The sequence below is a fragment of the Dendrobates tinctorius genome, unplaced genomic scaffold (assembly GCF_039654945.1).
Source record: "Dendrobates tinctorius isolate UK_male_01 unplaced genomic scaffold, ASM3965494v1 ptg000077l, whole genome shotgun sequence".
NCBI classification, from domain to species: Eukaryota; Metazoa; Chordata; class Amphibia; order Anura; family Dendrobatidae; genus Dendrobates; species Dendrobates tinctorius.
The window spans coordinates 5,949,903-6,094,081 of record NW_027361745.1 but is presented as its reverse complement, the minus strand read 5'-3'; positions in this window follow the sequence as shown (position 1 = coordinate 6,094,081).

Sequence of the window (144,179 nt, the reverse complement as noted above, 5' to 3'; positions counted from 1 at the left end):
GAAGACCACCACGAAGAAGACGATGACCACGAAAACGATGACCCTGAAGATGACGACCCGGAACAGCACCCCGAAGAAGACCAAAAAGATGATCCTGAAGAAGATGACCAAGAGGACAAAGAACATGAAGACAACCACCAAGATACAGAACAACAAGAGACAGAAGACCAAGAAGCAGAAGACCAAGAAGCTGCAGAACAAAAAGCAGAAGAACATTAAGCATAAGACAAAAAATCAGAGCAAAAGATATTATCTAAAGTATAAGCAGAAGAAGACTAAGCAGTGTATGGGGGTGAGTCCGTTTCTCCTCGTGGTGCCCCTGGAAAAAGCCTGCTGTTGCAGGCCAAACTGAACGCGGACAAATCCTGTTGTAAATCTTTTGTAACAGGCAGAACGGAAGGTGTAATCTTCAAACTTTTATAGATAACAATTACAGGAATGCCTGTCACAAATAAGAATATGATGAAGAAGAAGAATAGGAAGAAGATGAAGTAGTAGAATATGAAGAAGAATAATAGTTGAATAAGAAGAATATGAAGAATGTAAAAAAGAATAATAGCAAGAAGGTGAAGAAGTAGATGAATAAGGTGAAGAAGAAGTTGATGAAAAAGATGCTGCTGCTGCTGCTGCTGAGGATCATGAAGGAGAAAGTGTGGGAGAAGTAAAAAAGGTGAAGGGCATGGATGTAGTGAAACATACATATCTGACAAAATATAAAAAGGTTAACATTGTCAATATCTTTGTAACTCCGAACGTCTTTAAAGAAAAAAATTAATTCCTGCTATTCCATTTGATTGGGCTAAACCTCTATGCCTTTAATGTCTCCTCCACCTCCCCCAATACATTCTACATTATCCTTAGTTGTTTTTCGTCATGTAGAATTAACCTACAAGGAAAGAAAGGGTTTTTTTTAATTCCGATATTTCTGTCCCATTGACTTGCATTGGTTTCCGGTATCGGAATCGGCGATACCCGATACTTTTTGGTATCGGTCCGATCCAATCCGATCCGATATTTCACAATATCGGATGGTATCGCTCAACACTACTGTTCAGGAAGGGACTGTCAGATTGCTTGAATGATGCTCTGGCTCTCCATCCACCTCCCAGCTCATTGGAGGAGGCTATGACTCAGGCTATCCGTATGGATCGTAGACTGTGGGAGAGAGGTGTTACTCAGCGAGGGTTTCCATTTTTCCCTGCTAACCCTGAAGTTTTGCTTCCATCTGAACCTATGGAGATGGGAGCCACCAACCCCCAGGAGAAGGAGAGGAAACGCCGACGTGATGAAAAGTTGTGTTTTTACTGCGGAGATCCCGGACATTGGAAAAAAGACTGCCCCTCCTGTCCTCCGACTAACAAGCGGCTGAGTCTGGGTGATAATCGTGGAGGTCACCTAGACTCTCAGGTACCTTTTTCTTCATTTTCAAAGATACAGCTAAAGGTGGAACTTGGTGTTGAGAATGGCTTTATCCATACGTCGGCTTTTGTAGACTGTGGGTCATCCCTGAACCTGATTGACTCTAAGCTGGTGGCTCGCTGTAGATTAGGGACAGTTTGGTTGGGGACTCTGCTATGAATGGGTCACCGAGGAGAAAAAAAGCAACACACGCTAAGTCTCAGAAAACCAGAGAGGATGGTAATTATGCAGATTGCAGATCCCTGATCTTAACACACAGCTAGCAGCAGTCGTGCAGCGTGCCTATGTTGGTCCTGGACGTCTCATCGCAACTGGAGGGCTAAATAAGCCTAAAGTAAGAAAAGAGAAAAACTAACTCCCCCAGAGCAGACCCCAAAGGAAAGACAGCCCCCCACATGTATTGACAGTGAAGTAAGATGAAAACACAAACAAAGGCAGAAAAATAGGCTGAGCAAACGATGGGGCCAAACTAACTTGAAAAGACAGGAAAGATACTGTCTGCAATATGCCAAAAAACCCTACCCAAAATAATGTCCAACACTTCACAAAATTAACCCTGAAGTCACTAGACTTCTCCCACTATATCAGCACTCTGAAATATTCTGAGACAGAGCAAAAAAGAGGTCAATCTAATAAAGGACAAAAAGGCAAATTGGCAAATACAGATAAATAAGAGTGGAAGTTCAGCACAGCCCAGCCGGGCTGGCTGACCACAAAACAACTGAGTTGACCAACAAGAGCATGTGTGAACATTAGCAAAAGCAAACTTAACTTGAGAAGACTGGAGCAGAGCTGAAGTCCAAGACCTGAGAAGCAGACTGAATCACCAGCAACTGGATAGGGCGTCGACTGTCTTATATCCAGTCTGATACTCCAGAGATCCAATCATTATCCTCCTCGTCAGGTGGCAGACCGTTACCAATTAAACCAACTTCACTACCTCCTGTCACCACAAGAGGGAGAACGGAAGGAGAAATCCCAGCTGGTGGAGCAGAAAATGAGCTCATAACAGGACTCCCTTAAAAATTGTTGCTATTGACTCTACACCTCTCACTAAGGATTGTCTCCATTTCATTTCTAAAGAATTCACCCTCAGGGTGGGGGCCCTACACCAGGAGCGCATGTCATGCTTTGTTTTGGATAACCTCCCTGCTGGCCTGGTGTTAGGGTTTCCCTGGTTGCAATGGCATAACCCGGTTATTGACTGGGGGTCCTGGGATATTGTTAAATGGGGACCTGGTTGTTCTGAAAATTGTCTTGCTACTGTGTCTATTTCATACGTCAGTCTGGAGGGTATTCCGGAGTGACTGAAGGATTTTGAGGATGTGTTCTCCGAAAAGGAGGCTAAGGTTCTACCACCACACCGCCCATTCGATTGTGCCGTGGATCTTGTTCCCAGTGCCAAATTGCCCAAAGCCCGGCTGTACAATCTCTCCGGCCCTGAGCGGTCTGCTATGAAGGAGTATATCTCTGAGAGCCTCCGTAAAGGGCATATACGGCCATCTTTCTCTCCCGTGGCAGTGAGGTTCTTTTTTGTAAAAAAAAAAAAGGATGGTGGTTTACGCCCATGCCTCAATTTTCGAGAACTGAATAAAATAACCATAAGAAACACTTATCCTCTCCCACTGATGCTTGATTTGTACAATCAATTGTCGGGGGCCAGGTGTTTCTCTAAGTTGGACCTCAGGGGAGCGTACAATCTCATCCGTGTGCGGGAGGGGGATGAATGGAAAACTGCGTTTCTCACCTCTGAGGGTCTGTTTGAAAATTTGGTTATGCCCTTCGGCTTGACTAACGCACCAGCGGTATTCCAGAATTTCATTAACCATGTTTTTTCTGATTTTATTGGACGCTTTGTAGTTGTTTATCTTGTTGACATACTCATATATTCTTCTGATAGACAAAGTCATATGGGTCATCTTCATGCGGTTCTCCAGAGGCTCAGGGAGAACACACTCTTTACCAAATTGGAGAAATGTTCATTTTTTACTCAAGAATTGTCCTTTCTAGGGGTCATCCTGTCCGCTGAGGGGTTTCATATGGACCCTAGGAAGGTACAGGCCATTGTGGATTGGGTGCAACCCAGAGATCTCAAGGGTCTTCAGCGATTTCTGGGTTTCGCCAATTATTATAGAAAATTCATCAAGGGGTTCTCTCAAGTGGTCAAACCCCTCACTGATCTCACCCAAAAGGGGGTGGATCTCAAAAACTGGTCAGCTCCAGCTGTGGCGGCGTTTTTTTGTTAAAAGAACGTTTCATGACTGCTCCGGTACTGGTTCAACCTGACTTGTCTAAACCATTCATCATAGAAGTGGATACCTCTGAGGTGGGAGTGGAGGCTGTGTTGTTCCAGCGGCCCACCACATTAACTAACTTAAGACCCTGTGCCTTCTTTTCCAAAAAAATTTCCTCTGCTGAAAGAAATTATGATGTGGATAACCAAGAGCTGTTGGCCATTAAATTGGCTTTTGAAGAATGGAGGCATTTTTTGGAGGGGGCTGTCCATCGTATCACTGTCATTACAGATCACAAGAACCTGTCTTACATCGAATCCGCCAAGCGTCTGACTCCGAGACAGGCAAGGTGGTCACTTTTTTTTTTCCCGATTTCAGTTTTTCATCACTTTCAGACCAGGTTCCAAGAATGTGAAGGCGGATGCCTTGTCTCGCAGCCTAGATCCGGTATCGCCTCCTGAGCCTCCTTCCTCCATTCTTCAGCGTGGGGTGGTGGTGGCTGTGGTGTCCCTGAGATTGGAGCAGGAGATTCGTGAGGCCAAATCTCTTGCTCCTCCGTCCATACCTGAAAATAAGCTCTCTGTGCCTGTCCAGTATCGGTTAAGAGTGCTTCGGGAGTTCCACGACTCAGCTCTGAGTGGGCATCCTGGAATCTCGGCCAATTGTAAAGCCATCACTAGGCTGTTCTGGTGGCCCTCGTTGACTTCTGATGTCACTGGTTTTGTGTCCTCCTGTGAAATTTGTGCCCGTGCTAAAGCCTCCCACAACCGGCCCGCCGGGGAATTGGTGCCACTGCCTGTCCATGGATTTCATCACCGATCTCCCACCCTCTAATGGCCAAACCGTGATCTGGGTAGTTGTGGATAAGTTCAGTAAACAAGCACATTTTGTACCCTTAACGGGTCTTCCTAATGCTGAGACTCTATCTAAGCTATTCATTGAGCATGTGATTCGATTGCATGGTGTGCCTGTCAGTGTGGTGTCTGATAGGGGGGTGCAATTCATGGCAAAATTCTGGAGAGCTTTTTGAAAAAGGCTGGGCATCAGTCTGACCTTTTCATCAACCTACCATCTCGAGATCCTACGGTGTCTTGTCACATCCAGACAGGATGATTGGTGCTCTGTGATACCTATAGCGGAATTCGCCTTCAATAATCATGTCAATCAGTCTACTTGTACTTCTCCTTTCTTCTGCAACTATGGGTTGCACCCTCATTTTGATGAATTCTCCAGGCTAGATTCGGAGTGTCCAGGGGCTGATTCAGCCTTTTTGCGGTTGGAGGAGGTTTGGAGGGAGGTTCAGAGAAACATTGGGGAGGCTCAGGGCAAATATAAATTTTTTGCAGATAAACGATGCTCGGTGGGGCCAACTTATCAGGTGGGGGATAAGTTATGGTTATCCACCAAAAACATAAGGCTGAGAATTCCCTCTGCTAACTTGGGTCCAAGTTTATTGGTCCATATGAGACTGTAGAGGTGATTAATCCTGTGGCCTATCGCCTGCATTTGCCTCCGTCATTACAGATTCCTAATATGTTCCATAAGGCGCTTCTGAAGCCGTCGGTGCCTTCCTCTGATGAGTCTCCCTCGCACCCGCCGCCTGTTATTGTAGATAGTCAGACCGAGTACTAGGTGGAACAGATGGTGGATTCTCGCATGCTCCATCGTTCACTTCAGTACTTGGTCCATTGGAAAGGATATGGTCCTGAGGATCAGTCATGGGTGCCGGCGCGTTCTGTCCATGCGGATCGGTTGGTCAGGGCCTTTCGCGCTCATCATCCAGGGAAGCCAGGGGGTCCAGTGGCCCCCCATTGAGAGGGGGGTACTGTCATGGTCCAGTCCGGAGTTTATCTTCTACTGTCTTCACTCCGGACTGGTCATGCGGGGGTTAATCTCCTCAGCCTCGTTCTGGAGCTAGCTGGGCTATTTCAGTCTCTCACAGCCTGCTGACCAGTGTTAGTGATAGCTCAAGCTTTCAGTTTAGAGCCTTTGACCCTTGTACCTTGGTGATCCTCCTGCCTTTGACTGATATTCACGTGTATTACCCCGTCTCTTGGTATTCATCTCTGCTGTTACGTTCCCTCTCTGGCATCTGACCCCCCAGCTTGCACCCCAACCACGTTTTTCGTCTCACGTTTTGGACCCTGTGCTCATGTTCTGGCTTTCTGACTCTCGGGTTGGTATTTTGACTACGTGTATTGCTGCTCCTTCTGGTACGTCTGTTCCTGCTAGTTTCTGACTCGGTTCATCTGACTATTCTCTCTCGTTACCTGTGACACCTGTGCTGTTGCTCAGGGTTGCTGCTCTTAAGGTACTGTCACACTAAGCGATATCGCTAGCAATATCGCTATAACATGTGACGTTATAGCGATATTGCTAGCGATATCGCTGTGTCTGATACTTACCTCCAACCCGCTCCCCCACTGGTTATCGCTGATCGCGCGAGAACAGGCTGGACTGTTTCTCGTCGTCAGCTTCCTGCGGCGCTTCCTGTGGAGAGACGAGCAACACGTGGAGCCGGGCAGGAGGACGTCAGGATCGCCTCATCTGACAGGTAAGTAGCGACCCCCGTCCCCAGCGATGTCGCTAGTGAGATCTGCCTGTGTGGCAGCTCACTAGTGACCACTTAGCAATGTACCAGCGATCTTGACCGCGTCATGTCACTGGTCGGGATCGCTGGTACATCGCTAAGTGTGACAGTACCTATAGTGTGTAACCTCTCTTCCCTCACCAGCTCCCCCTGGTGGAGGTTTCACTACATCAAGTTACTTTATTTGTACTTAGTAATTCTGGTGGAGCGGCCTGGATGTGGATAATGCCATATGAGGATGTCATGTGATTTTTGGAGGGAGAGATAAGGCCATGACATCATCTCAGGTCCTTCTGAACACAGTAATGAGCTGTGTAGAGAGTAATGAGGACAGTATACACTGTGAGCTAATTGTGAAGGACCTGAGATAAGATAAGATGTTGAGAAGAAGTCTGATTCAGTTTCAGTTTCTCCGATTCTAAGAAGCCTGCAAAGGGTAAAACTGTTGAGCTACAGACATCCCGAGAATTTTACAACACCTAAAAGAAAGTATAAAAGGTAAGAGTGGGTGAGAGGAGGGAGGCGGCACTTTACACTTACAGTGTGTCACACACAAGCAAAGAGTGGACAACCCTGATTGTGTTCATTTTTTTTTCTTTTAGTTTGCTAACATCTAGTCAGCAATGGCACAGTCTTCCTCCAAGCGTCTGAGCGACCAAGAGATTGAAGCAACTGTGTTTCAAAGTGATGATGAAAGTGAACTATCTTTGCCCGATGACGAGCACCTGCCACAAGAGAATCAAACATCCTCAAGTGATTCTTCTGATGATGAAGAAGTGAATACAGTGGATCCTCAAGAAGTGATATGTAGAACATCCAAAACTAATGTTTTTTGGGACAGTAATCCTAAATTAGTCGGACGTACTGCAATCTATAATATTGTGAGACAGGCTCAAGGAACTGTGGGAAGTCCCAGTTACTTTTCCCCTAAAGACGTATTCTGTACTTTTTTTCTGACAATACTGCAGAAGAGGTCCTTTTATGTTCAAACCTAGAAGGAAGACGTATCGCTTCTGCAAAAAATAAGTCCTGGAAAAATATCTCAAAAGAGGAACTTTATGCATACATTGGACTTTTACTACTGGCAGGGAGTCAAAAATCGTATGATGTTCCAATACGAGAATTATTTCTGGACCCACTTTCTGATCCACACTATAAGTCGACAATGTCAGTGGGCAGATATGAGGAAATGAGAAGACACTAGGGATGAGCGACTTTGCCTTTTTTCAGGTCGAGTCGGGTTTCATTAAACCCGACTTTCTCAAAAGTCTGGTCGAACGAAATCGGCCAATTATCGTGAAAAGTCGAAGGCCGACTGAAACACGAAACCCAATGCAAGTCAATGGGGAGGAAAAGTTGGCAGTGAGTGGAGGACAGGAAACACACCTACAGTGCCCATTTTAATGCCAAAAACATCAATTCTTATTACTGAAGCTTGTCAACCTCAGTTTACTTTATAATAATAGTTAGGCATTGAAAACTGGGGGTTATTTGGCTAAAGTTGTGGGGGGGTAGGGCTGGCTCCAGATTTTCGTGGGCCCTGGGCCAAAGAGTGTCAATGGGCTCCTTTAACACATGCCACAATTCATGATCCTCTGATACGGCAGAGAAATAGCGGTCTAGTACAATGAAAAATACTTCACTTCTTACATCTCATGACTGATGTCGATTTTAAATTCTCCAATAGCTCCAAAAACGGACAGTATATTACTCCATACAGTATTATGGCCATCGCATAGTGCGCTATATAGAGTAATGAGGCCCATATATTTCTACATACAGAATCATTGGTCCCATATAATGTTTGAAACAGTATATGATGAGCTCCACATAATGCTACAGTATATGTTGGTCCCCATGGATGAAGCTCCACTATGTTATCGGCCCAAATAATGCTCCATATATAATGGGCCCCATTTCTAATGCTCCAGTGCATAATGGGCCCTGTAAATGGGGCTCCAGTGTCTGATGACCACCTTTGGAATGCTCCAGTGTACGGTGGGCCTCATATATCATTCTCCAGAGTATAGTGCTCCCCAAAAATAGCTGTCCCAACAGTGAAAACAATTAAATAAGTCTCCTCTCTAGGGAATCCCTGTACTAGACTGGACTCCTCGTCGTCCCCATCTTCCATCTCACTGCCCTAGGACTGTTTAGGCAGAGGGTGTACATACGTAATGTCATCGCGCTCTCTGACCAGAATGTCACTGTCAGGAAACGCGGAAGACGTCACAGCGGTGGAGCAGGGAGAGGTAAGTATTTCAACTTTGCAAGTGCTGTGATCCTGAACAAGCAGGGGGGCCCACTCGTTGGCGATGGCACTGGCACAGGGCCCCTCATAGGACGCCGGTGTGTCTGACCGTGGGTGTGCACCCCCACTGTCAGAGACACTTGATTCTACTATGAGTGACCTTGTGCCAGTGCCATTGCCAAACAGTGTGCCCACCCACCTGTCCAGGCCAATGGCACTCGCACGGGTGCGTGCGCCAAGTGTTGACCCCGGCCCTGTGGGGGGAGGCAGCCCAGTTAGGGAGGTGGAAAAATTGGCATATGTTGATGTTGGACATTCAGCAGCTGCAAATGGAGTAATTGGAGAAGTCCGCAGAAGAGGAGGACAAAAGCAAGCCATTTTTCTGGCAACCTACGTGTCAGCAGGGGAGGGTGGGACAAAATCCTTTGAAACCCATGCATGGTTCATTTTAATGAAGGTTAGATCATCAACATTTTGGGTCGACAGACGGGTCCTTTTTTCTGTCAGGATTGATCCAGCAGCACTGAAGACTCTTTCAGATAACACACTAGCAGCAGGGCAAGCGAGCTCCTGTAAGGCATATTGTGCCAATTCAGGCCACGTGTCAAGTTTACTGGCCCAATAGTCAAACGGGAATGACCGGTGAGGGAGAACATCGATATGGGAGGAGTAGTAGTTTGTTACCATAGCAGACAACTGCTGTCTCCTGTCACTTTCGATCAATGCAGTATTACCAGTCGTGTGAGCGGTACTTGAAAAATCAGTCCACAACATGGTCATGAAACCCCTGTGTCCAACGCCACTTCGGCTGTGTGCACCACGAACACCTCTTTCATGTTGCCACCTACGGCTTGTTGGAAAAACATCACCGCCGCTGTGTGCTGGGAATGCCTCAAAAAAACGGTTTACCAGAGTTGCTTGCTTGTTAGCCAATATTAGCTCTAGGTTCTCCAGTGGCATGATGTTTTGGAATTTGCCTTTATAGCGTGGATCCAGGATGCTGGCCAACCAGTAGTCGTCATCGTTCATCATTTTGGCAATGTGGGGGTCCCTTTTTAGGATCTGCAAGGCATAATCACACATGTGGGCCAATGTTCCAGGTGTCAATGATGCACTGCGAGTGTGTTATGATTCCACCACACGGCGGGGGAAGAAGGTGCCACTGAGCTCCACCCCCCACTGACCCTACCTACTTGCCGGTCCCACCCTAGCCGGTGGGAGACAACTGGGCGGCGGTCCCTACCTCGGCGTAAGTGCAGGGAGCTACAGTGAGGGTAAACTGAGGGTGGAATGAGTGCAGGACAACCTAAGGGAGACAAGCAGCAGCAAGGAGGGCTACTAGAGTGAAACTAAAGAGTGAATGAACCTGAAGGTTAAAACCACGAAACCCCAAACTAACACAAAAAGTACTAAGCTCTCAGCAAAGACAAAAGCGGAAAGCTGGAGTCCCAGAGGTACTCAACGAAAGAGAGACCGGGAGGCTGTCAGAGGTAGTACCGGACAGCACGGTAGGGAAGGCAGGAATCCGTACCACAGAAGAATCACCGGCAAGGAGTGAAAGCCCTGAGGAGTGCTAAATAGGAAGAAGGCGGGACATAAGCACAGGAAACAGTGAAGCAGCCAATCACCAGAACGGAGGAAGAACGATGAACGAAAAAGAACTAGTTGATCAGAAACTGTATATTAAGACTGGTTGTGTGGCACAGCCAGTAAGGCAGCGAGACTTGCTGTGGAACACAGACTAGACCCCGGTACGAATCCTGACATTTCCCCCTCCTTTATGAGGGGCCCCTGGACCCTCACACAGGGAAGGCTTCTCAGGAAAATTGATATGGAACCTCTTAGATAACCTGGGAGCATGAACCTCAGAATGAGACACCCACGACCTCTCCTCAGGGCCATACCCCTTCCAGTCCACCAGGTACTGCAGGACTCCACGAACTTTCCTGGAGTCCAGGATCTTTCTTACCTCAAACTCGGGGTGACCAAGTACAACAACAGGAGCAGGAGGTGTGTCAGCCGGACAAACTGGAGGTACATAAGGTTTTAGGAGAGAGACATGGAATACCCTATGCACTCTCATCGCCTGGGGGAGGTCCAATTTGACAGAAACAGAGTTGATTATCTGAGATATTTTAAAAGGACCAATGTACCGGGGAGCCAGTTTACCAGAGGGGACTCTTAGTTTCAGATTTTTAGTAGAAAGCCACACTTTCTGCCCAACTTCAAAGGAAGGACTCTCCTCCTTTTCATATTAGCAAAGTGGCATTGTGACTCATGAGCCTTTTTGATGTTGCTTTGGACTTGCTCCCAAACTGACCGCAGATCAGAGGAAACAATCTCTACCTCAGGATTGTCCGAGGGGTCCTCAGAGAAAGAGCTGGATTTAGGGTGAAATCCCATGTTGCAGAAGAAGGGAGATATCCCTGTGGAAGAGTTCACCCTATTATTTATGGCAAACTCTGCCAGGGCAATAAAAGATGCCCAGGTCTCTTGCTTATCAGCTACATAGCAACGTAAGAATTGTTCAAGGGCTTGATTGGCCCGTTCTGTCTGCCCATTGGTCTCCGGGTGAAAGGCCGATGAGAAAGCAAGGGAAACGCCAATTTTACTACAGAAAGCTCTCCAGAATTTGGAGACAAATTGGGTACCCCTATCTGACACAATATTAGAAGGAATTCCATGCAGCCGCACCACATGATTTAGAAACAAGGGGACCAATTGCTTGGCGGATGGCAATTTGGGTAAAGGAATAAAGTGCACCATCTTACTAAAGCGATCCACCACAACCCACAAGGTAGTCATTCCCAGGGAGGAAGGTAAATCAGTAACAAAGTCCATGGAAAGATGGGTCCATGGCTTGGAGGGAACAGGTAGAGGACATAGTTCTCCCAAAGGCCGTGAGCGGATAACCTTAGACCGGGCACAAATGTCACACGCCTTGACATAGGCAGTGGCATCCCGGCGTAAAGTCGGCCACCAAAAATTTCTGGAGATTGACTCCATAGTACCAGAGATACCAGGGTGACCTGAAAGAGGAGAGTTGTGGTGTTCATTCAGCAGTCTCAAACGCAAATGACAGGGAACGAACCATTTATTATCAGGAGAGCTGGACGGAGACAAATGTTGAAATTACTTAATTTCAGCAAACAAATCAGAGGAATTAGCAGCCAAAAATACTTTATCAGGTAAAATGGGAACAGGTGGGATGTTTGACGGTTGTTCAGGCAAGAAGCTTCTAGATAGCGCGTCTGCTCTGGCGTTTTTGTAGCCGGGTCTGAAAGAAATCACAAAATTAAAACGTGAAAAGAATAACGCCCACCTTGCCTGTCTTGGATTAAGCCGTTTGGCCTTTTTGAGATATTCAAGATTTTTATGGTCGGTGAGGACAGTAACAGGATGTTTGGCCCCCTCCAGGAAATGCCGCCATTCCTCAAAGGCCAATTTTATAGCGAGCAGTTCCCTATTCCCAATATCATAATTTTTTTCAGCTGGGGAAAACTTCTTTGAGAAGAACGCACAGGGTTTCAAATGAGTCAAAGACGAAGTCCCCTGTGAAAGTACTGCCCCTACCCCTGCCTCCGAGGCGTCAACCTCAACAACAAAGGGTCTCTCCTGATCGGGCTGGGTAAGAACAGGAGCAGTGGCAAAGCTCTCCTTAAGAAACGTGAAGGCGTCCACTTCATCTTTACTCCAGTTTACCAAGTCGGAACCTTTCACAGTAAGATCTGTAAGAGGTTTCACCACAATGGAGAAGTTTTTTATAAACTTGCGGTAAAAATTGGCAAACCCCAGAAATCTTTGAAGAGCTTTCAAAGATGCAGGACGAGCCCAATTAAGAACCGCTTTTACCTTCTCCGGCTCCATTGTGATGGCCTGGAGTGTCAAAATATGACCCCAAAAAGATAGACTTTGGACCCCGAAAATACACTTTTCTTGCTTGGCGAAAAGTTGGTTATTGCGGAGTACCTGGAGTACATCCCTTACATGATTTAAATGTGAGTCCCAGTCAGGAGAGAACACCAAAATATCATCCAGATAGACAATTACATAGCGGCCAATAGCATGTTGGAAAATATCATTGGTGAAATTTTGAAAAATCGCCGGAGCATTGCACAGCCCAAAGGGCATAACTAGACACTCGAAGTGACCCTCGGGGGTATTGAAGGCGGTCTTCCACTCGTCGCCAGCCTTTACACGAATGAGATTATACGTCCCTCTCAGGTCCAACTTCGAGAACCATCGAGCCCCCTGAACCTGGTTAAACAGGTCCGGAATCAACGGTAGTGGATATTGGTTACGGTCAGTTATTTCATTAAGACCTCGGTAGTCTACACACGGCCTAAGTCCTCCATCCTTTTTACTGACAAAAAAGAAACCTGCGGCCAGGGGTGAGGTGGACGGATGGATATGCCCCTTTCTTAGAGCCTCTTGTACATACTCACGTAAAGCTTCTCTTTCAGGAGGAGATAAATTATATAGGCGTCCCTTAGGGAATTTACAATTGGGAACCAAATTGATAGTACAGTCATAGGAGCGATGAGGTGGCAACCGCTCAGACTCCTTCATAGAAAAGACATCTGTGAATTGGCCCAAAAGATTCTGAAGAGAAGCTTGTGCGGAGACGATACCACAAACGTGTGTTAACAAGCATTTCTGTGAACAATCTGCACCCCACTTCTCTAATTCACCAGAAACCCAGTTAATGTTGGGGTTATGGAGCTGGAGCCATGGAAGCCCCAGTATGACACTAGTTGGGAGGTCATGCATAACCAAAAATGACAGCTGTTCCACATGCAGTACACCAACCTGAAATGATAGCAATGGAGTACAGAGACTAATCTCCCCACTTGCTAGTGGGGTGTTATCAATACCAACTAATTTAGTGGGGTGAGCAAGTGGAATTAAAGAAATACCCAAAGAGACAGCAAACTCATAACACATAAAATTAGCAGTAGCCCCTGAATCAATCATGGCAACTCCTTCTCCCTTAGGCTACTTTCACACATCAGGTTTTCGGCGTCAGGCGCGATCCGGCGTCGTGCCGGAATGCCGGATCCGGCAAATGTTTTGTAAAACCTGATGTGCCGGATCCGGTTTTCTGCCGGATCCGTCTTGTTCTTGACAGACAAAACCGGATCCGTCTCATCCGGTTCATCCGTTTTTCTATCCGTTTTTTCGACGGATTACGCCGGATCCGGTTTTTAAAATTGACCCTTGTGGCCCCTCAAGGCAGAGTACACTGGCAGGATGACAGAGTGTGAAAGATTTGTGCCCTAACCAAACTTGTGTACCTTCTGGACCAACAGTATATACCTTTGCCAACCAAAGTTGGCTATCTTGTCATGGTCTACTATTTTTAGCTTTAGGCCACAGGTGTGTACCTGGTTGTGTTTTATGCAAAGTATTTCACCTTTTAACAAAAGCTGTGTACATTGTTAGGAAATCACCAACAATAAACACAACTTTTTAGGTGAAATACTTTGCTTCAAACACAACCAGGAACACAACTGTGGCAAAAAGCTAAAATTTACCCACAGTTATACCTGGTTTTGAATACCTTTTTACCTTTGAAATACCCTGTATTTAACCTTTTTTTTAAACATAGTTCGCCGCAGAAAGAAAAGACAGACAACCATTGTGAAACGATAATTTAACTTTTATTTAAAATTTTTTTTTTTTTTGTAAAATGTTTTTAAAGTGCAAAAAACTTTTTTAATAAAGGTTTTAAACCCAATGGGCATTTTTATTAAAAAACACACATTACAACTCTGTGTATTGTGGGGTGGAAATACTGCTGGAGGGGCTGCGGGACACTTCGACACTGGGTGTGTGGAGAGAGGACTGGGATCGTGGTGGGGAAGGAACAGTTAGAGGTGAAGGTGTGGAAAAAACTACAGAATGGGTGGACATGTGGGAAGCAGAAGAGGTGGTGGGTGGTGGAGTGGAGGGTTGGGCAGGGACTGTAGGAGCAGATGATGTTGATGGAAAGTTGTATGGGGAAGGAGTTTGGTACGGGGAAGGAGTTTGGTACGGGGAAGGAGTTTGGTACGGGGAAGGAGTTTGGTACGGGGCAGGTTGCTGGAAGTGGGGAGATGACTGGTACTGGGGAGGTTGCTGGTACTGGGGAGGTTGCTGGTACTGGGCAGGTTGCTGGTATGTAGTAGGAGGGGGAGGATGAAAAGTGGCTGGAGGGGGTGCAGATGTAATAGGAGGGGGAGGATGGAAAGTGGCTGGAGGGGGTGCAGGTGGAGGAACTACAGTGGTGGGAGGTGGAGGTTGGGAGGTAACCTGCTGTAGAGCACCGTGGCACGAATGCATTACATGCATCTGCTGGGCAGGAGAGAGCGTTTCCATGCGCTCCACAACAGACCTGAAAAAGGTGTGGTTTGGCGAAGATCTTGCTTCTGAATGCATGGTTTGCAGAAGTGTCTTCACCTCCAGAATGCTGGAGTTGATCTGCTGAAAGCCTGCGGAGATTTGCTCTGACAAGACTTTGAGACAGTTTTGGAAAGATGCATTCAGATGCAATAACTCTTGCGCATAACTCTTTTCCTGACCCCTCTGCCGCTGCCGCCCAGTACCCGCAGGTGTACTAGAGGTGGCAGGGGCAGAAGGGTGGGGTAAAGGGAAAGCGATCTCCTCACCAGCAGCTTCATGTAATGTAGGCGGCCACGATGCTCCTGTGCTGGTGGATGGGACAGATGGGTCGAATGTGTGGGAAGGCAGGGAAGGTGCAGATGTACCGGGGCGGTCGAAGTGTCCCTCGGTGCCGGTCTCCTCAGGGATCGCCTCAGAAGGGTCCAATCGTGCAGGCTCCCGAGTGCTGCTCACCGTGCTGTGGAATAAAGAGAAAAAAAAACAATTCAAATACTGACATGGTATGGCCCTGGCTGAAAAAAAAAAGTTACATCTTTTTCACATGTGGTGTGTAATATTTACCTTCTGGTGAGCATTGTTTCCCGGAGGAACGACAGGGCTTGTGCGTACTTGTACTTGCTCCTGCGTCCTCCAGATCCACTCGGGGCCCGCATCTCTTTATTGAACTCCTTCTTGAAACGATCCCTCACAGACCACCACCGATTCACAATTCTGTTCCCTGAAACGAGAAAGGAGTGGTTAGTATACAACATCAGTGTTTCACAAACTCCAGTCCTCATGGTCCCCAGGGGTCATGTTTTCAGGATTTCAATAGTAAATAGAAATCCTGAACACATGATCCGTGGGGACCACGAGGACTGGAGTTCGGGAAACACTGGTTTACATCAAGCAACCGTTACTGTATATACTTATGCTCTTTAATCTGGTCCCGAGCTTCGAGGTCCTCCCAGCGGCCCACAAGGAGAGAACAGATTTCCTCCCAGAGTCGTCGGGTAATGATCAGGTCAGCGTGGCGGCGGTCAGCCATATTCCAGAGCGGCTCCCTTTCTCTGACGAGATCGATGAGGCGGTCCACATCAATCCCTCCATCCTCACCGTCAGAGTCGGGAGCACGCTGTGAAGGCTGTTAAAGAAAAAGACAAAAATAACATAATTAGCCTCCACAAAAGAAATGAAATAAAAAGTGCCAAAAAACAAAGCAAAAATATTTATACTTACACGCTGGTGACCGCCGCGTTGCTGTCGCCGACGACCCTGGGAGGCACTGCGAGGACCTCTTGGCCGAGCACCAGATTGGGAAGACTAGAGAAGAAAACAAAAAATGTTATGAGTTTGGATGTAGGCATTTGTTTGCTGTGTGTGGTCTGCAGAACATTGTTTTCTATGTGTTGTGTGTAGTGTGATGTTGTGTTTCTGCGTTTGATGCAAAAAACTTACGAATTGTGAGCCCACTCCAAGCGTCTGTCCACCCCTTCCTTCTTCTTCTGGGAGCTCCTCTTCATCTTGTGATTCCTGTTTTGAAATAAAAGGCAATGAATAGACATATATTACAGAGATGATGGATTTTGGAAATAAAAACTTACCGTCAAACGCTGACGATGCGAGGGAGGGCTCCCAGAAGAAGATGTGCTGTCCTCTTGATGGCCAGACTCCATGGCTGTGGGTATTGCTGCTGCCAGTGATGCCATTTCTGCTGCTGCTGCTGCTGCTGCATCTCTTTGGCGGCTGTTGAATAAAGAGAAACAAAGGGCCAATGAATATCTTGATATTCCATGGCCCTAGTTTGGAGGAATGGGGGATTTGATAATTACCGTCTCTCATCTGCTTCTGGACTCCCCTCCCGTTCAGCATGCTGCTCCATTTGGGGTGTTGCTGATGGTGCTGCTGCTGCATCTCTTTGGCGGCTGTTGAATAAAGAGAAACAAAGGGCCAATGAATATCTTGATATTCCATGGCCCTAGTTTGGAGGAATGGGGGATTTGATAATTACCGTCTCTCATCTGCTTCTGGACTCCCCTCCCGTTCAGCATGCTGCTCCATTTGGGGTGTTGCTGATGGTGCTGCTGCTGCATCTCTTTGGCGGCTGTTGAATAAAGAGAAACAAAGGGCCAATGAATATCTTGATATTCCATGGCCCTAGTTTGGAGGAATGGGGGATTTAATAATTACCGTCTCTCATCTGCTTCTGGACTCCCCTCCCGTTCAGCATGCTGCTCCATTTGGGTTGTTGCTGATGGTGCTGCTGCTGCAGATGTCTGCTGCCTTCTCCTGCGCCTGGTTGCTGTCTTGGGTGGCATGTTGGGTGTGGCTGAGGGTCCCATTGTCTTGCTTTTATATATCTCCTGTGGGCAGAGCTACTGAGCATGCTCAGACCAAAAAAACCGGATCCGGCCACCGGATCCGGCTTTCGCCGGATCCGGCGCATTGCGGCGCTCATAGGCTTTCATTGTGTGAAAAAGCCGGACGCGCCGGATCCGGCGTGACCGGCTTTTTCGCCGGAGACAAAAAACGTTACAGTAGACGTTTTTTCCAGACGCCGGATCGCGACACATTGCGACACATTGCCGGATCCGGCGAAAACCGGATGAAACGCATGGCCATCCGGCGCGATCCGGCGCAAATGCAAGTCAATGGGGGGGAAACCGGATCCGGCATTGCATTTCGCCTGATCCGGTTTCTGTCAAAAGCGCCGGATCACGCCTGACGGCGAAAACCTGATGTGTGAAAGAGGCCTTAGAGGAGGTGAAAGCAATAGAAATTGGCACTAAGAGTCTCTTAGAACTTAAAGGAATTACCTGTCCACCCACAGGCCTAGGTGGTGTATTCCGAGAAGATTCCTGTGGAGTGCCAGGGCGCCGCGGGCAATCCTTTATCCAGTGCCGAGGATCCCCGCAGTAAAAACAGGTTCCAAGTGCGTGGCGTGGACGGCAAGGACTAGGATCTGTGGTAGCTTGCATGGCTCCCAATTCCATAGGTTCGGCAGCTGGCAGATTCGGAACAGCTGGAGTGACCCTAGAAAAAACGGAAACTTGCGCTGCTGCCTGCTCCGATCTCCTCGCCCTTAACCTGCGATCTATTCTGACCATTAAAGCCATCAGCTCCTCCAGAGACTGGGGCAGGGGGTAGTGTACCAGTTCATCCTTTAGGGCTGGTGAAAGGCCCCGCTGAAATTGATTCCGAAGGGCGGGATCATTCCAACGGGTAGCTAAGCTCCATCTACGAAACTGGGTGCAATAAACCTCTACCTCCTGATCACCCTGGGTCAGGGAGGTAAGGTTTGCCTCGGCCAGAGCGACTTGGTCAGGCTCATCATAAATATTCCCTAAGGCTTGAAAGAAGTTGTCTACTGAATCACGGAGATATGAATCTGGCGGTAGAGAGAAGGCCCACTCTTGGGGTCCCTCCCGTAAGCGAGAGATTATGATACGGACTCTTTGAGCTGGGGGGCCAGAAGAAAGAGGTCGTAATTGAAAATATAATTTACAATTTTCTCTAAAAGAAGCAAATTGGCTTCTATCTCCGAAAAATGGCTCGGGTAAGTTAACTCTAGGCTCAGAATTAGTTGTCCCTGCAACGGCAGCTGCTTGAATTTGCTCCTGACGCTGGATCTGCGCAGCAAGATCTTGCACCAGCTGAGTAAGACCCTGCATTTGATTGACTAAAGAGGTCATAGCGTCCATAGGGACGGCCGGTGATTCTGTTATGATTCCACCACACGGCGGGGGAAGAAGGTGCCACTGAGCTCCACCCCCCACTGACCCTACCTACTTGCCGGTCCCACCCTAGCCGGTGGGCGACAACTGGGCGGCGGTCCCTACCTCGGCGTAAGTGCAGGGAGCTACAGTGAGGGTAAACCGAGGGTGGAATGAGTGCAGGACAACCTAAGGGAGACAAGCAGCAGCAAGGAGGGCTACTAGAGTGAAACTAAAGAGTGAATGAACCTGAAGGTTAAAACCACGAAACCCCAAACTAACACAAAAATTACTAAGCTCTCAGCAAAGACAAAAGCGGAAAGCTGGAGTCCCAGAGGTACTCAACGAAAGAGAGACCGGGAGGCTGTCAGAGGTAGTACCGGACAGCGCGGTAGGGAAGGCAGGAATCCGTACCACAGAAGAATCACCGGCAAGGAGTGAAAGCCCTGAGGAGTGCTAAATAGGAAGAAGGCGGGACATAAGCACAGGAAACAGTGAAGCAGCCAATCAACAGAAAGGAGGAAGAACGATGAACGAAAAAGAACTAGTTGATCAGAAACTGTATATTAAGACTGGTTGTGTGGCACAGCCAGTAAGGCAGCGAGACTTGCTGGGGAACACAGACTAGACCCCGGTACGAATCCTGACAGAGTGCTGGGTGGAGGAGCACTTTCTGGCAAATCCACATCCATCCAGTCACACACAAACCCTGTACCTGACCTTGCCACGCCAACATTTTTTCTTGCCCCCTGAGAAGCATCCTCCTCCCCAAAATAATCATCCCCATCATCCTCCTCCTCATCCTCTTCTTCCTCCACCTTATCCACGAGACTTCCCTGACCAGAAAATGGCTGACTGTCATCAAGGCTTCCCTCCTCCTCTTCCTCCTCGGCTGCAGATGCCTGTTCCTTAATGTGCGTCAAAGTTTGCATGAGCAGATGCATAAGTGGGATGCTCATGCTTATGATGGCATCGTCTGCGCTTACCAGCCGCGTGCATTCCTCAAAACACTGAAAGACTTTATAGAGGTCTTTCAGCTTCGATCACTGCACATCAAACAACTCCATGTCTGCCTGCAAACTGCCTGCCCGTGTATCCGCCCACAAATGAATTACAGCCTACCTCTGTTCGCACAGCCTCTCAACCATGTGCAGGGTGGAAGTCCACCTTGTTGCAACGTCGATAATTAGGCGGTGCTTGGGAAGGTGGAGCAATCACTGCAGCTTCTGCATACGACTGGAGTTTACGGGTGACCGGTGAATGTGCGAGCACAGTCTTCGCACCTTATGGAGCAGGGGTGTTAACTCTGGATAATTATTGAGGAAGCACTGCACCACAAGGTTCAAGGTGTGAGCCAGGCAAGGTATGTGTCTGAGTTTTGAAAGGGCTATGGCTGCCACAAAATTCCGGCCGTTATCACTAACTACCTTGCCTGCCTCAAGATGTACACTGCCCAGCCATGACTCAGTTTGTCGCTGAAAGTACTCGGCCAGTACCTCCGCGGTGTGTCTGTTGTCTCCCAAACACATCATCTTCAACACAGCCTGCTGACGCTTACCACTAGCTGTTCAATAGTCAGACACCTCGTATGCAACACTGGCAGCTGTGGATGAAGTGCTCGTGCGACTGCCCTCTGTGGACGAGCTTTCGCTTCTGGATGAGAAGGAGGAGGAGGGTCGAACGCCTACAGCCAACTGTTTCCTATACCGTGGGCTAGGCAGCACTCTCCCACCGCCGCTGTCCCCTGTGGACCCTGCATCCACCACATTAACCCAGTGCACAGTGATGGACACATAACGGCCCTGGCCATGCCTACTGGACCATGAATCTGTTGTGAGGTGCACCTTTCCACTCACTGATTGCTTGAGTGCATGGACAATGCGGTCTTTGACATGCACGTGGAGGGATGGGATGGCTTTTCACGAAAAGAAGTGCCGACTGGGTAGGTCATAGCGTCGTACTGCGTAGGCCATGAGCTCGCAGAAAGCTTTGCTTTCAACCAACCGGTAGGGCATCATCTCTAACGAGATTAGTTTGGCAATTTGGGCATTCAAACCCAGTGTATGCGGATAAGAGGATGAGTACTTTCTTGTCCTACTCAGAGTCTCTGGTAGGGTGAGCTGGACTTGAGAGCTGCATATGGTGGAACTAGAACAAACCAAAGAATACCGAAGAGGACCCGTGGACAAGAGAAAACCAAGCAAGATAAAATCTTCAATAGATACCTTTATTAATATTAAATCAGTGGTGGTATAAAATACCATAAAATTAATATAAAAAACTAAGCACAAGTGGGACAATTTTACAAATAGTAAGAAATTATGTTGCTTGGACAAATTATATGGTATTTACATATGCATTCATACAAGAATATATATTTTAATATTCCTAAAAAATAATATAATTTAAAAAAAAAAAATAAAAATAATAATACAGTGAAAATTTATAACAGATAATAGTCTCATAACCAGTGAAATTTCGCAACGTGAATCAGCTTCTAAAAACACTGCTTGCTAAAGTGCAGTGAGCTTGTGCAAAAAAAAGGGGGGGAATTTCTATACATTGCTGTGCAAAACCATGGTACAATATGTGAAGTGCCGTGCACCAAAATGGAGTTAAGATAAAACCACTGCTTGCTAAAGAGCAGTATGCAACAAGGGCTTCACTACATTGCTGTGTAAACAAAACGCTAGGAATAAAAAAATGCTTGAATAAGAATGCCAAAATTTGAATGATATACCTTTAAGGTCCAGTGCGTCCCACAATTGTGCTGTGTTTTTTTTTTTTTTTTTTTAAATTATATTATTTTTTAGGAATATTAAAATATATATTCTTGTATGAATGCATATGTAAATACCATATAATTTGTCCAAGCAACATAATTTCTTACTATTTGCAAAATTGTCCCACTTGTGCTTAGTTTTTTATATTAATTTTATGGTATTTTATACCACCACTGATTTAATATTAATAAAGGTATCTATTGAAGATTATATCTTGCTTGGTTTTCTCTTGTCCACGGGTCCTCTTCGGTATTCTTTGGTTTGTTCTTGTAACTAGTGGGTTCACCACTTATTTTCATTGAATACTGGTGGTAGTATATATAAATAATACAACACTTATTACTATGACTATTATTTAGAGAATTTGTGTAGATATATTCAGTGTTCGTGTGTCTTTTCTCACAAATATGGTGGAACTAGCGGTGGACATGGCGGACTGAGAAAGGGTTGGTGATGGTGTTGGTGGTGTTGCTGATGGCCTAGATTCAGTCTTTCGTAGCCATAACATTGTGATTCCATGACTGCTTTGCCCTTGTGACGACACCTCGACATTTGCTGCTTGTGGTGTGCTAACCGGTGGGCTTACAGTGGGGGAAGCGATATAGCGTTGCTGACTACCTTCATTCGGAGCAGGTGCACATGTGGTACATGAGGTTTGGTAGTCCGTCCACTCTTGCAAGTGCATGGTGATTAAATGTCTAAGCATGCAACTGGTATTCAAATTTCACAGATTTTTCCCTCGGCTAATGGTCTTTGCGCACTTCTTACAGATAACCTTTGCCTGGTCATTAGGATTTTGTTCAAAAAAGTGCCACACTGCACTCTTCCTACTATGGAAGACATTTTGAGACCTTGCACACTGTGCTAATTTGACTGTCTGGCCAAGCTGTCCTGCAACCCTTTTGGTTTTTGTAACATATTTTTGGACTGCTACGGTCCTGCCAGATAACAGCTGTTGCGATGTCGTTGCCTGCTGCGAATCCTCCTCCTCCTCCTCTTCTGAGCTATTGGCAGCGGCACCCTCTTCCCCCAATGGATGCCAATCTGGGTCAACAACTGGGTCATCCATCACCTCCTCTTCAATTTCATGTGCACATTCCTCTGTGTCACTGTGTAAGGTGGTATATTATGTGGGAAGGGGCATCTGAGTTTCATCAGGGTCAGATTCTGGCTCAGTACACTGCGAGGACAATGTAGTGCTCTGAGTGAATGTACCAGCAGAAAAATCTAGCAGTGGCTGTGCATCAGTACACTCCATGTCAGATTCTTCTTGGACTGGGGAATTCACGATTTGACTTGATAATCCAGGCATGGTATGTGAAAAGAGCTCCATGGAGTAATCTGTAGTGTGGCCTGGCACATCCTTCACTTTTGGTAGGGGTGAAGGACACAAGGAAAGGTGCTCTTCCTGACCAGGAGCCTCCAATGACGACTCAGTGCTTTTATTTTTTGAAACTTCAGAAGAAGAGGTGAGAGTGCTTGAGACTGTGTCAGCAATGTAAGCCAAAACTTGTTCCCGAAGCCACGGCTTTAAAAGTGGTTTACCTACTCCCGGAAAAGGGAGCCTTCGAGGCCTTGTGGAGCCAGACGATGACGCAGGCTCATCACTTCCTGCCTTTGGTGCTATTGTGCTTTTGCCACTACCAACAGATGCAACACCACCACCACCACCATCGGGACCAGCTGGCAACCCCCGCCCACTTCCATGGCGTCTTCCACCATACTTGCTCATTTTTGTAAAAATGTACCCAAAATACCACACGCTATATGACACTGTAAAACAAGGTAGAAGGTGTATCTACTATTGGTGAGAATTTGAATCTCACTATAGATTTGAGGACGCTGAACTATTGTCTCAGGCCCAGTAGAGATTACACCGCAATGTAACAGGCTGAAATTGGATGGTGTATGACAAGGTGGAGTGTGTCATAGAATCATAGAATCATAGAATCGTAGAGTTGGAAGGGACCTCCTGGGCCATCTGGTCCAACCCCCTGCTCAAAGCAGGATTCGCAAAATCATCCCAGTCAGATGTCTGTCCAGCCTCTGTTTGAAGACTTCCATTGAAGGAGAACTCACCACTTCTCGTGGCAGTCTGTTCCACTCATTGATCACTCTATCTTTCAAAAAGTTTTTTCTAATATCTAATCTGTGTCTCCTCCCATTCAGTTTCATCCCATTGCTTCTAGCCTTTCCTTGTGCAAATGAGAATAAAGTTGATCCTTCTACAATGTGACAGCCCTTTAGATATTTGTAGACAGCTATTAAGTCTCCTCTCAGTCTTCTCTTTTGCAAACTAAACATTCCCAAATCCTGCAACCTTTCCTCATAAGACAGGGTTTGTAGACCGGTCACCATTCTGGTCGCTCTTTTCTGAACTTGCTCCAGTTTGTTGATGTCTTTTTTAAAATGTGGTGCCCAAAACTGGACACAATATTCCAGATGAGGTCTGACCAAAGAGGAGTAGAGGGCAATAATGACTTCACGTGATCTAGACTGTATGCTTCTGTTAATACATCCTAGAATTGCATTTGCCTTTTTTGCTGCTGCATCACACTGTTGACTCATATTCAGTCTGTGATCTATTAGTATACCCAAGTCTTTTTCACATGTGCTGTTGCTTAGCCCTATTCCTCCCATTCTGTATATGCTTTTTTCATTTTTATTGCCCAGATGTAGTACTTTGCATTTTTCCCTGTTAAAAACCATTCTGTTAGTTGCTGCCCACTGCTCCAGTTTATTTATATCTTTTTGAATCCTCTCTCTCTCTTTTCTAGTATTAGCTATAGGATTGGTGAGAATTTGGATCTCACTAGAGATTTGCGGATGCTGACAATGATGCTCTCAGTCCAAGTATGGACGCAGGCAGCCTAAAAAGCAGGACTGCTGCACAGTGCACACACAAAAGGGTGGAAAAATGAACCCTTGGTAACTGTGCAGAAAAGAGGAAGAAAAGTATTTTTGCTTTTAAAAAAGCAGTTTGCACAGCAGTGTGCAAACAGCAATGCAGCTATCAGGGAGCCTTATAAGGCAGCCTAAGAACCAACAGAGCTGATGCACAAAAATATAGCCTCCCCTGTCACTGCACACAAAGTGTTGTGTTGTAAGTGGAAATCGCTAACAGCAGAAGCAGTTTTTTGGTTCTCCTTCCCTACCTAACGCTCTCCCTACAGAATCATCATCAGCAGCAGCTCTCCGTATGCTAAGATCGCCATAAGTAAGATGGCGTTCGGCGTTCACACCCTTTTATTGCCCCTGTTACGCCACACAAAGCCAGCCAATCACTTGCATGCCCTTCTCAAAGATGGTGGTGACCGATGCCTATGTCATCGCATTGCCCACAGTGTGCGTCCTCCATCATTGGCTGAAAAAGGGCGCTGGAAGCATCATTTGAAACGTGACTTTGGCGCTCTGGTCGCCGACCTCATGGCCGACCTCCCGCTATGGTCGGGTTTCGTTTCATGAAACCCGACTTCAGCGAAAGTCGTCGACTTTTGAATATGACCGACCCGTTTCGCTCAACTCTAGAAGACACATTCGATTTGATGATAAGCGAACACGTGCACTGAGGTTTGAAACAGACAAATTAGCCCCTATCAGTTATATCTGGAACATATTTATCAAAAATTGCACCAAACTTTACAATCCTAGCACTAATGTTATAGTAGATGAGCAACTTCTACCATTCAGAGGACGCTGCATGTTCATACACTACATGCCCAGCAAGCCAGTCGAATATGGAATCAAATCTTCTGGATGTGTGATTCTGCAAATTATTATGGCATAAATGGCGTAATCTACTGTGGCAAAGAGGTTGGTGCACCAGTACAGAAGGATCTGGGGTCTGAAATTGTCAAAACTCTTGCTGTTCCAATATTTAATTCAGGTAGAAACATTGCCATGGACAATTATTTCACCAATGTTGCACTAGGCAATTTTCTGCTTCAAAAAGCTATTACACTTGTTGGTACTATCAGGCCAAACCGACGAGAAATTCCAGAAGTACTGAAACACAATCGTCAGCGAGCACTTTATGAGAGTGTCTTTGGAGTCAATAACAAAGCGACTTTGGTATCTTACAAAGTGAAGAAGGAGAAATCAGTGATTTTACTCAGTACCATGCATCACAAATGCAGTATTGACAGCAATGACAGAAAATGAAAACCAGAAATCATCCTGCATTACAACAAAACAAAAGGAGGTGTAGACAAAATGGATGAGATGGTGGGAGAATATTCATGCAAGAGGCAAACAAAACGATGGCCTGTAGTACTATTTTCAAATTTGCTTGATGTAGCAGCCCTCAATTCATTCATCATTTATACAGAAACTCATCCAGAATTCCATGCACGGAGGACGGACAGGAGACGCCTATTTTTGAAGGACCTTTGTCATGAACTTGTAATGCCTCACATGATACAGCGAAGCGACGTGAAAGGCTTGCTAAAGCAAACTAAAGAAGCAATGAAACAGTGCGGCGTACAGTTTCAGATGATTCCAGGGCCAGGAGAAAGAAAAAGAAAGCGCTGTTTCATATGTCCAAGAAACTTAGAAAGGAAAACTGAGAGATTTTGTTCAATTTGTAAGGAAAATGTCTGCAAAGAGCATTCTTCCGGAAAAATAACATTGTCTGTAAGACTAATATAATAGAAAAGAAACAGAAATGTAGCTGCAGCTGGTTTGGTATAGATTTCTATGCGTTTTTGTGCGTTTTTTCATATGTTTGTGTGAAATTTGGAAACAAAAAATTTTTGTGTGTTTTCGGTGAAAAATTTTAATAAAAATTTTGTTTACTAATCATATTTTACTTAGCAGTTTTAAAATAAACTTGTAAAAGTTATAAGTGTGTTTTTCCATATGATTTGCTTGGGGGCCTAAAATTATATATTATATTGCAAACATGCATTATACATAGAAAGGCAAAAGAAAGATGGAGTAAGAGAATACATAAAAAATGCCAATAGTCTGTACCCCGTGACTCCTGTGACTCCAACGCACGTTTCGTCTAGTGGCTTTCTCAAGGAGTGTCCTTGTCGTCCTCGAGTAGGTGATATCATTGTTTGTGAGCGAATATCCTATACTAGATTATGGCCCGATGCTATCGCATCAGGAGGATGCGATAGCATCACACCTCTGGCCATGTTAACCCTCAACACACACACTCCTCTCACCTTTCACCATCTCCACTCACTCTTTCACTCCACATACGACCCCTTCTCTCACTCCGTCTCTCATACTCATGCCGTCATCGCCGCTGCTCCACGATCCCCGACATCTTCCGCCGGCGCCATCCTGGATCCAGACGTTGTCCACGCTGGCGACATGTTCTTGCGGAGACGCCATCTTGAAATCCCGCGATACTCAAGATGGCGTCGCCGGAAGAACATGTCGCCGGCGTGGACGACGTTGGGATCCAAAATGGCGTCGGCGAAATCGAGCGAGTTTTCGCCGACGCCATTTTGGATCCCGACGTCGTCCTCGCCGGCGACATGTTCTTGCGGCGACGCCATCTTGACTATCGCGGGATTTCGCCGATCCAAAATAGCGTCGCCGCAAGAACATGTCGCCGGCGTGGAGGACGTCTGGATCCAGGATGGCGCCGGCGGAAGAAGATGCCGGGGATCGTGGATCAGCGGCGATGACGGCGTGAGTATGAGAGACGGAGTGAGAGAAAGGGTCGTATGTGGAGTGAAAGAGTGAGTGGAGATGGTCAAAGGTGAGAGGAGTGTGTGTGTTGAGGAGGAGTGGTGTGTTGAGGGTTAACATGGAAAGAGGTGTGCGGTGACGTCACCGGTTACAACTGGACGGAAGTTGTTACAACCCGGAAGCTGCTTAGGGCATTTATTATTATTAATACTTCATTATTATTATGAGCTAATCTCAGGTAGTTGTGTCAAAGCTGCTTATTTTCAAATGTACTATTGGTTTATGAAATAAAATTAAAACGAAGGTTACGTTTTAAGTTGACGAGTGTGACTTGAGAAAGTGGAAAAGTTCACAGAAAAGGAATACTTTTACAAAGCACTGTGTATATATGTCTAATATTTAAAGCTAAGAGTATGTATGTATTTGTGTGTGTATCAGCCACGCCCACTCCACATAGCCTCACCCAATCATCAAGCATCGTTCATTTCACCAGAGCTGTTTAAACGAAGCTGAGCTGTGATTGGTTGCTATGAGCAACAGTTTTCCCACTCCATAACACCTTAGCAGTCACTGTCCAGGTGGTGGAAGTCTATCATCCCCGGGAACATAAGCTCCAGCCATTGTCTGCCCCCCAGAAAGGAGCAGAGAGCACATGACAGAAATGAATCACCTCCTCCCCTTACTGCCGTGCTCTATTGTTACCGGCCTAGAAAATTGCATCATCAGCGGCCGCACACAGAGCCGCACTGCCAGGGTACATAACAACAACACATTTCCAGAAACTCCCTGCTCAGCGCCACCCAGCTCGGGACTATGGGATGGAGGATGTGTGATGGGTATATGGGCACGGGACTATGGGATGGTGGAGGTGAATGATGGGTATATGGGCACGGGACTATGGGATGGTGGAGGTGAATGATGGGTATATGGGCACGGGACTATGGGATGGAGGATATGTGTGATGGGTATATGGGCACGGGCCTATGGGATGGAGGATGTATGATGGGTATATGGGCATGGGACTATGGGATGGAGGATGTGTACGATGGGTATATGGGCACGGGACTAAGGGATGGAGGAGGTGAATGATGGGTATATGGGCATGGGACTATGGGATGGAGGATGTATGATGGGTATATGGGCATGGGACTATGGGATGGAGGATATGTGTGATGGGTATATGGGCACGGGACTAAGGGATGGAGGAGGTGAATGATGGGTATATGGGCATGGGACTATGGGATGGAGGATGTGTACGATGGGTATATGGGCACGGGACTAAGAGATGGAGGATGTGTGATGGGTATATGGGCATGGGACTATGGGATGGATGTGTGATGAGTATATGGGCATGGGACTATGGGATGGATGATGTGTGATGGGTATATGGGCACGGGACTATGGGATGGAGGATGTGTGATGGGTATATGGGCACGGGACTAAGGGACGGAGGATATGTATGATGGGTATATGGGCACGGGACTATGGGATGGAGGATGTGTATGATGGGTATATGGGCACGGGACTATGGGATGGAGGATGTGTATGATGGGTATATGGGCACGGGACTAAGAGATGGAGGATGTGTGATGGGTATATGGGCATGGGACTATGGGATGGATGTGTGATGAGTATATGGGCATGGGACTATGGGATGGATGATGTGTGATGGGTATATGGGCACGGGACTATGGGATGGAGGATGTGTGATGGGTATATGGGCACGGGACTAAGGGACGGAGGATATGTATGATGGGTATATGGGCACGGGACTATGGGATGGAGGATATGTATGATGGGTATATGGGCACGGGACTATGGGATGGAGGATGTGTATGATGGGTATATGGGCACTCGACTATGGGATGGAGGATGTGTATGATGGGTATATGGGCACGGGACTAAGGGATGGAGGCTATATGAATGGTATATAGCTACATAGTAACAAAGTATTTAAGGATAAAGGGAGACTTTAAGTCCATCTAGTTCAATGCATAGCCTAACATGTTTATCCAGAGGAAGGGAAAAAAAAACATGCAGCAAACACTAAGCTCCACATACGGCAATCAGACTAGCTCCCTGGATCAACGCCCTGTTGAGGAACCTAATATATATATACCCTGTAACATTATACTTTTCAAAAAAGGCATCCAGTCCCCTCTTAAAATTTAGTAGGGAATCACTCATTACAACATCATATGGCAGAGAGTTCCATAGTCTCACTGCTCTTACAGTAAAGAATCCGCATCTGTGAGTATGCTTAAACCTTCTTTCCTCCAGACGTAGAGGATGCCCCCTGTCCCCGTCACAGGTCTAAGAGTAAAAAGATCATTAGAAAGGTCTTGGTATTGTCCCCGCATATATTTATACATTGTAATAAGATCACCCCTAAGCCTTCGATTTTCCAAACTAAATAACCCCAAGTGTAATTACCTGTCTTGGTATTGCAGACCCCCCAGTTCCCTAATAACCTTGGTCGCTCTTCTCTGCACCCGCCTCAGTTCAGCTATGTCTTTCTTATACACCGGAGAGCAGAACTGTACACAGTATTCTGAGTGTGGTCGCACTAGTGACTTGTATCGGGGTAAGATTATGTTCTCCTCATGAGCATCTATGTCTAATAGCCTCAGCTTTTTTCTGTTTTGCGTTTTCGTTTTTCGCTCCCCTTATTCCCAGAGCCATAACTTTTTTATTTTTCCATCAATATGGCCATGTGGGGGCTTATTTTTTGAAGGATGAGTTGTACGTTTGAAACACATCATTGGTTTTACCATGTCATGTACTCGAATACAAGAAAAAAATTCCAAGTGCGGTGAAATTGCAAAAAAAGTGCAATCTCATACATGTTCTTTGTTTCCCAATAAACTCTATACCAGGCTATTTGCGCTCCCGTAGTTGTAGGAGCCAAGGCTTCTTATTATCCAAAAAGGGTTTTATTAATTCTCAAGAAAAAGCTCATACAACGCGTCTCGACAGTATAAAATGTCTTCCTCATTGTTCACAATATACCTGACGAAGACATTTTATACTGTCGAGACGCGTTGTATGAGCTTTTTCTTGAGAATTAATAAAACCCTTTTTGGATAATAAGAAGCCTTGGCTCCTACAACTACGGGAGCGCAAATAGCCTGGTATAGAGTTTATTGGATAACATTCCGACGGTTACTTGGATATCTACCAGGGATTTGCCAGGGATTATCTGCGTAATATCCAACAGGGATTTGCAGCATACCGACCAAAGGAGAAATCCACCTTTGACCACCTAATGGTCCTAAGTGTCCTATATGCAAGATGTCAAGATTTATAAAAGGTAAGTGACACCTATGATCTAATTATACTTTTACATTACATATACTTTCTTCTTTTCCTTCCCTTTTACTAAAAATGTTTTTTGCTTGGCTTTTTTTCTATTTTTGCTAAATGCTAAAACTGACCTGCCATTATGATTCTCCAGGTCATTACGAATTCATACACACCAAACATGTCTAAGTTCTTTTTTATATAAGTGGTGAAAAAAAATCCCAAAATTTGCTAAAAAAAAATAAAATTGTGCCTTTTCCACGACCCATAGCGTCTCCATTTTTCATGATTTTGGGTCGAGAGGTGGCTTATTTATTGTGTGCCTAGCTGATGTTTTTAAGGATACCATTTGTGTGCTGATACGATCTTTTGATCGCCCGTTATTGCATTTTGGTGTTTTGATTATTTCCCGCTGCACCGTTTAGCGATCAGAATAATCTTTTTTTTATTGATAGATCGGGTGATTCTGAACCCCAGCGATACCTAATATGTGTATGTATGATTTTTAATATTATTTTATTTTGAATGGGGCGAAAGGGAAGTGATTTAAACTTTCATATTTTTTTTTTTTTTTAATATTTTTTAAAACTTTTTTAAAAATTTTGCCATGCTTCAATAATCTCCATGGGAGACTAGAAGCATCCAATACTTGATCGGCTCTGCTACATATAGGCGATCAGCAGATTGCCTATATGTAGCTGAATTACAGCATTGCTATGAGCGCCAACCACCGGCCGTCACGGCCGGAGGACTACATAAGCTTAAAGCAAGAAAAGGGAAAACTAACTGCCCCAGAGCAGACCCCCAAAGGAATAGATAGCCCCCACACATGTATTGACGGTGAAACAGGATGAAGGCACAAACACAGGCAGGAAAATAGGCTGCGCAAATGATGGGGCCCAAACTAACTAGACAGGAAAGGAAAGGCAAGTCACTGTCTTCAACCTGCAAAAAACCCTACAAAAATAATGTCCAACACTTCCGATAGCAAAATTAACCCTGAAGTCACTAGACTTCTCCCACTATATCAGCACTCTGGAATATTCTGAGACAGAGCAAAAAGAGACTGAACTAGTAAGGGACAAAAAGCCAATTGGCAAAATACTGATAAATAAGAGTGGAAATTCAGCTCAGCCCCCAGCCGGGGCTGGCAGACCACACAAAAAACTGAATAGACCAACAAAATCAAGTGTGAACATTAGCAGAAAAACTTAGCTTTAGATGACTGGAACAGAGCTGAAAACCAAGAGCTGACAAGCCAGAAGGAATCACCAGCAACTGAATAGGGCGTCGGCTGTCTTAAATCCAATCTGATAATCCCGAGATCCAATCATCATCCCCATCCTCAGGTGGCAGATCTCCACCGATCAAACCAGCTGCACCACATCCCGACACCACCAGAGGGAATTCAGAAGGGGAACCCGAGAATGAACTCACAGCACCTCCCCTTGTGCAGCACGATAGCTCCATAGCCTCCCCTTATGCAGCACAACACCCCTGTAGGTTCCCCTTGTGCAGTACGACACCCGCATAGCCTCCCCATGCCCACCCAGACATCCCATACACATGAAAAAAATGAACACCACATACTCACCTCAGTCCCGTTCCCTGGCGCTTTGCTTGTTTCCTTGCCTCCACTGCGCCGACTCTCTGCAGCACACAGCTGAAGAGATGAAATGATGTCTTAGTGTCAGCTGTCTCACACGCTGATTGGTGGAGGAAGAGGCCAGAGGCCCCTCTTACACTAATGAATTCAGCGCAGATGGAAACAGCTAGTGGATGGGCATGGTGCAGCCTGTGGATCTCTGTTTTCCAGCCCCTCGGCTGTCTCGGTTGGCGGGCCGGACGGAGACAGCCGAAGGGCCAGGTGTGGCCCGCGGGTCGCACTTTGCTCAGGTCTGGGATGGAGGATAATCATTATAATTTGTTATACCTAACCACAGATAGTTACTATGCCTGAGCAACACCGGGTTCTTCAGCTAGTGTATATATACACTATACACTGTCACACACCTAACATTATGGCTGGTCTATACAATCAGGGCAACTGTTACCACCCACCTTTCGTGTCTCCCTCTTTCCTCATAGACTGTAAGCTTGCGAGTAGGGCCCTCATTCCTCTTGGTATCTGTTATGATCTATGTGATTATTGTTATGCTGTAATGTCTATTGTCTGTACAAGTCCCCTCTGAAATGTAAAGTGCTGCGGAATATGTCAGCGCTATAAAAATAAAATTTATTATTATTATATTATTATTATATACTGTATGTATATACATATATATTTAAAGATTTTTTTTTAAATCTTTTTACAGGAAAGATCTTGAGAGAATAACGACTTTTCAGATTTTTCTTTTTGCCATCGAAAATATCAACAAAAATCCTGACATTTTGCCCAATATTACTCTGGGATATCATCTTCATGACTCGTGCTCTGATGGACGACTGGCAGTACGACATGTGTTACATATTCTGTCTGGCCCGGGTGGGGTAATACCAAGTTACTCTACTATGGGCCGTGGTCAGCTGGTTGGTGTCATTGGTGATCAGCACTCATCTCCCACTATTGCAGCAGCACAAATCCTTGGACTATATGGATACCCTCAGGTACTGGATACTCTCTGCACTTTTTTAGTACAAATGTAGCACCCCAGGGGTGCGGTTGTCACAGTGGCATTGCCTCTCTCACAGGGGGTGGTGTCATGCCTGGAAGCAAGGAGGAGTTCCCTGGTCAGGTAACATCAGCATTCAACACTTTTCCTGACTCCAGACCTGAAGGGGAGCTCAAAACCCCTGTTAGTTCTGGTCTAGAGGTGGGGTTAGTCAGTCAGTGATGGGGACTGGAAGAGTGAGGAGCTCGTCCCCAGACTAGACTTGTAATCTGAGTCAGACAACAGTTATAGAGGAAGAGAGAAGTCTAGGAAAAGCAGGGGAGTGGAGCTGTGACCAAGCTCACACCAGAACAGAGCGCCAGAACCGGACACCAGAGTCTGTGGCTGCACGGGTATAACAGTCTCAGCAGCTAAATCTGGAGGGCAGGGAACTGCAGGTCCCCTGGCCCATCAAACACTCAGTGCACAGCAGCATATCAGAGCCCGGAGCCTTCACAAAGGAGCGACACCTGCAATAGGCTCAAGCTGCCTGCCATACCGGCAAATACTAGGACAATAAGGAACAGAGGCTGAAGCATAGCTTTAAGCAGCAAGAACCTCAGAGGACAGGGCAGCAAGGAGGCCTCCAACTCTATCTGGCTTAGGGGTCCCTAAATTGCTTCCAGGCTGTCCGGAACTCCATTTCTATCTGTTAGCAGTGCTCCGGTCTGTATTCCAAACCATCAAGTAAAGGTAAAGGAAACTACAGTTCATGTGTCTGCAGTTACACATTATACCCTCAGTCCTGCACCCCAATGTCACTATCTATATATATAATTGCCTTAAATTGTCCATTATCCACTTCTGTCTGTATGTCCCCGAATCCCACATTCCACCGCGCCGACCGGAAGTACGCCGACCGCCATATTAGAATACCCAAGTGATGGGTATTCCAATATGGCACCGGCTGTTGGTACCAGGCCCTTCCACAGTACCATCAGCGGGATACCGCTGAACCCCCCCACCCCACCGGACCCCCCCGCTGCCACCGGACCCCCCGCCACCACTGAACCCACCGCCAGACCCACTGCCGCCGCTACTGGACCCGCCACCACCGGACCCCCCGCCGCTGGACCTACCGCCACTGCTGGACCCGCTGCTGCCTGCCCACCCACCTCCGTGCAGTCACAGCTGGCAGGAAAGACTGTGATTTGCGGCCTATGATGGAGATGGGGTGCGGGCACCCTCTGGTGGCACCGCACAACATCTCCAGCACAGGCCGCAAAACACAGTCTTTCCTGCTGGCTGTGAGAGGGGTATAATGAGAGGGGTGTAACGAGGGGGTCTATTGAGAGGGGTGTAACGAGGGGGGTATACTGAGAAGGTGTAATGCGGGGGTGTATAATGAGAGGGGGGTATAATGAGAGGGGTGTAATGAGGGGGGTATAACGAGAGGGTATAACGAAAGTGGTGTAATGAGGGGGTATAACGAGAGGGGTGTAATGAGGGTGTATAATGAGAGGGTGTAATGAGGGGGGAGTAATGAGAGGGATGTCGCTAGGACCCATCGCCTGACTACACGCACCAGAAACTGCCACTGCCTGCCCACCCACCTCTGTGCAGTCACAGCCAGCAGGAAAGACCGCTGCTTAAGGCCTATGCTGGAGATGGAGTGCGGCCACCCTTTTGTGGCGCCGCACCCCATCTCCAGCACAGGCCGCAAAGCACCGTCTTTCCTGCTGGCTGTGACTGCACGGAGGTGGGTGGGCCGCCACCCCCAGCGCCACACAGCTGCCCCCATAGTGATGTCACTGCCCTCCCAACGCGATAGCATCGGGCCCACATCTAGTCCTTTATAAGAACTATAACTGCCCTATGGCTTAGCTCTACCTGTGGAGAGCTGTAACTGAGTCGCCCCCACTCCACCCAGAGCTGTGGGGTACTCGGTACCGGGCCGGTGTCAGGGGGGATGTGTCACAGCAGCGGCGACCTGGTCCGTGGCCCTGGGCGCCCAATGTCAATGCCGGTGATGTTTAATATCGTTTATATGGATAGTTCATGACGCCACCCGTGGTGTTTGGCAAGTATGATGTTGAGCCAACGCTGCATGCAGATCCACTGGGACTGATGGTGTGGTGCAACAAAGATGGTGTAGCTCCCCACAGGTGGAGCTGTAGTCTCAGGGCAGTGTAGATGCAATGGATGAGGAGAGGCGCAGAATGGTGTAGATGTTGGTGTTAGCGGCGAATGAATGGAGGACACCAGGGCTTGCAGTTTCAAAGCTTTACTCACAGTTCGTGGTACCAACTGGTGCCTGCCTCCGTGCCGTGTCCTCCGGGGTAGAGACTCAATCAACCTCCCGGGCAAGACAGGCTTCTCCTCTCCAGCACTCCGCCAACATGTACCTTTCCTGAACGACTCCGCCAAAGCGCCTTTTGGGGCGAAGCACTCCAGTACTTAGTTACCCTGGAATGCATCTCTCTAGATGTTCCTAGTCTTTACTTGTATGACAGACAGCTGTAGCCAACTTCAGGGACTCCCTTCTCCTGAGTCCTGGCACTCTATTCAGATGCTGTTGTGTCCCAAGTCTTGGATGGGAGTAGTGCATTTACAGCCAACTACTCCACCGGTGTCTGCTGCAGAACCATAAGTGTCTGTACAACCTCAGGGACCGGGCCCCGGCCTTGCGCTGAGAACCTATAGGCAGGGTATTCTTCAAACCCACAACTCCTCTCTGTTCTCTCTCCTCCTTCGTTCCATACGTGTCTTTCTCTCTTATGGAAGTGCAGGTTACAGTTCTACGTCTCTCTCCTTCTCTCTCTCTCTCTCTCGTGCCAGCTGGCTCGGGTCGCTGAGGCAGCTGTAGCACTCCTTCTTCTCTCTTTCTTTTCCCAGGGAGCTCATTCCACTAAGACCAGTCCTCAGCCTCGCCTGACTGACTGTCTTCCTCCGCCTTGAGCTCCCCTCAGACTGACCCTCTGTCAGACTGGCCTCCTTCTTTGGGACTCACCCCAGACTGACCTGTAAATCCTATCCTTCCCCTTCTTTTATACTAACTCCACCCACCTCCCAGCACATCTCGTGTTATGAAGCAGGTTCCAATGAAGGGTGTTCTGCTACCCCCAGCCTGCTGTGTGGACCTACTGAACTATCCTGTATGTGGGATGCAGGTGTTGGAGTGTGGAAAGAAGTTCCCAACTTACCTAGTTGGTGGGGCACTACACCTTAGGAAAAGGTGCAGAACCTCTGTGGCGACTGAGCCTCAGGGGCACCACATACCCCCCCGGTTAAACACAGCACGTCCGTGGGCTGCAAGACAGCAAAGTAGACAGCAAAGAAACATACAAAAATTTTGTAATGCATAACAAACTTTTCTTATACTACTCTTCCTAGTATAGGAGGTACTCATCTTGAACGTTACAAACAATTCTATCTTAAATTCTATCTAAAATTTTTAATTCTAAGTGCAATTCTCGATTCAAAGTGCTATTCTCTGTAACACATTTTCTCACTCTAGTGCACATTTATTTTTCTACTTTCACTGTCTCTTCTAGACGCAAGACGCTGACCGCAAGTACCTGGTCCGCACCTGTGTTATGAATGAGTCACCGTAGGAGGCAGACACAAAAATAGCAGCTAAGTCCAGAAAACCGGAGAAGTTGGCAACTATCAGAATGCAGACCGCTGAACCTATCAACACAACTAGCAGTAGCCGTGGGGTTTCCTACGGTGCCCTAGACCCCTCGATCACAGCCAGAGAAACTAAATAGCCTAAAGACAGAAAAGGAAAACTAAACTGCCCCAGAGCAGACCCCAAAGTAAAAGGCAGCCCCCAATATATAATGACGGTGAAGCAAGATGAAAAAACACACCCACAGATAGAAAGATAGGCTGAGCAAACAATGGGGCCCAAACTCACTAAAATAGGACAGGATAGAACAGCTGCTGTCTGCAATCTGCAAAAACCCTGAAAAGACATAAGCCAACAGGCTGATATGGAAAAAGGCCCTGAAGCAGCTAGGCTTCAAAAACTATATCAGCACTCAGGTATTTTCTGAAGACAGAGCTAAAGGAATTCAGATCACCCCAGCAGGGAATGACAGAAATCCAGCAAAACAAAAACAACGTACAAATGCAAACGGCAGAGCAGAAAAACTTAGCTTTTGGAGAGCAGGAATTCAGACTGGTATCCAAGGATCCACAGAGAAATCACCCGCAGAGCAGACGGGCGTGGACAGCCTTATATCCAGTCAGAAACTCCACTCAGCCAATCATCATCATTAGACCCAGATGCCTGATAATCAGGCTCACTATCTTTCTTTACTAGAATAGGGAGTTCATCGGGCCTCAGTGGTAAAGGGGAAAATGAACTCACAACACACCTGTCTACTTTCAATTCTTTATTCACATCACTCATCCCTATAAAAGCCATTTCTCAATTACTACTATTCTTATAAAACACATTATCAAATACTTCACAGTAAAACATTCAACAGTTATTCTTGTAAGTGCTGGACACCGCTCCCAGCCGGGATCTCTTGCAGTGTCCTTTGAGGTAGACATCATCTTCGAAAAGTGTCCATGCAAAAACATTATCTTTGCAATGTGTCTTTATATGTAAAGCCAAGAAAGGGCACCTAAAGAGGTGCAAACTATTTACAGTAAAGTTTTTGACCAATCAGCGTCTATGATTTCCTCAGTTCAAATGTAGAAAATGCTGCCAATAAAATGGGGCAACAAAAGTGCTACCAGAAAAACATGATAAGAAAAATAGAAAAAGGCAAAATTAGTGCAAACAAACCCTCCTGGGTAACGAAATATTCAGGATTGAGAGTCCTCAGTAGTTGATACCTTTTAATGGCTAACTGAAAAGATGGTAACACATTGCAAGCTTTCGAGACTACTCAGGTCTCTTCATCAGGCTAGACTAATACAAAATCTGAAGAGTCACATATTTATGCACAATACAGCCTAGAAAAAATGCAATAGATAAGACAAGTGATGTGAAGCAGAACTATCAATATGGGAGAGGGAGAAACATAAATACAAACATTGGACCAGTTCATAGATAAGGAGTCCGGATCCGAGAAATTTTTGGAAAGTTTACTTTACTTGTGGTCCCCTCCTGGGGTTCTGGAACTGTCTTCAGACATGGTACTAGAAATATCCTCATCCTGTTGCTGGATGGCTAATCGCATGTTCTCTGCATCCCACAGGGAGAGGTAGGGACTGGTCGGGGTAATGGAAAGGGCCATTGAAACATCCACTGCCGGTGGGGATGGCACATCCACTGTGGGCACCACTGCCAGTTCCTCAGGGTCTGATTCCTCAGTGTCCATTGGGGTTTCAGTCAGCGGTACCGCAGTCGGGTTCTTCGGCGGAGGTCAACTGGGCCATTCCGATCCAGAGGTTCCATTCCCAAAGCTAAGGTCACCTGTTGTGAGCTCATCTGTTCATTCACCTTTTGTGTCCGAGGATCTCCCTCTTCTGGTGAAGGAAGGTAGTGAGGCTGATTTGGATGAAAGAAACCAAACACCTGATCTGGTGGATTGTGACTGGGTAACAGGAACTTCAGACTGGATATAAGGCAGCCGAAGCCCTTCTGAGTGGCTGGTGATTTCTCTGCTGGATTCTTGGAGACCAGTCTGTTTCCTGCTTCCCAAAGATAAGTTTTTGCTCTGCTATTGAACTTATTAGTTTTGTTTTTGTTTACCTTGTTTTTTGAGTTCAGCCATCCCCGGCCGGGGTGTGTGCTGGATTCTTATTCCTTTATCAGTGTTCTCTTTTGCTCTGCTTTCAGAATATTCTGACTGCTGATATAGGGTTTGAAGTCTAGTGACTTCAGGGTCCTTTTTGCTTATCAGTTGTGTTGGTAATATTTTTAGCAGGGTTTTCTCGGCTTGCAGACAGCAGCTTTTCTGTCCTGTCCTTTTTCGTTAGCTTGGGCCCCATCATTTGCTCAACCTATCTTTCTATCTGTGTTAGTATTTTCATCTTGCTTCACCGTCATTATATGTTGGGGGCTGCCTATTGCTTTGGGGTCTGCTCTGGGGCAGTCAGTTTTTCCCTTTTCTCTCTTTAGGCTTATTAAGATCTCCGGCTGTGACGAGGTATCTAGGATCACCGTAGGAACACTCCACGGCTACTGCTAGCTGTGTGATAGGATTAGGGGTCTGCAATCCGCTAATTTCCAACCTCTCTGATTTTCTGGGCTGAGCTTGTGTTTTGTTTTTTCCTCATCAGTGACTCAATCATAACAGAATCACCAGCCATACCGCAGATTCTAGGGTACTCAAAAGCAGGAAGGAATTGTTAGAGAAAAAAAAAAGTGTCAGAATTTTTTTGTGTATATTTTTTCCTCTTTTTCTCTGAGGCCGTAGGGGGAATATTTTTTTTCTGATGGAGATGAAGCAATTGTCTGATCATGTGGAGCAGCTTGCTGCTGAAGTGCGAGGAATTTCCACCTATCTTGCTCATTCACAAACTGCTGAACCAAAAATCCCCACTCCTGATGTGTTTTTTGGGGATCAGTCTAAATTTTTGAATTTTAAGAATAATTGTAAATTATTTCTTGCCTTGAAGCCTAACTCATCGGGGAACTCTGCGCAGCAGGTTAAAATTGTCATCTCCTTGCTGCGCGGCGATCCCCAGGATTGGGCATTTTCTTTAGCACCAGATTATCCCATTCTAACAAATGTGGACGCATTTTTTCAGGCCTTGGGGTTGTTGTATGATGAACCTAATGCGATTGATCAAGCCGAAAAGACCCTGTTGGCATTGAGCCAGGGTCCAGATTCTGCAGAACTGTACTGTCAAAAATTCCGTAAGTGGGCGGTCCTCACCACTTGGAATGATGGTGCCTTGGCAGCTCTCTTTCGGAAGGGTTTGTCAGAAACCGTAAAAGATACTATGGTGGGATTTCCTGTTCCCTCTGGTCTTGACGATTCTATGTCATTAGCCATTCAGGTTGATCGGCGTTTACGTGAAAGTAAAATTACACGGGAAATGCTGCCACCTGTTGAACAAATGTCTGAACCTATGCAATGTGATAGAGTTTTGTCTAGGGCGCAATGTCAGGAGTTTAGAAGACGTAATAAGCTGTGTTTTTTTCTGTGGAGATGCCTCTCATATTATTTCTGTCTGCCCTAAACGAGAGAAACGTTTTGCACACACATTTGCTGTAGCTGGCGTACAACCTAAGTTTTTTCTGGCAATTACTCTGATCTGCTCCCTGTCCACATTTTCTTCTAACGCCTTTGTGGATTCAGGAGCGGCCTTGAACCTAATGGATTTGGATTTTGCTAAACGTTGTGGTTTCCCTATGACACCCCTGCGGATGCCTATTCCTTTGAAGGGTATTGATGCTACTCCGTTGGCAAAGAACAAACCTCAGTTTTGGACCCAGGTGGTAATGTGGGTCGCCCCAGACCATCCAGAAAATTGCAGATTTTTGGTGTTGCATAATTTGCACGATACCATCATTCTGGGGTTCCCCTGGTTGCAAATCCATAATCCAGTTTTGGATTGGGAATCTGTGTCTGTGGTGAGTTGGGGTTGTCGGTGTGCTCTTAGTGACGCTCCTGTTTTCTCCACCTCTCCTCAGTTGCATGATGTTCCTGACTATTTGGCTGATTTTTATGATGTATTTAGTGAGAATGAGTCTGCGTCTTTGCCTCCTCATAGGAGTTATGACTGTGCAATTGAGCTGAGTCCGGGGTGTAAATTTCCCAAGGGTCGACTTTTTAATTTATCTGTACCTGAACATGAGGCTATGCGTTCTTATATTAAGGAGTCATTGGAGAAGGGTCATATTAGACCATCCTCTTCACCCTTGGGTGCTGGGTTTTTTTTGTAGCCAAGAAGGATGGTTCATTAAGGCCCTGTATTGACTATCACTCCCTTAGCAAAATTACTGTTAAATATAAGTGTCCGTTACCCCTGATTTCTGACCTATTTTCTAGAGTTGAGGGTGCTTGCTGGGTTACTAAGCTTGACCTCAGGGGGGCGTATAATCTTATTCGCATTAAGCATGGGGATGAATGGAAGACAGCGTTTAATACTCCGGAGGGACATTTTGAGTACCTGGTGATGCCTTTTGGGCTCACTAACGCCCCTTCTGTCTTCCAGTGCTTCATGAATTATATTTTCCGGGACTTTGTGGATAAGTTTATGATCATCTATTTGGATGATATTTTAATCTTTTCCAGGGATTGGGACTCTCATGTGCAACATGTTCGGACTGTGTTCCGGATTTTGAGGGAAAACTCCCTGTATGTTAAGGGATCGAAATATCTTTTTGGTGTACAGAGGATTTCATTTTTGGGATTTATTTTGTCTCCGTCAACTATTGAAATGGACCCGGCCAAGGTACAGGCCATTTATGATTGGGTTCAGCCAACTTCTTTGAAGGCTCTCCAGAAGTTTTTGGGGTTTGCTAATTTTTATCGTAAGTTTATAGCCAATTTTTCTGTTGTTGCCAAACCATTGACTGATTTGACTAAGAAGGGCGCTGATTTGCTGAATTGGTCTCCAGAGGCTGTTTCTTCTTTTCAGGAGCTGAAGCGGAGGTTCACTTCTCCAGTTTTGTGACAACCCGATGTCTCACTTCCATTTCAGGTGGAGGTGGATGCTTCAGAGACTGGTGCAGGAGCTGTTTTGTCCCAAAAGGATCCTGTAACATCTAAAATGAACCCCTGTGCCTACTTTTCCTGAAAGTTATCTCCTTCGGAATGCAACTATGATGTGGGGAATCGAGAACTGTTGGCCATGAAGTGGGCATTTGAGGAGTGGAGACATTGGTTGGAGGGAGCTAGACATCAAGTTGTGGTCCTCACTGACCACAAGAATTTGATCTACCTTGAGTCGGCTAAGCGCTTGAATCCGAGACAGGCCAGGTGGGCCTTGTTTTTCACACGTTTTGATTTTGTGGTCTCCTTTCTTTCGGGCACTAAGAACGTTAAGGCTGATGCCCTCTCTAGGAGTTTTTTGGCTGATTCTCCTTTTGTGACCAAGCCTGCTACCATCTTAGGTGAGGGGGTGGTTCTTTCTGCCATCTCGCCCGATTTGAGACGTGCACTGGAGAAGTTTCAGGAGGATAAGCCTGAACGTTGTCCCAGTGGTAGGTTGTATGTTCCTGACCAGTGGTGGAGAAAAGTGATGTCTGAGGTTCATTGCTCCGCATTGGCTGGTCATCCAGGTATTTTTGGTACTAGAGATTTGGTGAGTCCGTCTTTTTGGTGGCCTGCCTTGTCTCGTGATGTCAGAAATTTTGTGCAGTCCTGTGGGACTTGCTCCCGATCTAAGCCTTGTTCTCGTTCTATTGGGTTGTTGATGCCCTTGCCGGTGCCCAGGAGGCCATGGACCCATATTTCAATGGATTTTATTTCTGATCTGCCTGTCTCTCAGAGGATGACTGTTATCTGTTTGATTTGTGATAGATTCTCTAAGATGGTCCATCTTGTACCACTCCCTAAGTTGCCATCTTCCTCAGAGTTGGTGCCCTTGTTTTTGCAACAGGTGGTTCGCTTGCACGGGATTCCTGAGAACATTGTATCAGACAGAGGAGTTCAGTTTGTCTCTAGATTCTGGAGGACCTTTTGTTCCAATTTGGGAATTCAGTTGTCCTTCTCCTCTGCATTTCACCCTCAGACCAATGGGCAGACGGAGAGAACAAACCAGACTTTGGAGGCTTATTTGAGATGTTTTATATCTGCTGATCAGGATGATTGGGTCTCATTTTTACCCTTGGCTGAATTTGCTTTAAATAATAGAGCTAGTTCTGCCACTTTGATGTCACCCTTTTTCTGTAACTTTGGGTTTCATCCTCGATTTTCTTCAGGGCAGGTGGAGTCTTCTGTCTGTCCAGGGGTTGACACTGTGGTGGAAAGAATGCAGCAGATTTGGGACCAAGTGGTGGATAAGTTGTCTCTTTCCCAGGAAAAGGCCCAGCGGTTTTCTAAGCGGCATAGGACCATTGGTCCCCAGTTTAACCCCTTACCTACAACCTGGACCCTGGACCTAATTACCATGGACGGAATATTACGTCCCAGCGATCAGCGGCGCCCACGTGGTGAGCGCCGCTGATCGCGGCCGGGTGTCAGCTGATTATCACAGCTGACACCCGGCACAATGTGTCAGGGGCGGTCACGCACCGCCCCCGACACGTTCACCCCTTGCACACCATGATCAAACACGATCGCGGTGTACCGGGGGTTAAAGGGAGGCATCGGCAGGGAGGGGGCTCCCTCCGTGCTTCCCTGAGCCCCCCACGGCAGCACAATGTGCAGCGCTTCTGCAGGGGGCTCCTTTCCTGCAGGCCCCCGAATCCAAGATGGCGACGGGGGCCTTCGGGGGCCTGCAGGAAGCTGACTTCCTCAGTGCCTGCAAAGCGCAGGCATGAGGAAGTCTGCAGAACTGCCTGTGACAGATTGCTGATCTGTCACAGTGATCTGTGATGTGACAGATCAGCGATCTGTCACAGGACAGTGATGTCCCACCTGGGACAAGGTAATAAAGTAAAAAAAAAAAAAAAAAGTTAAAAATAATTTTAAAAAAATCGCTAAATAAATTAGTAAAAAAAAAAAATATTCCCCAATAAATCCATTTTTTCAAAATAAAAAAAAACCAAAACAATAAAAGTACACATATTTGGTATCGCCGCGTCCGTAGCGACCCGCCCTATAAAACTGTCCCATTAGTTAACCCTGTTAGCGAACCCCTTAAAAAATAAAAATAAAAAACGAAGCAAAAAATAATGATTTATTATCATACCACCGAACAAAAAGTGCAATAATGCGCGATCAAAAAGACGCATATAAATATCCATGGTACGGCTGAAAACGTCATCTTGTCCCGCAAAAAACGAACCATGATACAGCATCATCCGCAAAAAAATAAAAAAGTTATAGCTCGCAGAATAAAGCGATGCAAAAATAATTATTTTTTATATAAAATAGTTTTCATTGCAAAAAAATGACAAAACATAAAAAAACGACCTAAATGAGGTATCGCTGTAACCGTACTGACCCGAAGAATAAAACCGCTTTATCAATTTTACCGCACACGGAACGGTGTAAACGCACCCCCCCAAAAGAAATTCATGAAACGCTGGTTTTTGTTCATTCTGCGTCCCAAAAATCGGAATAAAAAGCGATCAAAAAATGTCACGTGCCCGAAAATGGTACCAATAAAAACATCAACTCGTCCCGCAAAAAATAAGACCTCACATGACTCGGTGGGTCAAAATACGGAAAAATTATAGCTCTCAAAATGTGGTGATGCAAAAACTATTTTTACAATAAACAGTGTCTTTTAGCGTCTGACAGCCGCCAAACATAAAAACCGCCATAAATAGTAAGTCAAACCCCCCGTTATCTCCCCCTTAGATAGGGAAAAATAATAAAATGAAAAAAATGTATTTATTTCCATTTTCCCATTAGGGTTAGAGCTAGGGTTAGGGTTAGGGCTGAGATTAGGGTTAGGGGTGTGTTGGTGTTAGGGTTGGAGTTAGAATTGGGGGTTTCCACTGTTTGGGCACAGGTGCTCTCCAAATGCAACATGGCGTCTGATCTCAATTCCAGCCAATTCTGCGTTGAAAAAGTCAAATGGTGCTCTTTCCCTTCCAAGCTCTGCCATGCGCCCAAACAGTGTTTTACCCCCACATATGGGGTATCAGCCTACTCAGGACAAATTACAAAACAACTTTTGGGGTCCAATTTCTCCTGTTACCCTTAGGAAAATAAAAAATTGGGGGGCAAAAATATCATTTTTGCGGAAAAAAATGATTTTTTTATTTTCACGCCCAGGCGTTATAAACTTTTGTGAAGCACTTGGGAGTTCAAAGTGCTCACCACACATCTAGATAAGTTCCGTGGGGGGTCTAGTGTTCAAAATGGGGTCACTTGTGGGGAGTTTCAATAGTTTAGGTACATCAGGGGCTCTCCAAACGCACATGACACCCGCAGACCAATCCATCAAAGTCTGTATTCCAAAACGTCACTACTTCCCTTCCGAGCCCCGACGTGTACCCATACAGTAGTTTTCTCCCACATATGAGGTATCAGCGTACTCAGGACAAATTGCACAACAACTTTTGGGGTCCAATTTCTCCTGTTACCCTTAGGAAAATAAAAAAATGGGGACTAAAAGGTGATGTTTGTTGAAAAAATACGATATTTTTATTTTCACGCCCGGTCGTTATAAACTTCTGTAAAGCACTGGGGGGTTCAAAGTGCTCACCACACATCTATATAAGTTCATTAGGGGGTCTAGTTTCCAAAATGGGGTCACTTGTGGGGGGTTTCCACTGTTTAGGTACATCAGGGGCTCTCCAAAAGCAACATGACACCCGCAGACCATGCCATCAAAGTCTGCATTCCAAAACGTCACTACTTCCCTTCCGATCCCCGACATGTGCCCATACAGTAGTTTTCTCCCACATATTGGGTATCAGTGTACTCAGGACAAATTGGACAACAACTTTTGGGGTCCAATTTCTCCTTTTACCCTTGGGAAAATAAAAAAATTGGAGACTAATTGATCATGTTTGTCGAAAAAATACGATTTTTTTATTTTCATGCCTGGGCATTATAAACTTCTGTGAAGCCCTTGGGGGTTCAAAGTGCTCACCACACATCCAGATAAGTTCCTCAGGGGGTCTAGTTTCCAAAATGGGGTCATTTGTGGGGGGTTTCCACTGTTTAGGTACATTAGGGGCTCTCCAAAAGCAACATGACACCCGCAGACCATTCCATCAAAGTCTGCATTCCAAAACGTCACTACTTCCCTTCTGAGCCCCGACGTGTCCCCATACAGTAGTTTTCTCCCACATATGGGGTGTCAGCGTACTCAGGACAAATTGGACAACAACTTTTGGGGTCCTATTTCTCCTGTTACCCTTGGGAAAATAAAAAAAATGGGGACTAAAAGATGATGTTTGTGGAAAAAATACGATTTTTTTTATTTTCATGCCCGGGCGTTATAAACTTCTGTGAAGCACTGGGGGGTTCAAAGTGCTCACCACAAATCTAGGTAAGTTCCTTAGGGGGTCTAGTTTCCAAAATGGTGTCATTTGTGGGGGGGTTTCTACTGTTTTGGTACATCAGGGGCTTTCCAAACGCGACATGGTGTCCGATCTCAATTCCAGCCAAAAACGTCAAATGGTGCTGCTTCCCTTCCGAGCTCTGCCATGCGCCCAAATAGTGGTTTACCCGCACATGTGGGGTATCAGCGTACTCAGGATAAATTGCACAATATCTTTTAGGGTCCTGTTACTCTTGGAAAAATAAGAATTGAGGGTGAAAAGATCATTTTTGTGGAAAAAAATATGATTTTTTAATTGTACGGCTGTATGTTATAAACTTCTGTGAAGCCCTTGGGGGTTCAAAGTTCTCACCACACATCTAGATAAGTTCCTTGGGGGGTCTAGATTCCAAAATGGTGTCATTTGTGGGGGTTTCCACTGTTTTGGTACATCAGGGGTTTTCCAATCGCGACATGGTGTCCGATCTCAATTCTAGCCAAAAACGTCAAATGGCGCTGCTTCCCTTCCGAGCTCAGCTATGTGCCCAAATAGTCATTTACACCCACATATGGGGTATCAGCATACTCAGGACAAATTGCACAATAGCTTTTAGGGCCCACTTACCCTTGGAAAAATAAAAATTGGGGGTGAAAAGATCATTTTTGTGGAAAAAATATGATTTTTTAATTGTACCGCTGTACGTTATAAACTTCTGTGAAGCCCTTGTGGGTTCAAAGTTCTCACCACATATCTAGATAAGTTCCATGGGGGGTCTAGTTTCCAAAATGGGGTCACTTGGGGGGGTTTCCACTGTTTAGGTACATCAGGGGCTCTCCAAACGCGACATGGCGTCCGATCTGAATTCCAGCCAATTTTGCATTGAAAAAGTCAAACGGCGCTCCTTCCCTATTGAGGTCTGCCATGCGCCGAAACAGTGGTTCCCCCCACATATAAGGTATCAGCGTACTCAGGACAAATTGTACAATAACTTTTGCAGTCCAATTTCTCCTGTTACCCTTGGTAAAATAAAAAAAATTGAACCTGAAGTATTTTTTTTGTGAAAAAAAGTTTAATGTTCATTTTTTTTTTAAATATTCAAAAAATTCCTGTGACGCACCTAAAGGGTTAATAAACTTCTTGAATGTGGTTTTAAGCACCTTGAGGGGTGCAGTTATTAGAATGGTATCACTTTTGGGTATTTTCTATCATATAGACCCCTCAAAGTGGCTTCAAATGTGATGTGGTCCCTAAAAATAAAATGGTGTTGCAAAAATGAGAAATCGCTGGTCAATTTTTAACCCTTATAACTTCCTAACAAAAAAAAATTTTGGTTCCAAAATTGTGCTGATGTAAAGTAAACATGTGGGAAATGTTATTTATTAAGTTTTTTGTGTGCCATATCGCTGTGATTTAGGGGAATAAAAATTCAAAGTTGGAAAATTGCGAAAATTTCAAAATTTTCGCCAAATTTCCATTTTTTTCACAAATAAACGCAAGTTATTTGAATGCAATTTTACCACTAATATGAAGTACAATATGTCACGAGAAAACAATGTCAGAATCACCGGGATCCATGGAAGTGTTTCAGAGTTATGACCTCATAAAGGGACAGTGGTCAGAATTGTAAAAATTGGCCCGGGAGTTAACATGCAAACCACCCTTGGTAGTGAAGGGGTTAAGGTTGGTGATATGGTTTGGTTGTCATCAAAGAATATCTCTATAAAAGTGGCTTCTCCAAAGTTTAAACCTAGATTTATTGGACCTCACAAGATTTTGGATATTATTAATACGGTCTCTTTTCATTTGGCTCTTCCTGTCACATTTAAGATTCATAATGTGTTTCATAAGTCCTTGTTGAAGAGGTTTGTTGAACCAGTGGTTCGTATGGCGGCACCTCCTGACCCTGTGTTGGTTGAAGGTATCATGGAATATGAGGTAGAGAAGATACTGGATTCCCATCTGGCTAGAGACTCCAGTATTTGGTTAAGTGGAAGGGTTATGGTCAGGAGGATAATTCCTGGGTCTCTGCCTCTGATATTCAAGCCGAAAGATTGGTGCGTGCCTTTCATCGGGCTCATCCTGATCGCCCTGGTGGCTTGGATGAGGGTTCGGTGACCCCTCCTCAAGGGGGAGGTACTGTTGTGAGCTCATCTGTTCATTCTCCTTTTGTGTCCGAGGATCTCCCTCTTCTGGTGAAGGAAGGTAGTGAGGCTGATTTGGATGAAAGAAACCAAACACCTGATCTGGTGGATTGTGACTGGGTAACAGGAACTTCAGACTGGATATAAGGCAGCCGAAGCCCTTCTGAGTGGCTGGTGATTTCTCTGCTGGATTCTTGGAGACCAGTCTGATTCCTGCTTCCCAAAGATAAGTTTTTGCTCTGCTATTGAACTTATTAGTTTTGGTTTTGTTTACCTTGTTTATTGAGTTCAGCCATCCCCGGCCGGGGTGTGTGCTGGATTCTTATTCCTTTATCAGTGTTCTCTTTTGCTCTGCTTTCAGAATATTCTGACTGCTGATATAGGGTTTGAAGTCTAGTGACTTCAGGGTCCTTTTTGCTTATCAGTTGTGTTGGTAATATTTTTAGCAGGGTTTTCTCGGCTTGCAGACAGCAGCTTTTCTGTCCTGTCCTTTTTAGTTAGCTTGGGCCCCATCATTTGCTCAACCTATCTTTCTATCTGTGTTAGTGTTTTCATCTTGCTTCACCGTCATTATATGTTGGGGGCTGCCTATTGTTTTGGGGTCTGCTCTGGGGTAGTCAGTTTTTCCCTTTTCTCTCTTTAGGCTTATTTAGATCTCCGGCTGTGACGAGGTGTCTAGGATCACCATAGGAACACTCCACGGCTACTGCTAGTTGTGTGATAGGATTAGGGGTCTGCAATCCGCTAGTTTCCAACCTCTCTGATTTTCTGGGCTGAGCTCGTGTTTTGTTTTTTCCTCCTCAGTGACTCAATCATAACAGTCACCCCCCAGGGCAGTAATAGTACCTGGCGTATCCAGCCGCGTTTGCGGTTCCGGTTCCCAGTAGTAGATGGCGGCTGCCGCAACTCCCGGAGTTACGGACAGGATGGACCGCAGTTACATCCGAGCCGGGGTCAGACCAGTCTCTGCCGGGGTCATTGGTGGAGTTCGGCGCAACCGTTCCCGGTCCAGGCGGGAACACGGTCCTGGGCCTCCATTCTTCTCCAACACCCTCATGTATCTTCTCCGAACGGGACTCACCCAATGGCAGTATCGGGGTGAGGTGGTGGTGGCCACTGCCAAGGATGTATCAGCGGTCGCAGCCTCCGGGTGAGCGGCCTAGGGGCGAGTGGTCTCTCCTCCCCCTGCTCTTCTGATTTCTCATCTTCTTTCATCATGGCATTCTGGCGTTCTCCTTCCTGCCTTGGCCCCTTTCCCACCACTGGCTTCTTCTGCCCCTCCTTCCGGGGGCGGCGTCTTCTTCCAGCGCCTCCATACCAAGCCAGTATACGAACCCCTTGGGGGGTGGGCCATGTTGCTGTCACATAGTAGTACAGGCAGGGGAGGCCCAATACTCATCGCGGTCGTTTCCTAGGACCTCCCATCTCTTCACGCCCTTCTTCTCCACGCCAGCGGCCATTTCCAATGTCCATTTTACAGTCTATTAAATCAGGTCTTCTGCACATTTTCAAAAGCACAAAGTCTCACAAATTTCAGGCACACAGAACCCGATGGCATTGGGTCTCGTCATCCTGGTTGTGACACCAAAATTAGGTTGCCCCTGCTCCACCCAGGGCTGTGGGGTACTCGGTATCGGGCCGATGTCAGGGGGATGTGTCACATCAGCGGCGACCGGGTCCATGGCCCTGGGCGCTCAATATCAATGGCGGTGATGTTTGTTGCACTGACAACCTATAGGCAGGGTACTCTTCCAACCCACAACTCCTCTCTGGTCTCTCTCCTCCTTCGTTCCGTACGTGTCTTTCTCTCTTATGGAAGTGCAGGTTACAGTTCTACGTCTCTCTCCTTCTCTCTCTCTCTCTCGTGCCAGCTGGCTCAGGTCACTGAGGCAGCTGCAGCACTCCTTCTTCTCTCTCTCTTTTCCCAGGGAGCTCGTTCCACTAAGACCAGTCCTCAGCCTCGCCTGACTGACTGTCTTCCTCCGCCTTGAGCTCCCCTCAGACTGACCCTCTGTCAGACTGACCTCCTTCTCTGGGACTCACCACAGACTGACCTGTAAATCCTATCCTTCCCCTTCTTTTATACTAACTCCACCCACCTCCCAGCACATCTCGTGTTACGAAGCAGGGTTCCACGAAGGGTGCTTTGCTACCCCCAGCCTAAAGCTGCTATGTGGACCTACTGAACTATCCTGTGTGTGGGATGCAGGTGTTGGAGTGTGGAAAGGAGTTCCCAACCTACCTAGTTGGTGGGGCACTATACCTTAGGAGAAGGTGCATTACCTCTGTGGCGACTGAGCCTCAGGGACGCCACATAACAACTTTGCTGCATCACCAACAGCCCCAGCGGTCTCCTTAAGCAACGTCGGCTATCTCCTTATTGCTGAACACCACGGGTGGCATCACGAATTAATCCCCTATAAACTTTCCTCCTCATTTATTTTAATGGACGCCAAGGGCCACGGACCGGGTCACTGCCACTGCGACATTCCCTGAAGGACTGGCCAGGTACCGAGTACTCCGGGGCCCTGTGGGGCACGCCATTTTGGCATCATGAACAGGATTTCGTAGCCCGGCATTATCGGGTACTGTGTGGCAGAGACTTTCTTGAATTATAACATCGCCACCATTACTGAGTCACATGGTGCGCGGGAAAAGAGGGGCATGTCGTCATGGGTGGAACCAGAAGAAAGAGCAAGAACTGAAGCCGGAGCCGCACTCTGTCGTGAACGGGGGGGGAAAGCAGGTTCCATCCCACCTGCGGAGCAGCCGCTGAAAACGGCAACGATAAACAGAGCCTAGCTGAGGTTCACAAGGGGAGAAGAAAATGTCCACCCAGGTGGAGATCCAGCGGAGGCTGCAACCGCAAGGTGCTGCCGATTCCAGCGGCGGCCACAGCCACAGCCCCCATAATGCCGCTATCAATGCCGTACATCCCAGGAGCGGCCAGGGGTCGCATACCCTGAGCGATATCAAGGAGACACAATGTAGTTTGTTTGAAGTGTACCCCCTGTCTGAGAGTCAAAACAATCAGCATCCTCACTGGCCAGTTAACTGGTGCAGCCCAGAGGGAATTAAAATCCTGGCCAGACACTGATAAAGGAACTGTCAAGCAAATCTTGGCCAGGCTGAAGGACACCTTTGACATCTGTGGATCGCCAGCCAGGGCTGTGGGGTACTCAGAGCCGGGCCCGTTGATTTCAATGGGAGATGTCACAGTGGCTGTGACCCGGTCCGTGGCCCTGGGCGTCCATGTAAAAGAAATAGTGTTAAGCGTGGCTGATGATTAAAGGTTATAAGTGGATGATTCGTGACACCACCTGTGGTGTTCGGCAATGAAGATGTTAAGCCGACACTGCAGACAGATCCTCTGGGACAGATGGTGTGGTGCAGCAATGATGTTGTGGCCCTCCACAGGTAGGGCTGTAGTCCCAGGGCAGTGTAATGTAGATAGAGAGGTAGTGAGGAGAGGAGAACGGTGTAGTGTTAAGCACAGAGATGTAGCAGTGCTGAGTGAGTTGGCGCAGGAATAAGCGGAGAACACCAGGGCATATAGTTCCAAAACTTTACTAACAGTCTGTTGTGCATACAGGTGCCCGCCTTGGTGCCGTGTCCTCCAGGTCAGGGGCTCAGCCAACCTCCAGGCAAGATGAAGTACTCCGTTCCAACACTCCGCCAACATATGCCTTCTCCAAACATCTCCTTTCTAGCGCTTGTAATGAAGTACTTGTGGTTGTTTGTTAAACCCAAGTTCCTCCTTTAAGATGTTCCTTTGAACTCTACTTGTACGGCAGACAGCTGCAGCCTGCTTCGGGGACTCCTTGCTCCCAAGTCCCGGCTCACTCACGTTGCTGTTGTGCCCCCAAGTTTTGTGTGGGAATAAAGTGGTGACAACTTCTATTCCTCCGGTGTCTGCTGCAGGACCATTAGTGTCCATACAACCTCGGGGACCGGACTCCGGCCATGCGCTTTGAACTTGAAGAAGGGTTCCACTCCGACCCTAGTCCTTAGTTCTCTTCTTCTCCTTATGTTCCGTACTAATCTTTCTTTCTTATGGAGAATCAGGCTTTCTATATCTCTTTCCAGTGCCAGCAGCTCCAGGTCACAGGAGACTGCTGCAGCACCTCCCTCCATCCATCCCACTTAGGGGATCTTCTCTCACAGACTGACCTAGTCCTAATAATCTCCTGCTCTCTTGTGTAGACTAAGCTCCACCCAACTCCGAGCACTCTTCATGTTCCAAGCAGGGAGCCACCAAAGGTACTTTGCTACACTACTATGTTGTGTGGGATGCAGGTGTTGGAGTGTGGTCAGGTGTCTCCACCTTACCTGGATGATGGGGAACCACACCTCAGGAGGAGGTGCAGCACCTCTCTGGCGACTGAACCCTCAGGGGCGTCACGTCTGCACTATAGTAGAAATAAAAATGAGATTCTTTGGGTGCAAACAAAGGGTGCAGGTCAGTATACAGGACTCTGCCCTTAACCTTTAGGAGGTGCTACAGAACATGAAGCAGGTTGCTTCTGACAGCGTGCAAGATGAGGATAAGTTGTTAATGGAGCACTTTATTGAGGGACTCCTATCTAACTGTGGTGCCCCTGAGGCTCAGTCACCACAGAGGTACTGCACCTTCTGCTAAGGTGTGGTACCCTACCATCCAGGTAATGTGGGAACTCCTGACCACGCTCCAACACTCGCATCCCACACAACAGGAGTTTGCGGCTCCTTGCTCAGAGGGTAGCAGAGCACCTTTGGTGGTTCCCTGCTTGGAGCACTAAACATGCTGGGAGGTGGGTGGAGTTGAGAATACATACAAGAGCGGGAAGGTTTAGGATTACAGGACAGTTTGAGTCAGGTCAGTCTGACAGGAGGTTGGAGAAAGGAAGTCACTCGGAGAGGAGTGGAGATCCCTGGAAGAAGGGATGGAGGAAGGAGTGCTGCAGCTGCCTCAGTGACCTGAGCCAGCTGGCACGGGAAAGGAAAGAAGGAGAAAGACATTGAGCTGAAACCTGAACTTCCATAAGAGAGAGAGATTAGTACGGAACTAAGGAGTAACAGAGAACAAAGAGGACGTGGGTTAGAGGAAGAACCCTGCCTAGAAGTTCTAAGCGCAAGGCCGGGGCCCGGTCCCCGAGGTTGTATGGACACTTGTGGTTCTGCAGCAGACAACGGTGGAGTAGTGGGCTGTAAATGCACTACTCTCATCTAAGACTTGGGGCACAACAGCAATTTTGATAGAGAGCCGGGACTCAGGAGTAGGGAGTCCCCGAAGCAGGCTACAGCTGTCTGCCGTACAATTAGAGTTCTTGGGAACATCTGTCAGGAGGAACTCAAGTGTAACTCAGTACTAGGAGATCTTCACACTTAAAGGCGCTATAGAGGAGACGTTCAGAAAGGCACATGTTGGCGGATTGTTGGAAGGAGCATACCATCTTGCCTGGAGGTTGACTGAGTCTCTGACCCGGAGGACACGGCCCGGAGGCAGGCACCTGTGTGTACTACGGACTGTGAGTAAAGCTTTGGAACTACAAGCCCCGGTGTCCTCCATCCATTCTTGCGCTAACACACTCAGCACCGCTACATCTGGGTACCAGTCTCTACACTGCCTGCGCCTCTCCTGTTCCCCTACACCTACACTGCCCTGGGGCTACAGCTCCACTTGTGGGGAGCTTCACCATCTTGGCTGCCACACACCATCAGCCCCAGAGGATCTGCAAGCAGCGTCGGCCTAACATCTCACTTGCCGAACACCACAGGTGGCGTCACAAACTATTCATTTAACTACATTCCACCATCCACATCTTCCTATTACTTGGGCGCCCAGGGCCACGGTCTGGGTCACCGCTTCTGTGACACATCTCGCTGATACCGGCCCGGTACCGAGTACCCCACAGCCCTGTGAGGGCGACCCATAACGCCCCAAGGATACATCTGCGCATTCTGGCCTTATAAAACCCTGACCTGGACTTTGCGCACTTTAAGAATAGAGCCATCCGGGTGTTGCGTGAACCAAATTCTAGCAGCACAGCACCTTTTAGGTACCCAGCAATTAAATATCATCAGGAGGCAGTATCCTTGCTCCAGACCCCTCTTGAGACTGACAGGCTGACCCAAGACAATGACTCTTCTGCACACCTATGTCTCCAGGTCCAGGAACTGACCAAAAGCGTGGCTGCATGCACTAAAACTGTGCAGTCCATGCAAGTGGCTCTGTTATAGCTGCTTTTTGTTCTGACCAAGCGTCAGATTATACCAGTGAGTCCGGATTACGAGGTTTTCGCTCTTCTGTTCACAAGCGCTTGGAGACAAAGAGACTCAACACACAAGCCATGGTCAAAGCACTTTATCTGACGTAATGCAACACAAGGCTGTTAGGGCTGGCAGAATGCACCAAATAATAAAGATGGTAATAAGGTGCGTTCGCAGCCCGGGGTCCACCGTGCAGGGGTGGTAACCTGCTGCTCAGTAATGGCAGATGCTATATGGCGGTGCACTATAAGAACACACGCAGGTTAACGTCACCCGGTGTGTACAGGGGCGGACTCTGTTGCTTCACAGAGCCGCACTACCGCTGAACATAAACGCCGGAGCCTGTTTGTGCTCACAGAGCTCGGCTAAAAGAGAGCACAGTGTACGGCCACAGAACTCTACCCAAAGGACACGGGGTTAGAGTCCTTCTAGGCCCACTGAACGCACGGCGTCGCTGCTGCGAGCGTCGCTATAGACGCTGGCAATGGAGCACATGCACTGAGGCCTGCCGAGTCCCTGGTGAGGCCTGAGGCCTGACTCAACCTCAGACCTACCTACGCCTAAGCCTGGGCGCTAGCAGGCTAGGCTGCACAACACATGCGTACCAAGGGTAGGGGTTTCTTAATGATTCATTCATCAGAGACATTCATATGTGCATACATCACTCACTCCACATAGTCTGTAAATACAGTCTATCCTAGTGCATGGGCGAGCGGCCATGCGAACCTTTTATAGCCACGGGCGTCCAGGACCTTCCTTGCTTCTCGGATGGGCCAATCCGAACACGAGCAGGACCTGAGCACGTGACCCTCGATCTCCAATGGGAGATCACTCCACAGGCATGCTCAGTGGCCCGACATGAGGACTTAGTCTCTGGAGAATCTCGCTACTGAGCAGCATGTGTGGCACCCCTGAGGCTTCAGTCGCCACAGAGGTACTGCACCTCCTCCTGAGGTGTGGTGCCCCACCATTCAGGTAAGGTGGGAACTCCTAACCACGCTCCAACACCTGCACCCCTCATCACAAAGTAGTATAGCAAAGCAACATTGCGGCTCCTTGCTTAGAGAGTAGCAGAGCACCTTTGGTGGTTCCCTGCTTGGAAGCACGAAACATGCTGGGAGGTGGGTGGAGTTTAGGATGTATAAAAGAGTGGGAAGGTTTAGAATTTGAGTTAGTTAGTTAGTTAGTTAGTTCAGTCGGTCAAGAGAGTCACTCAGAGAGGAGTGAGGAGAGAAGATCCATAAGAGATGGATGGAGGAAGGAGGTGCTGCAGCAGATCTCAGTGACCTGGGTCTGCTGGCACGGGAAAGGAAAGAAGGAGAAAGACATTGAATTGAAGCCTGAGCTTCCATAAGAAAGAAAGACAAGTACGGAACGTAGGAGTAAAAGGGAACACAGAGGACGTGGGTTAGAGGAAGAACCCTGCCTAGAAGTTCTAAGCGCAAGGTCGGGGCCCAGGCCTCGAGGTTGTATGGACACTAATGGTTCTGCAGCAGACACCGGTGGAGTAGTGGGCTGTAAATGTACTACTCCCATCTAAGACTTGGGGCACAACAGCAACTTGGATAGTGAGCCAGGACTCAGGAGTAAGGAGTCCCCGAAGCAGGCTACAGCTGTCTGCCATGCAAGTAGAGTTCTTGGGAACATCTGTCAGGAGGCACTCCAGTGTAACTCAGTACTAGGAGTACTTCACTTAAAGGCGCTATAGAGGAGATGTTCAGAAAGGTACATGTTGGCGGAGTGTTGGAAGGGAGCATCCTATCTTGCCTGGAGGTTGACTGGGCCCAGGACCCGGAGGACACAGCATGGAGGCAGGTATCTGTGTGAACTGCAGACTGTGAGTAAAGCTTTGGAACTAAATGCCTTGGTGTCCTCCACTTATTCCCGCACCACTACACCCCACACTACTACATCTGGGCACCAGCCTCTACACTGCCTGTGCCTCTCCTCCATTGCTACATCTACACTGCCCTGGGACTACTGCTCCACCTGTGGGGAGCTTCACCATCTTGGCTGCAACCCACCACCAGTCCCAGAGGATCTGCATGCAGCGTCAGCCTAACACCTCACTTGCCGAACACCACAGGTGGCGTCACAAACTATTCATAAACTTTATTTCATTGTTCATTCATCCCCTTTTTGCCATGGAGCCCCAGGGCCACGGACCGGGTCACAGCTTTTGTGACAACTCCCATTGAGATCAACGGACCCGGTACCAAGTACCCCGCTAGGCCCTGGTGGGGCGCTCCATTCTGGCGTCACGAACAGGATGACGAGACCCAATGCTATTGGGTTCTGTGTGCCTAAGATTTGCTGGACTTAAAACTTGTGAGAATGTGCCGATGACCCAATTTAATAAACTGTGAAATGAATATTAATAATGGCCGACAGCTTAGAGAAGAAGGGCGTGATAATATTGGCGGTCCTAAGAAAAGAGCGCGGACTGTCCTGGGCCTCCCCTGTCTGAACTTCTATGCGACAGCAACTTGACCCACCCCCCGAGGGGTTCATATACTGGCTTGGTAAACGCCAGAATGCCATAATGGAAGGAGTGCGGAGGCCAGAAGAAAATGGCGGGGGGAAGCAACCCTCCCCCAGGCAGCGCTCGCGGAGCATACAGCCGCTTCGACACCCTTTACAGCGCCCGCCACTGCCTCCAGGCTGGTGCTGTCACTGAATGCGGCCTGCCAGGAGAAGATACATGAGAGGCCCGGAGACTGTGGGACAGGAGCGGAGTCCCAGCCCAAAGCCGGCGCGGCCACGCAGGCTCCTACCGGCCTATCCTGGTCCTGAGCTGGGACGGATACAGCTACCGGCCGTATGACAGACAACCCCAGGGATTGCGGCCGCCATCATTCGCCATCCAGTGCCTCCGCAGGAGCCAGAACATCACCGGGAGGTAGCAGGTATGATGTCCACCCCTTCCATGATCCTGGTATTAGGAACCGCACCCAAAGACAGAAACTGTTCAGTGATCGCGCAGACATCATGTAGTGGCCCCCAAATTGCCTCATTCCTGCAACAACCGGCCGTAGTATCACTCGCTGTGGTACCACCTGCAATCGCAGAACAGCAGCTATCGGTACCCGCTACAGCTCTGGCCGAATTGCTGACAGCAGAGATACCGGCTGCAACCCCTGCAGAACCCCAAGTAGCGGACCCCTCAGCTACCACAGTATCCGCACAGGCAGCTGTCAATCTCACCCCTGAAGAGAGAGAATACATGCGTATGGCAAGCAACCAGCAACAAGATGAAGACACCCAAATCATTTCATCTGGTAGCAGTTCCCAATCATCATCTTCCAGAACCCCAGGAGGGAACAACAATAACAATTAGTCAAGATGCTTCCTTTAAAGTAAATCTCGTTACCCAGGAGGGTATTTGCACAGTTGTGCCATTGTTTTCTATTTTTTGCACCAGTTTTCTGTTTTTGGTTATCATGTCCTAGTTTATTTTCCCAGAGTTGCCCAGTTTTGTTGGCAGCCTTTACACTTGAACTGTGGAGATCATGAACGTTGAATGGTCCAGAACTGTTATTGTATATAGTTTGCACCGCTTTAGGTGCTCTCTCTTGGTTTTACATAGGACTCTCTTTTTGAAAGAAGATCTACCTCCACATAGGGACATTTCCAGACGCGATGGTCGGACCAGTGTCTATTGTTGCACTTGATAATAATGCTTAATGTTATTCTCTGAATAAGAAGCTAGAACATAATAGTGTATAATGAAAGTATTAATGATAGATTTTATAGAAGTATATTGAGAAAGAGACATAGTGAATGTTTTACAGAGTTTTCGAATAAAGATGTTGAGAATGTGAATGCAGAATTGAAAATTACAGGTGACGAACCAGGTATCTACGGTTGTCATCCTAAGTCTAGAAGAGACAGTGAAAAGTAGAAAATGTGAAAGATAATGGAAAGAGATGTGTTGCTAGAAAATGTGAATTGATATTGAGTTTGCTCCTGTAGCACTTTACATTAGGTAGCATAATTTAAAAGGTTTAGACAGTTAATTTGTTTGTAACGTTCAAGAAACCGTGCCTCCTATATTAGGAAGTTTAGTCTAAGAAATGTTTATTCAGCACTACCAAAATTTTGTATGTTCCTATATTGTTAACTCTGTTTGACTTGCAGCCCGCGGACGTGCTGTGTTTAACGGGGGGATGTGGTGCCCTTGTGGCTTCAGTCGCCACAGAGGTACTCCACCTCCTCCTGAGGTGTGGTGCCCCACCATCCAGGTAAGGTGGGAACTCCTAGCCACGCTCCAACACCTGCACCCCTCACCACAAAGTAGTGTAGCAAAGCCACATTGCGGCTCCTTGCTTAGAGAGTAGCAGAGCTCCTTTGGTGGTTCCCTGCTTGGAAACACAAAACGTGCTGGGAGGTGGGTGGAGTTTAGGATACAAATAAGAGTGGGAAGGTTTAGAATTTGAGTTAGTTAGTTAGTTCTGTTGGTCAAGAGAGTCACTCAGAGAGGAGTGAGGAGAGAAGATCCCTAAGAGATGGTTGGAGGAAGGAGGTGCTGCAGCAGATCTCAGTGACCTGGGTCTGCTGGCACGGGAAAGGAAAGAAGGAGAAAGACATTGAACTGAAGCCTGAGCTTCCATAAGAAAGAAAGACAAGTAAGGGAATACAGAGGACGTGGGTTAGAGGAAGAACCCTGCCTAGAAGTTCTAGGCGCAAGGCCGGGGCCCAGGCCCCGAGGTTGTAAGGACACTAATTGTTCTGCAGCAGACACCGGTGGAGTAGTGGGCTGTAAATGCACTACTCCCATCTAAGACTTGGGGCACAACAGCAACTTGGATAGTGAGCCAGGACTCAGGAGTAAGGAGTCCCCAAAGCAGGCTACAGCTGTCTGCCATACAAGTAGAGTTCTTGGGAACATCTGTCAGGAGGCACTCCAGTGTAACTCAGTACTAGGAGTACTTCACTTAAAGGCACTATAGAGGAGACGTTCAGAAAGGTACATGTTGGCGGAGTGTTGGAAGGGAGCATCCTATCTTGCCTGGAGGTTGACTGAGCCCAGGACCCGGAGGACACAGCACGGAGGCAGGCATCTGTGTGAACTGCAGACTGTGAGTAAAACTTTGGAACTACATGCCTTGGTGTGCTCCACTTATTCACACATCACTACACCCCGCACTACTACATCTGGGCACCAGCCTCTACACCGCCCTTGCCTCGCCTCCATTTCTACATCTACACTGCCCTGGGACTACAGCTCCACCTGTGGGGAGCTTCACCATCTTGGCTGCAACCCACCACCAGTCCCAGAGGATCTGCATGCAGCGTTGGCCTAACACCTCACTTGCCGAATGCCACAGGTGGCGTCAGGAACTATTCATAAACTTTATTTCATTGTTCATTCATCCCCTTTTTGCCATGGAGCCCCAGGTCCACGGACCGGGTCACAGCTTCCGTGACAACTTCCATTGAGATCAACAGGCCCGGTACCAAGTACCCCACTAGGCCCTGGTGGGGCACTCCACATGCATTGTCATAGCTGTGCCAGAGGTGGCAGCAGCAAGCAGACCCACAGTGTTGGCCTGGGCAGAGTGCCAGGACCGATGAATCTGCTGAGCACGCTCCACTGCGGCTGAAGAATGGGAGACCGCTGGGTGCAAGGCTCTGGTTCCTGCTGGGCAGTGGCAGGAGACCAATGCCTAACATTACCCCCCCTCCTAGGGCCCCCTCCCCTCTGAGCCTCGCTACGCTCAAACGCCGCAGTGAGGAGCGGAGCGTAGATGTTCTCCACTGGCTCCCTGGTCCGATCCTCTGGACCATGACCCTTCCAATCCACCAAATAAAACTTTTTGCCCCGCATCACCTTGCATCCCACGATGGCATTGACCACAAACTCGTCCGAAGACAAGTCTGATGTCCCGGCAGATGACTCGGAGAACCTGGACAAGTGAACAGGCTTAAGGAGGGACACGTGGAATGTATCAGAGATAGCCAGGTGTGGTGGAAGGGCCAGACGGTAGACCACAGAGCTGATCCGTTCGAGGACCTTGAAGGGGCCAATGTAGTGAGGTGCGGACTCTACCCGCAGCCTGATGTTTTGGGCGGAGAGCCACACCGAGTCGTCAGGGGCAAAAGTCAGAGTAGGGCGCCGGTGTGTGTCAGCGGAGGTCCTCATTCTCTCCTTGGAAGCCTGGATAGCATCCTGGGTGCGATCCCAAATGTCACGTGCCTCCACCACCCAGTTTGCCACCCTGGATTCGGTGGATGACACGGGCATGGGCACAGGGATGCGCGGATGCTCACCGTAATTTAGAAGGAATGGGGTCTGACCGGTGGAGTCGGCCACAGCATTGTTCAAAGCGAACTCTGCCCACGGCAGCAAGGATGCCCAGTTGTCCTGCCTGGCCGAGACAAAATGTCGAAGATATGTGATCAGGGTCTGGTTGGATCTCTCTACCAATCAGTTCCTCTCGGAATGATAGGCCGAGGAGAGATTCAGCTCAATGCTGAGCAGGGAACAAAGCTCTCTCCAAAACCAGGACGCAAACTGAGGACCCCGGTCACTGACAATCTTGTCCGGCATGCCATGCAGGCGGAAAACATGCTTAATGAACAACACTGCCAGGCCCCGCACAGAAGGTAACCGGGATAGAGGTACCAAGTGCACCATCTTAGAGAAATGGTCGGTGACAACCCAAATGACCGTGCTGCCACTGGACTTGGGTAGCCCCACCACAAAGTCCATACCGACCATCTCCCAGGGCCGTTCCGCTACCGGCAGAGGAAAAAGAAGCCCAGCGGGCTGCTGCGGAGAGGACCTATTCTTGGCGCAAGAGACACACGCCTGAATATAGTCCCTGACGTCACGGGCCATATGCGGCCACCAGTATGTCCTCGCCAAAAGCTCAGAGGTCCGTTTTGTCCCAAAATGTCCACCCACCCTGGACGAATGAGCCCAAGAGAGGACCTCCGGTCGCAGATGGGCAGGGACAAATGTCTTGCCCGGAGGTACTGACTCAAGGGCAACCGGAGCCACAGTCCTCATGCTCTCGGATGGAACGATCAGCCAAGGCTCCTACTCCTCTTCCTCCGATGACACCACGGAGTGGGAGAGAGCATCGGCCTGGACGTTCTTCTCCCCGGAGAGAAAATGGAGGGTTAAGTGGAAGCGGGAAAAGAGCAAAGACCATCTGGCCTGGCGAGAGTTTAGCCGCTGGGCTGTTTGCAAATACACCAAGTTTTTGTGGTCGGTGAACACCTGGAAAGGGTGGTGACCCCCTCCAGGAGGTGTCTCCACTTCGAGAAGGCCAACTTCATCGCTAGCAACTCCCTGTCCCCGATGGCATAATTCCTCTCCGCCGGTGTGAAGGTCTTGGAGAAAAAAAAGCATGGATGCTTCCGACCTTGCGTGTCCTTCTGAAACAGGACCACTCCAGCACTGACGGAAGGGGCATCCACTTCCAGAATGAAGGGCTTATCTACATCGGGGCGATGTAGAATGGGAGCGCTAGCGAAATTGAACTTAATGGAGGAGAAGGCCTTGGAGACCGGTTACGACCACAACTTGGGATTTGCACCCTTCCTGGTGAGGGGTACCAAGGGTGCTACCAAAGTCGAGAAGTGAGGGATGAATTGGCGATAGTAATTTATGAATCCCATAAAGCGCTGCACCGCTTTGAGAGAATGAGGTTCCTGCCAATCCATCACCGCCTGTAGCTTGGCAGGATCCTTGGCCAATCCCCAGATGGAGATGATATAGCCCAGGAAAGGCAAGGACTCCTGCTCAAACACACACTTCTCCAACTTGGCATAGAGGGAGTTTGCCCGCAGGCGATCGAAAACTTTGCAAACATCTCTCTGGTGGGAGTCAATATCTGGAGAGTAGAGTTGAGCGACTTTTGGTTTTTTAGGGTCGAGTTTCGTTTCGTGAAACCCGACTTTTCCAAAAGTCGGGTCGAGCAAGATCGGCCGATTATAGGGAAAAGTCGGGGTCGTCCCGAAATTCGAAACCCAATGTAAGTCAATGGGGAAGAAAAGTCGGCAGTGAGAGGAGGACAGGAAACACACCTACAGTGCCCATTTGAATGCCAAAAGCATCAGTTCTTCTTACTTAAGCTTGTCAACCTTAATTAACTTCATAATACAAGTTACGCACTGAAAAATGGGGGTTATTTGGCTAAAGTTGTGGGGGGGAGGGCTGGCTCCAGGTTTTCATGTGCCCTGGGCGAAAGAGCGCCCCTTTAACACATACCACAACTCATCATGCTCCGATACGGCAGAGAAATAGCGGTATAGTACAATGAAAAATACTTCACTTTTTACATCTCATGACAAGGCCCATCTATTTCTCCATACAGAATCATTGGTCCCATATAATGTTTGAAACAGTATATGATGAGCTCCACATAATGCTACAGTATATGTTGGTCCCCATGGATGAAGCTCCACTGTCTTATGGGCCCAAATAATGCTCCAAACATAATGGGCCCCATATCTCATGCTCTAGTGTATAATGGGCCCTGTAAATGCTGCTCCAGTGTCTGATGTCCACCTTTGGAATGTTCCAGTGTATGGTGGGCCCCATCTATCATTCTCCAGAGTATAGTGCTCCCCAAAAATTGCTGTCCCAACATTGAAAACAATGAAATAAGTCTCCTCGCTAGGGAATCCCTGTACTAGTCTGGATTCCTCGTCGTCCCCATCTTCCATCGCACTGCACAGTATTTCAACCTTGCAAGTGCTGTGATCCTGAGCAAGCAGGGGGGGCCCACTCGTTGGCGACGGCACTGGCACATGGCCCCTGATAGTACGGTGGTGTGTCTGATGGCGGGTGGGCCGAACCTGCACTTTCATCTGCAGCTTCCTCTTTGTCACCGTGTAAGATGGAACTGTATATGGGAAGGGTAACCTGAGTTTCATCAGGGTCAGATTCAGGCCGTGTAGCGTGTGAGGGGAATGTAGTGGTCTGGGTCAATGTACCAGCAGATTCATCGAGCAGTGGCTGGGCATCAGTGCACTTGTGTTGCCCCCAGGAGTACGGTCGCCACAGTGGCATTACCTTCCTCCTAGGGAGTGTGATGTCATGCTTGCGAGCAACGAAGGATCTCTCTAGCAGGTTAACTGATTGGGCGGCGTTATTCCCACGAGTCATGACCCTCCAAACAGCGTTCATGAAGGCAAAGTGTTTGTTTTACGTGGGCAGTATGGTTGCAAAGCTGAACCTTAAAGGAATGTCCAGAAGGGCACCACCAGGAGTGGAGCCTACGGTTTAATTCGACTCCACCTGGGAAACCTCAACCATGCAAGCTACAGAACAGATGCACACATTGCAAGCTTAATTCAGTTAACGAACGAGACTCCGTCATGCCCCGTGGTCCGAGTCCGGCTTACTAGAGGGACACGTGAGGCTCTGGCACATGAGATTGGCCAATACCTGGTGTGTCATGCCCTTACATGTCCGTGGCTGCATGTGCGCTACACTGAAAAGGCCAGCATTTGTCGCTTACAGGTGAATATAACCCGCTGAACAACGTTAGTGATGGGGATCTGTGATTACAATTATTACCCGCGAACGATGATTTCCCAGTAAGTGCAGGTCAACCGCAGTTCCGGAATTAGGCCTAACCGTCATTCCTGAAAAAATGAAAAACTTACGTGTGCAAACCACAGGTGCTGTAGCTTGCTTAACAGCTCGCCAGCCGTTCTCAGGCCCAGTATGGATTACACGTGATTGCACAAAGGTGAGAAAGGGTACCGTATCCCCGGATAACATGTATGGATAGCATAGTGTACACATTCAAAATATATGTCTATAGATCAGGAGGCAGGCTCAAACGGTGTCAGGCCCAGTATGGATTACACGTGATTGCACAAAGGTGAGAAAGGGTACCGTATCCCCGGATAACATGTATGGATAGCGTACACATTCAAAATATATGTCAATACATCAGGAGGCAGGCTCAGACGGTGTTAGGCCCAGTATGGCTTGCACGTGATTGCACAAAGGTGAGAAAGGGTACCGTATCCCCAGATAACATGTATGGATAGCGTACACATTCAAAATATATGTCTATACATCAGGAGGCAGGCTCAGATGGTGTTAGGCCCAGTATGGCATGCACGTGATTGCACAAAGGTGAGAAAGGGTACCGTATCCCCAGATAACATGTATGGATAGCGTACACATTCAAAATATATGTCTATACATCAGGAGGCAGGCTCAGACGGTGTTAGGCCCAGTATGGCTTGCACGTGATTGCACAAAGGTGAGAAAGGGTACCGTTTCCCCGGATAACATGTATGGATAGCGTACACATTCTAAATATATGTCTATACATCAGGAGGCAGGCTCAGACGGTGTCAGGCACAGTATGGATTTGATGGCCCAGACTACACAGCGGAGGAGCAGGGAGAGGTAAAGATTGCAAATGCTGGGGCCCTGCCCATGCAAGGGGGGCCCACTCGTGGGCGTCAGTACTGGCACTGAGCCCCTCATAGTACGGCGGTGTGTCTGACGGCGGGTGTGCACCACCACCGTCAGAGACACTTGATTGCACTATGAGGGACCCTGTGCTAGTGCCCGCGCCCAAGACTCGGCCTACCCATCTCTCCAGGGCAACGCCACTCGCACGGTGTCGTGTGCTAGGTGGTGACCACGGCCATGGGGGGGAGGCAGCACAGTTAGGGTGTTTTTGAAAGTGGTATATGTTGATGTTGGACATTCAGCTGATGCAAAAGGCGAAATAGGTCAAGTCCCAGGAAGAGGTGGACCAAAGCAAGCCATTTTTCTGTCACCCTATGTGTCATCAGGGGAAGGTGGGACAAAATCCTTGGAAACCCATGCATGGTTCATTTTAATGAAGGTTAGATCATCCACATTTTGGGTTGACAGACGGGTCCTTTTTTCTGTCAGGATTGATCCAGCTGCACTGAAGACTCTTTCCGATAGCACACTTGCAGCTGGGCAAGCGAGCTCCTGTAAGGCATATTGTGCCAATTCAGGCCAGGTGTCCAGTTTAGCGGCCCAATAGTCAAAGGGGAATGACCTGTGTGGGAGAACATCGATATGGGAGGAAAAGTAGTTTGTAACCATAGTTGACAACTGCTGTCTCCTGTCACTTTCCATCGATGCAGTATTACCAGTTGTGTGAGCGGTACTTGAAAAATCAGTCCACAACATTGTCATGAAACCCCTGTCTCCAACGCCACTTCTGCTGTGTGCACCTCGAACACCTCTGCCAAGCTGCCCCTGGCCCGTACGGCTCGTGTGAGAACCATCACCGCTGCTGTGTGCTGGGAATGCCTCAAGCAACCGATTTACCAGAGTTGCTTGTTTATTAGCCAATATTAGGTCAAGGTTCTCCTGTGGCATGATGTTTTGTAATTTGCCTTTATAGCGTGGATCCAGGATGCTGGCCAACCAGTAGTCGTCATCGTTCATCATTTTGGCAATGCGTGGGTCCCTTTTTAGGATCTGCCAGGCATAATCTGACATGTGGGCCAATGTTCCCGGTGTCAATGATGCACTGCGAGTGCTGGTTGGAGGAGCACTTTCTGGCAAATCCACATCCCTCCAGTCACGCACAAACCCTGTACCAGACCTTGCCACGCCAACATTTTCACTTGCCCCACGAGATGCATCCTCCTCCCCTAAGTAATCATCCCCATCATCCTCCTCCTCCTCCTCCTCCTCTTCTTCCTCCACCTCGTCCAGGAGAGGTCCCTGAGCAGACAATGGCAGAATGTCATCAAGGATTCCCTCCTCCTCTTCCTCCTCATCAACATTGGCTGCAGACGCCTGCTCCTTAAGGTGCGTCAAAGTTTGCATGAGCAGACGCATAAGTGGGATGCTCATGCTTAGGATGGCGTCGTCTGCGCTTACCAGCCGTGTGCATTCCTCAAAACACTGAAGGACTTTACAGAGGTCTTTCAGCTTCGACCACTGCACACCTGTCAACTCCATGTCTGCTCTCAAAGTGCCTGGCCGTGTATCCTCCCACAAATGCATTATGGCCTGCCTCTGCTCGCACAGTCGCTCAACCATGTGCAGGGTGGAGTTCCACCTTGTTGCAATGTCGATAATGAGGCGGTGGTTGGGAAGGTGGAGCAATCGCTGCAGCTTCTGCATACGAACGGAGTGTACAGGCGACCGGCGGATGTGCGCGCACAGTCTTCGCACCTTCTGGAGCAGGGCTGTTAACTCCGGATAATTATTGAGGAAGCACTGCACCACTAGGTTCAAGGTGTGAGCCAAGCAAGGTATGTGGCTGAGTTTTGAAAGGGCTATGGCTGCCACAAAATTCCGGCCGTTATCACTAACTACCTTGCCTGCCTCAAGATGTACACTGCCCAGCCATGACTCAGTTTGTCGCTTCAAGTACTCGGCCAGCACCTCGGCAGTGTGTCTGTCGCCCAAACACATCATCTGCAACACAGCCTGCTGACGCTTTCCACTAGCTGCTCGATAGGGGACACCTCGTGTGCAACAGTGGCAGATGCAGTGCTCGTACGACTGCGCTCTGTGGACGAGCTTTTGCTTCTGGAGGAGGAGGAGGAGGGTCGAACGCCTACAGCCAACTGTTTCCTATACCGTGGGCTAGGCAGCACTGTCCCACCACCGCTGTCCCCTGTGGACCCTGCATCCACCACATTAACCCAGTGCGCAGTGATGGACACGTAACGGCCCTGGCCATGCCGACTGGACCATGCATCAATTGTGAGGTGCACCTTTCCGCTCACTGACTGCTTGAGTGCATGGACAATGCGGTCTTTCACATGATGGTGGAGGGCTGTGATGGCTTTGCGAGAGAAGAAGTGGCGACTGGGTAGGTCATAGCGTGGTACTGCATATGCCATGAGTTCGCGGAAAGCTGCGCTTTCCACCAACCGAAAGGGCATCATCTCAAATGAGATTAGTTTGGCAATGTGGGCGTTCAAACCCAGTGTACGCGGATGAGAGACTGAGTACTTTCTTGACCTACTCATAGTGTCTGGGAGGGTGAGCTGGACTTGAGAGCTGCATATGGTGGAAGTAGCGGTGGACAGGGCGGACTGAGAGAGGGTTGATGATGGTGATGGAGTTGTTGTTCTTTCTGACGGCCTAGAATCAGTCTTTCGTTGATATAACAGTGGGATTCCCTGACTGCTGTGGCCTTGCAACGACACCTCAACATTTGCTGCTGTGCTAACCGGTGGGCTTACAGTGGGGGAAACAATGTAGCGTTGCTGACTACCTTCGTTGTGATCAGTTGCACATATGGCACTTGAGGTTTGGTGTTGTGTCCACGCTTGCAAGTGCATGGTGGTTAAATGTCTAAGCATGCAACTGGTATTCAAATTTTTCAGATTTTTCCCTCGGCTAAAGGTCTTTGCGCACTTCTTACAGATAACCTTGGCCTGATCATGAGGATTTTGTTCACAAAAGTGCCACACTGCACTCTTCCTACTTTGGCAGACATTTTGCGGCCTAGCACGCTGTGATCTTTTGACCCTCTGGACAAGCTGTCCAGCAACTCTTTTGATTTTTGGAACCTGTCTTTGGAGTGCTCCGGGCCTGCCAGATAACAGCTTTTGCGATGTCGATGTCGATGTCTGCTGTGGATGCTCCTCATCTGAGCTATTGGAAGCAGCACCCTCTTCCCCAATGGATGCCAATCTGGGTCAACAACTGGGTCATCCATCACCTCCTCTTCAATGTCATGTGCACCTTCCTCTGTGTCACCGTGTATGGTGGTATAGTGTGCGGGAAGGGGCACCTGAGTCTCATCAGGGTCAGAATCTGGCTCTGTACACTGCGAGGACAATGTAGTGCTCTGAGTGAATGTACCAGCAGAATCATCTATCAGCGGCTGTGCATCAGTGCACTCCATGTCAGATACATCTTGGCCTGGGTAATTCACCATTTCACTTGATAATCCAGACATGGTATGTGAAAACAGCTCCATGGAGTAATCAGTAGTATGGCCTGCGTCATCCTTCAATCTTGGTTGGGGTGAAGGACACAAGGAAAGTTGTGGTTCATGAACATGAGCCTCCAATGACGACTCAGTTCTTTTACTTTTTACAACTTCAGAAGAGGAGGCGATAGAGCTGGAGGCTGAGTCAGCAATGTAAGACAAAACTTTTTCCTGATGCTCTGGCTTTAAAAGCGGTTTGCCAACTCCTAGAAAACTAAGCCTTCGAAGCCTTATGGAGCCAGACGATGACGCAGGCTCAACACCTCCTGCATTCGGTCCTATTTTGCTCTTGCCACTACCATCAGATCCACCACCAACACCATCATTACCAGCTGCCAACCCCCGCCCAATTCCACGGCCTCTTCCACCAGCCTTCCTCATTTTTTGTAGCAATGTAGACAAAATCCAACAAACTATATAGTAATGTAAAACAAGGTACAAGGTGTCTATAGGACAGGGGAGATTTTGATTTTCTGCACACACTTGTGGACACTGGACACTTTTGGATTGTGTGAGGTCCACTGAATATTAGAGCGCTATGACACAGGCTCGATGGCACAGGTGTGAAAAAAGTGACTAGAGGATGAGGATAAGGGAGATTTTGAATTTCTGCACACACTTGTGGACACTGGACACTTTTGGATTGTGTGAGGCCCACTGAATATCTGAGCGCTATGTCACAGGCTCGATGGCACAGGTGTGAAAAAAGTGACTAGAGGATAAGGGAGATTTTGAATTTCTGCACACACTTGTGGACACTGGACACTTTTGGATTGTGTGAGGCCCACTGAATATCAGAGCGCTCTGTCACAGGCTCGATGGCACAGGTGTGAAAAAAGTGACTAGAGGATAAGGGAGATTTTGAATTTCTGCACACACTTGTGGACACTGGACACTTTTGGATTGTGTGAGGCCCACTGAATATCTGAGCGCTATGTCACAGGCTCGATGGCACAGGTGTGAAAAAAGTGACTAGAGGATAAGGGAGATTTTGAATTTCTGCACACACTTGTGGACACTGGACACTTTTGGATTGTGTGAGGCCCACTGAATATCTGAGCGCTATGTCACAGGCTCGATGGCACAGGTGTGAAAAAAGTGACTAGAGGATAAGGGAGATTTTGAATTTCTGCACACACTTGTGGACACTGGACACTTTTGGATTGTGTGAGGCCCACTGAATATCTGAGCGCTATGTCACAGGCTCGATGGCACAGGTGTGAAAAAAGTGACTAGAGGATAAGGGAGATTTTGAATTTCTGCACACACTTGTGGACACTGGACACTTTTGGATTGTGTGAGGCCCACTGAATATCTGAGCGCTATGTCACAGGCTCGATGGCACAGGTGTGAAAAAAGTGACTAGAGGATAAGGGAGATTTTGAATTTCTGCACACACTTGTGGACACTGGACACTTTTGGATTGTGTGAGGCCCACTGAATATTAGAGCGCTATGTCACAGGCTCGATGGCACAGGTGTGAAAAAAGTGACTAGAGGATAAGGGAGATTTTGAATTTCTGCACACACTTGTGGACACTGGACACTTTTGGATTGTGTGAGACCCACTAAATATCTGAGCGCTATGTCACAGGCTCGATGGCACAGGTGTGAAAAAAGTGACTAGAGGATAAGGTAGATTTTGAATTTCTGCACACACTTGTGGACACTGGACACTTTTGGATTGTGTGAGGCCCACTGAATATCTGAGCGCTATGTCACAGGCTCGATGGCACAGGTGTGAAAAAAGTGACTAGAGGATAAGGGAGATTTTGAATTTCTGCACACACTTGTGGACACTGGACACTTTTGGATTGTGTGAGGCCCACTGAATATCAGAGCGCTCTGTCACAGGCTCGATGGCACAGGTGTGAAAAAAGTGACTAGAGGATAAGGGAGATTTTGAATTTCTGCACACACTTGTGGACACTGGACATTTTTGGATTGTGTGAGGCCCACTGAATATCTGAGCGCTATGTCACAGGCTCGATGGCACAGGTGTGAAAAAAGTGACTAGAGGATAAGGGAGATTTTGAATTTCTGCACACACTTGTGGACACTGGACACTTTTGGATTGTGTGAGACCCACTAAATATCTGAGCGCTATGTCACAGGCTCGATGGCACAGGTGTGAAAAAAGTGACTAGAGGATAAGGTAGATTTTGAATTTCTGCACACACTTGTGGACACTGGACACTTTTGGATTGTGTGAGGCCCACTGAATATCTGAGCGCTATGTCACAGGCTCGATGGCACAGGTGTGAAAAAAGTGACTAGAGGATAAGGGAGATTTTGAATTTCTGCACACACTTGTGGACACTGGACACTTTTGGATTGTGTGAGGCCCACTGAATATCAGAGCGCTCTGTCACAGGCTCGATGGCACAGGTGTGAAAAAAGTGACTAGAGGATAAGGGAGATTTTGAATTTCTGCACACACTTGTGGACACTGGACATTTTTGGATTGTGTGAGGCCCACTGAATATCTGAGCGCTATGTCACAGGCTCGATGGCACAGGTGTGAAAAAAGTGACTAGAGGATAAGGGAGATTTTGAATTTCTGCACACACTTGTGGACACTGGACACTTTTGGATTGTGTGAGGCCCACTGAATATCTGAGCGCTATGTCACAGGCTCGATGGCACAGGTGTGAAAAAAGTGACTAGAGGATAAGGGAGATTTTGAATTTCTGCACACACTTGTGGACACTGGACACTTTTGGATTGTGTGAGGCCCACTGAATATCTGAGCGCTATGTCACAGGCTCGATGGCACAGGTGTGAAAAAAGTGACTAGAGGATAAGGGAGATTTTGAATTTCTGCACACACTTGTGGACACTGGACACTTTTGGATTGTGTGAGGCCCACTGAATATCTGAGCGCTATGTCACAGGCTCGATGGCACAGGTGTGAACGCTATGTCACAGGCTCGATGGCACAGGTGTGAAAAAAGTGACTAGAGGATAAGGGAGATTTTGAATTTCTGCACACACTTGTGGACACTGGACACTTTTGGATTGTGTGAGGCCCACTGAATATTAGAGCGCTATGTCACAGGCTCGATGGCACAGGTGTGAAAAAAGTGACTAGAGGATAAGGGAGATTTTGAATTTCTGCACACAATTGTGGACACTGGACACTTTTGGATTGTGTGAGGCCCACTGAATATCACTGCGCTATGTCACAGGCAGAAATTGGCTAGTGTATCACAAACTACAAGGTGTATGTAGAATTGGGCAGAATAGGAATCTCCCTAGAGTGTAGGTCTGTAAGAACGGAACATGTCCTCCACTTATCATTCCACAGTGACACACAGATAGCTTCACTGTGGCCGTGATAACAGCCGTTACACGGTACTGAGAGGAGCGTGCACGTACACAGCTGTCCGGTGTACGTTAAATTGTCAAGCTCCATGTTTTTTAAGTATATGGACTGACACACGCTGTCTCTCTATAGTTTTGAATGCGATCAAACAGCAAATATATTTAACTGTTTGAAAGCTGGACAAAACTAGTAGGTGCAGGTCTGTAAGAACGGAACATGTCCTCGACTTATTCTCACAGAGTGACACACAGATAGCTTCACTGTGGCCGTGATAACAGCCGTTACACGGTACTGAGAGGAGCGTGCACGTACACGGCTGTCCGGTGTACGTTAAATTGTCAAGCTCCGTGTTTTTTAAGTATACGACTGACACACGCTGTCTCTCTATAGTTTTGAATACGATCAAACAGCAAATATATTTAACTGTTTGAAAGCTAGACAAAACTAGTAGGTGCAGGTCTGTAAGAACGGAACATATCCTCGACTTATTCTCACAGAGTGACACACAGATAGCTTCACTGTGGCTGTGATAACAGCCGTTACACGGTACTGTTTGAGGAGCGTACACCGCTGTATGGTGTGAAAAAATGCACGCTCAGTACCTCAGCAGGACAAAAATAAAAATTGGGATTGCTTTTAAAAAAGCAGTTTGCAGAGCAGTCGGTAAAAAGCAATGCAGCCGTCAGGAAGCCTTAGAAGGCAGCCTAACAACCAACACTGCTGATCCACCACAATATAGCCTCCCCTTGCACTGCACACACAGTGACTGGTGTGTTGTACAGGCAAAATCACTAGCAGCAGAAGCAGTTTTTTTTTCTTCTTCCCTGCCTAACGCTCTCCCTACAGAATCAGCAGCAACCTCTCCCTATGCTAAGATCGGCAGAAGTAAGATGGCGGTCGGCGTGCACGCCCTTTTATACCCCCTGTGACGCCCACCAAAGCAAGCCAATCACTTGCATGCCCTTCTGAAAGATGGTGGTGACCCGTGCCTATGTCATCACGTTGCCCACAGTGTCCGTGGATCCTGATTGGCTGAAAAAGAGCGCAAAACAAAGTTTTGAAACGCGACTTTGGCGCGTAAGTCGCCGACCTCGTGGCCGACCTCATCCTAGGGTCGGGTTTCGTTTCATGAAACCCGACTTTGCCAAAAGTCAGCTACTTGAAATTTTTCGACCCGTTTCGCTCAACTCTACTGGAGAGTAGATGAGAATATCATCCAGATAGACTTCAACCGAGATGGTAAGCATATCCCGGAAGATATCGTTCACAAAGTCTTGGAAGACGGCCGGGGCATTACAGAGGCCGAAGGGCATCACCAGGTATTCATAGTGCCCATCCCTGGTGTAAAATGCCGTCTTCCATTCGTCCCCATCACGGATGCGAATCAGGTTGTAAGCCCCCCCGCAGATCAAGTTTGGGAAAACGCCCTCGCTCCCCGTAGCCTATCAAACAGCTCTGATATCGGGGCAGAGGATACTTATTCTTAACGGTGATGGCGTTAAGACCCCTGTAATCAATGCAAGGACGTAGTTCCCTACTTTTCTTCTGGACGAAGAAGAATCCCGCCCCCGCTGGTGACACTGACTTCCTAATGAATCCTCTTGCCAGATTCTCCCTGATGTATTGAGACATGGCCTCTGTCTCCGGGAGAGATAGGGGTTAGACTCGACCCCGGGGAGTAGAGTTGAGCGACTTTAGTCGGATCGGGTTTCATGAAACAAAATTTGTTTCAGATGAAACTGGTCCGACTAGGGCAAAAAAAGTCGGAGTTTCATCCGAAACCCGACCCCAATGCAAGTCAATGGGAAATAAAAGTCGGCATTGAGCGGATGAATGTCACTCGCTCAATGCCGACTTTTATTTCCCATTGACTTGCATTGGGGTCGGGTTTCGGACGAAACTCCAACTTTTTTTGCCCTAGTCGGACCAGTTTCATCTGAAACAAATTTTGTTTCATGAAACCCGATCCGACTAAAGTCGCGCAACTCTACCGGGGAGGCTCAGCACCAGGCAAGAGGTCAATAGAACAGTCATAGGGGCGATGCGGTGGGAGGGTCTCCGCCGCCTTTTTGGAGAACACGTCCGCATACTGTCGATAGTGTTTGGGGAGCGAGGAGAGATCAGCGGGAACCTCGGTGGAGGCAACCTGAATGCATTCCCTCAGACATCTACCCTCACATGATTTACTCCACCCAATAATCTTCCCTGAGGACCACTCTATATTGGGGGAGTGGTACCGCAGCCAGGGGACCCTTGGAAGTACCTGGTCAATACCCTCGGACATGATGAGGAGGAATATCGTCTCCTGATGAGATGGAGGCACTGAGAGTAACAAGGGGACAGTCTGGTGGGTTATCTGTGAGGGTGGAGTGGTGCCGTTCACCACTCTGACGGTGACTGGTGTAGACATCATAATCAGGGGTATAGCGTGCCGTTGAGCGAAGGCTGACGACATAAAATTGCCCTCTGCCCCGCAATCCATGCAAACCTCCACCGCCAGAGTGGAAGAATCAAACTCAAGTGTCCCCTTAAAGGACAGCTTGGAGGAAAACGTCGCTGATTCTAGTGCTCCGCCTCCTACAGCCACTAGGCGCGAGCGTTCTCCCAGCTGCTGTGGGCACCGGTTGGCAAGGTGACCGGACTGCCGGCAAACATGACAGCTCACAGGAGCTTGAGCGGACCGGGGCCTGGATCCCTCACGGGAAGCCCCCTGACATTTGGACGCCCGATCGGAAGATTCCAGAGGTTTAGCAAAACTAGGTGCCAACCTAAATCTCTGCCTACACTGGTCCCGCTCCAACCTTCGCTCGGCGAAGCGAAGATCTATACGGGTGGAGACAGTGATAGCTCCTCCAGTGTAGCGGGAATCTCCCTGATGGCCAGAGCGTCCTTCACAAGGCCAGCCAAACCTCTCCAGAATGCCGGAATGAGGACCTTCTCTGACCACTCTAACTCAGAGGCCAGCGTCCGGAACTGGATGGCAAAGTGGCTGACCATGGAGGAGCCCTGTGACAATGCCAGCAGCCAGAGCGTGGTGTCATGCGTGACTCGTGGTCCCAGGAAGACCTGCTTCAGAGTGTCCAAGAACCACGAGACACTCTGCACCACATGATCACCACACTTCCACAGCGGTGTCGCCCACTCCAAAGCCCTGCCCGACAAGAGGGAAATAATAAATCCCACTTTAGCCCGCTCAGAGGGGAATCGTGCGGCCAGCAGCTCTAGCTGTATAGAACACTGGCTTACAAAACCCCTACAAGAAGCACTATCACCCGAGAACTTCTCGGGCAGCGGGAGGCGGGACAAAGTAGGGGCAGGGATGGTTGAGGTCACACAGGAGACAGCCTCTGTGGCTGCCTGAACAGCGACTGCAGTAACATCCACAGCTGAGGCTGAACGCTCGAGAGCCGCCAACCTGCCCTGCAGCTGCCGGATGTAATGCAGCAGTCGCTGTTCGTCCGCCATTACTAGCCAGACCCTGGCGCAAGGATAATGTTAGGGCTGGCGGAACGCACCAAATAATAAAGATGGTAATAAGGTGCCCTCACAGCCCAGGGTCCACCGTGCAGGGGTGGTAACCTGCTGCTCAGTAATGGCGGATGCTATATGGCGGTATACTATAAGAACACACGTGGGTTAACATCACCCAGTGTGTACAGGGACGGACTCTGTTGCTTCACAGAGCTGCACTACCGCTGAGCGTAAACGCCAGAGCCTGTTTGTGCTCACAGAGCTCGGCTAAAAGAGTGCACAGTGTACGGCCACAGAACTCTACCCTAAGGACATGGGGTTAGAGTCCTTCTAGGCCCACTGAACGCGCGGCGTCGCTGCCGCGAGTGCCGCTATAGATGCTGGCTATGGAGCACATGCACTGAGGCGTGCCGAGTCCCTGGTGAGGCCTGATGCCTGACTCAACCTCAGACCTACCTACGCCTAAGCCAGGGCGCTAGCAGGCTAGGCTGCACAACACATGCGTACCAAGGGTAGGGGTTTCTTAATGAGTCACTCACCAGAGACATTCATATGTGCATACATCACTCACTCCACATAGTCTGTAAATACAGTCTATCCTAGCGCATGGGCGAGCGGTCATGCAAACCTTTTATAGCCACGGGCGTCCGGGACCTTCCTGGCTTCTCGGATGGGCCAATCCGAACACGAGCAGGACCTGAGCACGTGACCCTCGATCTCCAATGGGAGATCACTCCACAGGCATGCTCAGTGGCCCGACATGAGGACTTAGTCCCTGGAGAATCTCGCTGCTGAGCAGCATGCATTGTCATAGCTGTGCCAGTGGTGGCAGCAACAAGCAAACCTACGGAGTTTGCCTGGGCAGAGCGCTGGAACCGATGAATCTGCTGAGCAGCCTCCACTGCAGCTGAAGAAGAATGGGAGACCGCTGGGTGCAAGGCTCTGGATTCCTGCTGTACAGTGGCAGGAACCCGACGCCTAACACAAGGCAATATTTTATACCATTTACAACAAATGTAACTCTGTGGAGCTCATGTAGCCCCCATCATCACTTTCAGGGTTATATCATGTTTACAATGTGTCCAGAACATGTTGTAACTGACTATTGAGAACAAATATGATAACAAGTATAGTTTCCTTGAACACAGAGACTAGTAGTCTACATAAGAATAACTTGAGCAATAATAAGGCAGAAGGCATTAGAAGTCTTAAAGGCAATTAAAGGGATATAAAAGCAAACCATTAACTCTTCTATATCAATTTCCCCCTTTTGTAAATGGTATAACCTTTGCCACAGGGTCAGCTGATGTCCACAAAGGAGCTACTGTCTCATAGGTCTAGTACCCATAAGGGGGCTTCCTACCTGCTTCACCCATCCACCCTCAGTGTGGACACTCACTTTCCCCATCAGCAATGGCCACCTGGGGTCTATGATACACTTCAGCCTTAGATTCTTTTTTTAGGCATAGATTATTCAGTAGCTTAAGTAATACATATATTAGCGCTTTTACGGCTACATAAAACAATAAGCAAAACACCATATTTGCATACAAGTCTGTACAATGCCAAAAATCCATCCTGCAAGGCCATTAAACCAATTTGCTGGGTTTAGAAAAGAGAATGTGTTACCCCACCTGGAGTCTCTGTTTGCACTGTGTTGTTTTAACCATTGGTCTCTAAGTTCACCTATTTTGTCTATACTGGCCCTGATCTGGAGATTGCCAGCAGGGTCGATATAATTACAACAGGTGGGACCAATTATCTGACACATTCCTCCTTCTTTTGCTGTCAGGTAATCTAGTACTATAGTATAGTAAAACTCTGACTGTTTCTCTTATTCATTCTCGTCTCTCGACTATTGTAACTCTCTTCTAATCGGTCTCCCTCTTACCAAACTCTCCCCTCTCCAATCTGTCTTTAATGCTGCAGCCAGGATCATATTCCTCACCAATCGTTACACTGATGCCTCTACCTTGTGCCAGTCATTACACTGGCTACCCATCCACTCCAGAATTCAGTATAAACTTATTACCCTCACCCACAAAGCCCTCCATGGCTCAGCACCACCCTACATCTCCTCCCTTGTTTCAGTATACCACCCTACCTGCGCCCTCCGTTCTGCTGATGACCTGAGGTTAGCATCCTCAATAATCAGAACTCCCACTCCCGTCTCCAAGACTTTACATGTGCTGCGCCAATTCTTTGGAATGCACTTCCCAGGTCAATACGATTAGTCCCCCATCCCCACAATTTTAAGCATGCCCTGAAAACACATTTATTCAGACTGGCCTATCGCCTCAACATATTAACCTAATCTATCCCTGTGTGGCACAGCCAAAAGTTTTACCATAACCAGGTTCCCCGCATCATGTTCCCACATGCTTTATGCATCCATTAGCCCTCTGTGTCTGTACTGATACACACTTAACATTATGGCTGGTCCATACAATCAGGGCAACTGTTACCACCCACCTTTCGTGTCTCCCTTTTTTTTCCTCATAGATTGTAAGCTTGCGAGCAGGGCCCTCATTCCTCTTGGTATTTGTTATGATCTATGTGATTATTGTTATGCTGTAATGTCTATTGTCTGTACAAATCCCCTTTGAAATGTAAAGTACTGCGGAATATGTCGGCGCTATAAAAATAAAATGTATTATTTTTATTATATGTTGGTTAGTAACTATGAGTAATTGTCTCTGTATTGTATTAGTTTCATTAAGAACTTCAAGAATCTGGAAAATCTGATCGTCCAGGTAGTCGGTAGCTTCCACTAATTTATCTCACAGTTGTGTTATGAAGGGGTATATTAGCATACTACTGAATATTTTATATGTTATCCCCATTTCTAAGATGCGGCCTACCATTTGGCTGGGGCTTATTGTCTACAGCCCTTCTATACAAAGTATAAATTGGGACTGCTACTGTGTCTATTTTACTATGAGGAACTATGAAAGTGGCGGGTGTCAGTTTGGCAAGAGTGCAGACCCCTCTTATGTCCGGGCTCACCCACCTGTAGAACACAAGGGGGAGGACGAATCCAAAAACACAACTGAATGTCAAATATAAAATTGCTTTATTAGCGTGGAAGGCAAGGTACAAATGTAATGTACTATGAAATCATAAAAACACAATCAGCGAAAAAGGACACTGATACCCTGTTGGCCAATGCTGCCCATAATTGTACAATTGAGCATCGGTCGCCCTCCCAGGGCTGTGTGGTACTCGCTACTGGGCCTGTGTCAGGGGGATGTGTCACAGCAGCGGTGACCTGGTCCGTGGCCCTAGGCGCCCAAGCAATGGGGAGATGTAGTTAATGGTAGAATAGTTTGTGACGCCACCCGTGGTGTTTGGCAAATATGGTGTTAGGCCAACGCTGCATACAGTTCCGCTGGGACTGATGGTATGTGCAGCTTAGATGGTAAAGCTCCCCACAGGTGGAGCTGTAGTCCCAGGGCAGTGTAGATGTAGCTGGCACGGGGATGTAGCAGTGACGAAAGCGTAGGGAACAGACAAGACCCAGCGGTTGTAGTTTGTGTACCTTTACTGAGTATATGCAGTCCAGAGTCCTGATTACAGATGGTATTGGAGCAGGTTAGCCTGGAAGCAGATCAGGATTCTCTCTCAGTAGAAGGGCTGTGCAGTCTCCTTCCTAGCGCTTTGTAGTGTGAAGCACTCCAGTACTTGGTTACTCTGAAATGCCTCTCTTCAGATGTTCCTAGAACTTTACTTGTATGACAGACAGCTGTAGCCTCTCTCGGGGACTCGTCTCTTCAGTCCTGGCTCTCTATTCAATTGCTGTTGTGTCCCAAGTCTTTGGTGAGAGCAGGGCATTTACAGCCTCCTACTCCTCTGGTATCTGTGGCAGGACCATTAGTATCCGTACCACCATGGAGACCAGGCTCCAGTCTTTGCGCTCTAGTGGTGAGGGAGTTCTCCTCCCGGAGCTCAACCTCCACCCCGCTCCACACGTCTGCACACGTGGACCTCCTCACACTATCTGACTACTCCTTTCTCCTGACCCTCAGAGAGTACTCTGCTCCTCAATCCTGGTTCAGAGTTCCCCCTGGTGGCCCGGAGTGGAACTGTGTTGCATGCATTAGGTTATCTGCTGGAGAGACCCATCACTGCTTCCAAGCCTCGCATTACCTTCCCCTGGAGGAAGGCAAAGCCAGTGTGGTGACCATACTCCTGGGGGCGTCACTGTTGTGAGTTCATTCTCACAAGTTGTGAGTTCCCCTTCTGGACTCCCTCTGGTGGTGACGGGAGGTGGTGTGGCTGGTTTGATGGGTGGAGATCTGCCACCTGAGAATGAGGACGATGACTGGATCTCAGGATTCTCAGATTGGATTTAAGACAGCCCACGCCCTATTCAGTTGCTGGTGATTCCTTCTGGCTTGTCAGCTCTTGGTTTTCAGCTCTATTCCAGTCATCTAAAGCTAAGTTTTTCTGCTAATGTTCACACTTGATTTTGTTGGTCTATTCAGTTTTTTGTGTGGTCTGCCAGCCCCGGCTGGGGGCTGAGCTGAATTTCCACTCTTATTTATCAGTATTTTGCCAATTGGCTTTATGTCCCTTACTAGTTCGGTCTCTTTTTGCTCTGTCTCAGAATATTCCAGAGTGCTGATATAGTGGGAGAAGTCTAGTGACTTCAGGGTTAATTTTGCTATCAGAAGTGTTGGATATTATTTTTGTAGGGTTTTTTGCAGGTTACAGAGAGTGACTTGCCTTTCCTTTCCTGTCTAGTTAGTTTGGGCCCCATCATTTGCTCAGCCTATTTTCCTGCCTGTGTTTGTGCCTTCATCTTGTTTCACCATCAATACATGTGTGGGGGCTATCTATTCCTTTGGGGTCTGCTCTGGGGCAGTTAGTTTTCCCTTTTCTTGCTTTAGGCTTATGTAGTCCTCCGGCCGTGACGAGGCGTCTAGGAACATCGTAGGCACGCTCCACGGCTACTGCTAGTTGTGTGGTATGATCAGGGATCTGCAATCTGCATAGTTACCAACTTCTCTGGTTTTCTGTGGCTTAGCTTGTTTTTTTTTTTTTCTCCTCGGTGACCCATTTATAACACACCACATTCCCCCCTAGTGCAAGTCAGCACTAGGGCTGGGCTGAACAAAAACATCCAAAACTACATATAAACATTTAAACAACAATAATTGTACAAGATTTGAAAAAGAGAAAAATGTACAAAAACCAATTGCTGCAAAAATGGTCCTATGATGACAAGTCCAACATCAATGTCCATGGTCCATTCCTGACAAATGGTAAATATATACAAGGAAAGTTTTTGACCACACACAAGTCCTGTGGTTCAGTGTCCATGAACAAAACTTAGCAATTTCCAAGGAAACTCTTACAGGTTACCTGTAAGCACAAAAGCTTGAAAAACAGTTACATATTTACAAAATTTCAACAATTACATTACTTTATATACGGTATCTAACTGGTAGTATGCCTTGTGTAGTGCGGGTAGACCTGCGTAACTCTAATGGGGGCAAACTGGGTAGCACTCTCCTACCGACTCTTAGACTCACCAGGGGCACAACAGGTTCACCACTGGCAGGGCGAGGGTTCTCTGACTCCACTGCTGGTGTGGCTTCTGTTGCCTGATTTTCTCGATCTTCAAGGTCTTCTTGCATCATTACCTCTAGCCCAATTCGCAGGGAACTCTCCCAGCACGGTACTGACTGTCTTTTCTTCCTCTGTAGGTGGGATGCTATCTGATCCTCCCGCTTTTTCTTTCAACTGTTCAGGGCATAACTTCAAGTGATCCCTGGATACCGCTGCTGAGGTCTCTCCTCCATCTTTGCTAACAAGTCATACTTTGGCATTATCAAAGTTCGAGGGCAGAATTGTATAGGGCTCCTCTTCCCATTGATCATCCAGCTGATGCAATCTTCTTTTTCTCTTGAGAACTTATTCTCCTGGTGAAAAAGGAACAGCAGGTGCATTTTGGTTATAAAGTCTCTCCTACTTCTGCCTTGCCTGAGCCAGACTCTTCTCCACACACTCCTGTACCCTTCTGTACTGCTGCTGCCTCTCCTTGTCCCAGTCAGCATCTGGTGACGTTACTTCAGGCGTCAGGTCTCCCATGTCTAACTCAATAGGCAGATTACCAGGCCTTGCTCTCATCAGGTACGCTGGAGTACAGTTGGTAGAGTTCACTGGGATATGGTTGTAGAGGTCCACCAGATCGGGCAACTTTTCTAGCCACAGATGTCTCTCCTCCAAGCGCATTGTCTTCAGTAAATCAATCACTACCTGGTTCATCTTCTCGCACATGCCGTTGGTCTGTGGGTGATAAGGTGTTGTCTGGATCTTCTTACACCCATATAAGTTGCAAAATTCATGGAACACTCCTGCCTCGAAAGCTGGACTTTGGTTTGTCAGCACCCTCTCAGGATGTGGTCTACAGAAGTGCTGTTGGAATGCTCTGGCCGCTGTCCTGGCCGTTAGATCTTTAACGGGCACAACCACCAGGAATCTTGAATAGTGGTCCTCAATGGCAAGGGCATAAGGTAGCCTGACCGGCTTGGAGCCAGCTTCACATGGTCCAGGGCTACCAACTCCAGGGGCTGTTTGGTGATGATTGGCTGTAAGGGAGCTCTCTGGCTGTCTCGATCTTTTCTGCGAAGGTTACACTGTCCACACTCCCAGCACCACCTCTCAATGGCCTTCTGCATGCCAGTCCAGTAGAACCTCTCTCGGAGCAATGTTTCCAACTTCTTCCATCCAAAGTGTCCAGCTCCATTGTGGTATGCTCCTAGGACCATTGATGCATCTCTCTTTGGGACCACCACCTGCCAGACCAGCTCATGTGTGCGGGCATTGATACTCCTCCGACACAGCTTCCCATCATAAATGAACAGCCGACCTCTTTCCTTCCACAACTGATGAGTTTTTTCAGGACCACTCAACTCTGGGCGTGAGTCACCTTGTGTCAGCAGCTCTTTCACCAGGCGGACTGCAGGGTCATTATCTTGCGCTTCTGCCCAATCATGATGGGGCAACGGATTCAGAGTGACTTCCTTCAACCCAGGCTGCCTGTTTCTCACTCCTTGAGCACGTTGGACCGCCAGCGCCAGTGGCTGGTGGAAGGGAGGCAATTCTACCTCTTCCAGAGCCTCAAGGTCTTCTCCTGCATCTGGCAGATTAGGCATCCTGGATAGCGCATCAGCATTGGCAGTCTTGTGCCCTGCCCGGTACTTGATGGTAAACTCATAATTGGATAACCGAGCCATACATCGCTGCTCCAGTGCTCCTAGCTTGGCAGTGTCCAAGTGGGTCAACGGGTTGTTGTCCGTGAAGATTGTAAATTTGGCCGAAGCTAGGTAATGCTTGAACCTTTCGGTGACAGCCCAGACTATGGCAAGGAACTCCAGCTTGAAAGAACTGTAATTATCAGGGTTCCTCTCAGTGGGACGCAGCTTCCTGCTGGCGTAGGAGATCACTCTCTCTTTTCCATTATGTACCTGCAACAGTACTGCTCCTAATCCCACGTTGCTGGCATTCGTGTACAGCACAAAGGGTTTCTCATAATCTGGGTAGGCCAGAACTTCGTCACCTGTGAGAGCCATCTTCAATCTGGTGAAAGACCTCTCCTAATCTTCAGTCCATTCAAATGTGGAATTCTTCTGCTTGCCTTTCTTGGACTGCCCCACCAGAAGGTTTTGCATCGGGGTGGCTATTTCAGTAAAGCCTTTGATGAATCTCCGGTAGTAGCCTACCAGTCCAAGGAATTGGCGTACCTCATGGAGGTTGCTGGGCTTTTTCCAATCCCGGATGACCGTGACCTTGTCAGGATCTGGTGCCACACCTTCTGCACTGACTACATGACCGAGGTACTGTACCTTAGGCTTCAGGAGGTGGCATTTTTAAGGATTCACTTTCAGGCCAAAATTGGACAAAGCTTCAAACTCTTCGGCCAGGTGTTCCAGATGCTCTTCATAGGTCTTGGAGAAAACGATGACATCATCCAAGTACAACAGGACTGTTTCAAAGTTCATGTGTCCCAGGCAACACTCCATCAGCCGTTGAAATGTTCCTGGAGCAGTGCAGAGTCCAAATGGCATATAATTGAACTCACAGAGACCCATTGGAGTGATAAATGCGGTTTTCTCCTTGTCTGCCTCTGCCACGGCAACCTGCCAATACCCACTGGTGAGATCCAAGGTGAAAAATAGTAGTTTTAAGTGCAGCTAATGACTCTTCAATTCTAGGCAATGGGTAGGCGTCTTTATGTGTGATACTGTTAATTTTCCTGCAATCAACACACATTCTCATAGTACCATCCTTTTTCTTTACAAACACTATTGGAGCTGCCCATGGGCTACAACTGTCCCTAATGACCCCAGCTTCCTTCATCTCTTTCAACATACTCTTAGCACATTGGTACTGTGTTGAGGGTATAGGTCTGTACCTCTCCTTTATGGGTGGATAGTCTCCAGTGGGGATATGATGTTGCACCCCTTTTGCCTGCCCAAAATCTAGTGGGTGTTTGCTGAATACCTGCTCATACTTTTGTGTCACTCTGTAAACCCTATTTCTCTGGTATGAAGGTGTAGAGTCAGTTCCCACCTGCAGTTGCTGGCACCACTCTTCTAGCTGCTTCACAGGGCCATTGCCCTCCACCGGATCGGATGAGACCAAAGGCTCTGCTGCCTGCAATGAGTTGTTATTAACAGTGAGCAGTTTAGCAACTGTGGCGTACCGAGGTATTGTGGCTTCCTCCTCCCCACAATTCAGAAGGCGTACAGGTACTCTCCCCTTTCGTACATCAACCACCCCTCTGGCTGTCAGGACAGTGGGCCTGCTATCTGAATATACTGGCTCTACCAATGCCTGGTAATCCTGCCCTCTGAGACCTATGGCTGCCTGACACCAAACCAACATTTCACATCTGGGGGGTATTACAATGGGAAAAGCATCACTCACTCTGACACTACCAATTTCTCCGCCAGAGAGTTCTACCTGTTGTCTTTGCATCAGGGCTCGGATCTCCTTCTGCAGGACTCGTTGTTCACCGGAACCAGCAGTCTCAGCCACCTGTTGTAACAAGACAATAACCTCGGACAGACAGTTTTCAATTACATTTGTACCAAGAGTCATCATGGGATTGCATTCACGTCGGTCAATATCAACAACTATCAGACCTTGTGATTTTAGCTCCACCCGCCCCACTTTAACAGAAATTTCCTTGTATCCAGTCTGCGGCAAGGTAGACCATTACTAGCCACTACAGTTAGTTTATCAGTGGGGCCACAGGTGAGTTCAGAATCAGCCCAGTACCTCTTGTACAAAATATACCGCATAGTGGTCACCTGGGAGCCAGTGTCCAGCAAAGCGTTCAAGGGGATGCCGTCAATCACCACAGGAAGGATCGGTCTCCCTCCCACATACTTGGCTCTCCAGTTCCTTGGGCCTGGTGATCCTACTCCTGGGGGTTGGCCCTCTGTCCCAGGGGTTGCTCGATTAAAGGACAGTACCTTGCAAGATGACCTGCCTTGTAGCAGTGCCGACAGATGAGATGCCCGTCCTGGTCGTAGCGATCGTTGTTCCTTCCTCGAAGTGGCGGGGTTCTCCTCCTCCGGAGCCACGGGACATCCTCTGGACTGGAAGCAAACTGGACCTTTTCTTTGGAGTAATCCTGCAGGGACTGCATGGTTCTGGTGAGTGCAGCCATTCCTTTGGTCAGCTCCTGGACCTGAAGACGCAGCTCCTCTGTTGGATCTTTATCCAGGGTCTGGGCATCAGCCTCCACAGGGATGGAAGGAAAGGATGTAGCTTCCTGATGGTAGGTGATCGTTGGGCGCCTAGGGGGCGCTGGATGGCTGTCAATGGACTCCTGCAGTACCTGAATAGCCTTGTCCTTAAATTCAGCAAAGTCCAGATCAGGGCTTTGCAGGGTTATAATACGCAACTGTACTCTGTGGGTACTAGATAGGAGTCCTTCAATGAACTTCTCCTTCAACAGTTTATCTTCCTTTACGCTGTCAGGATCAACTTGCTTATCTGCTCGTAGCGCCTCCTGCACGTTGAGGGCATAATCCCGGGTACTGTCTTGTAGCCTCTGTTTACAGCCAAAGAACAGCATCTTGATTTCAGTTGCAGTGCGGGTGTCAAAAGTGCTCTTCAGCTTGGCCAGGACCTTTGCAACAGTCTCTTTATCGGTGGCCTGCCAGGCTTTCACCTCCCTCAGTGCGGCACCTGTTAACTGTCCAATCAGGATATTAACTTTCTGGTCTTCAGACAGAGGGTAAACTTTAAACAAGCTGCACAGTCTATCCTTAAATTCACTCAGGGTATGTGACTCACCCTAGTTATGCGGTAGCCTGGCCGCTCCCGGTATATAAGGCATGGATAGCGGCATTATGGGGACCGCTGCAGCGGGCGCTCCTCCTGGCGGTACCGCGGAGTTAGCAACAGCGTCCGCCGCTGCATTGGCTTGTGGCGCGGACATCTTCTCCCCCCCAGTTAACATTAGCCAGGGCCGGGGGTTGCGGGAGCTCACCGGCGGCTGCTTCACAGGCCCGACGCTCCGGGCTGTAGGCCTCAGCTCCTCCTCCTCTCACGCGCTGTCCTCTATTCCCGCGCGGCACTTCGCTTCTTTGCGCTCTGCAGCAGGCTCCGCCCACGAAGGCCCGCCTCTTTCTTCCCGCGCGCGCCAAGCAGCGCGGCAATGGCGGATTCTGGCGCCAAATTCACACACAGTTCACAAACACAGTCTATGGCACACAGGACCCGGGGATACCGGGCTCCGTAATCCTGTTCATGACGCCAAATTGAGTCGCCCTCCCAGGGCTGTGGGGTATTCGGTACCAGGCCGGTGTCAGGGGGATGTCTCACAGCAGCGGTGACCCAATCCGTGGCCCTGGGCACCCAAGCAATGGGGAGATGTAGTTAATGTTAGAATAGTTCGTGACGCCACTCGTGATGTTTGACAAATATGGTGTTAGGCCAACGCTGCATACAGATCCGCTGGGACTGATGGTATGTGCAGCTTAGATGGTAAAGCTCCCCACAGGTGGAGCTGTAGTCCCAGGGCAGTGTAGATGTAGCTGGCCCGGGGATGTAGCAGTGCTGAAAGCGTAGAGAACAGACAAGACCCAGCGGTTGTAGTTTCTGTACCTTTACTGAGTATATGCAGTCCAGAGTCCTGATTACAGATGGTATTGGAGTAGGTCAGTCTGGAAGCAGATCAGGATTCTCTCTCAGCAGAAGGGCTGTGCAGTCTCCTTCCTAGCGCTTTGTAGTGTGAAACACTCCAGTACTTAGTTACTCTGAAATGCCTCTCTTCAGATGTTCCTAGAACTATACTTGTATGACAGACAGCTGTAGCCTCTCTCGGGGACTCCTCTCCTGAGTCCCAGCTCTCTATTCAATTGCTGTTGTGTCCCAAGTCTTTGGTGAGAGCAGGGCATTTACAGCCTCCTACTCCTCTGGTATCTGTGGCAGGACCATTAGTATCCGTACCACCGTGGGGACCAGGCTCCAGTCTATGCGCTCTAGCAGTGAGGGAGCTCTCCTCCCGGAGCTCAACCTCCACCCCGCTCCACACATCTGCACACGTGGACCTCCTCACACTCTGACTACTCCTTTCTCCTGACCCTCAGAGAGTACTCTGCTCCTCAATCCTGGTTCAGAGTTCCCCCTGGTGGCCCGGAGTGGAACTGTGTTGCATGCATTAGGCTAACAGCTGGAGAGACCATCACTGCTTCCAAGCCTGGCATTACCCTCCCCTGGAGGAAGGCAAAGCCAGTGTGGTGACCATACTCCTGGGGGCGCCACAAGTACATAGTAAACATACACTGAAAGACTGGTTTTAAATAATATGTATAATAACAATGTTATACCAGTATATAGTCAAACTAGATAACAACATATCCAGGCAAGATAACAAGTGCAAACAATGGTTTCCCGAAACGCGCGTTGGGGCGGACAAGGGTATCCCGCGGCCTCTATCTACCTTTCAGTCCAGGTATTATGCACTATTTGTTTTTAAATTTGCACTTGTTATCTTGCCTGGATATGTTGTTATCTAGTTTGATTATATAGTGGTATAACATTGTTATTATACATATTATTTAAAACCAGTCTTTCGGTGTATGTTTACTATGTACTCAATTGTACAATTATGGGCAGCATTGGCCAACAGGGTATCAGTGTCCTTTTTCGCTGATTGTGTTTTTATGATTTTATAGTGCATTACATTTGTACCTTGCCTTCCACGCTAATAAAGCAATTTTATATTTGACAATCAGTTGTGTTTTTGGATTCGTCCTCCCCCTTATGTTGTGCATATTTTTGCAACTGGTGATATATAGTCCTTGGGTGTTCATGTTGGTGGTTAATTATATAATATTGCACTTGATATTTTTATATTAGAATTCCCCACATGTCTTATACACCAGGTTCTACTACCTTCTTTATTCACCCACCTGTAGGCACGATGTCCGCAAACCAAGAATACTCATTCGGGGAGAACACAAACTTGACCCGGGGTCTGTATACATTGGTATAAACTCAAAAGTCCTGACATAGGCTTATGGGCACACCAAGTGTTATTCATTTGTTTTCCACTTATACCAGATGTACATTTACCCCTTTCTGTCCTTATTATTTTACCCGTAGATGATTTACAGCCTTGAACACCATCCTGGTACACCGTCTCATTAGCCTGTGTTTGATCATGAGTGTATACACGGAAGCAATTATTGTCCTCACCACAAGTGTTTGCTCCAGTGTGTTGAAGACTGAACCACAGTCCATCATTGGGAATGGGGTCTGAGTGAGGGATTTCAGTCCTCCTCCTGGCAACCATATCTCCGACATCTGAATCATATTCCCGCCACCACATTTATACCTTAGGCCGCATTATATTAAACTGAAACCAGGGATTAGCGGCCCATCCGATTATAGCCAATGAGGCAGATATATCACGGGGCACATCTTTTCCCCAAAACCTAGATTGAGTCCAGGTCTCATTGTGTATGCAGTGTGGGGTTAATACCTCCATGGCTCCAGAGGTAAGGCTAAGTACGGCATAGTCCTCGCAGATACTGGGCTGTGTGTACAGATCCAACAGTCTTTCAGTTTCTGTCTTTCTATGTCTTTTTAAGAAGAGCATGATGCCGAATAAGTTTGTTGTCCCAGTCAGCATTTAAGAGTTTATCCTGTGTCTCTGTAGAGTGCAGTAACCCTGTCACTGCCAGCAAGGTGATGAGAACAGTCATTCTGCTGTTGACAGGACCTTCTTGCAGTAACTGGCGTGAATCCAGGTGGGCTTTCCCTCAAGTTTTACTGAGGTGGATGTGGTCAGCTGGACTTGGAAGGGGCTGTCAAATCATGGGTCCAGGCTCCTTTTCACATGTCTACATATAACCACGCCATCACCTGGATTCAGCTCATACACATCTGCACTGGCATTATGATCTGGAATGGAAGAGACATAGTCTGTCATAGAACCGTGTTGCATTTATAGCACCTGTGGGAAGTACAGACCAGTAGAGATGAGCCACTTTGCCTTTTTTTTGGGGTCGAGTCGGGTTTAATGAAACCCGACTTTCGCAAAAGTCGGGTCGAACGAAATCGGACGATTTTTGTGAAAAGTCGAAGGCCGACTGAAAAACCATACCCAATGCAAGTCAATGGGGAAGCAAAGTCGGCAGGAAGTGGAGGCCAGGAAACACACCTACAGTGCCCATTTGAATGCCAAAAGCATCAAATCTTATAACTGAAGCTTTTCAACCTTAATTTACTTCATAATACTAGTTACGCACTGAAAAATGGGGGTTATTTGGCTAAATTTGTGGGGGGGTAGGGCTGGTTCCAGGTTTTCATGTGCCCTGGGCCAAAGAGCGCTCCTTTAACACATACCGCAACTCATGATGCTCCGATACGGCAGAGAAATAGCGGTATAGTACAATGAAAAATGCTTCACTTCTTACATCACATGACTGATGTCCATTTTAAATTCTCCAATAGCTCCAAAAACGGACAGCATATAACTCCATACAGTATTATGGCCACCACATATTGCGCTATACAGAGTAATGAGGCCCATATATTTCACGATACAGAATCATTGGTCCCATATAATGTTTGAAACAGTGTATGATGAGCTCCACATAATGCTACAGTATATGTTGGTCCCCATGGATGAAGCTCCACTGTCTTATGGGCCCAAATAATGCTCCATATTTAATGGGCCCCATTTCTAATGCTCTAGTGTAAAATGAGCCCTGTAAATGCTGCTCCAGTGTCCGATGTCCACCTTTGGAATGCTCCAGTGCATGGTGGGCCCCATATATCATTCTCCAGAGTATAGTGCTCCCCAAAAATTGCTGTCCCAACATTGAAAACAATTAAATAAGTCTCCTCAAATAAGTCTCCTCGCTAGGGAATCCCTGTACTAGTCTGGGCATACAGACGTGATGTCATGATGTCATGGCGCTCTCTGATCAGGAAACGAGGAAGACGTCATGGCGGTGGAGCAGGGAGAGGTAAGTATTTCAACTTTGCAAGTGCTGTGATCCAGAGCAAGCAGGGGGCCCACTCGTTGGCAACGGCACTGGCACAGGGCCCCTCATAGTACGGCGTTGTGTCTGACGGCGGGTGGGCCGAACCTGCACTTTCAGCTGCACCTTCCTTTTTGTCACCGTGTAAGGTAGTACAGTATATGGGAAGGGTAACCTGAGTTTCATCTGGGTCACATTCAGGATGTGTAGAGTGCGAGGTGAATGTAGTGGTCTGGGTCAATGTACCAGCAGAATCATCTAGCAGTGGCTGGGCCTCAGGGCACTTGTGGCGCCCCAGGAGTACGGTCGCCACAGTGGCATTACCTTCCTCCTAGGGAGTGTGATGTCATGCTTGGGAGCAACGAAGGATCTCTCTAGCAGTTAAACCAACACACAACACATTTCCCACTCCAGGCCAGCAGGGAGACCTCTGAACCTGACTGCTGAGAAGCTGCTGTCTGTGGTCGGGAGGAGGTAAGTTAGGGCAGTCTGTGAAGGGAAGGGGAAGTGTGTGGATGTGAGAAGGGGAGCTGGAGGATGAGTAGAGTTAAGGCTCACTCCTAGCTTGAGCACATGGTCCGGATTCCGGTCTCCGAGTTTGTAGGGACACTGACGTTCCTGCAGCAGAAACCGGAGGAAGTAGCAGCTGTAAATGCTCTGTACCCAACTAAGGCTTGGAGGCCCCAGCAGCGATGTGTGGGAGCCAGAAGGAAAAGGCTATGGCTGCCTGCTATACGAGAAAGGTCCAAGAGAGCGTCAACAGGGGGAACTTCATTGAACTCAGCACTGCGAGTACCTCAGATAAGCGCTAGAATGGAGGCCACACTACCAATCTGCAGAGAGAGAATTCCAAAATGGCTTCCAGGCTTACAAACTCCTTCTCCATCTGTACTCTGGATCCTGAACGGCACTTACCAAGTACAGGTAAAGGAACTGCATGACTGTGTCTGTTCTCTTTCTCCTGCGCCTGGCGCACGGCTCTGCTACATCCTGCACTGCACACCATCTACCACCTCTTTCATGTGCCCTGCGACAACGGCCCTACCTGTGCAGGCCTTCTACATCTTAGCTGCACCACAACATCTGTCCCAGAGAAGTGCCACTGCAGCGCTGGTCAATCTACTCAGAAACCACAGGTGGCGTCACATATCATTCACCTATAAACGTAATTCACCCCTTTGCATGGACGTCCAGGGCCACGGAACGGGTCACCACCACTGTGACACATCCCCATCCCAGGGAGACCCCGTCCCGGGACCGATTAACCCCACTGCCCTGCCTGGCCACCCACACTCCATGTCAGATTCATCTTGGACTGGGGAATTCACGATTTGACTTGATAACCCAGGCATGGTATGATAGAAAGAGCTACATGGACTAATGTGAAGTGTGGCCTGCTGAATCATTCACTTTGGGTGGGGGTTCAGGACACAAGGAAAGGGGTTCTTCCTGACCAGGAGCCAGCACTTGACGACTCAGTGCTTGCATTTTTTGAAACTTCAGAAGAGGAGGGCTTTAAAAATGGTTAACCTACTCCCAGAAAAGGTAGCCTTCCAGGCGTTCCAGAGCCAGACCATGACGCAGGCTCAACACCTCCTGCCTTAGCTGCTATTGTGCTTTTGCCACTATCAGCAGATGCACCACCACCATCAGCACAGCTGGCCCCCCCACGCCCACGTCCGCGGCCTCTTCCACCAAACTTCCAAATTTAGCACAAAATAACATCACATACTGTATATGGTTCTGTATCAGAAGCGTACAGCTCTATTTAGTCAAAGAATAATTGTCAATCTCCATATATATTTGATCAGTCACACAGAGACACTCCCAGGCTCAGTATGGATTAGACAAGAATATACAAAGTAGATAAAGTGTACAGTATCATCAGATAGCAGGTATATATAGCATAGTTTAAACATTAACAATGTATGTCTATATATCATGAGTAGTGTTGAGCCACCCCGCAAGTGTTTTGGTTCGTTGCACAGGAGGCAAGTTCATCGAATGTTCGTTGAACCACACTGAAAACAATGGCAGGCAAACACAAACACATACTAACACATAGAAAACAATTACAAAACACCTTAAAAGGTGTCCCAAAGCCGACAAAATGCTCTGAAGACAAAAATAACATATGGAAAAGGGCAACTACATTTAGAAAAGAGGTGGAGGAGTAAAAGGAGGAGGTGGAGGAGACACAGATCTAGGCCTGTCATGCCCTTATGAAGTCAAGAAAGTCTGGACTAAAAATGTAAAAACCAAAACCAAAAAACCAAAATCTGAAAACGAACACGATCACATACCGTCGTACTTCCCACCAATAAATTATGGCAACTGGCGATCGGGCGGCGTTATTCCCATGAACCTCCAAACAGCGGCCATGAAGCCAAAGTGTTTGCTTTCCGGGGGCAGCATGATTGCTAAGCTGAACCTTAAAGGAATGTCCAAAAGGGCACCACCAGGAGTGGAGCCTGCGGCTTAATTGGACTCCACCAGGGAAACCACAACCATGCCACCTCAAAAAAAGATGCACACATTGAAAGCTTTGCCGATTGTGTGTGTGAGATGTGGTATGTCTGTTTGTAGTTGTGCTAGCAATTTGTCAGCTTTATTCCATTAACAAATGAGACTCCGGCATGCCCCTGCGGTACCCGTAAAGCTTACTAGAGGGATACGCGAGGCTCTTGCATGCGCGATCGAGCAATAACAGGGCTATCATGGCCTTCCATGTCTGGGGCTACATACCGCGCTACACTGAAAGGACCATCTATTGTCGCTTATAGGTGCAGATAAACCGCTGAACACCGTTAGTGATGGGGATCTGGGATTCCAATTATTCGCCGTGAACGATGATTTCCCAGTAAGTGCAGGTCAACAGCAATTCCTGATTTCGGCCTAACCGCCATTCCAGAAAAAATGCAAAACATTACGTGTCCAAACCACAGGTGCTGTAGCTTGCTTAACAGCTCTGCAACCGTTCTCAGGCCCAGTATGTATTCTACAAGATTCGAGAAAGTTGATAAAGGGTACAGTTTCACCAGATAACACGTATATATGTTGCATAGTTTACACATTAAAAACCTATGTGTATCGATCAGGAGGCAGGCTCAGACGGTCTCAGGCCCAGTATGGATTAGACCAGATTGTACAAAGTTGAGATAGGGTACATTATCACTGGATAGCAGGTATATAGAGCATAGTTTAAACATTTAAAATCTCCGTGTTCTCTGCATGGATTACACAACAATCTAAAAACTAGAAAAAAGGAAATGTATTTCAAGCGTACACCATGATACACTTTTGGTGGTATTTTTAAATCTTCATTTATATTTCTGTCTCAGTAAGACAGCCCAGACTCTCTGCAATAGGAAATTAGATGGATACAATTATTTACCTAAAGTCTAGTGATTGCAGAAATCTACAAATTACTATTCACGGGAACAACTTCCGTCACAATTCTCAGAGGCGATGCTGACCCTCAATTAATTAGTGTGTGGACACAGCAAAAACCTTTCTTTGTGAAGAAAGTGTTGCCGTATCGCAGTACCGTTGATCCCATCGCCGTTACTCATATCCATCCAATTTTGATCACAGGGAGAGATGTAAACATGGTGTTCACTGCCTATCATGATCTGTCACGTAACTTTGGAGTGCAAAACACAGAAGCCACAGGCCATAGGTGTTTCTATGGGATTGGAATGAGAGGGAGGGCACATTTAAAAATGTGCGCTGGAATGTCACTCGTTTGTGGGTAGGAAAACTGTTAAAGCTGATGAGAAACCACCACTGCATCTCATTGTGAGTCGACGTCCATAAGAAATGGAAGCCATTGATCATCTGAAGCTAGATCCCGGCCAGCGGGACAGGGCATAGCTACATCTTAACCATCATCTTCTATCAGTTCACCAAATTTGAAGTGCCAGTCCCAGTGATGGATATGACAGCCCAGACAACACAGCGGAGGACCAGGGAGAGGTAAACATTGCAAATGCTGGGGCCCTGCCCAAGCAAGGGGGGGCCCACTCGTTGGCGTCGGCACTGGCACAGGGCCCCTCATAGTACAGCGGTGTGTCTGACGGCGGGTGTGCACCACCACCGTCAGAGACACTTGATTGCACTATGAGGGACCCTGTGCCAGTACCCGCACCCACGAGTCGGCCCACCCACCTCTCCAGGGCAATGGCACTCGCACAGTTGCGTGCGCTCGGTGGTAACCCCGGCCATTGGGGGAGGAGGCTGCCCAGTTAGGGAGGTTTACAAAATGCCATATGTTGATGTGGGACATTCACCTGCTGCTAAAGGCGAAATTGGTCAAGTCCCAGGAACAGGCGGACCGAAGAAAACAATTTTTCTGTCAACCTATGTGTCATCAGGGTAAGGTGGGACAAAATCCTTGGAAACCCATGCATGGTTCATTTTAATGAAGGTTAGATCATCCACATTTTGGGTCGACAGACGGGTACTTTTTTCTGTCAGTATTGATCCAGCAGCACTGAAGACTCTTTCCGATAGCACACTTGCAGCTGGGCATGCGAGCTGCTGTAAGGCATATTGTGCCAATTCAGGCCAGGTGTCCAGTTTAGCTGACCAATAATCAAATGGGAATGACCTGTGAGGGAGAACATCGATATGGGAGGAAAAGTAGTTTGTAACCATACTTGACAAGTGCTGTCTCCTGTCACTTTCAATCGATGCAGTATTACCAGTCGTGTGAGCGGGACTTGAAAAATCAGTCCACAACATGGTCATGAAACCCGTCTCCAACGCCACTTCTGATGTGTGCACCACCAACACCACTTCCAAGTTGCCCCCAGCCCCTACGGCTCGTGTGAGAACCATCACCGCTGCTGTGTGCTGGGAATGCCTCAACCAACCGGTTTACCAGAGTAGCTTGTTTGTTAGCCAATATTAGGTCAAGGTTCTCCTGTGGCGTGGATCCAGGATGCTGGCCAACCAGTAGTCATCATCGTTCATCATTTTGGCAATGCGGGGGTCCATTTTTAAGATCTGCAAGGCATAATCTGACATGTGGGCCAATGTTCCCGGTGTCAATGATGCACTGCGAGTGCTGGGGGGAGGAGCACTTTCAGGCAAATCCACATCCCCCCAGTCACGCACAAACCCAGAACCAGACCTTGCAAAGCCAACATTTTCTCTTGCCCCACGAGAAGCATCCTTCTCCCCTAAATAATCATCCCCATCATCATCCTCCTCCTCTTCCTCTTCTTCCTCCACCTCATCCAGGAGAGGTCCAGGAAAAAACAATGGCTGACTGTCATCAAGGCTTCCCTCCTCCTCTTCCTCCTCATCTACCTCGGCTGCAGACGCCTGCTTTTTATTGTGCGTCAAAGTTTGCATGAGCAGACGCATAAGTGGGATTCTCATGCTTATGATGGCGTCATCTGTGCTTACCAGCCGTGTGCATTCCTTAAAACACTGAAGGGACTTTACAGAGGTCTTTCAGCTTTGACCACTGTACACCTGTCAACTCCATGTCTGCCCTCAAAGTGCCTGCATATGTATCCTCCCACAAATGCATTACTGCCTGCCTTTGTTCGCACAGCCGCTCAACCATGTGCAGGGTGGAGTTCCACCTTGTTGCAACGTCGATAATTAGGCGGTGCTTGGGAAGGTGGAGCAATCGCTGCAACTTCTGCATACGACTGGAGTGTACCGGTGACCGGCGGATGTGCGAACACAGTCTTCGAACCTTCAGGAGCAGGCCTGTTAAATCTGGATAATTAGTGAGGAAGCACTGCACCACCAGGTTCAAGGTGTGAGCCAAGCAAGGTATGTGTCTGAGTTTTGAAAGGGCTATTGCTGCCACAAAATTCCGGCCGTTATCTCTAACTACCTTGCCTGCCTCAAGATGTAGACTGCCCAGCCATGACTCAGTTTGTCGCTGAAAGTAGTCGGCCAGTACCTCTGCGGTGTGTCTGTCACCCAAACACATCATCTGCAACACAGCCTGCTGACGCTTTCCACTAGCTGATCGATAGGGGGACACCTCGTTTGCAACACTGTCAACTGCGGATGCAGTGCTCGTGCGACTGCGCTCTGTGGACCACCTTTCGCTTCTGGAGGAGGAGGAGGAGGGTCGAACGCCTACAGCCAACTGTTTCCTATACCGTGGGCTAGGCAGCACTGTGCCACCACCACTGTCCCCTGTGGACCCTGTATCCACCACATTAACCCAGTGAGCAATGATGGACACGTAACGGCCCTGGCCATGCCTACTGGACCATGCATCAGTTGTGAGGTGCACCTTTCCACTTACTGACAGCTTGAGTGCATGGACAATGCGGTCTTTCACATGAAGGTGGAGGGCTGGGATGGCTTTGCGAGAGAAGAAGTGGTGACTGGGTAGTTCATAGTGTGGTACTCAATAGGCCATTAGTTCACGGAAAACTGCGCTTTCAACCAACCGATAGGGCATCATCTCTAACGAGATTAGTTTGGCAATATGGGCGTCCAAACCCAGTGTAGGCGGATGAGAGGATGAGTTCTTTTTTGTCCTACTCATAGTCTCTGGTAGGGTGTGCTGGACTTGAGAGCTGGATATGATGGAACTAGCGGTGGACATGGCGGAGTGAGAGAGGGTTGATGATGGTGATGGAGTTGGTGTTCTTTCTGATGGCCTAGATTCAGTCTTTCATTGCAATAAAAGTGTGTTTCCCTGACTGATTTGCTCTTGCGACGACAACTCAAACTTTGCTGCTGTGCTAACCGGTGGACTTACAGTGGGGGAAACAATGTTGCATTGCTGACTACCTTCTTTGGGAGCTGTAGCACATGTGGTGCTTGAGTTTTGCTAGTCCATCCACGCTTGCAAGTGCATGGTGGTTAAATGTCTTAGCATGCAACTGGCATTCAAATTTCTCAGATTTTTCCCACGGTTAAAGGTCTTTGCACACTTCTTACAGATTACCTTTGCCTGATCATTAGCATTTTGTTCAGAAAAGTGCCACACTGCACTCTTCCTACTAGGGAAGACAGTTTGAGGCCTTGCACGCTGTGCTATTTTGACCGTCTGGCCAAGCTGTCCTGCAATTTTTTGGGTTTTTGTAACCCGTTTTTGGACTGCTCCGGACCTGCCAGATAACAACTGTTGCGATGTCGATGCCTGCTGCGGATGCTCCTCCTCCTCTTCTGAGCCATTGGCAGCGGCACACTCTACCCCCAATGGATGCCAATCCTGGTCAACAACTAAGTCATCCATCACCTCCTCTTCAATGTCATGTGCACCTTCCTCTGTGTCACCGTGTATGGTGGTATAGTATGCGGGAAGGAGCACCTGAGTCTCATTAGGGTCAGAATCTGGCTCAGTTCACTGCGAGGACAATGTAGTGCTCTGAGTGAATGTACCAGCAGAATCATCTATCATTGGCTGTGCATCAGTGTACTCCATGTCAGATTCATCTTGGCCTGGGTAATTCACGATTTGACTTGATAACCCAGGCATGGTATGTGAAAAGAGCTCCATGGAGTAATCTGTAGTGTGGCCTGCCGCATCCTTCAATTTTGGTTGGGGTGAAGGACACAAGGAAAGGTTTGGTTCATGACCATGAGCCTCCAATGACGACTCAGTGCTTTTATTTTTTAAAACTTCAGAAGAGGAGGCGATAGAGCTGGAGGCTGAGTCAGCAATGTAAGCCAAAACTTGTTATTGAAGCTCCGGCTTTAAAAGCGGTTTACCTACTCCCAGAAAAGGTAACCTTCGAGGCCTTGTGGAGCCAGACGATGACGCAGCCTCAACACCTCCTGTATTAGGTGCTATTTTGCTTTTGCCACTACCAGCAGATCCACCACCAACACCAACACCATCATTACCAGCTGCCAACCCCCGCCCACTTCCACGGACTCTTCCACCACACTTCCTCATTTTTTGGAAAAATGTACCCAAATTTCCACCAACTCACTGGTACTGTAAAACAAGGTCCAAGGTTTATATAGTACTGGGGAGAATTGGAATGTCTCTACACTTCAGGACACTGTGGGATTCAGTCAGGCCCTGTTTATTTATCACCGCAATGTGACCAGCAGAAATTGCGTAGTGTATGACAAACTACAAGGTGTATATAGAATTGGGCAGAACTGGAATCTCCCTAGAGTGTAGGTCTGTAAGAACGGAACAACTCCTCGACTTATCCTTACAGAGTCACACACTTAGCTTCAATTTGGCCGTGATAACAGCCGTTACAAGGTGCTGAGAGAGGAGCATGCACGTACACCGCTCTCCGGTGTATGTAAAATTGTCAAGCTCTGTGTTTTTGTATGCGGACTTTCACACGCTGTGTCATGATCCAGGATGGGATTTCGCTTTAGCCCGTCCTGGTTAGACTATGGGTTATTTGTACTGCCTCTCTCTGGCAGAATGAGGCTATTTAATGCTCACTGGACCTAGATCCGGTGTCAGTTATACTCTTGCCATCGGCTGAGTTAAGTGACCTCTTGTATACGTGTGCCTTGTGCCTGATAACTTGTTTCTTGTTTGATTGTGATCTGGTTCTGTCCCTGTTACGAGTTCTGCCTGACCCCCTTGTACCGCACTGTCCTCTCGTGTATGACTCTCTGCTTGTGAATCGACTGCTCTCTGCTCGCCCCTTTGGTACCGCACCACCCTCTTGTGTATGACCTTTGGCTTCGTCTGACCTCCCATCTGCTTGTCCCTCCTGTACCTTGTTCGCCTGTATTGTGTATGATCTCTGGTTTGTCCGACTCTGAGTGTTCTTGCCTTTCAGTAAGCAGAACACTAAGCCCCGCCCCCTTGTGGTCACGTGACCGTAGGTCCCGTGCCTGCTTGCTAATACTTCAGCGTGCAGGTCCTGTGCGTCTGTACTCTTCAGCTGTTACTGTTCCCGGGACCCCTACAGCACTGCTGAGTCCCTGCACAGCGGAGGCTGAATGCCGGCGCTGTCAGGAACCTGATGTGCTGACTCTCTATAGTTTTGAATGTAATCAAACAGCTAATATAATAAACTGTTTGAAAACCAGACAAAACTATAAGGTGGAGGTCTGTAAGAACGGAACAACTCCTCGATTTATCCTTACAGAGTCACACACTTAGCGTCAATTTGGCCGTGATAACAGCCATTACACGGTACTGAGAGAGGAGCGTGTAATGAAAACCGCTGTCCAGTGTATGTAAAATTGTCAAGCTCCATGTTTTAATATACGGACTGACACACGCTGTCTCTCTATAGTTTTGAATGTAATCAAACAGCAAATATACTAAGCTGTTTGAAAACCAGACAAAACTATAGGGTGGAGGTCTGTAAGAACGGAACAACTCCTCGACTTATCCTTACAGAGTCACACACAGATAGCTTCACTGTGGCAGTGATAACAGCTGTTACACGGTACTGAGAGAGGAGCGTGCACGTACACCGCTGTCCAGTGTATGTAAAATTGTCAAGCTCCGTGTTTTAGTATACGGACTGACACACGCTGTCTCTCTATAGTTTTGAATGTAATCAAACAGCAAATATACTAAACTGTTTGAAAACCAGACAAAACTATAAGGTGGAGGTCTGTAAGAACGGAACAACTCCTCGACTTATCCTTACAGAGTCACACACTTAGTGTCAATTTGGCAATGATAACAGCCGTTACACGGTACTGAGAGAGGAGCGTGCACGTACACCGCTGTCTGGTGTATGTAAAATTGTCAAGCTCCGTGTTTTAGTATACGGACTGACACACGCTGTCTCTCTATAGTTTTGAATGTAATCAAACAGCAAATATACTAAACTGTTTGAAAACCAGACAAAACTATAAGGTGGAGGTCTGTAAGAGTGGAACAACTCCTCGACTTATCCTTACAGAGTCACACACAGATAGCTTCACTGTGGCCGTGATAACAGCCGTTACACGGTACTGTGTGAGGAGCGTACACCGGTGTACGGTGTGTGAAAAAGGGACAAAACAATAAAATCCAGATTGCTTTGAAAAAAGCAGTTTGCTCAGCAGTGGGCACACAGCAATGCAGCTACCAGGTAGCCTTAAAAGGCAGCCTAATAACCAACAGAGCTGATGCACCAAAATATAGCCTCCCCTTGCACTGCACAGTGACTGATGTGTTGTACAGGCAAAATCGCTAGCAGCAGATTCAGTTTTGGCATCTTCTTCCCTGCCTAACACTCTCCCTACAGAATCAGCAGCAGCTCTCCCTATTCTGAGATCAGCATGAGTAACATGGCGGTTGGCGTTCCCGCCCTTTTATACCCCCTGTGACGCCCCACAAAGCAAGCCAATCACTTGCATGCCCTTCTCCAAGATGGTGATGACCGCTGCCTACTGTATGTCATCACGTTGCCCACAGTGTCCGTTCTTCCTGATTGGCTGCAAAAAGGGCGCTCAAGCATCTTTTGAAATGCGACTTTGGCGCTAAAGTCGCCGACCTCGTGGCCGACCTCACGCTAAGCTCAGGTTTCGTTTCATGAAACCCGACTTTGGCGAAAGTCGGCGACTTTTCAATTTTTTCGACCCGTTTCGCTCAACTCTACAGACCAGCCTTTGGTGCACTACCAAACAGGACTTCAAAGGGAGACAAGCCTGTCTTTCTATTTGGAGTGTGTCTGGAAAGAGTGCAAGAGGCAAGCACTCTACCCAGCTCTTTCCTGTGTCTGCCATGGCCTTTTGAATTTTCAGTTTAAGTGTCCCATTTAGTCTTTCCACTTTCCCACTACTTTGTGGCCTATATGGTGTATGAAATGCTTGCTGTACACCCAGAGTCTGCATGACTTCCCTCATTATTTCTTCTGTGAAGTGTGTATCCCTATCGCTTTCTATGGTTTCTGGGACACCATACCTGCAGATCAGTTCTTTCATCAGTTTGTCTGCAGTCGTTTTAGCATTTGCACATTTTACCGGATAGGCTTCCGGCCAACCAGAGAAGAGATCTACACATACTAGGATATTTGCATACACTCCTTGTTAGGAATCTGGTTTCTACCATGCCTAGGCAGGAATCCAGATTCTCACATTTATCTCCAGAGGCTAAGTCCTTTGTTCCGTCATCTGAGCATGCTCACGGAAGGAGCTCCCATTGGAGTTCAGGAGTCAGGTGCTCAGGTCCCGCTCCGGATCCTATTGGCTCCTTTTGGAGACCTGTAGATTTCCGGCAGGTCCCATACGCTATAAAAAGTGCGCATGAACGTTCCACCATGCGCTAGTATTTTCATACTGCTGCTGTGTGTATGGTGATGGATGCTTGGACTGGTGACTGACTTATTAAAAAACCCTTTCCCTCTGATAATACGTCTGTGTGAGTGTGTGGGATTTAGTCAGTAGCAGCGCTAGCGCCAGCGCGCTCTAGCTCCATCTGTTCCAGCAGCTAGCATCCTGCATCGCGCTTGCGTGTTAGCGGTGCTTTCCTTGCGGCTTAGTTCACACCGCGCTGTGGTAGCAGTCCTGACGGGTGTTCGCAGTTGCGACGCCACGCAACTTACTTCACGGTAGGTCTAGACGGAGTAGTCCTGATGTCTAAGGCTACTCCTGTGACTTTTAATACCGTGTCTGCTCCGCTGGAGTCTGTGACCTAGAACAGACTCAGCGGTTTTGTATGCTTTAGGCTTGCAGTTCTGTGACTTTAACAGAGCTTGCTTTAGTGCACTGGGTGCAGTTAAACCCTGTGCATATTACCGCCACAGTGCTCTGCCTCTTTACCAGCGGTTTTTCCATTCACCGCATGGTGGACCCCGAGTGGCGAAGGCACTTTATTTAATTTTTATTTAGTGCCTTCCACCACTCCTAACACTCCTACCTTGGTAGCTGTATGTCGTCAATCTGCAGTCTCTGAAACGGGTAGAGAGGCCTAGGTGTCACTTTCTTGGGGACTTTTACTGTTTTACCTGGGTTGTGCTGTGCACAGATGAGGCATGATTGTACAAGTTTCACGACTGCGTAACTGAAACCAGGAGCGATCTAAAAGGCATCTACCATGGCACACATGTGACTTTTTGAGGTGTGAGTGGGGCCACGTGCTGCTTGCGCCATGATTGGGAACAGGGACTTATTCTCCCATACTCCATTTGAGTTCAGCTCTGCTCCCAGTCTCCCCTGGTGTACCTTCTCTGCTTGGGCAGCCTTTTGCCGGAGGGATTTCAGGACATCTAAGCTCAATGTGGCTGGAATACGCTGACTTCTCGCCACTGTCCACTGCTCCCTAGGCCGCCTTGCTGCTACTTTAGCAGCCTCATCCGCCCTTCTGTTGCCCTCTACCTCCACGGAGTCACCTTTTGTGTGTGCTTTTGCCTTGACAATGCCAACCTGGACTGGTAACATCAATGCCTCCATCAATTGTTTCAGCTCTGCATTTTTAATGGGCTTACCTGCTGATTTAAGGAACGCTCTGCTTCTCCAGATAGAGCCATAATCATGGGCTATTCCCCATGCATAGTTCGAGTCAGTGTAAATATTAGCGACTTTACCTGCAGCGGCTCTACACGCCTCAGTGAGTGCCTTCAACTTTGCCTCCTGCACTGACATGTGAGGATAGAGTGGTTCAGCTCGGATTACCTCATGTGAGGATACTACTGCATATCCAGTGTAGAATCGTCCATCCTGGTGGTATCTGGAGCCATCTACAAAAAAGAAAACTCAAAATCTCCATTAGGAACAGGATTGTTTTTTTTCTTTCATGAACATGTGCAAAACCCACTGTCTCCCGACCCACCAGCTCCACGCAGCCATGCTCACGCGCCACGCCAAAGCACTCTTCCCCACCTGCCAACATGGTCACCATTTCCCCCTTTTCTGAATCCACAGGCAGGAGCTGTCTGGCCTGGGACCTGTGGCTTCCCTGCAGGACCTCTGGTCCAGGCAGAACAGCAAAAGGTCATCCACGTACTGTAATAGTACAATCAGTGGATGAGGCGATTGCCGCTACTCAAGGATCCCTGCCATCGCTGCTGAATAGATGGCAGGGGATTTCTTTCCCTCTTTGTGGGAGGACTGTCCAACAATATTGTTTACCTTTATGAGTAAAGAAAAAAAGATACTGACAGTCAGGGTGCAGGGTACAGAGAAAAATGCACCCGCTAAATCAATGACTGTGAAACATTTTGACATCACTGGGATCTGTGACAGTATTGTGTGTGTTAGGGACGATTGAGGTCACACTCACTGTATCATCATTAATAGCCCTTAAGTCATGAACCATTCTGTAAGTGTCAGCAAACCCTTGAGTCCTTTTTCCCTAAAGGGATACAAAGGGGTGTCGCAGGGGGAAGATCTTTGCACTAGAACCCCTGCCTTAACATACTCTCTAATATCTCTGCTCGTGGCCATTGATTCGGCTAGGCTCAAGGGGGTATTGCTTTAAACAAGGAGGAGTGGTTTCCTTCTTTCAATTTAATCATGACAGTAAATTCATAGGGGTATTGTCACTAACAATAAGTTTTGTAAGTACCTCTTGGCTATCTCGTAATTTTAGTCTTATTTGTTTAGTCATAGGGGCTTCTGTCACTTGCCCCTCTTGTAAACCAGGGGTCGCGAGTCCCCTACACATTCCACAATCTCATTAGTAATCATGTCTGGCATTATCAAATCCTTGTGCACCACAGTCCTGGCTGCCCAAGTGCCAATCAAAAATTCTGCCTCTTTCCCTCCCGGCATTGTTATGGTGGTCATCAAGGCAGGACCAGGTCCGGAGGGGACAAGAACAGGGCACACATTTGTCACTAGGTTGCCAGTTTCCTAGTCTGAAGGTGAAGGAGGTGGAAGATCCGTCTTCTTAGTAGGGTTTTTGCAGTGGCGGGCATAGTGCCCATTCTCACCACAATTCCAGCACCTCACCGTTTCTATGTCCCTAACTACGTCTCCACTGTTTTCCTTGTGCTCCAGCATACATGACAGGTCGTCTTATCGTCCATGTTTGCTCAACTACTTTAGCTACCTTAAGGAGGTCTTTCGGATCTACATATCTCCATTCAGGTCTGGCTGTCTGTACTGTGTCTCGTAAGTCTTTGTTCATACCATCAATGAATGCATTCACCAGTACTCTAACATCAAGTGGGTTTATGCAAATGTACCCCATGTCTGCCCATTTCAGCTGTAACCGTCCAAAGTACATCTCTACACTCTCTCCTCTTTGCTGTGTCACGTTAGTCAGGAGTATGGACTGCTCTGATTGTTCTACTGTAGCCCATTGTTTTAATGATTCACAGTATGTCTCCCCAGACCGTGCAGATTTATCATCCATGCCCCGAGCCTGATTTTTTGCCACATCTGTGTGTGTCTTAATTATATGTCCTAGTGTGTCACCTGCCTTTAAACTCACCAACCTCTCTAGGTCTGCCCAGGTACAATTATATGTCTGCTGTACTTCCTTTATGTGTCTGTAAAACGGGAATGGTTGGTCTTCAGGGTCAGGCAGCTTCTTCAACAAAGCTAGCTGGTCAGAGGGGCTCCAGGGATAAAACACCTGCATCTTTCTTATTCTAGTCGCCCTTCTAGGTCCTGATGTGGTTGGTCGTCTGATGTCTACTGTCAGCTCACTCCTCAAAGGTCAATGTCCCCACTACCCACTATCCACACTATTATGTCACTACATATGATCTTGTCTGGACAGGATTTAGCGCAACTCACTTAGGTCAGTGGCACAGGTCACATAAGTAGCTATTCAGTCTGGGTTTGTCTGAGTCTGACCACAGTGTTTACAAGTCCATCTGTTTTGTCCGGGTCTCTGGTTAAATTTTGTCAACCAAAACATTCATAATACACCTTCCATACTGCTGCACATTCTCAAACATCATTTATTCACTTGCTATTTTCTTCCCTTGTCTGTGCCTTTTTGTACATCCAAACATTCACACTCTGGTATTTTTGCTTTTTTCAATATTAGTCCCACTTGTTTTACTGCTTCCTTTCTTCTCTGTCTTTTTCAATTTGCATAGCTGTCTTGGATCCCATTGGGGCACCGACTATACACAGAAAAAGATGCCCATGGCTTCAACCTTTTTCTCCCAACAGCTCACCTTTATTCTGAAATGCCCCTCTAGTGTGCCTAACCTTATCTACGGGCAGCCACACGTAGCAAGTCAGAGCGAGCCTGCCAAGGTGTAGCGGGAAGGCTCCTTGCCTCTCACCCGGTAGACCTACAGGATGCAACGAGAAGGCTCTCTGCCTCTCACCCGTGAGATCAGCTGGCTAGAATAGGAATAGGCCTTTTTCCTTCCAACCCAGCTCCATGGATTGTGGGAAGGCTACTTCAACTTAGACAGCTCATCTTGCTTCTGAAATGCTCTTCTGTGTGTCTGGACCTCCGTCTTACAGCCCACACATAGCAAGTCAGAGTGAGCCTGCCAAGGTATATGCAGAGGGCTCCTTGCCCTCGCCTCTCACCCACAACAAAAAAACCTGCTGACTAAATTAAGAAGGCCCAGGTGTGATAGGCCTCTAGCCTACTTTATCAGCCATACAGTCGGCTGCCTCCTTTGTTGATCCACAATTTGCTATACAAATCAATCACACAACTAGAAGCAGGTTCAAGCACATTAATGACCATCACTTACAATTTCCAAACAATCACTTACAATTTCCTTCTAAATTAGGCACCACATTTTAATTTCAACTTCAACTTACAAAATTTCATTCCACTTTAATTTAGTACTGTTGCTTTAAAATGCACAAATCAAATAGCGAGCATTTCACCAAAGACAACCACAGAGAATTTTGAGCGCAGCTCTGTGAATCCTCTTACTAAGACACTCAGCAGAGATAAGACGAGAGGAGCGAGAGAAGGGGAGAAAAGAAACTGCTCAGCACCATCCTTCCCCCTCCCATGGGAAGAATGTAGTGTCCTTCACAAGGTAACAGAATGCCATAGCTCTTTAGACTTAATCAAAATCAATTTCTACAAGAAAAACTCAAAATCACGGGATTTCACTGTAAGAGCAGATAACTAATGTATAATGTGAGTAACCACGCCTTGCCCTTTTATGGCCAAATGCATTCAGGAAACTTTACAATGTAATGCCACGTATAATACGAGCTATATCATTACTCAATTCATTCAGTCTCAGATGTAGATTTGAAATATCTATAACGCATCTGTCCGCGATCTCCCACAACTAGAAAGGTAACAAATCTCTTGACACAAAATGATGTGTGATGATTCATTCATACGGTCATTTGATTTAAAAAAAGAAAATAACAAAAAAATCCCTTGTCTCAATTACTCATCACTCATCTCATTCAGGGGTTCTCATAGACATATATACAAGGATTCACTCAGCCTGCCTATCTTGCACTTTGGATTTGATACTTTAACCTACAGCCATGTCCACTGACACTCTGAGAACACCAACGCCAACTTCTTAAACAACAAGAAGCAATGAAAACCAGAGCAACCAAAAACCACAGCCCAATACAAAATACAGCCTCAAATGATTTACTGCCAATCCAAAATAAACGCTGAACAGAGTCTATCCCAGGCTTTGTGCTACACAGTACACCAGTACACAACCAGTTAGTATACTAGTATTTGACAGAAAATACAGATGACATTTATTATCTTATTACTCTATTATTCAACTCTCATACGGACATACTCACCGCTCACTGGTGATGTGGGTTCTTTTGAACCGTGTTGTGCAGTCTTACCCAGAGGTATGTAGACATCCCTGGAGATATAGCAGATGCAGAATCAATGTAAGAATAAATGTTCTCACCTGCTGCAGCCTGGATTCTGCATATTCAACCTCCCAGAAAGCTCCCACATACGGATTCCTAATAGGCTGGTGTCCACGGCCCCACGTTGGGCGCCAAACTGTTGTGGCTGCTTTTTGTTCTGACCAAGCGTCAGATTATGCCAGATCACCAGTGAGTCCGGATTATGAGGTTTTTGCCCTTCTGTTCACAAGCGCTTGGAGACAAAGAGACTCAACACACAAGTCGTGGTCAAATCACTTTATCTGACGTAATGCAACACAAGGCAATATTTTATACCATTTACAACAAATGTAACTCTATGGAGCTCATGTAGCCCCCATCATCACTTCCAGGGTTATATAATGTTTACAATTTGTCCAGAACATGTTGTAACTGACTATTGAGAACAAATATGATAACAAGTATAGCTTCCTTGAACACAGAGACTAGTAGTCTACATAAGAATAACTCTAGCAATAATAATGCAGAAGGCATTAGAAGTCTTAAAGGCAATTAAAGAGATATAAAAGCAAACCATTAACTCTTCTATATCAGCTCCAAAGAAGAACCAGCTGGCCTTCCATCCAGATGGCGTCCCATGGTGATGGCACAGGAGAATTCCACCAACCAGAGGGAGAGACAGTGATCGTTATGATGAGGAAGGACAGCCCATCTGTCGCCGCTGCAATAAGACAGGGCACGTAGAAAGATTCTGTAATTTAAGGCTGTGTGCACACGTTGCGTTTTTTTGCATTTTTGCGGCGTTTTTCTGCTGCGGAATCACCACGAAAATGCAAAGAAAATGCATCCCATACATTCCTATAGGACTCCGCAATGCTGCGCTAATGCTGCGGATTTTTCCGCTGCAGAATTGCATAACAGAAAAATATGCAGCATGCTCATTTTTTTTGCAGAATCGCGGCGATTCCGCACCCATAGGATTGCATTGAAACGCTCACTTTACGCATGTGGCTATGCCCACCATGTGTAAAGTGAGTGCTCAATTTGCAGATGGTACCCAGGGTCTGGAGGAGAGGAGACTTTCCTCCAGGCCCTGGGTACCATAATCCCATAAAAAAATAGAATAAAAATAAAAAATAGAGATATAATCACCCTCCGGCGGCCCCCAAAGTCCTTACCGCTCTCACCAAGCTCCCGGCATCTTCCGGTCCCAGTAATGCTTTGCGCGAATGACCGCTGATGACATCACGCTCTCGCGAGCATGACGTCATCTCAGGTCTTTCGCGCAAAGCATTAATTGGACTGGAAGATGCCGGGAGTGCCGCAGAGCAGATCGGGGGCCGTCGGAAGGTGATAATAACAATATTTTTTATTTTTTTTAATATTTTTAACATCCTATCTTTTACTATTGATGCTGTATAGACATAGGCGAATTCGCATGCGTTTTACCCGTGATGGGAGTGGCGGAAAGCATTTCTGCACGTGTGCACATAGCCTAAATGAGCGACCCCTGGGGCAGAGCGCCAACCCCCAGGAGTAAGACGTCCAGGCCAGCAAAGCTGGTGAGACAACTTCGTGGGAGGACGGCCGGTCCTGCTCGTCGTGATTTATGGCATCCCCATGAACGCTTTACTGGACACCAGCTCACAGGTGACAATGATTCCATATATCGTCTTTAAATGGTATTGGGCTGATTCAAACATCACTCGCAGCCCAGATGGACGCCTTAGCATCTTTGCCAGCAATGGTCAGCCCTTGCCTCAAGTGGGGTATAAAGAGGTGACCCTGAAGGTTGGCCGAATAGAATTGTCCTCCCTACATATGCCAGTTCAACTGCACTGATATTCTGCCTAGTTAGTGTACATTAATCTGCCTACTCACAACCTCTTTGTTACTAGCGTCATTCTATATTGTTTCCTGCATGAATAAAGACGCCCCCATAAACTTCTATTTACTGCTAATGGACTCCCTGCTGCCCAGCGCTGGCTATTGTTAGCTACTTTCCATCGCAGCAGCTTCGCCTAGATGTCATGGGCATGCTCAGTAGCCCCACAGCCAGCAGAACACAGCACTTCCGGTCCTGGGCGCTCTCATGGCTTAAATAGTGGGACTTTCCCCACAGATGCACACTGCCACAGCCAAGCGCGGGAGCGCCGCTCTGCCACACAGCGGGATAAGGTAACACCTCTGCTGCACTCTCACCTCACTAGTATTACCTGCTATTCAGATAACACCATTAATTATATCCATGACCCTATAGGTCCTGCACCACATAAAACGTCCAGGAATCAACATTGTGCTGTAACAGCGCTTTTTTTGGCACCTTCCTAATTAAATAAGGGATCCCTTTTTTTTTTTTCCTTTTTTACTATTATCTCATTGCAATTCACTTTCTCATTATCCTATAATTAGTGTTGAGCGATACCATTCGATACCCAAAAATATCGTATCGGATGGTATCGCCCGATACGAAAAAAATATCGGGTATCGCCGATTCCGATACCGGAAGTCCCATTCAAGTCAATGGGACTTCCGGTATCGGAATTTAAAAAGCCCTTTATTTCCTTGTTGGCCAATTCTACATAATTGAAAACAAATAAGAATCATGTAGAATGTATTGTGGGAGGTGGAGGAGACATTAAAGGCATAGAGGTTTATTCAAATCACATGGCATAGCATTAATTCCAATTTTTTTTTCAAGACGTTCGGAGTTAAAAAGATATTGACTATGTTAACCTTTTTTATATTTTGTCAGATATGTATGTTTCACAACTTCCATGCTCTTCACCTTCTTTTGTACTTCTCCCACACTTTCTCCTTCATGATCCGCAGCAGTAGCATTTTTTTCATCAACTTTTTCTTCACCTTATTCATCTTCTTCTTCTTCACATTATTTTTTTTTTCCATTCTTCATATTCTTCTTATTCAGCTATTATTAATTTTCACATGCTATTTCTTCATCTTCTTCCTATTCTTCTTCTTCTTCATTTTCTTATGGTGACAGTCATTCCTGTAGTACTTATCTATAAAAGTTATAAGATTACACCTTACGTTCTGCCTGTCACAAAAGATTTACAACAGGATTTGTCCGAGTTCAGTTTGGCCTGCAGCAGCAGGCATTATCCAGGGGCACCAAGAGGAGGAACGGTCTCACCCTCATTTACTGCTTAGTCTTCTTCTGCTTATAATTCTTGATATCTTCTATGCTGATTTTTAGTCTTATGCTTAATGTTCTTCTGCTTTCTGTTCTTCTGCTTTTGCTTCTTCTGCTTCTTGTTATTCTGTCTTTTGTTCTGTATCTTGGTGGCTGTCTTCATGTTCTTTGTCCTGTTCGTCATATTATTTTGGGTCATATTTCTGGTCTTCTTTGGTGTGGTCTTCAGGGTCGACGTCATCAGGGTCGTCGTAATGGAGATCAATAAGGATTACCAAAGACAATTTCAAAAAGCTTGATTTTGGAAATATAGCAGAAGGTGCAAGAAGGCTGAGAAACTGGCGAGAACCAGCTGACAGTATTGGAACCCATAGTGGCAGCAGAAGGAACAAGAGCCAATAGCACTACCGAGGACCAACTGACGGTGCTGGACCACGGTTACTAAGCAGAAGGTACCTGTGCTAAAAAGCACTACCAAGGACCAGCTGACGGTGCTGGACCTCGGATACCGAGATGGAGGCACCTAGGCCAAAGGCTCTGGCGAGAACCAGCTGACAGTGCTGGAACCCGGATGGGTAGCAGAAGGAACAAGAGCCAATGGCACTACCGAGGACCAACTGATGGTGCTGGACCACGGTTACTAAGCTGAAGGTACCTGTGCTAATAAGCACTACCAAGGACCAGCTGACGTTGCTGGACCTTCGGATACCGAGATGGAGGCACCTAGGCCAAAGGCTCTGGCAAGAACAGCTGACAGTGCTGGAACCCGGGTGGGTAGCAGAAGGTACCCATCCAAAGCAAAGTAGCCAGGCCGCAAGCCGGCAGCAGTTACCGAAACCCACAGTCCTACAGGGGGTCCATGTCCGATTGGCACTACAGATCCAGCCTTCAGTGCCAGTTCCCGCAGCCCACATAGGAGTCACCTAAACTGCAGGCACCGTAGAGTCGGCTAACCCGGCCGCAAGACGACAGGACAATGGATTGGTGGCATAGTGACCTTGACACTACCCGGAAACAGCAGGCGTGCTGAAAACCGGCATGGCAACATGGAGTACCCGTGCCATAACACTGCCGAGAACCAGCTGACGGTGCTGGAACCCAGATGGGTAGCAAAAGCTACAAGAGCCAATTGCACTGCCGAGGAACAGCTGACTGTGCTGGACCACGGTTACTAGGCAGGAGGTACCTTTGCTAAAAAGCACTACCAAGGACCAGCTGACGGTGCTGGACCTTCGGATACCGAGATGGAGGCACCTAGGCCAAAGGCTCTGGCAAGAACCAGCTGACAGTGCTGGAACCCGGGTGGGTAGCAGAAGGTACCCATCCAAAGCAAAGTAGCCAGGCCGTAAGCCGGCAGCAGTTACCGAAACCCACAGTCCTACAGGGGGTCCATGTCCGATTGGCACTACGGATCCAGCCTTCAGTGCCAGTTCCCGCAGCCCACATAGGAGTCACCTAAACTGCAGGCACCGTAGAGTCGGCTAACCCGGCCGCAAGACGACAGGACATTGGATTGGTGGCATAGTGACCTTGACAATACCCGGAAACAGCAGGCGTGCTGAAAACCGGCATGGCAACAGGGAGTACCCGTGCCATAACACTGCCGAGAACCAGCTGACGGTGCTGGAACCCAGATGGGTAGCAAAAGCTACAAGAGCCCTACCGAGGAGGAACTACCGAGGAACAGCTGACGGTGCTGGACCACAGTTACTAGGCAGGAGGTACCTTTGCTAAAAAGCACTACCAAGGACCAGCTGACGGTGCTGGACTTTCGGATACCGAGATGGAGGCACCTAGGCCAAAGGTTCTGGCAAGAACCAGCTGACAGTGCTGGAACCCGGGTGGGTAGCAGAAGGTACCCATCCAAAGCAAAGTAGCCAGGCCGCAAGCCGGCCACAGTTACCGAAACCCACTGTCCTACAGGGGGTCCATGTCCCATTGGCACTACGGATCCAGCCTTCAGTGCCAGTTCCCGCAGCCCACATAGGAGTCACCTAAGCTGCAGGCAATGTAGAGTCGGCTAACCCGGCCGCAAGACGACAGGACAACGGATTGGTGGCAAAGTGAAATTGACACTACCTGGAAACAGCTGGCGTGCTGGAACCAGGCTGGGCAACAGGGAGTACCCGTGCCAAAGACACTGCCGAGCACCAACTGGCGTTGTTGGAGCCCAGGGACAATCATGGTTTAGGCCAAGGCCTACTTGGTGGCAGTTTTATATCGGTTATGGACTACAGCTGACTGACAACGTGCTCCAATTAAGCATCTGTCTCCACTCTGTTTCCAGGATTTAACCTTACCACCAACACCACCATTTTATGCGCACAGAAGCCGTCAACCCAATCCACACGTGTTCCTGTGTTACTGGGGTTCTGTAATGTCAGCAGATCCCCTGATGTGTGTCTGGCAATGTCTTCTGCTCTGTCCACCTTCCCACCACTTGTAGTGGGAAGGTGGACAGCGCAGGAGACAGTGTCGAACACACATTGGGGGATCAGCTCACGTAACAGAACACCAGGAACACAGGAACAAGTGTGGAATGTGTGGACGGCAACTGTGAGCAGGAACTGGCGGTGTAGGAGGTCAGGGGAAATACTCGAGACAGAATGGAGACAGAGGCCAAATCAGAGAATGTTTAAATCAGAAGTAGCTAGAATTTGGAGGCAGCAGCAGTTTGCCGTCCACACAGCAGGGGATCAGCTGACGTTACCGAACCCAACTTACACATGAACAAGTGTTTTTTCTGTGTGGACAGCACTTCCGAGCACCAACTGGCGTTGTTGGAGCCAAGAGACAATCATGGAGTAGGCTGAGGCCTACTAGGAGCCAGGTGTATATCGGAGGTAGTTTGACTTTGGAGGGAGCAGGACACTTTGCCATACACACAGCAGGGGATCAGCTGACGTTGCCGAACCCCACTTACACATGAACAAGTGTTTTTTCTGTATGGACAGCACTTCCGAGCACCAACTGGCATCGTTGGAGCCCAGGGACAATCTTGGAGTAGGCTGAGGCCTACTAGGAGCCAGGTGTAAATCAGAAGTAGTTAGAATTTGGAGGCAGCAGCAGTTTACCGTCCACACAGCAGGGGATCAGCTGACGTTACCGAACCCCACTTACACATGAACAAGTGTTTTTTCTGTGCGTACAGCACTTCTGGGCACCAACTGGCGTTGTCGGAGCCCAGGGAAAATCAGGTAGTAGGTTGAGGCCTACTTGGAGCCAGGTGTAAATCAGAGGTCGTTTGAATTTTGAGGGAGCAGGACACTTTACCATACACACAGCAGGGGATCAGCTGACGTTACCGAACCCCACTTACACATGAGCGAGTGCTTTTTCTGTGCGTACAGCACTTCTGAGCACCAACTGGCGGTGTCGGAGCCCAAGAAAAATCAGGTAGTAGGCTGAGGCCTACTTGGTGTCAGTTTTAGATTGTTTCTAGACTACTACTAACTGGCAACGTACTCCAATTAAGCCTCTGTCTTCACTCTGTTTTAAGTATTTCCTCTGGCTTCCAAACACGACAGTTGCTGCTCTGAAATGCCGTCTGCACAACCAACTCTTGTTCCTGTGTTACTGGGGTTCTGTAACAGCAGCTTATCCCTAGAGGTGAGTCAGGCAATGTCTCCTGCTCTGTCCACTTTTCCACTACAAGTAGTGGGAATGTAGACAAAGCAGGAGACATTGCCGGACTCACCTCTGGAGATGAGCTGATGTTACAGGACCATGGTAACACAGGAACAAATGTTGATTGTGCAGATGGCACTTGAGAGCAGAAACAGGCGGTGTTGGAGGCCTGAGGAAATACTCAAAACATAGTGGAGACAGAGGGCAAATCAGAGAACATGTTAAATCAGAGGTAGTCAGAAGTTGTAGGCAGCAGGAGAGTTTGACGTACACACAGCAGGGGATAAGCTGACGTTACCGAACCCCACTTACACATGAGCGAGTGTTTTTTCTGTGCGTACAGCACTTCTGAACACCAACTGGCGTTGTCGGAGCCCAGGGAAAATCAGGTAGTAGGCCGAGGCCTACTTGGAGCCAGGTGTAAATCTGAGGTACTTAGACTTTGGAGGGAGCAGTACACTTTGCCATACACACAGCAGGGGATCAGCTGACTTTACCAAACCCCACTTACACATGAGCGAGTGTTTTTTCTGTGCGTACAGCACTTCTGAGAACCAACTGGAGTTGTCGGAGCCCAGGGAAAATCAGGTAGTAGGTTGAGGCCTACTTGGAGCCAGGTGTAAATCAGAGGTCGTTTGAATTTGGAGGGAGCAGGACACTTTACCATACACACAGCAGGGGATCAGCTGACGTTACCGATCCCCACTTACACATGAGCGAGTGTTTTTTCTGTGCGTACAGCACTTTTGAGCACCAACTGGCGTTGACGGAGCCCAGGAAAAATCAGGTAGTAGGTTGAGGCCTACTTGGAGCCAGGTGTAAATCTGAGGAACTTAGAGTTTGGAGGGAGCAGGACACTTTGCCATACACACAGCAGGGGATCAGTTGAGGTTACCGAACCCCACTTACACATGAGCGAGTGTTTTTTCTGTGCGTACAGCACTTCTGAACACCAACTGGCGTTGTCGGAGCCCAGGGAAAATCAGGTAGTAGGCCGAGGCCTACTTGGAGCCAGGTGTAAATCTGAGGTACTTAGAGTTTGGAGGGAGCAGTACACTTTGCCATACACACAGCAGGGGATCAGCTGACGTTACCAAACCCCACTTACACATGAGCGAGTGTTTTTTCTGTGCGTACAGCACTTCTGAGCACCAACTGGCGGTGTCGGAGCCCAGGAAAAATCAGGTAGTAGGCTGAGGCCTACTTGGTGGCAGTTTTAGATTGTTTCTAGACTACTACTAACTGTCAATGTACTCCAATTAGGCCTCTGTCTTCACTCTGTTTCGAGTATTTCCTCTTGCTTCGAAACACGACAGTTGCTGCTCTGAAATGCCGTCTGCACAACCCACACTTGTTCCTGTGTTACTGGGGTTCTGTAACAGCAGTTTATCCCTAGAGGTGAGTCAGGCAATGTCTCCTGCTCTGTCCACTTTTCCACTACAAGTAGTGGGAATGTAGACAAAGCAGGAGACATTGCCGGACTCACCTCTGGAGATCAGCTGATGTTACAGGACCATGGTAACACAGGAACAAATGTTGATTGTGCAGACGGCACTTGAGAGCAGAAACAGGCGGTGTTGGAGGCCTGAGGAAATACTCAAAACATAGTGGAGACAGAGGGCAAATCAGAGAACATATTAAATCAGAGGTAGTCAGAAGTTGTAGGCAGCAGGAGAGTTTGACGTACACACAGCAGGGGATCAGCTGACTTTACCAAACCCCACTTACACATGAGCGAGTGTTTTTTCTGTGCGTACAGCACTTCTGAGTACCAACTGGCGTTGTCGGAGCCCAGGAAAAATCAGGCAGTAGGTTGAGGCCTACTTGGAGCCAGGTGTAAATCTGAGGAACTTAGAGTTTGGAGGGAGCAGTACAATTTGCCATACACACAGCAGGGGATCAGCTGACGTTACCAAACCCCACTTACACATGAGCGAGTGTTTTTTCTATGGGTACAGCACTTCTGAGCACCAACTGGAGTTGTCGGAGCCCAGGGAAAATCAGGTAGTAGGTTGAGGCCTACTTGGAGCCAGGTGTAAATCAGAGGTCGTTTGAATTTTGAGGGAGCAGGACACTTTACCATACACACAGCAGGGGATCAGCTGACGTTACCGAACCCCACTTACACATGAGCGAGTGCTTTTTCTGTGCGTACAGCACTTCTGAGCACCAACTGGCGTTGTCAGAGCCCAGGAAAAATCAGGTAGTAGGTTGAGGCCTACTTGGAGCCAGGTGTAAATCTGAGGTACTTAGAGTTTGGAGGGAGCAGTACACTTTGCCATACACACAGCAGGGGATCAGCTGACATTACCAAACCCCACTTACACATGAGCGAGTGTTTTTTCTGTGCGTACAGCACTTCTGAGCACCAACTGGCGGTGTCGGAGCCCAGGAAAAATCAGGTAGTAGGCTGAGGCCTACTTGGTGTCAGTTTTAGATTGTTTCTAGACTACTACTAACTGTCAACGTACTCCAATTAGGCCTCTGTCTTCACTCTGTTTCGAGTATTTCCTCTGGCTTCCAAACACGACAGTTGCTGCTCTGAAATGCCGTCTGCACAACCAACACTTGTTCCTGTGTTACTGGGGTTCTGTAAAAGCAGCTTATCCCTAGAGGTGAGTCAGGCAATGTCTCCTGCTCTGTCCACTTTTCCACTACAAGTAGTGGGAATGTAGACAAAGCAGGAGACATTGCCGGACTCACCTCTGGAGATCAGCTGATGTTACAGGACCATGGTAACACAGGAACAAGTGTTGAAGGCACTTGAGAGCAGAAACAGGCGGTGTTGGAGGCCTGAGGAAATACTCAAAACAGAGTGGAGACAGAGGGCAAATCAGAGAACGTATTAAATCAGAGGTAGTCAGAAGTTGTAGGCAGCAGGAGAGTTTGACGTACACACAGCAGGGGATCAGCTGACATTACAGAACCCCACTTACACATGAGCGAGTGTTTTTCTGTGCGTACAGCACTTCTAAGCACCAACTGGCGTTGTCGGAGCCCAGGAAAAATCAATTTGTTCGTCATGCAGCAGTGGGGTACGGCGAGGTCCTACAAAGCTGCGCATGATGGACTGTTGCCTGGTAAAAGTGGGGGATGCCGGGTCACTGGTGGCCGCAGCAGGCACCGAATCCCCACGTCCTCTCCCTGCTGAATCCCCACGTCCTCTCCCTGCTGAAACTCCAAGGCCACGACCACGTGCCTTACTCCCTGCCTTCTTCATCTTGGTAGACTGATAAAGATAGGCAGAAAAGTAAAAAAGGGGGGGCTTAGTGTTCTTATTCCTGAACACCTGCTAACCAGTATGGGAAACACTAATTTGGCTAAGAGTGTGTGTACTACACTTTAATATGCTGTAATGTGGCCTACACAACTCTAAAGTGGAGTGTTGGGTGAACTTTATTTCCTTTTTTTTTTTTTGGGGAAAAATAAAAGGATGTGACCAAAGTTTGAAAGCTATAGTATCACAAACTTTTTGGAGCGATTACAATGCAGGAAGCTAACCTACAATGCAATTGATGAGGCTCCAAAAAATAGGGTGATACTAGTCTGGCTGGCCCTGAAGGGCACAAGCCAGCAAAAAGGCTCCTCTATCTAATCCTATATAGTGTTTGCAACCAACCAATGACAATGGATGCGGTTGGAAGCACACTAATATAGGAGCAAAAATCTGGACAAATTAGCTGCAAAAAAAGGACTATGTATGAGGCAGTGACGCACGCTGAGCGGACTACACCCAGCGGTGGCTGTAGAACACACTGCAACGTGAGCTGCACTCACACACAGAGAGACCTATCAGACAGCCAAAAACAGTGCAGAGAAATGGGCTATAGCACTGAAAGGCTGCTGAAAGGCTTCGCTGTCCTCTCCTTTAGTGTTTGCAATCAACGTATATGGATACGTATGGAAGCACACTATACAGGAGAAAAGAAAAGCAGCAATAAAAGAAAAATGTGTATGAGGCAGAGACAGTGGCGGATTAAGTGGACTATGGGCCCGGGGCTGTTCATAAAACCTGGGCCCCTGTACCCCCCTTCCCACCTGAGCGCTGCGGTCCCCGTGCGGGAATTGACAGCCGTACGGACCGCAGCACTTGGTTTGCTGCGGGTCCATACGGAAAACCCACCACCATTCCACCACGTGTGGACATGGCCTAAAAAGACGTTGCACATAAGCTGTAGGCCTATGGCCAATACGCACAAAATCGCCCAACGTGATCCTGGCCATAGGGGATCCACTTTAATGTCCCCACTTTAATTTAAAGTCCCCTTACTTCATCCATTGCAGTCCCCTATCACCCACTCACTTCATCTGCAGTGCCGCTTCATCATTTGCAGCCCCTTATCCCCCCTTCCATTTCATCATGTGCTGTCCCCTTCCCCCCCAACTTCATGTGCAGCCCCACTCCCCCATCATCATGTGCAGTTAATTTTACCCCCACATCATGTGCAGTCCCCCTTACCCCCACTTCATGTGCAGTGCCCCTTACCCCCAATTCATCATGTGCAGTCCCCCTTACCCCCAATTCATCATGTTCAGTCCCACTTACCCCTTAATTCATCATGTGCAGTTCCCCTTACCCCCAATTCATCATGTGCAGTCCCACTTACCCCTTAATTCATCATGTGCAGTCCCACTTACCCCTTAATTCATCATGTGCAGTCCCCTTTATCCCCCACCTCATCATGTGCAGCCCCACTTATCCCCCACTTCATCATGTTCAGCCCCACTCACCCCCCCTTCATCATATGCAGCCCCACTCACCCCCCCTTCATCATGTGCAGCCCCACTCACCCCCTTCATCATGTGAAGCCCCCACTCATCCCCCTTCATCCTGTGAAGCCCCCTCTCACCCCCTTCATCCTGTACAACCCCAGTCACCCCCCTTCATCCTGTACAGCCCCACTCACCCCTTCATCATGTGAAGCCCCCACTCACCCCCTTCATCCTGTACAACCCCACTCACCCCCTTCATCATGTCTATCCCCACTCAACCCCCTTCATCATGTGTAGCCCCGACTCACCCTCTTCATCCTGTGTAGCCCCACTCACCCCCTTCATCATGTGAAGACCCCACTCACCCCCCTTCATCATATACAGCCCCCAGTCACCCCCCCGTCATCATATACAGGCCCCAGTCACCCCCCTTCATCATGTACAGCCCCAGTCACCCCCCCTTCATCATATACAGGCCCCAGTCACCCCCCTTCATCATATACAGCCCCCAGTCACCCCCCTTCATCATATACAGGCCCCAGTCACCCCCCTTCATCATATACAGGCCCCAGTCACCCCCCTTCATTGTGTACAGCCCCCAGTCACCCCCCCTTCATCATATACAGGCCCCAGTCACCCCCCTTCATCATCTACAGCCCCAGTCACCCCCCCTTCATTGTGTACAGCCCCCACTCCCCCCCTCCCCCATTTAATTCATTTTATAAATAAAAAAAAATAAAAAAAGTTCCCCATACTTACCTCACAGCCGGCTCGCTCCCCAGCAGCGCCTCTGCTTTCAGCATCCTCCGGGACATGTCGGCGCGTGCACGATGACGTCATCGCGCACGCCCGACATCTGACCCGGAAGTACAGCCGGAGGGAGCCGGAGCTGAGCAGCCGTCAAGGTGACGGCCGTGCACCATGCGCCGTGCACAGCTCCCGGCCCCTCATAGAATGTGACGCTGGCAGCTGTCTGCTGCTGGCGGCGTCACAGCACAGGGCACGGGCGGCCCTGTACAGGTGCTGGGGGAGCGGCCCGGGGGGCATTTGCCTCTCTGCCACCCAGCCCAGCCCGCCCCTGCCCCTGGGCCCCCAAAAAACCTTGGGCCCGGGGCGACCGCCCCATCCGCCCCTATTAAGATCCGCCACTGGGCAGAGACACACGCTGGGCGGCCTACAAGCAGATGTGCCTGCAGGACACACTACACAGCGTGGGTCTGCACTCACACAGCCCTTGCAGACAGCTATTAAAACAGCGCTGCTGGGCTACAAAAATGCTACAGTGGTGGATTATGTAGCCTGGGTAGAGCAATAGATATTTTTGATGATCGCTATTTCTAACTGTCCCTCACAGTCTTCAACAGCAGCCTGTCCCTAACTGAATTCACAGCAGAGTGAACCCGAAATGGCGGCTGCTGCGGTTTTTATAGTGCATCATGACATCATTTCAGCAGCCAATCACAGCCATGCCAGTAGTTAACATGCCTACATGCCGAACAGGACGTGCCCACACTTCTGAGGATCCCCATTGGCTGAATCAAATCGAGCGGGCTCCTAGCATTATGGGAACTTCCGATTCCGGTATTCGATATGAAAAAAGTATCGGAAGTCAGTATCGGAATTCCGATACAGCTAATATCGGCCGATACCCGATACTTGCGGTATCGGAATGCTCAACACTAGCTATAATTCATTGCAGCTTATGGGACCACTTTATATCCTCTGCACCATTGCGCTTTATTTCGTATATGCACTGCAATCTAAGGTAACAAATACCTCTCTTTTCATGTCTCTGATCTGCTCTTTGTACAAGACCTTATGCTTTATTATGAAGTGTATAACTTTATCTCCTATTTGGAGCTATGTCCATTGTATATATTGTACATATTTTGTGTTTTTTTCTATTTTGCTCCACTATGTACTCTGGGTGATCCCTCATTTTATATTTTTATGTTTAATTAATTTTGGTGAACTGTGTTTATATTTATGCACGTTATTTATTTTTCTTGCAGTGATATATGATTAAGACCCTGGCGTGGTCGAAGCGTCATCTTTAATCGCATATGAAAATCTGCTCCCTGGCTTAATATTTGTTTCACAATAAAATTTACTCTTTGTGCAAGTTATTCCACTTGAGTGTGCCTTGGACTGTTTAGGCAGAGGGCGTACAGACGTGATGTCATCGCGCTCTCTGACCTGAATGTCACTGTCAGGAAACGCGGAAGACGTCAGGGCAGTGGAGCAGGGAGAGGTAAGTATTGCAAGTGCTGTGGCCCTGAACAAGCAGGGAGTACCCACTTGTGGGCGATGGCACTGGCACAGGGCTCCTCATAGTACGCCGGTGTGTCTGGCAGAGAGTGGGCCCTCCCACCAGCAGAGACACTTTTACGTACTGTGAGGGGCCCTGTGCCAGTGCCTTCACCCACAAGTCTGGCCCCCACCTGCTCAGGGAACCAGCACTTTCATCTGCACCTTCCTCTGTGTCACCGTGTAAGGTGGTATAGTATGTGGGAAAGGGCACCTGAGTTTCATCAGGGTCACATTCTGGCTCAGTACACTGCGAGGGCAATGTGGTGCTCTGGGTCAATATACCAGCAGAATCATCTAGCAGTGGCTGTGCATCAGTGCACTGCATCTCTGATTCATGTTGGACTGGGGAATTTAGGATTTCACTTGATAACTCAGGCATGGTATGTGAAAAGAGCTCCATGGAGTAATCTGTAGTGTGGCCTGCCGCATCCTTCACTTTTGGTGGGGGTGAAGGACACAAGGAAAGGTGTTGTTCCTGACCAGAAACTTGCACAGACGACTCAGTGCTTGCATTTTTTGAAACTTCAGAAGAGGAGGCGATAGAGCTGGAGGCTGTTTTGGCAATGTAAGCTAAAACCTGTTCCTGATGCTCCGGCTTTAAAAGCGGTTTACCTACTCCCAGAAAAGGTAGCCTTCCAGGCCTTCCGGAGCCAGACCATGGTGCAGACTCAACACCTCCTGCCTTAGGTGCTATTGTGCTTTTGGCACTACCAGCAGATGCACCACCACCATCAGTACCAGCTGCCCCCCGCCCACTTCCGCAGACTCTTCCACCATACGTCCTACTTTTTGTGAAAATGGACCCAAAATACCAGCAGATATATGGTACTGTATCAGAAGCATTCAGCTGTATACAGTCTAGGGATAATTATAAATCTCCGTATATATTTCATGAGTCAGACACAGACACTCACAGTCTCAGTATGGATTAGACGAGAATTTAAAAAGCTGAAAAAGGGTACTGTATCACCAGATACCAGATATATATAGAATAGTGAAAATATTGTAAATCTCTGTATGTATTTCAGGAGGCAGACACAGATGCTCTCAGGCCCAGTATGGATTAGACAAGAATATAAAAAGCTGAAAAAGGGTACTGTATAGTGTTGAGCATTCCGATACCGCAAGTATCGGGTATCGGCCGATATTCGCTGTATCGGAATTCCGATACTTAGTTCCGATATTTTTTTCATATCGAATACTGGAATCAGAAGTTCCCATAATGCTAGGAGCCCGCTCGATTTGATTCAGCCAATGGGGATCCTCAGAAGTGTGGGCACATCCTGTTAGGCATGTAGGCATGTTAACTACTGGCATGGCTGTGATTGGCTGCTGAAATGATGTCATGATGCACTATAAAAACCGCAGCAGCCGCCATTTCGGGTTCACTCTGCTGTGAATTCAGTTAGGGACAGGCTGCTGTTGAAGACTGTGAGGGACAGTTAGAAATAGCGATCATCAAACATATCTATTGCTCTACCCAGGCTACATAATCCACCACTGTAGCATTTTTTTAGCCCAGCAGCGCTGTTTTAATAGCTGTCTGCAAGGGCTGTGTGAGTGCAGACGCACGCAGTGTAGTGTGTCCTGCAGGCACGTCTGCTTGTAGGCCGCCCAGCGTGTGTCTCTGCCTCATACACATTTTTCTTTTATTGCTGCTTTTTTTTCTCCTGTATAGTGTGCTTCCATACGTATCCATATACGTTGGTTGCAAACACTAAAGGAGTGGACAGCGGAGCCTTTCAGCAGCCTTTCAGTGCTATAGCCCATTTCTCTGCACTGTTTTTGGCTGTCTGATAGGTCTCTCTGTGTGTGAGTGCAGCTCACGTTGCAGTGTGTTCTACAGCCACCGCTGGCTGTAGTCCGCTCAGCGTGCGTCACTGCCTCATACATAGTCCTTTTTTTGCAGCTAATTTGTCCAGATTTTTGCTCCTATATTAGTGTGCTTCCATCCGCATCCATTGTCATTGGTTGGTTGCAAACACTATATAGGATTAGATAGAGGAGTCTTTTTGCTGGCTTGTGCCCTTCAGGGCCAGCCAGACTAGTATCACCCTATTTTTTGAAGCCTCATCAATTGCATTGTAGGTTAGCTTCCTGCATTGTAATAGCTCCAAAAAGTTTGTGATACTATAGCTTTCAAACTTTGGTCACATCCTTTTATTCCCCCCCCCAAAAAAAAAGGAAATAAAGTTCACCAAACACTCCACTTTAGAGTTGTGTAGGCCACATTAGATCATATTAAAGTGTAGTACACACACTCTTAGCCAAATTAGTGTTTCTTATACTGGTTAGCAGGTGTTCAGGAATAAGAACACTAAGCCCCCCCCCTTTTTTACTTTTCTGCCTATCTTTATCAGTCTACCAAGATGAAGAAGGCAGGGAGTAAGGCACGTGGTCGTGGCCGTGGAGTTTCAGCAGGGAAAGGACGCGGGAATTCAGCAGGGAGAGTACGTGGGGATTTGGTGTCTGCTGCGGCTACCAGTGACCCGGCATCCCCCACTTTTACCAGGCAACAGTCCTTCATGCGCAGCTTTGTAGGACCTCGCCGTACCCCACTGCTGCGTGACGAACAAATTGAAGCCATTGTCGGATGGATGGCAGCTAACGCATCCACTTCAATGACTTCCGCATCCTCCCAAGGCCAGAGCACTGAAGAGCAACCATCTGTCTCTTCACCACCTGCCAAATTGCCCAGGCAGTCTGAGAGCCCTGGACAGGAGCCATCTCAATCTTTACTTCTGTTCTCAGAATCTGTTGGCTTGGAAAGAGGTGGCCAGCCAAGCAGCATTCTAGAGCTTGAAGAAGAGGGAGTATGCAGTGATGCATCCCTATGAATCTGAAGAGGCGGGTGGGCCAGTGCTTATTGTCAGCACACCTCAGTGCTCATCTGATGATGATGAGACTCAGTTGCCAATTTCTGATGCGTACGGTGCTGGCGAGACAACCCAGGACCAGCCGATGCTTGAAGAGGGGAGTGGAGATGATGAGGTCCTTGACCCATCATGGCGTTAGCCACAGGAAGGTGGTGGGAGCAGCTCTGACGAAAAGATTCCCCGAACGGCCAAAAGAGGAGGGTGAGGGCGGGGGCAGACTTGGTTGCCTGTAGCCTCCACTTTGGCACCCGTGAGGAGCAATCCTCTTCCAAAACAGAAAATGAGCACTCCCAGGACTTGCAGTGCATGGTCTTTTTTTGACACAGTTGCAGATGACATTTGCTTTGTCAAATGCAAGCTGTGTCATGAGAAAGTTAAACGAGGGAAAAATGTGAGCAACCTCAATACCACAAATATGTGGAAACATGTGCGTACCAAGCACGAGGTGGAGTTACACAGACACACTGAAGACGTAGGCAAACCTTCAGCAGCACCTACCACCTCTTCAGCTCCTGTTGGGGCCTCTTCCTCCAGCTCACACACAGCTGGTTTGGCTTCCTCACTGGAACGCCATGGAAGAACCTCTGCCACTGTTGTCCAGAGACCCAGTGAAATTCCACCCACAGAACCACGTTCTCAGTCATCAGCACACTCCCAGGCCACTCACCAGCAATCGGTAGCACAGGCATGGGAGAAAAAGCGGCCATACTCGGCAAACCATTCCCGAGCTCTGGCTCTGAATGCCGCCATTGCCAAACTACTGGCCCTTGAGATGCTGTCAATCAGGCTGGTGGAGACTGACACCTTCCGGAACTTGATGTCATTGGCAGTTCCACAATACAATGTGCCCAGCCGCTTTTATTTCAGCAGGCAAGCCGTCCCTGCCCTGCAAAGGCAGGTGGAGGGAAAAATTAAAAATGTGCTACTAAACGCCGTCAGTAGCAAGGTCCACCTGACCACCGATGCGTGGACCAGTAGCCATGGACAGGGATGATACCTTTCCCTCACTGCCCATTGGGTCAATGTTGTGGAGCCGGGTACAGATCTGGAGAGTGGCTCTGTACGTATTCTGCCAACTCCAAGGATTGCAGGAATGCAGTCTGTACATATTGAGTCCTCCTCCTACTCTAGTTCCTCGGAATCAGCACTGCATGAGCCTGTTAGGCCAGACATGAGCACAGGTGTGGCCAAACGTCAACAGGCCGTACTTAAATTAATTTCTTTGGGGAATTGGAGCCACACAGCACAGGAGCTCTGGAATGCAATCAAGCAGGAGAGCGATGTGTAGTTTGTGCCAGCGAATCTCCAGCCAGGTTTGGTAGTGAGTGACAATGGCCGAAATCTAGTGGCAGCTCTGAGCCTAGGCAACCTCACTCACATACCATGTCTGGCACACGTGCTCAATTTGGTTGTGCAGAGCTTTCTGAGGGACTATCCGGATCTTGATGCACTGCTGCACAAGGTTCGCCTAGAGTGTGCTCACTTGCGGCGTTCCAGCAACGCGCATTGCATCTCTGCAATGCTGATTCCGCCTGCCAGAACATCGCATCATATGTGACCTCCCCACCAGGTGGAATTCAACGTTACATATGTTGGAGCGGTTGTGTGAGCAGCAGGCAGCAGTAATGGAGTACCAGCTGCATCAGGCGCAAACAAGTCGCACTGTGCGCCGGACAGACTTCACCACCACTGAGTGGGCCACTATGAGGGACATCTGCCAAGTTTTGCATGCCTTCGATGACTCCACGCGGATGGCCAATGCAGATGATGCACTAGTCAGCATGGCTGTCCCCCTTATCTGTCTGCTTCAAAAAACCTAACAAGCACTAAGTGAGGAGGTTTTTGAAGAGGTCGAGGATGAGGAGTCAGAAATGCCATCTGCTTCTAGCAAGTCTGCGCAACGTGATTCCACACAAAGGCCCAGGCAGGGGACACTTAGTGAGGAGGATGACGAGGAGTCAATGGAGGAGGAGGAACACATCTCTCCAGAGGAGGGAGGTACACAAGGCTCTAGTAGTCAGTGTGTACAGCGAGGGTGGGGTGATGCTGAGCAGGGTGAGATAACGTCGGCTGATCCCCTGCTGTTTGGAGGGCAAAGTGTCCTGCTCCCTCCAAACTTAAAGTACCTCAGATTTACACCTGGCTCCAAGTAGGCCTCGGCCTACTACCTGATTTTCCCTGGACTCCGACACCGCCAGTTGGTGCTCAGAAGTGCTGTACGCACAGACAAAACACTCGCTCTTGTGTAAGTTGGGTTTGGTAACGTCAGCTGATCCCCTGCTGTGTGTATGGCAAAGTGTCCTGCTCCCTCCAAACTCAAAGTACCTCAGATTTACACCTGGCTCCAAGTAGGCCTCAGCCTACTACCTGATTTTCCCTGGGATCCGACATCGCCAGTTGGTGCTCAGAAGTGCTGTCCACACAGACAAAACACTCGCTCATGTGTAAGTGGGGTTCGGTAACGTCTGCTGATCCCCTGCTGTGTGTACGGCAAACTCTCCTGCTGCCTCCAAATTCTAACAATGTCTTATCTTAAACTGCCTCCAAGTAGGCCTCAGCCTACAAAATGACTATCCCTGGGCTCCAACATCGTCAGTTGTTGCTCGGAAGTGCTGTCCACACAGAAAAAAACACTCGTTCATGTGAAAGTGGGGGTCAGTAACGTCAGCTGATCCCCTGCTGTGTGGAGGGCAAACTGATGCTGCCTCCAAATTGTAACTACTTCGGATTTAAACATTCTCTGATTTGGCCTCTGTCTCCACTCTGTCTCTAGTATTTCCCCTGACCTCCAACACCGCCAGTTCCTGCTCACAGTTGCCGTCCACGCATTCCACACTTGTTCCTGTGTTCCTGGTGTTCTGTTACGTGAGCTGATCCCCCAATGTGTGTCCGGCACTGTCTCCTGCGCTGTCCACCTTCCCACTGCAAGTGGTGGGAATGTGGACAGAGCAGGAGACATTGGCAGACACACATCAGGGGATCTGCTGACATTACAGAACCCCAGTAACACAGGAACACGTGTGGATTGGGCAGACGGCTACTGTACCATAAACTGGCGGTGTTGAGGGGCACGTGAAATCCTGGAAACAGAGTGGCGACAGATGCCTAATTGGAGCACGTTGACAGTCTGTTGTAGCCTACAAACAATCTAAAACTGCCACCAAGTAGGCCTCGGCCTACACCATAATTGTCCCTGGGCTCCAACAATGCCAGTTGGTGCTCGGAAGTGCTGTCCACACAGAAAAACACACTTGTTCATGTGAAAGTGGGGTTCGGTAATGTCTGCTGATCCCCTGCTGTGTGGAGGGCAAAGTGTCCTGCTCCCTCCAAAGTCAAAATACCTCCGATTTACACCTGGCTCCTAGTAGGCCTCGGCATGCACCATGATTGTCCCTGGGCTCCAACAACGCCAGTTTTTGCTCGGAAGTGCTGTCCACACAGAAAAAAAACTCGTTCATGTGAAAGTGGGGTTCGGTAACGTCAGCTGATCCCCTGCTGTGTGGAGGGCAAACTGCTCCTGCCTCCAAATTGTAACTACTTCAGATTTAAACATTCTCTGTTTTGGCCTCTGTCTCCACTCTGTCTCTAGTATTTCCCCTGACCTCCAACACCGCCAGTTCCTGCTCACAGTTGCCGTCCACGCATTCCACACTTGTTCCTGTGTTCCTGGTGTTCTGTTACGTGAGCTGATCCCCCAATGTGTGTCCGGCACTGTCTCCTGCGCTGTCCACCTTCCCACTGCAAGTGGTGGGAATGTGGACAGAGCAGGAGACATTGGCAGACACACATCAGGGGATCTGCTGACATTACAGAACCCCAGTAGCACAGGAACACGTGTGGATTGGGCAGACGGCTACTGTACGCATAAACTGGCGGTGTTGGTGGTCACGTGAAATCCTGGAAACAGAGTGGAGACAGATGCCTAATGGGAGCACGTTGACAGTCTGTTGTAGCCTACAAACAATCTAAAACTACCACCAAGTAGGCCTTGGCCTTCACCATGATTGTCCCTGGGTTCCAACAACGCCAGATGGTTCTCGGCAGTGTCTTTGGCACGGGTACTCCCTGTTGCCAAGCCTGGTTCCAGCACGCCAGCTGTTTCCGGGTAGTGTCAAGGTCACTATGCCACCAATCCGATGCCCTGTCGTCTGGCGGCCGGGTTAGCCGACTCTACGGTGCCTGCAGTTTAGGTGACTCCTATGTGGGCTGCGGTAACTGGCACTGAAGGCTGGATCCGTAGTGCCAATGGGACATGGACCCCCTGTAGGACTGTGGGTTTCGGTAACTGCGGCCGGCTTGCGGCCTGGCTACTTTGCTTTGGATGGGTACCTTCTGCTACCCACTCGGATTCCAGCACTGTCAACTGGTTCTCTCCAGAGCCTTTGGCCTAGGTGCCTCCATCTCGGTATCCGAAGGTCCAGCACCGTCAGCTGGTCCTTGTTAGTGCTTTCTAGCACAGGTACCTCCTGCCTAGTAACCGCAGTCCAGCACCGTCAGTTGGTCCTCGGTAGTGCCATTGGCTCTTGTAGCTTTTGCTACCCATCTGGGTTCCAGCACCGTCAGCTGGTTCTCGGCAGTGTCTTTGGCACGGGTACTCCCTGTTGCCCAGCCTGGTTCCAGCACGCCAGCTGTTTCCGGGTATTGTCAAGGTCACTATGCCACCTATCCGTTGTCCTGTCGTCTTGCGGCCGGGTTAGCCGACTCTACCGTGCCTGCAGTTTAGGTGACTCCTATGTGCGCTGTGGGAACTGGCACTGAAGGCTGGATCCGTAGTGCCAGTGGGACATGGACCCCATGTAGGACTGTGGGTTTCGGTTACTGCGGCCGGCTTGCGGCCTGGCTACTTTGCTTTGGATGGGTACCTTCTGCTACCCACCTGGGTTCCAGCACTGTCAGCTGGTTCTCTCCAGAGCCTTTGGCCTAGGTGCCTCCATCTCGGTATCCGAAGTCCAGCACCGTCAGCTGGTCCTTGGTAGTGCTTTTTAGCACAGGTACCTTCTGCTTAGTAACCGTGGTCCAGCACCATCAGTTGGTCCTCGGTAGTGCCATTGGCTCTTGTTCCTTCTGCAACCCATCCGGGTTCCAGCACTGTCAGCTGGTTCTCGCCAGAGCCTTTGGCCTAGGTGCCTCCATCTCGGTATCCGAAGTCCAGCACCGTCAGCTGGTCCTTGGTAGTGCTTTTTAGCACAGATACCTTCTGCTTAGTAACCGTGGTCCAGCACTGTCAGTTGGTACTCGGTAGTGCCATTGGCTCTTGTTCCTTCTGCTACCCATCCGGGTTCCAGCACTGTCAGCTGGTTCTCAACAGAGCCTTTGGCCTAGGTGCCTCCATCTCGGTATCCGAGGTCCAGCAAGGTCAGCTGGTCCTTGGTAGTGGTTACTAGCACAGGTACCTCCTGCATAGTAACCGGGGTCCAGCACCGTCAGCTGTTCCTCAGTAGTCATAGAATCATAGAATCATAGAATCGTTGAGTTGGAAGGGACCTCCTGGGCCATCTGGTCCAACCCCCTGCTCAAAGCAGGATTCGCTAAATCATCCCAGTCAGATGGCTGTCCAGCCTCTGAAGACTTCCATTGAAGGAGAACTCACCACTTCTCGTGGCAGCCTGTTCCACTCATTGATCACTCGAACTGTCAAAAAGTTTTTTCTAATATCTAATCTGTGTCTCCTCCCATTCAGTTTCATCCCATTGCTTCTAGTCTTTCCTTGTGCAAATGAGAATAAAGTTGATCCTTCTACAATGTGACAGCCCTTTAGATATTTGTAGACAGCTATTAAGTCTCCTCTTAGTCTTCTCTTTTGCAAACTAAACATTCCCAAATGCTGCAACCTTTCCTCATAAGACAGGGTTTGCAGACCGGTCACCATTCTGGTCGCTCTTTTCTGCACTTGCTCCAGTTTGTTGATGTCTTTTTTAAAATGTGGTGCCCAAAACTGGACACAATATTCCAGATGAGGTCTGACCAAAGAGGAGTAGAGGGAAATAATGACTTCACGTGATCTAGACTGTATGCTTCCGTTAATACATCCTAGAATTGCATTTGCCTTTTTTGCTGCTGCATCACACTGTTGACTCATATTCAGTCTGTGATCTATTAGTATACCCAAGTCTTTTTCACATGTGCTGTCATTTAGCCCTATTCCTCCCATTCTATATATGCTTTTTTCATTTTTATTGCCCAGATGTAGTACTTTGCATTTCTCCCTGTTAAAAACCATTCTGTTAGTTGCTGCCCACTTTTCCAGTTTATTTAAATCTTTTTGAATCCTCTCTCTCTCTTCTCTAGTATTAGCTATCCCTCCTAGCTTTGTGTCATCAGCAAATTTAATCAGTTTACCCTCAATTCCTTCATCTAAATCGTTGATAAAGATGTTGAACAATACAGGGCCCAGGACAGAGCCCTGTGGTACCCCACTTGAGACATTCTTCCAACTGGATGTGCAGCCATTTACGACCACTCTTTGGGTCCGATCACTAAGCCAGTTATGAATCCACCTAACAGTTGCCTTGTCCATTCCATACTTAGTTATTTTTTCAATTAGGATTGTATGAGAGACTTTGTCAAATGCTTTGCTGAAGTCAAGATATACTATATCTACAGCATTTCCTTGATCCACCCAATCAGTGATACCGTCATAGAAGGAAATTAAGTTAGTCTGACATGACTTATTAGTTACAAACCCATGCTGACTCTGTTTAATCACTTCATTCTTATCCAGGTACCGACATACATGTTGTTTAATAATTTGTTCAAAGATCTTTCCTGGTATAGAAGTCAGACTCACCGGCCTATAGTTGCCTGGGTCCACCTTCTTCCCCTTTTTGAAGATAGGAACAACATTTGCTCTTCTCCAGTCTTCTGGCACTTCTCCTGTTCTCCAAGAATTTTCAAAGATTATGGAGAGGGGTTCAAAAATTTCTTCTGCTATCTCCTTCAGTACTCTGGGGTGTAATACATCTGGACCTGGAGACTTGAATTCATTTAGGTTAGCTAAGTGTTTCCTCACTATCTTTCTGTTTATAGATATCCTGGATTCTTCTATTCCCTTAATAGGACAGTGAATAACAGTTGATGTTGCATTTCCTTTCTGAGAGAAAACAGATGCAAAATAGGAATTTAAAAGTTCAGCCTTCTCAACATCCTGTCTTACCATTTCATCATTTTCATCCTGTAAAAATCCTATAGCATCTTTGACTTTTCTTTTACTTTTGACATATCCCCAAAATCCTTTATTATTGCTTTTGACATCTCTTGCAAGCCTCAGTTCATTTTCAGCTTTAGCTAATCTGATTTGTGCCCTGCAGGTTCTGCAGACAGCATTATATTCTTCGTTAGATATGCCTCCCTCTTTCCATTTTATAAACATTTTTTTCTTCCTTTTTAGCATGTGCTTAAGTTCTGTGTTCATCCATCCTGGTTTCCTTAAATGCTTCCTATTCTTCCCTCTTTTCGGAATTGTTAACAACTAGTGTTGAGCATTCCGATACCGCAAGTATCGGGTATCGGCCGATACTTGCTGTATCGGAATTCCGATACCGACTTCCGATATTTTTTCAATATCGGAATTCGGCATCGGAATCGGAAGTTCAGTTGATTGACGGCCTGACGTCATCATGATGCGCGGTGTGTGCGCATCATGATGCGCCGTCATTTCGGGCCTTCCGGGGGTCTCTGCCGGCCTGCCGGGGGGCTGTGCCGGCCTGCCGGGGGGCTGTGTGGACTGCCCGGGGTCTCTGCCGGCCTGCCGGGGGGCTGTGCCGGCCTGCCGGTGGTCTGTGCACCCTGTGGGGGTCTGCACCGGCCTGCCGGGGGGCTGTGCCGGCCTGCCGGGGGGCTGTGCTGATGTCCGGGGGTCTGTGCAAGCATCGTCCGATGGGACTACAAGTCCCATCGGGCGATGCCTGCTACCATGACAGTTATTGACACATTAGCCAATGATGGGACAGTAGTAGTCCCATCATCCGGCTAATGTGTTAAATGTTAAAAAAAAAAAAATACTACATACATACTACATGCATGCTACATACATACTACATGTTACATACATACTACATATATACTACATACATACTACATGCTACATACATACTACATGCATGCTACATACATACTACATATATACTACATACATACTACATACATGCTACATACATACTGCATGCTACATACATACTACATACATACTACATACATACTACATGCATGCTACATACATACTACATGCATGCTACATACATACTACATGCTACATACATACTACATATATACTACATACATACTACATACATGCTACATACATACTGCATGCTACATACATACTACATACATACTACATACATACTACATGCATGCTACATACATACTACATGCATGCTACATACATACTACATGCATGCTACATACATACTACATATATACTACATGCATGCTACATACATACTACATGCTACATACATACTACATATATACTACATGCATGCTACATACATACTGCATGCTACATGCATGCTACATACATACTACATGCTACATACATACCACATATATACTACATACATACAATACATTCATACAATACATACATAGACATACAGTACATATAACATAGAGTAACATACTTACCAATACTTGTCACATTGTTCCCCGAAGCCATTGTCTTTCCGGAATAAATATTAACATAACAAACCACAAAAATACTCACCCACGATCCGAAGCAGTCCACGAGTGTGTCCCACGACGATCTTGGGTAGAGAACTGCAGCATCAGATGATGCTGCCGTTCTCTACGGGCTGCAGGAATCCAATGACGGAAGGTAGGTATCCTTCCGCACTGTATTCCTCCGCCACTTAAAAAAAAAAAAAGTCCCTAGTCTCACTTTATGCCATTGCTGTGTGGGAAATTCCCACACAGCAATGGCATAAAGTGAGACTAGGGACTTTTTTTTTTTTTAAGTGGCGGAGGAATACAGTGCGGAAGGATACCTACCTTCCGTCATTGGATTCCTGCAGCCCGTAGAGAACGGCAGCATCATCTGATGCTGCAGTTCTCTACCCAAGATCGTCGTGGGACACACTCGTGGACTGCTTCGGATCGTGGGTGAGTATTTTTGTGGTTTGTTATGTTAATATTTATTCCGGAAAGACAATGGCTTCGGGGAACAATGTGACAAGTATTGGTAAGTATGTTACTCTATGTTATATGTACTGTATGTCTATGTATGTATTGTATGAATGTATTGTATGTATGTAGTATATATGTGGTATGTATGTAGCATGTAGTATGTATGTAGTATGTATGTAGCATGCATGTAGCATGCAGTATGTATGTAGCATGCATGTAGTATATATGTAGTATGTATGTAGCATGCATGTAGTATATATGTAGTATGTATGTAGCATGTAGTATGTATGTAGCATGCATGTAGTATATATGTAGTATGTATGTAGCATGTAGTATGTATGTAGCATGCATGTAGTATGTATGTAGCATGCATGTAGTATGTATATGGTATGTATGTAGCATGTAGTATGTATGTAGCATGCATGTAGTATATATGTGTTATGTATGTGGTATGTATGTAGCATGCATGTAGCATGCATGTAGTATGTATGTAGTATGTATGTAGTATATATGTAGTATGTATGTAGCATGTAGTATGTATGTAGTATGTATGTAGCATGCATGTAGCATGCAGTATGTATGTAGCATGCAGTATATATGTAGTATGTATGTAGCATGTAGTATGTAGCATGCATGTAGTATATATGTAGTATGTAGCATGTAGTATGTATGTAGCATGCATGTAGTATATATGTGTTATGTATGTAGCATGTAGCATGCATGTAGTATGTATGTAGTATATATGTGGTATGTATGTAGCATGCAGTATGTATGTAGCATGCATGTAGTATATATGTAGTATGTATGTTGCATGTAGTATGAATGTAGCATGTATGTAGTATGTAGTATGAATGTAGCATGTATGTAGTATGCATGTTGTATGTATGTAGCATGTAATTTTTTTTTTTTTTTTTTACATTTAACACATTAGCCGGATGATGGGACTACTACTGTCCCATCATTGGCTAATGTGTCAATCACTGTCATGGTAGCAGGCATCGCCCGATGGGACTTGTAGTCCCATCGGACGATGCCTGCACAGACCCCCGGAGCCTGCACAGCCCCCCGGCAGGCCGGCACAGCCCCCCGGCAGGCTGGCACAGCCCCCCGGAGCCTGCACAGCCCCCCGGCAGGCCGGCACAGCCCCCCGGCAGGCCGGCACAGCCCCCCGGAGCCTGCACAGACCACCGGCAGGCCGGCACAGACCACCGGAGCCTGCACAGACCCCCTGGCAGGCCGGCACAGCCCCCCGAAAGGCCCGTACAGACCCCAGAGAGGCTGTACAAGGGCAGGCTAGGGTTTTTCTTATTCCGATACCGGAAGTCCCATAGACTTGAATGGGACTTCCGGTATCGGAATCGGCGATACCGATACTTTTTTTAAAGATCGGCCGATACCATCCGATACGATACTTTGAAGTATCGGACGGTATCGCTCAACTCTATTAACAACTGTGCTTTGAGAATTTCATTTTTCAAGATTTCCCATCCTTCCTGGACATTTTTGTCTTTAAGGATATCCAGCCATTGGATCCCTCCAATTCTCTTTCTGAATCCATTAAAATCTGCCTTTCTGAAATCTAACCTTGACGTCTGAGTCTTCACAGGTCTTCCGCCTCTAGTTATCCAAAATTCTAAAATAGCATGGTCGCTACCTCCTAGGGTCCCAGCCACTTTTACCTCCTCAACCATTTCCTCCCTGTTTATAAGGATTAGATCCAAGGTAGCAGTTCCCCTTGTTTTCTCCCTTACCTTTGGTAAGCCATTGGCTATTGTTCCTTCTGCTGCCACTACGGGTTCCAGTACTGTCAGCTGGTTCTCGCCAGTTTCTCAGCCTTCTTGTACCTTCTGCTACATTTCCAAGATCAAGCTTTTTGAAATTGTCTTTGGTAATCCTTATTGATCTCTATGACGACGACCCTGATGACGACGACCCTGAAGACCACACCAAAGAAGACCAGAAATATGACCCTAAATAATATGACCAAGAGGACAAACAACATGAAGACAACCACCAAGATACAGAACAAAAGACAGAAGAACAAGAAGCAGAAGAAGTAAAAGCAGAAGAACAGAAAGCAGAAGAACATTAAGCATAAGACTAAAAATCAGCATAGAAGAAATCAAAATTATAAGCAGAAGAAGACTAAGCAGTAAATGGGGGTGAGTCCGTTCCTCCTCATGGTGTCCCTGGAAAATTCCTGCTGCTGCAGGCCAAACTGAACTCGGACAAATCCTGTTGTAAATCTTTTGTGACAGGCAGAACGTAAGGTGTAATCTTATAACTTTTATAGATAGGTACTACAGGAATGCCTGTCACCATAAGAAAATGAAGAAAAAGAAGAATAGGAAGAAGATGAAGAAATAGCATATGAAAATTAATAATAGCTGAATAAGAAGAATATGGAGAATGGAAAAAAAAATAATGGGAAGAAGGTAAAGAAGAAGAAGATGAATAAGGTGAAGAAAAAGTTGATGAAAAAAATGCTACTGCTGCGGATCATGAAGGAGAAAGTGTGGGAGAAGTACAAAAGAAGGTGAAGAGCATGGAAGTTGTGAAACATACATATCTGAGAAAATATAAAAAAGGTTAACATAGTCAATATCTTTTTAACTCCGAACGTCTTGAAAAAAAAATTGGAATTAATGCTATGCCATGTGATTTGAATAAACCACTATGCCTTTAATGTCTCCTCCACCTCCCACAATACATTCTACATGATTCTTATTTGTTTTCAATTATGTAGAATTAGCCAACAAGGAAATAAAGGGCTTTTTTAAATTCCGATACTGGAAGTCCCATTGACTTGAATGGGACTTCCGGTATCGGAATCGGCGATACCCGATATTTTTTTCGTATCGGGCGATACCATCCGATACGATATTTTTGGGTATCGAACGGTATCACTCAACACTAGTACTGTATCATCCAGATAGCAGGTGTATATATAGTATAGTGAAAATATTGTAAATCTCCGTATATATTTCTGGAGTCAGACACAGACGATCTCAGGCTCAGTATGGATTAGACCACAATATAAAAAGCAGTAAAAGATTAATCGATCAGAAGCGTACAGCTGTATACAGTGTAGGGGTAATTGTAAATCTCCATGTATAATTCAGGAGGCAGACACAGACGATCACAGGCTCAGTATCGATAAGACAAGAATATAAAAAGTCGAAAAGGGTAATGTATTAGAAGCGTACAGCTGCATACAGTGTTGAGGTCATTTGAAATCTCCGTATAGTTTCCCAGAGTCAGACACAAACTGTCACAGGCTCAGTATGGATTACACCAGAATGTAAAAATTAGAAATAGGGAAATGTATTAGAAGCGTACACCAGTATACAGTGTTGAGGTACTTTTAAATCTTCGTATATATTTCAGTCTCAGTAAGCCAGTCCAGACTCTCCGCTACAGGAAACTAGATGGATACAAGTACACATGGAAAGTCGAGTGATTGCAGAAATTTGGGAATTACGAATCAGGGGATAACCTCCCGGGAGAATTGGCAGAGGCGATGCTGACCCTCAATTACTTTGTCTGTGGAGACAGCAAAAACGGTTCTTTGTGAAGAAAGGGTTGCTGTATCGCAGTAGCGTGGATCCCATCACCATTGCTAGTCTCCATCAAATTATGAGCCCAGGGAGAGATGTAGACATGGTTCTCACTGCCTATCATGATCTGTCTGGTCACTTTGGAGTGCAAAAGACAGAAGCCACAGGCCGTAGGCGATTCTATTGGATTGACATGAGAGGAGACATTGAATAATGGTGGCAGGAATGTCACATGTCTGTGATTAGGAAAACTGTGAAAGCTGATCTTAAAGCACCACTGCATCCGATTGTGAGTCAACGTCCATTAGAAATGGTAGCCTTTGATCATCTGAAGGTAGAGCCCAGCAGGACAGACCATAGCTACGTCTTAACCATCATCGATCAGTTCACCATATTTGTAGTGGCGGTCTCTGTGAAGAATTTAACTGCCCAGACTACACAGCGGTAGAGCAGGGAGAGGTAAGTATTGCAAGTACTGGGGCCCTGAGCAAGCAGGGGGCCCACTCATGGGCGCTGGTACTGGCACAGGGCCCCTCATAGTACGCCAGTGTGTTTGACGGCGAGTGGGCCCCAAACCTGTTCAGGGCAACGACACTTGCCCGGGTGTGCCAGGTGGTGACCCCAGCCCTCGGGGGGGTCAGTCCAGTTAGGGAGGTTGAAAAAATGCCATATATTGATGTGTAGGCTGGACATTCAGCAGCTGCAAATGGAGGAATTGGAGAAGTCCAAGGAAGAGGAGGACAAAAGCGAGCCATTTTTCTGGCAACCTATGTGTCATCAGGGGAAGGTGGGACAAAATCCTTTGAAACCCCTGCATGGTTCATTTTAATGAAGGTTAGATCATCAACATTTTGGGTTGACAGACGGGTCCTTTTTTCTGTCAGGATTGATCCAGCAGCACTGAAGACTCTTACAGATAGCACACTACCAGCAGGGCAAGTGAGCTCCTGTAAGGCATATTGTGCCAATTCAGGCCAGGTGTCCAGTTTAGAGGCCCAGTAGTCAAAGGGGAATGAACTGTGAGGGAGAACATCAATAGGGGAGGAGAGGTAATTTTGAACCATAGTTGACAATTGCTGTCTCCTGTCTGTTGCAATCAATTTTGTATTAACAGTCGTGTGAGTGGTCCTCGAGAAATCAGTCCACAACATGGTCATGAAAGGCCTTTCTCCAATGCCGGTTCTGCTGTGTGCACCACGAACACCTCTTCCATTTGACCCAGTACGTCTCGTGGTAGAACCTGCACCGCTGCTGTGTGCTGGGAATGCCTCTAAGAAATGGTTTACCAGAGTTGCTTGTTTTTTCGCCAATATTAGCTTTAGGTTCTCCTGTGGCATGATGTTCTATAATTTGCCTTTATAACGTGGATTGAGGATGCTGGCCAACCAGTAGTCGTTATCCATCATAATTTTGGCAATGTGGGGGTCCCTTTTTAGGATCCGCAATACATAATCACACGTGGGCCAATGTTCCAGGTGTCAATGATGCACTGACAGTGGTGGGTGGAGTAGCACTTTCTGCCAAATCCACATCCCTCCAGTCATGCACAAACCCTGTATCTGACCCTGGCAAGCCAACATTTTCTCTTGCCCCCCGAGTAGCATCTTCCTCCCCAAAATAATCATCCCCCTCATCCTCCTCCTCTTCTTCCATCTCATCCAGGAGAGTTCCCTGGGCAGACAATGGCTGACTGTCATCAAGGCTTCCCTTCTCCTCCTCCTCTTTCTCCTCCGCTGCAGATGCCTGATCCTTAATGTGCATCAAAGTTTGCATGAGCAGACGTATAAGTGGAATGCTCATGCTTATGATGGCATCGTCTGCGCTTACCAGCTGTCTGCATTCCTCAAAACACTGAAGGACTTTACAGAGGTCTTTCAGCTTTGACCACTGCACACCCGACAACTCCATGTCTGCCCTCAAACTGCCTGCCCGTGTATCCTCCCACAAATGCATTACAGTCTGCCCCTGATCGCATAGCCTGTCAACCATGTGCATGGTGGAGTTCCACCTTGTTGCAACATGTATGATTAGGTGGTGCTTTGGGAGATGGAGCGATCACTGCAGCCTCTGCATATGAATTGAGTATTCGGGCGAGAGACGGATGTGCGAGCACAGTCTTCTCACCTTATGGAGCAGGGATGTTGACTCTTGATAATTATTTAGGAAGCACTGCACCACCAGGTTCAAGGTGTGAGCCAGGCAAGGTATGTGTCTGAGTTTTGCAAGGGCTATGGCCGTCACAAAATTACGGCCGTTATCACTGACTACCTTGCCTGGCTCAAGATGTAGACTGCCCAGCCATGACTCAGTTTCTCGCTGCAAGTACTTGGCCAGTACCTCCGCGGTGTGTCTGTTGTCGCCCTAACACATCATCTTTAAAACAGCCTGCTGATGCTTACCACTAGCTGTTCGATAGTGGGACACCTCGTGTGCAACACTGCCAGCTGAGGATGGAATGCTCGTGCGACTGCACTCTGTTGATGAGCTTTCGCTTCTGGAGGAGGAGGAGGGTCGAACGCCTACAGCCAACTGTTTCCTATATCGTGGGCTAGGCAGCACTGTCCCACCATTGCTGTCCCCTGTGGACCCTGCATCCACCACATTAACCCAGTGTGCAGTGATTGACACGTAGCAGCCCTGGCCATGCATCTGTTGTGAGGTGCATCTTTCCACTCACTGATTGTTTGAGTGGATGGACAATGCTGTCTTTCACATGCAGGTGGAGGGCAGGGATGGCTTTTCTAGAAAAGAATTGCCGGCTGGGTAGGTCATAGCATGGGACAGTGTAGGCCATGAGCTCTCGGAACACTGCGCTTTCAACCAAACGGAATGGCATCATCTCTAATTAGATCAGTTTGGCAATGTAGGCATTCAAAGCCCTTGTAAGCGGATGAGAGGAAGAGTGCTTTCTTGTCCTACTCAGAGTGTCTGCTAGGGTGAGCTGGACTTGAGAGCTGCATATGGCAGAACTAGCGGTGGACATGGCGGACTGAGAGGGGGTTGGTGATGGTGTTGATGGCCTAGATTCAGTCTTTCATTGAAAAAACATTGTGATTCCCTGACTGCTTTGGCCTTGCGATGACACCTCAACATTACTTGCTGGTGGTGTGCTTACCGACAGGCTTACAGTGGGGGAAGCGATGGAACGTTGCTGGCTACCTCCAGTCGGAGCAGGTGCACATGTGCTACCTGAGGTTTTGTAGTCCATCCACACTTGCAAGTGCATGGTGGTTAAATGTCTGTGACGAGCGTCAGCTTAAGCTGAGTCGTTCTTTTTGAATGAGTGGACCCTCTGGGCCGTGGCACCCACCTAGGGCGAACTGAGCTTGTGAGGAACCACCCCCTATACAGGGAGTGTCATGGGCAAGACCAAGGGGGTGAGCCACCACAGCAGCTGGACCAGACGGCCGGCTCTGGGAAGCAAGACAAGGCGAGACAAGACGTTAGTTCAAGGAAACTTCATTAAGGAACACTTCTGGGTACAACAAGTGCAAAACGTGAACACGCAAAGTACATAAAGCAAGATGTGTGTAAGGGCATGCCGAGGTCCAAGGCATCAGGAACACTTCAGGGTATAACAGGTGCAAGACGTGAACACACAGAGTACATAGAGCAAGGTGCGTGCAAGGGCACGCCGAGGTCCAAAGCATGGTATGTGCAGATGGTAGACAGAGGCACGAGGACATCGGACTCCGGACAGCAGGCAATGATCAACCGGGACATCAGGTTCTGTAGCTCTGAAGGTGATCGGCAGGTTCTGGACATCCGATATGTAAATCAGGGTTCCATGCAAGGAGACAAGACAAAGTTAGAAACAGGATGCGTGTCATGAACACGCCAGGGTCAGGTTCACAGGACGTAGGCCTGCGCATGCCAGGTACAGGGACGGAGGCCTGCGCATGCCAGGTACAGGGACGGTGGCCTGCGCGTGCGAAGAGACACGCCAGGGAGAGATACAGGATGGAGGCCTGCACGTGCAGAGGACACGCCAGGGACCAAGATAGGGTACGCTGGCATCGGAATCCGGGGTGCTGGCATCGACCGACAGGGTCCAGGAATCAGACTGCGTAAATCAGCTCCGGACATCAGGCCGCAGTCATCTAGGTCCGGACCTCTGGCAGCGGTCGGCAGGTTCGGAATCCGGCAGGCAAGACAGGGTTCAGAGCAGAGCAAAGTAAGCAAAAGACTTTGTGCAAGAGTAGCACGAAAAGGCACAGTGCAAAAACCAGCGAGCGTGCAAGGGAGCACGGAAACCACGGCTGGGGCATCGGCAGGCGGTACCGACGGTCCGGGCACGACTAGAGGCGGCACAGCTGCGACTCACACAGCCAGTAACCACTATAGCACTGGACGGCGGGCACGGCTGAGGCACACAGGCGAGCACGACTAGAGGCGGAACGGCTGAGGCACAACAGGCAGGCACAGGGCGACCAGGCAAGAGGGCACGGAGCCACAAGGCAGGGCTAGGCAAAGGTACAGGACAGAGACGTGTGCGAAACAGCACGGCAAAGCCTAGTACGAAAAGTGCAAGAGCGCAAGAAACATCAGAGACAAGGCATAGGGTAAGAGGCAGAGTCCTGCGCATGCAGAGTGCATGCCAGGGCAAAGTACAAGACAAGGCCTGCGCGTGTAGAGAGACATGCCAGGGACAGGGACAGAGTTTAGCAGCGGAGCATAGGCCGAAGCCCAGAGCCGAGCCAAGGGAGAGCCTTGGGAATAGACAGAGCACAGAGCGGAGGCCTGCATGTGCCGAGAGGCACGCCAGGGACAGGGTACAGAACAGGGGCCTGCACATGTAGAGAGCCATGTCAGGGATAGGGACAGAGTCTAGCAGCGGAGCGTAGGCCAAAGCCCAGAGCCGGGCCAAGGGAGAGCCTTGGGACTAGACAGAGCACAGAGCGGAGGCCTGCACGTGCCGAGAGGTACGCCAGGGACAGGGTACAGAACAGGGGCCTGCACGTGTAGAGAGACACACCAGGGACAGAGTTTAGCAGAGGCCTGCACGTGTAGAGAGACACGTCAAGGACAGGGTACAGAACGGTGACCTGCACGTGTAGAGACACGTCAGGGACAGGGTACAGAACGGTGGCCTGCATGTGTAGAAAGACACGTCAGGGACAGGGTACAGAACATAGCATAACAAGGAAGCATAGCGAGGACAAACAAAGCACGAAGGACAACACGAGACAAGAGACAGAATACGAGCACGGAGCGTGTGCAGAGACGCACGACAGAGCAAAGTGCAAGGGCACAGAATAGAGGGAGCGACCCAGCAGACCAAGCAGCCATGCAGGGAAGTAACACAATACTCAGTCCCTGAGCATAGGAAAGGGCAGTCTGATACAGGGCATAGCACCTCCACTTCCGGGTCAGAACCAGGGAAGGACTTCCAGTTCAGTCCTCCAGGATCACAGGGAGCAGTCACATGATCAGGATTCCAGACATGCAGGGATGATTGCAGAACCAGTGCTGAAACCTAGGCCTGTCACATGATCAGAATTCCAGACATGCAGAGATGATAGCAGAACCAGTGCTGAAACCTAGGCAGGTCACATGATCAGCGTTCCAGACATGCAGAGATGAATGCAGAACCAGCCTCTGCTGGAACCTAGGAAGGACACATGATCAGGGGTTCTAGACATGATTAGACGATGACAGAAGGCAGAGCAGAAACACAGGCATCCCGCAGCTCAACAGTCATGAGGTGAGTGTGCACACCGCTCCAGGGGTTATGAGGCAAAACAGACATGGCGGACATGTTCTAGGGAACATGCAGGATAGCAGTCATGAGATGCGCATGAACACCGCTCCAGGGGTTATGAGGCAAAACAGACATGGCGGACATGACAGACATGGCGAGCATGACAATGTCTAAGCATGCAACTGGTATTCAAATTTCAGAGATTTTTCCCTCGGCTAAAGGTCCTTCCACACTTCTTACTGATAACCTTTGCCTCATCAATAGGATTTTGGTCAAAAAAGTGCCACACTGCACTCTTCCTACTATGGTATAAATTTTCAGTGCTTGCACGCTGTGCTAATTTGACAGTCTGGCCAAGCTGTCCTGCAACTTTTTTTTACCACGTTTTTGGACAGCTACGGGCCTGCCAGATAACCGCTGCTGCGATGATGATGCCTGCTGTGGATCCATCTCCTCTTCTGAGCTATTGCCAGCGGCACCCTCTTCCCCCAATGCATGCCAATCCGGTCAACAACTGGGTCATCCATCACCTCCTCTTCAATTTCATCTGCACCTTCCTCTGTGTCACCATGCAAGGTGGTATAGTATGCGGGAAGGGGCACCTGAGTTTCATCAGGGTCACATTCTGGCTCAGTACACTGCGAGGGCAATGTACCAGCAGAATCACCTAGCTGTGGCTGTGCATCAGTGCATTCCATGTCAGATTCATCTTGGACTGGGGAATTCAGGATTTGCCTTGATAACCCAGGCATGGTATGTGTAAATAGCTCCATGGAGTAATCTGAAATGTGGCCTGCCGCATCCTTCACTTTTGGTGGGGGTGAAGGACACAAGGAAAGGTGTTGTTCCTCACCAGAATCTTGCACTGACTGCTTCCAGTTTTTTAAACTTCAAAAGAGGAGGCGATAGAGCTGGAGGCTGTTTCGGCAATGTAAGCCAAAACCTGTTCCTGATGCTCCTGCTTTAAAAGCGGTTTACCTACTCCCAGAAAAGGGAACCTTACAGGCCTTCTTGAGCCAAACAATGACGCAGGCTCAACATCTCCTGCCTTAGCTGCTATTGTGCTTTTGGCATAACCATCAGATGCACCACCACCATCAGTACCAGCTGCCCCCCCGCCCATGTCCGCGGCCTCTTCCACCGTACCTCCTCATGTTTGGGAAAATGTACCAAAAATACCAGCAGATATATGGTACTGTATGAGGAGCATACAACTGTGTAAGGGAAAATTTAAATCTCCGTATATATTTCCTTAGGCACAGACGCTCTCCCAGTATGTATTTGACCGTAATTGAAACAGCAGATATATGATACTGTTTGAGAAGCGGACAGCTCTAAACGGTGTATGGAAAACTGGAAATGTCCGTATATGTATTTACGGACTCACACACTTTGTTTCTGTAAGTATTTGACAGGAATCGAAACAGCAGATATACGATACTGTTTGAGAAGAGGACAGCTCTTTACGGTGTATGTGATATGCCCGGGGGGCCATGGGATATTCGGTACTGAGTCCGTTAACTTCAATGGGAGATATCACAGCGGCGGTGACCCGGTCCGTGGCCCCAGGCCGTCATGTAATAGGGGTAGTATTGAATGGGGATAAAGTTTATGTAGTGATTCGTGACACCACCTATGGTTCCTGGTCAGAATGACGCTGCAGTTGCTTCTCTGGGAAAGATGTTGGGTGCAGCTGAGATGTTGAGTCCCTCCACAGGTAGGGCTGTAGTCCCAGGGCAGTAGAGATGAGTTGTTAGATAGTGAGGTAGATGTAGCAGTGCTGGATGAGTGGCGCAGGAATAAAGTGGAGGACACAATTGCATGTAGTTCCAAAGGCTTTACTCACAGTCTGTCTGCAGTACAGGTGCCCACTTCAGTGCTGAGTCCTCCAGGAAAGGGGTCCAGATAACTTCCAGATAAGATGAAATGCATCTTTCCAGCTTTCCCGATCAGTGTGTTCCTTTCCTGGCCATCTCCAAACTAAATGCTGCTTTTCCGCCTAACTTCCACTCCAGCACTTCACAATTATCGTTCTGGGCCAGCAGCTGCGAATCCTCTCCAGACAACACCTCACCGTTTCTGTGATTCTATATAGCCGCCTTTCCAGTTGTACTAACTGTGGTCAGGGTGATGGTCCATAAAGAAACCAAAGCTATCGGCTTGCTATTGGCACCCAGAGGAATGTGATCTAGGCTAGGGACCGTTCCATTTACGACCAGTCTGGTTCCTTCCTCCACCTGACGACGGTCAGCGTCGAATGGGACCACAGGATAACTTTCCAACGTGTCCCTGGAAGAACCACTCTTCCTTACGGAGAATCTGATGCTTCAGTCCAATCCGTCTGGCACTCCCCATGCAGTTGGGAGCTGTGCAGACTACGTCCTGCTCCTTCCCTCCCTCTCAGGGGATCTGTCTAACCTCAGCCTAGATTCTCCCGCCTTGCTACGCTCCGCCCACCTCCCAGCACACTTCGTGTTCCAAGCAGGGAGCCATGAAGGGTGCTCTGCTACACTACTGTGTGTGTTGGGTGTGAGTGTTGGAATCTGGTTGGGTGCATACATCCTACCTGGTCGTGGGATACCACACCTATGGTTGAGGTGCAGTACCTCTGTGGCATCTGAACCCGCAGGGGCACCACATATGGAAAACTGGAAATTTCCGTATATGTATTTATGGACTTAGACACATACTTTGTCTCTTTATGTATTTGACCGTAATCGAAACAGCAGATATACAATACTGTTTAAGAAACGGACAGCTCTAAACGGTGTATGGAAAAATGGAAATGTCCGTATATGTATTTACGGACTCACACACACTTTGTCTCTATGTGTATTGACCATAATCGAAACAGCAGATTTACAGTACCATACTGTTTGAGAAGCGAACAGCTCTATACTGTGTATGGAAAACTAGAAATGTCGGTATATGTATTTACAGAGTCTCACACACACACACTCTGTCTCTGTATAG